Genomic DNA, 144,179 nt, shown 5'->3' with positions numbered 1-144,179 from the left:
GAAATTAGATACCATTTTCTTAGGGATCATATTTCTAAGGGTGATATTGATCTTATATTTGTGACTACTGAAAAGCAATTAGCTGACATCTTCACAAAACCACTCCAAGAGGAGAGATTCTGTCTACTCAGAAGAGAAATTGGAATGATCACAGAGCAGAATGTCATGCAGTGAAGTAGCAGCAGCAGAGCCTGCTCCAATCTAAATAAGAGCCGCCTCTATAGAAAACAAGAGCCGGATCATCTCATTCGAGAGCCGCCTCTCCAACCTGCATCCAAGAAAATCACAAATCCTAACTCTCGGTATCTCTAGAGCCGGATCACCAAATTTCATGAGCCGGCTCCCCAAAACCTGCATCCAAGTCCTAACTCTCGGGATCTCTCAAAACTCATCAAGAGCCGGCTCCAAAAATCAAGAGCCGGCTCCAAAAAGCTCTTGAGCCGGCTCCAATCAAATGTCTCTCTTTTTATTACCTCGGGCAGTAGTCATTTTGAAACAATCCACCATTCCAGATAGCGTAAACCGTGAGAGCTTCTTCACCATGAGAATTGGTGCTTCCACTTATAAGGTTTCACAATGATTCCATCCATCATGTAAATGTCTAGTGGCCTTTATTCTGCATCTTGATTTATTCTCCTCTCACTATTGTGCGAAAATTTCTTCATCTCAGGTAAAAGATTCAACCTTAATCTTTTTTTCTTTCTTCATTATTTCGTCAATCATATATATGTATTGAACCATGCTTTGATATAATACTCCATGAATTGCTTTAAAATCATCTTAAATTGAATTTTGTTGCATGAATTCCTTTCATTTTTGAACAAAATTTTGGTTTAATCTCCTTTACATTACATGTTCAAACCCTAGAAATGTCATATTTTGATCCAAAATTTTGGTCTTGCTTCATGAATCTAAGCATTTTCTTGTGGATTATGTTGAATTTCCCTCTTGGGTTTACATTTCCATAATATTTTACCAATTCCACATGAATTGTCATAATTGATTCAACATTTCTCAAGACTTAATTTTCTATCAAACCCTAGAAAATTAATACTTTCAGCAAATTTTTTTTTGGGGGTTGCTTTGTGAATTCATTTCTTTTTAATTTTATTCCATTAAAATTCCATTTTAAGTCTACATTTCAAAATTCATTTTTCAAAATCCAACGACAATCGCATTGTTGCTCACAATTTTATTTGGGTTTTCAAACATAGTTTATTTTATTGTTTTGTTCTCCAAATTGTCTAGATATGAAAATTTTTTGTTCAAAGTCTTTTGAAAATGCCTCCATATCTTTCAACATTAATATAAGTTTAGTTTTTAAATTGTGACTTGTTTAGGTCCCTACTGAGTTTCCATGGTATCATCCTCCCATAGAAGGAATCCTTCTCGTGGCAAAACTAGGATCACTCAATCTTATGACTCTATCCCAAATGAACAAACTCCTCCTCCAAGTCCAATTCAAATTTCTGCCACAAAGTTATAAAGAACTCCTACTCACAAGAGGCTATATGAGAAAGAATTTCTTCATAGGAAAGTGGCCAAAGGAAAGGTTTTGTCACACACAATTTGTGATGACCTCAACCTCAACACCTACAAACTCTTTAATGCTATTGGCCTTGGGTCATTTGTTGGGATGAAAAACAAGTATTATCTAAGACTTGTTCAGTTATTCTATACCCACCTTGAGAAAATGCCTGGTGTAGAGAAGTTACAATGCTATGTGGCTGGAGTGGAATTTAATCTTGATGTTAGAAGCATTTCCAAAATCTTTCATTTTATGGATGATGGTATTCAATTCTACTCTCCTCAAAAATGGTTTACTGGGAAAGATTTTGACAAACTAGCAGCCATTCGCCAAATGAGCTATGATTCCCGCACCACCAATATCAAAGAAGTCAAATCCAAACAATTGACTATGGAAGCTCGCTTGATCCACAAAATTATTGCATAGTCCATTCTTCCTAAAACCGGCAGTCGCTCAAAAGTCTCTCGCATGGAAATCTTTCTGATTTGGTGTGTCTTAAATGGAAAAGATTTTGACTTGGCCTACATTATCTTTCATCACATGTTGGCATGCAAGAAAAAGAAAAAGACTCCACTCCACTATGCCATGGTTCTCACTCACATTTTCATGGCTAACAAAATTCCACTTGACAAAAGTGAATCAGCCAAACTAGGCCCAAGAGATATCCTTGATGCTTTTAATCTAGACACAATGGGGCTAAAAAGGGATCCCGATGGTATGTGGTTTTATCCTAGGCAGAGAAGATTCGAAGAGGCTAGAGCTCGTGGAGAAGAGATTGAGGATGTTGATGATGGGGATGAGGAAGAACATGAAAGCAATGACAGTGTTGAAGATGAGGATGTTCCAGTTGCACATCGCTCAAATCATGATCTTTTATTGGAACTTCTAAATGTTTCTCGTCAAAATCAAGCCACTCTTCAAGAACAACAAACCACTCTTGAACACCAACAACAACAACTTGACGAAGTGCTTATGATTGTCACTCATATCAGTGAAGACTTTGAAGCCTTTCGAAAAGGCCTTGAACCCCCTCCTTCTTCTACTTAGAACAATATCACCTCGTCTAAAAACTCTTTTTGTGCACTCACTTGTTTTATCTGCTTTGAAGAAGCCTCTTTTAGCTATGTTTTTACTTATGTCGTTTTTCTTTTGAAGTCTTTATCACGATCTATGCTTTTGTCTAACATCTGCTAGTTATGTTCATATTTTCCTTATCTACTGTTTTGACTTCTGTCATCTATAAAATGACATATTTCCTATTTTATTGCCCTTTAAATTCTCATTCTCTAATAGTTCATGAATTGGCATGTATTTTCTCTTTCATAGAAGTAGACTTTTTGAGATGACAAAGGGGGAGAAAGATGTGTTATTATGCTATGTGTCTACTCTATGTGTCTACTCTACTTTTTATATATATCTTGATTGATGCATATTGATAGGGGGAGACTTATAAAAATATCTGTAAAAAGTTAAATGAAATCAAGCATGATATGATACTTTAGATATGCTTATTGATAGGGGGAGCTCTCTTTCAAATACAACTCTACTTTGTCAATAAACACATCAATGTTTTGTCATCATCAAAAAGGGGGAGATTGTTGGCCTAAGGATTTTTATCTAAAGGTCAAGCTTATTTTTGATGATTACAAACCATTAATGATGTTTATGTACTAATATTTTCATTGAGTTATATATAGTTCATATCTTATATGATGAGCTAGATGAGCCATTTCAAGCATTCAAGTACTCAAGCTATGGACTCAATGAAGCCTCAAAGATTGCAGAAAGACTCAAACTTCAAAGATCAATCAAACAATTTCAAGGAAGAAAGCAAGTCTTTATCAAGCTCAAAAGATCATGGTCAAGGAATGGAGAAAAGGGTAGATAGGATGGTGAAAGCTTTACATTTAAATGTTAAAGCATATTTGAATATCTTCTGAAGTTCAAGTTTTTAGGTTCATGCATACTTACTCTAAAATCAGTTAAAAAAAAAAAAAAAAAGGCCTAAAATCTTTCCATGAACTTTATTTATGCAAGCTCTCATAATAGGAAGTGCACAGAACAAGATGTGTTTTATTCTTAGTCTTACACAAGGATTGGAGCCGCCTCCCAAATGTAGGAGCCTGCTCTTTGCACTCCAGTAGCCAAATTGTGTGTCGTAGAATGCATTTTGTGAATTGGAGCCGCCTCCCAGTTATTGGAGCCGCCTCCTATTTATTGGAGCTTCCTCCAATTTTTTGAAGAGTCAGCTCTTCTAAGTTATTTGAATCTACAACGGCACTTTTCTGCATTTAAGTCTTCCAACTACTTCTAACAGACATATTAAGTTACGGTTGTCTATATAAGGAAGGCTCATTTACTGAAGTAGACACACCACTGAATAATACATTCAAGAGAGCATTCAAGAGCATTCAATAAGCCATTAAATTCTTCTCTGAGCTTTCACTTTCAACCATTACTACATTATCTCATCCTAAAACTTGAGCTTCATTAATATTCTGATATTCTCTAGTTGTGAGCTTACACTTGTATATCTATTGAGAGAGATTCTTGTATTTCATTTACAAACTTTGCTACAATCTTGTAAGGGTTGGTGTGACCCAAAAGAAGCCTAGGAGAAGGGTGTTCTCCTAGCAAGGAAAAGAAGCAAGGTCTTGCTTCAAATTTGAAGGTTTGCTCTCCACCATTAAGGAGAAGCTCTAGTGAATTTGGGAAGTCTCAAGGGGAATCTTGAGCCGAGGAGTAGGAGTTTCCGAACCTCGCTAAATCACCGAGTTCATTGTTTGCATTTTTCTATCTCTATCTCTTTTATACTTATGCTATATATTGCTTAAATTTTTCAATTAATCATTGCATAATAGTTGTTGTAAAACAAATTTCATAAATTGCGAAAATTGGCCATTGACTCTATTCACCCCCCCTCTAGAGTCAATTAGTGGTTAACAGTATACATATAAATACAAATAAGCATCATTATTAGTATTTTATAGTTGCCACCGAAAGGGGTATTATAGTTATACATTGTATTTATATTCTAAGTTATATGTACATGTTGTTAACTCAAAACATTATTATTGAGAACATTTTATCTTATTATGTTTCTTTATTACATCTTTTAATTCGTATGCTACATCTGTTTTGATTCTCAATAGGACTAACTTCTCATAATGGAATGAGTAAGTTAAGCATTATAGTTATGCGAATAATTATTCCCCATAGTGATAGTGCTAAGGAATATTTTACTATAAGAATGTTTTCGTATTGTAGATAAATATCTAAAATAAAAATTATTGATTGATATCACTACTATGCATTTTTGTTGGTACTCATACCATGTGTGATTATATTTTTGAAATGACTAATGTTGCTACAAATTTGAGAACCTTATGGATGATTGTAGATGAGAATTTTCTTATTCAATTTATTCTCAATTTTTTGTCTACTCAGTATGGGTCATTTCGAATTAACGCTATATTAAGACAAGTGAAAAGTGAATTAATTAACCATTATGTTAATTTAGGAGTAGACAAGACTTAAGCAGTAAGGTAATCATTATGTTCATCTAATGACTTAAGAAGCTAGAAATAAATTTGAAAATAAGCCTGAAAAGGCATTAAGTGAGCAACACTCAAAATTAAAAGACTTGGGTAAATCTACTAAAAGAAAGGAATGTAATAATATAAAAGTACTATTTATGTATTGAATACTTTTAGAAAGATTACATGAAACATAAATGATGATTCGAAAAAGAATAGTAAGTCTTTGGCTTTTGTATATTTCGAATTACTTATTAAAATTATTTCTAATACATGATAGGTTGATTTAAGTATTAATGTTTATATTTCTAATAGATGCAAGGATTTCTTATGGCCTAAACCATAAATTCAAATGAGAATTTCTTATTTATGAGAATTGAAAAAAAAAAAAAATTTGTTGAAACCATAGTGACATTATGTTTAGTGTTAGACAATTGATTTTATTTAAATTATTTAAAACTTTTTATGTTTATTCAATTTCTCACAATTTGATTTTATTTCAAAACTTTATGTTAATGATTTTTCCTTTACGTTTGATAATGATGTTTATTCAAGAAATTCTAATTTGTGAGTTATAATAATATTGTTGATGATTTTTGTAAATTCAAACTTAATAGTTTATTTATTAAAACCCTTTTGACCTTGCATCATAATGTTAGAATTAAGTATAACTCAGTTAATAAAAAATTCATTTAACTTGTGGCATAAAAGATTGGATAATATTCAGTGAAAGGTTATGAAAATTAGTAAAAGATGTGATTATTCTGTATCTAAACTTTACTGATTTTGGTGTGTGTGTAGATTGTATTAAGGGTAAACAAACCAAACACACAAAGAAATGAGCCACAAGAAGTACATAACTTCTTGAAATTATTCATACAGACATTTGTAGACCTTTTGATGTTTCATCTTTTGGTGGAGAAAAGTATTTTATCGCCTTTATAGTTGATTTTTTCACGTTATCGAAATATCTATTTGTTGCATGAAAAATCTCAAGCAGTGGGTACTCTTGAAGTATACATAAATGAGGTTAAAAAACAACTAGATAGAAAAGTGAAAATGATAAGGTCATATAAATGTGGTGAATATTATGGCAAGTATGATGAAACGGGTTAATACTCTAACCGTTTGCTAAACTCCTTGAAATGTATAGCATTTACGCTCAATACACTATGTCAAATATGCCATAGTAGAAGCGTGTTGCTGAAAGGCGTAATCGTACTCTTATTTAGAAGTATGTTAAGTAATTTCCTATTACCCATAATCAAAAGGATGTTTTATTGTCCTAAACATGTTGGAAACGGGGGCATTAAAAACATAAATTTTGGATGAGATTTGGAATAAATTCCGCTAATAATTTTTTGCGAATCTCTAGACAAACATGTTTATCTTCGCAAAGAGATGAACGTGGTATATTTACTTTCTCAAATCCATTTTCGGGTGAATGAGAAATTAGCTCCAAAGTGTGGTGTTTTGATAAGCCTAAATGAGTATGCAAAATGTGGGAAATGTTTGTCCCACATGAAAAAAAATATTGAAACCAATTGAAATTTAAATAAGCCAAGACAATGACATAAATGTGATGTGTAAGTCATTGTGTGCCTTAAAAAAATTAATGATATACTAATTAATATATTTGATATGAAAGATTTAATATCTGATAACATAGTATATTCTTAATAGAGTGAGATTGAGATAATACTAGTTATGATAACAAAAGCCTAGCTAACTTTTGTAGATGTAAATCTCAAATATAAATACTAGTCAAAGTATATCATTGGTTAAGATTGCAAGACATCTTAATAACTGTGTTTAATTGCACATTTTCAATCCAGGATCGGATCACTGAAAAACAATAAATTGGGATACACCCTAAATCTAATATTGCATAGATCGAGGTATCTAACTAAATTGGAGGTGTAACAGTGATGCAATCTGGATTTGGTATTCAAAGACTTCAAATCCAAGAGTGGATATGTCTTTTATATTAAAGGTGTAGTTATATGTTCTTAATATAACTCAAAGTTAGAAACTTTGAATAAATCAAATAGGAAAATCAATAGACTTCACCTAGAGGACATTTCAAAATAAGTCTACACCTGTGCCACTAAAGAAAATGATATTGCTAACAATAAGCAATTTTAGTGCACAAAGTACACAATTGCTCTCACCTGGAGAAATCTCTGCAGAGTGTAATATTTCTAAACACAACCTTATGGCCACATATAAAATTGAGGGTTGTATTAGAGAGCAATTGTACAGATCATCGAGGGGAATGGGGTTTAAAGCCGAAAACTAACGAGTCATCTTAATGGAAACCAACCTAGTTGACTGAAGATCAGGTTCAAAGGGGCAACAGAAATTCTGAGTGACTCACCAGAAGCACTGGGAAGATATAAATCTTCTGCCTATTTCTATGATGAGATAGTGCTAGCTACAGCGAGGATTAGGATAAGCTACGTTTTTAATGACCCTTATACCTTAAAAATTTAAGTGGGGTATGGTAGGATACTCTTAATAAGAAATCACCTATATGAGTGTGAAGTGGAGCTGCTTCTACAAGAATTATAAAGGCTAAGTTTTTTGGAGCACTCATTGAATACCAGGAGTTGTTCAGGACCAAAATGAACACAACAATGAGAACCAACTTTGTGAGGAAAGGTATTGTGTGTTGGTTATTGTCTTGGTTTACACAAACGGCTGAACAGTTTAAGACATCGTGTTCACTAGTTAGCCAGAAAATCCGATAGCAATATACTAGGGAAGGTTCAAAGCCAAAAGCTACCTATCCTGATGCAGTAATTTTTTGACTATACTCTCTCTAGTGTCTGCATAATCATCTTTTGCATTTTACGCAAATTTCCATTCATGTGGGGGATTGTTGGAAACGGGGGCATTAAAAATATAAATTTTGGATGAGATTTGGAATAAATTCCGCTATTAATTTTTTGCGGATCTCTAGACAAACGTGTTTCTCTCTGTAAGGAAATGAACGTGATATATTTAATTTCTCAAATCCGTTTCCGGGTGAATGAGAAATTAGCTCCAAAGTGTGGTGTTTTGATAAGCCTAAATGGGTATGCAAAATATGGGAAGTGTTTATCCCACATGGAAATTTTTTTGAAACTAATTGAAATTTAAATAAGCGAAATTTGGGCTTGGGCTTGGGCTTAATTGTAAAGTCCAATTATTTTTTTTACTAAATGAAATCTTGGTTTAATTTTGGACTGGGTTTATTTAAATGGGTGGTTGGTTTTTGAAAGTTAGTTAGTTTTTTTTTTTTTTTTTTTTTATTTATTTTTTTTTTTCCCAAAGGGTTGCATCTATTTCTAAAGGGTTGCATCTGTTTTTCAAAGAGTTGCATCTGTTTCTAAAGGGTTGCAACTCAAAACCAACAGATATAACTATTCATGTGAACCATTGCAACCTATTGAAGTGGATGTGTTTATTGGTGAACAGACACCATGTGAACCATTGCAACCAATTGGAGTGGATGTGTCTAGTGTGAAAAGACACATATATATATATGGTTGTGTCAATGATGAAGAGACACACCCATCCGAAAAGGCACCTTGTGTAATACCCCTAATTTCAAAAGGATAATCCTGGTATTTAATTAATTGACAGTGAACCATCTGGGAACCATGGCAGTGAAGTAGCAGAGGAGTAAATAGAGTCGGAATCGGAAAAGACGAGGCAGAGAGGGAGAGAGCCGGCTCTCCCTTGGAGAGAGTCGGCTCCCTTTGATTGGGAGGCAGCTCCCAAGGTGTAGGAGCCGGCTCCAAGGCCAATGGAGCCGGCTCCAAACTTGTTGGAGCAGGCTCCTTGCTCCAAATTTTTATTTTTTCGTTTTTCTGTGAGATGTTGCATACAGTGGATGGTTCTGTGATTTCAGATGCATTTATGACTGTATGGGGGATATTTATATGAGGCATATGGTTGTATTAAGGCTCCAGAAGTAATGCTCATTAACTAATTATTTAGATTAGCTTGGACAGTAGAGGACTTAAACAAATAAGTACACTATTTTAGAGTTGAAAGAATTACACTGTTTAATTCTCTGTGTTAGCAATTTTCCTGTGACGGATATGATAATTGAAACATGTTTCACCATATACCATGATCATGTATCTGAATTATACATGTGTAGGATGTGTTAATGTTGAATGATATTAAGTTTTAAACTTAACATTAACTGGATTTTGTGAAACAATCTAAACTAAGCATATCTATATACATACTGTAATTCTATTTTGATGCCTGCACTATTACTGTTAGTATCAACTATTGGAGGTATGGACTTCGTTGATGTTTACTCTAAATGTCTGTAATATCAACTGCGGAGTGTTGAATGATATTTTGAATTAATCTTGTCACTATATCAGATCTTGTGGAACAACCTAAACTGAGCATGTTTACGTATATAGTTTAACTATGTTTATTGATGCTTACCTGATGACTATTAGTATCAGTGACGGATGTATGGATTTAGTTGATATTTACCTTAAGTGTCTGTGTTATCAACTGCTGGATAGTTAGATAGTGTACACCGGTATGGGACGGTGGTATACTAGGGACGGTTTGGTTTCAAAATACCTAAACTTACCTACTCGGGATTAAGAATTGGATTAACTAAAAGTTAAGTCCTATTGATTGTAGTGTCATGGCAACGACTAGTTGAGCGGCACTTCTAGGATACATGATGGATTTTAAATATATTATTATGGTACCTCGATGTGAGCTTGAATATCAGGATCGACGGTTAGGGAGTGTATATGCATTGGGATGCATAGCTGGATATGATGGTTGGAGGTGTATCCTGTTTAGGCTTAGGTACACATGCCCACTTCGTGTGCATTTTAGCATGTTACCTCTATTCAGGTTGAGACCGGCCTGTAGTCCAGTGAGAGTCCTTTAGTGTGACTATATATATATTTACGGATTATTAGCTATTGTTGAATTGTTTAGGATGTACATGCGTATCGGGCCTCTGTTTGGATTGTAGTAGTATAGAACTTGCGTATGGGCCTGACTCATTTCTATTTTTAGGTACACGATAGTTCCAGACTTAGACGTATTCGTGCTGAGCAGAGGTTTCTACTCACTCTACCGACGACGTAGGACTTCTCTCCATAGCTTATATCAGGATGTTCTTTCAGTTGTTTTATTTCAGTTTGCATTTTTATTAAGGGTTCACTAGAGATGGATTCCCGAGTTATTTAATCTATTGGAGGTTTTGGATTATTGGGATTTAAGTATTTATCTTTAAAGGATTTTATTTTAGTTTCTTTCAGCTTTTAATATTTATTCTTATTTCATTTTGTCATCTGTGTTCATTTTTAAAATATTAATTGTTTGATATTCCCTCGGGTTTGGGCTTGGGCTTGATCAACCCGTGTCTCGGATCCGAAGAGTATTACACCTTGTTGCCTATAAATACCCTCCTTTAGATCATTTGCAAATAATTCATTTTCATTTTCTTCTATCTCCCTCTCTAAACTTGAACCCAACCCAAGTGGGATCAAACCAAAGGTTAAGTGTTCCGAACCACTTAGACCCTAATCCAATTTCATCGAGCCATATTAAGATTGGTCCTAACCATTTGGCTTGGATTGCACCTAATTCAACATTTATATAGTATAGATGAATTTTTGAGTCAGAGAGAGTATTACACGGAGAAGGTTTGCCGTATCCACGAGTTTATAGTGCTGCTACTGGTGAATGTAGACCGTTGTATCATGGGATATAAACGCCACTAAGTCCGTTAGCACCATAGCGGGGCGAATCTATCTTAAGGACATAATATCCAATACTAGCCTTGGTCCAGGTTCTTTATTTCTTATTATTATTTTATTGCTTTATTTTGCATATTTAATTAATGATTTCTTAGCATATTGTTAATTATCTCATAATATATTAGTATAAGATTTGTTATATTTTAAATGTTACATGAAGCATATATTTACTAACAAAACATAGTACGAGAATTGTTGAAACTGGAAATGTCAGATTCATTGAGAATGTTGAAATCAGTGGAAGTGATAAAAATAATAATGTGATCATTCAAGAAATTAGGGTACAAATTTCTTTACCCATAACTTCTGAGGAATTAATTATTTCTTCAGTTGTTGAATCGTATAACAATGAAGAATAATTGAATAATCAACAATTCCATGATGAGATTGTCACCAATGAATAAATTGTATAAGAACCACAAAGAATAATATTAAGACGATCTCAAAAAGGAGATTTGCTATTCAGGATGACTATGTGGTAAATCTGCAAGAATCTAATTTTGATATTGAGATATATAAAGATCTGGTTGCATATTCACAAGCCATTGACAGTAATGATTTTACTAAATGGATTAGTGCCACGAATGAAGAGATTATAAAGAAACATTCTCTACAGTATTCAAAAAGGATTATCTTAAAAATATCATGGCATTAGTAGCTTATTATGATTTAGAGTTACATCAAATGGATGTAAATTCAACTTTTATGAATGGGAGTTTAGAAGAGGAAGTCCGTATGGAACAACCTGTAGGCTTCATATTAAAAGGTAAAGAATCTATGATCTATAAACTTAAGATATCAACATATGGACTTAAATAAACTTCTTGACAATGGTATATTAAGTTCAATGATACCATTATTTCTTTTATTTTTAAGGAAAACACTTGTTGATCAATGTATATACTAGAAGGTTAGTGGGAGTAAGTTTATATTTCTGATTCTATATATTGATAATATTTTGTTTGCTAATAGTGATCTTAGTTTATTATATGAAACTAAAAGTTATCTCTAAGAATTTTGAAATGAAATATATGGATGAGATATCTTACGTGATAGGAATAAAATTATTCCATGATAGATCGTGTGGATTTTTAGGATTGTCTCAGAAAGCATATATTGAAAGAGTTCTAGAAAGATTTAGTATGGAACATTATTCAACCGGTATTGTTCCATACATAAAAGGAGATAAATTTAGCCTAGTGCAATCCTAATGAATAAGTTAGTTAGAAGGTAAAGAAATGAAAAATATTCCTTAAGCATATATTGTGGAGTTTGATGTATATACAAGTTGGTAAGGGATAAAAGATTATATGCTCACACTTAGGAAGACATTTTTATGAATATGTGGATAATTATTAATTCACAATTAGTTATTTGTTCCTTTTGGCTAGAGAAACAATATTATAAAAAAGTGTAAAGTAATTTATTATTACTTTGTCTATTATGAATTTTTAATTTGTAGCATGCTTTGAGCCTACAATTTATGATTGCATAATTTATTTAAGGACTTGGAGTTATGGGTACCATTTTCAGATTGCTGAAAATTTATGCTGCAATTGTTGATCTTCTTGTATGAAAAATAAGAGGTATTTTAAAGTTGAAATACTTTATCATTAAAGAAGATATTTAAAAACAACGAGTATCTATTTAACATATAAGCACGCAACTTATGATTGCAATCCATTAACGAATGGACTACCACTAAGATATTTATGGAATATATTGGAAGAATAGGTTTTGAATATAGTCAATGATAATTATTATTTTTAATTGATTGATTTTCAATGCTTATATATATTTGATATTTTGATCTCGTTAAATGTGTTTATGATATTTCCTGTTAATTTATTTTGAATGAATGATAACAGGAATAGTCTTGGAAAAGACATTATTGTTAGACTATTATCGATATTTCTCATTTATAGACTATGTTAAATAAGTTACTAGTGTTGTTGTACATGAAAGGGACTATGTCATTTAATGATATATAACCGCCATGACTTGCATTGGTAATTTATTTACCATGGTATTTATGATGACCAACTTAATGAGTCAATCTGTTTTATAGTGCACATTAATAACTATTTTACTAAACTACTACAGAAGTTATCATATGAGCCAAGTAGGAGACTGTAAGATACTTTCTTATATTTGTGGCCCACATGATTTGGACACGTGATTTACTTCTATTATTTGGTGGTTAAATAAAATAGATATCAGATTAATATTATATTATTTGGTCAACTTATAAATTATCTTTTTGGTAATTAATTATTGGAGAAGTGTTTTCTTATTTATTCGTTATTTTGATGGAAAATAGAATTAAAGTTACTAAAAGGAAAACTGGTCCTCTCATTACTTTTATAAAAGTGCATATTCCTATCAGTAATGTACGCTAATGAAAATGACTGATGGGAAACAATGTCAAATTTCAGGTTGGGGATGGTTTACAGTTCAAGATGTTGACAGATCCTTGGTTTCAAGATCAGTCCTTAATTCAGCTGTTTGGAGTAAATATATTCAGAGGTTTTGATAAATAGGTTAGTTTGTCTGTGTTAATTCATCAAGGGAATTGGAACTTACCTGCAATTTTTTCTAATAACATGAAGAATGCTGTTCAACAGACTGGTATTCATCCAGGAAGCGACCAAATTCAGTGGAAACATGGGAACTTCTCACTAAAGGCAGCTTGGAAGATATGTCGAGCTACTGGGAATAGGTGTAAATGGATTAGATTTTGTTGGAAAAAATGTAGACCGCGGATTAGTATTTGTGTTGTCATTATTCTTCAGAACAAAAATCTATCTTTTGTGAATTTATAGAAAAGAGGCTGCAAGTTACTTCAATCTGTCACAATTGTTTTGCTGGGGATGATTCCAATGAGCTTTTATTTTGTCATTGTGATTTTGCTTCAGAGATTTGGTGAGGGATTTTTGATATGTTACACATTCAAGATCAAAGGTTTACAAGTCTGAATCACATTGTTGACTGGTTTTTGCAGAATACCGTGTCCAAGTCTTTTAAATCCAAGATCTTAAATGGTATTTTTCCAGTTACCATTTGGAAGATATGGTCCAATAGGAATACTATGCTACATACAGGAATATAGAAACAGAGCTCTCATGTGGTGCAGGCTATTATTTAGGATGTAATCACATTTCTAAATATTAGTTTAGCTGATCTTTTGATTGTTTTTGACTTATAATGTTTTTTTATTTTGAGATAGGTTGTTTGCTGGAATTGGAATGTCAATTCCTTTTTCAGAGTTAGGAGTTCAGTCTCCTATTGTAATTATATTCTTTTGAATATTTATAAAACAAAAAAATACCCCATTCAGGAAAAAAAGAAAACAATACGTATAATGTTTGTGTGTGCAAAAGGCCAAGAGAGAGAAATCAGTTTTCATCATTTGCCTATTGTTCAGAGTTGCGGCTTAGTTCATTGTTAAAGGATCTCGACATTGGACTTGATCTCAACAAGGTTTGCTATCATGGACCGAGGTATTTATATCTAACTATATTTATTTATGCATTATAAACTATGTGAAAAAAATAAAGTTTTAAGATCTTGTGATTAATGGTTTGCACGAATAATTGCAGCTTACACTCTTTCCTCTCTTTGGGATCGAACATCAATTGCAATGATTTGATAGATGGCTCATTGGGATAGATGTAGATGAACAATACCCCCTTAGAAACGTATAGGAAGTTTTCTCCTCATACGGCTCAAGAAAAAATGATTCGAAGTGATTTCGATGTATCGAATTATAATATAGAATTCTAATGACAAATGGATCCATAAAATCATCAAATCAATTAGGCTATGATTTAAGCCTTTTTTTTTCTTCTTCTCTTCCTTATTGAAAAAGAAAAAAATCGTTTGTACTCATAACTCAAGTTGAATAACTCCCCAATAGCTCAAAGAAAAATCTTTAGGCATTTATTTCATTTATTGAGTGGTCTCTAACCCCCTTTTTTGTTTGTCTCATTTAAATACAATTTAAATTCTTCATTCTGATCCAGTTATTGAGACAACTCAAACGGTGTTTCCGTGTTCTGGGGATCCTTTATCTTTGTTTTGAATTATTAGGTTTAGACATTACTTCGGCGATCCTTAATCCTTTCAAAATGGCAGCAGCATACCCTTTTTGTGATTTCTTTATATCAAAGAATCATATGAACGGTGGATTCCCGAGCGATTCCTTGGATCGAAAGAGTTTTATCAATTCCAACAATTTTTCCTTTTTGGGCGGAAACTTGCTGGAATTGGATTCTTTCGATTTCGATTTCTATATCGAAGATATACTTACGAAGTTGTTCAAAGTTATTGATTAGCATTACCCCTAGATCCCTGCCCCCAAGAAATGAATCAATACTTTCTGCTCAAGCTCCACCGTGTACTATTTACATTACAACCCAACAAAAAGGAGGGGTTCTAGTGGAACAGAACAAACAATGTCGAGCCAAGAGCACCTTAATTCGTTCCTATATAAAATGATAGATGTAAGAATCCACAACGGAAGTCGCACGTTGCTTTCTATCACATTGTTTCAAACGAAGTTTTACCATAACATTCCTTTAAGTTGGAACCTGTATGGAAATGATTCAATATTCAATTATGGAATCATGAATAGTCGTTGGTTCAGTCGGTCCATATTAATCTAGATTTTTCTCTTCTACATAGATGCATAGATATTTTTTTGAAGGAATCTCAACAAAAATGCAACTTAACTCCATATTTTATTGTATGAATACAACATTTTTTTATAAAAAAAAAAACATAAATAAGACGAAAAAAGAAGTTTTTTTAATTTGCATCTTCAAGTGACTGAACATGATAGATTTATCAATCTTACGCTTTTTCAAGTACCAAAGATTCAACTCCTCCGGAATCATTAAAAATGGTTTTAAAATAGTTATAATTGAAAAAGTTTCCCACTTTGACACATTATTTGAATCCAATTTTACAGTAAGGACTGCATTTGCTCACCACAAGATAGAAAAATTTCTATTTCATTTCGAATTGAATCATCAATGATTTCAAGCGCGGATAGATAGATTAAACAAAAAATTCAATTTCTTTTTTTTGAGATGGATAAAAAAGACTTATGTAAGGGAAGATTTAAGTCCTTATTCTTCATCTGAGTGATAAAATCAGAATCGAACGAATAAGGGGTTTCATATCTATCAAATAGACTGAACAATTGTCACTAATTTTTTTCATAAAAACTAAAAGGCCGTTGTCACTGAAATAGAACGATAACAATACATATAAGCTGAACATTTCCTCATTTTATATGCATTTTTATATTTTGTTTGACTTGAAGTGTAGTAGTAGTAATCTTTCTGTAATCTTGGCATAAAATAAAGTGAATAAAATGGCTGAATCGGCCCGGTTTACATTTATTCATTATCTATTTACAATTATTAATTATAGCAAAAAAAGAAATACCTAAAAACTGGGTTCAAAGAAAATCCCCCAAACGCCTCACCTGGATCCGGTGTCATGCCAAAGAAAATCCCCCAAACGCCTCACCTGGATCCGGTGTCATGCCAAACGCCCCGCCTAGGCATCCGGGTAGGCATGGTGGCCAGACCCGGATGCGACCCGGATGCGTCCAGGTGTGTCATCCGAGTAGGCGGGATGGCCTGGCCTACCACGCCAAGCACCCCGCCTGGAGGTTTCTGAGTGTGCCATCCGGGTAGGCGAAGACGAGTTTGAGTTGAGTGTTAGTCTCACCTAACAACTTAAATTTTTTTGGTCGGATCGTGAAACACCCGCCTGTTATAACTAATTACAAGAATTATTTGTACAACATATGGCCAAGGCATTAATTTTCTGAATTTTCAAATTAAACTTTTAATACTACCTAGAATTTTCCTTTAAACATATCATATTTTGCTATAATAAACATTACTTAATTTATTTGAGTTGATTTTATTATTATTATTATTTATTTATTTATTTATTTGCAATAATTTATTTGAGTTCTGTAGTGTGACTGTTTTATTTAGGTGGAGCCCACCGACTAGAATATTAGAATCCAAACCGTCTAACGCGCGAATCCCATCACCAACTGCCCTAACAAATCCTTCTCATCTGCATCTGCATCTGCTACTTCCTTCTTAAACCCCAAGTCACACCATCACAAAAGGCAGAAAAAAACCCTAATTTTATTCACCTTCTTCTCCAATATTCCATCCATTCACCAAAACTCTAAAAACACTGAAATCCTTTAATTCTTTGTTAACTAATAAGCTTCCCTCTTTCTTCAAAACAAGATTCATTGATCCAAAACCCTAACTCGGACAAATGTCCTTGAAACACAACCGGGTCGTCCAGTCATCGAGTGCCGGAGAAATGGGGCAGCTCAACCAGGTCCAGCCCATCCAGTCTCCGGTAACTCTTGGGGAAAAGAAACGCGCCACTGCTGCTCAAATTGACGCTGTAAAGCCGGTCAAGAACTCTGAGGTGTCGGTCACATTGCTGGAAGAGCCTTACCGGAGTATTCTGACATTGGGATCACCTGTTTGTGAGAAGAAAATTGATGGGTCTGAGGACAAAATTGACGACCGATTTGGGAGGTTTCTTGGAGCTTGTTTTCATTGCAAGAAGAAACTGGCTTTGGACAAGGATGTGTTCATGTATGGGTATGTAATTCTTGTTTCACAGTTCTTTTTTTCCTCTTTCCCATTATATACTTTGTTTGGTTGATTAGAAAACTCTCTGTAATAAACATTGAATCTTAATTTTTATTTTCTTTTCCTCTAGAATTACAGATGTGACTTCTTAATACCATTTCCCGGATCTTTGATATATATACACAGCACACTCCCTGCTTTTGTGTGGTGTCTGAACTCTCTTCTGTCTGCATTTTGTGACCCTCCGAATTTAATTGACATTTATTCTTTACATTTTCATGACCACTTAGTTCAATTCATAATTGATCATAATTTTTTGTACCCTGAATAAAATAATTTGGTATGTAAGAATTTAGATAATGTACATTGTAACAGAGAGAAGACACTTAAGACGAGCTATATCTTGTCGATTCGCTGAAGCATAGTTGAAGAATTACATTGTATCAACTATTTTACTTCAATAACAGTTATTTTTCCTTGTTTCTGATTCATTATTTTTCTCTTCTGTGATCGTCTTAACAAAAATGAAAGGTATTTGCATGATTTCATGCCCATCATACACCACCACTCTGAGTCTATTTATGTCATCAATTCTTCTTCAATTTCACAATGCTTACAACAATGGTTTTTGCTGTCTCTGTTATACATTTTCTATTCATTTGCTTGAGAGGAATAATCAGTGTTTGCTTGTTTTCCATTTTTTTCCTCTCTCTTTTCTGAAAGGAAGAAAACAAGTCAATTATTGTTGGATTTCTGTGCAAGCTCAGTAGATGACAAATTTTTTTTTCTTTTTTTTTCTTTTACAAGTTAATTGATAAAGGGACATTCTATATACATCTTGGAAAGTGGATTTATAAGTTGCTATTTTTTATTTCTTATTTGGGGCTTGTTTTGGGCTTCGAATACCAATGTTAGTGCAAATTGGACATTACTGACAACACATAAACTTGATGCAGTTACCTACGAGCATTTTGCACCATTGAATGCCGAGACAAACAGATTGCAGTTGATGAGAAAGATAATAAGCCGTCTCCAGTATCAACAGCAGCAGCAACTAGATTGACAGAAGCAACAACAAAGCGAGGGTTTGGATCTCAAGTCAACCGACAGGCAGTAGCCAGGTTTTAGTAGTATTGGATCAAGCATTCATAGTTCATAGCTAGGTTGACCAACCAGAGGTGCACATCTGTATGGTTTTTACAACCAGCATGCGATTTGGAATACGAAAGCTTACTACCATTAGTTTACCATAGCTAACATGTCAACAATTAATTCTTCTACAGCTTCTCTTGTTTTTAGTAAACAATCACTGATCCAGGTACTTCTAGATAATATGCATTGCTCAATTCATTATTTCCTCTATTGTTTTTACAGTGCAACGATCTTTTACCAAAATTGTGAGAAACCTTCAAAGGTTGTATCTGTGTCTTTGTGATGAAATTTTGAATATATATCAAGGAAAACATATGAACCAGCTTTGATTTTCTTAAATGTGTCTGTGCTATTTTGAGTGGTCTTCTGTTATCAACTGATGAATATCAATTGTGCCTGTTAATTTTGGCGCAGTGCAGTTTTCCTAGCATCGTGTTTCTTATGTAACTTTTCTAGTCTTCTATGGACATTTTAGGGAGTAGATTTGGCTAATAACTGATCAGTAATGGAGGAGTTCTGGTAAATTTTATGGCAATTGATTGGTATTTTGATGCACAATTGTACAAGTTGATCAAATTACATAAGATTATAATTTTAATTTTAAACAGGATACCCCATAATGTTTAATTACATAATTAGTTATATGTCTACCAGGTGGTTCTACTTCTTTCTATGTGCTTTCATGTAATAATGTGTTGTCTTTAGATATTGTATAATGTGCAGTGTTAAAAATTATTGTTTTATCTTCTAACCGTTTCATCAAAGTGTGCTAAACCTAGATTTATGCCATATGGTTCACCACTTCACACCATTCGAAATTAAAATTTTACAGCAAAAGGCACCCCAAACTTTATGTTTATTCGTTTTAATTAAACTAAAAGATTAACCTAATTCTGTTTAGAGTTTTATTTTCTTCTGTTTAGAGACACGTTTTAAATGTAAGATCTCCCTACTCTGGAAGATATTTATCTAGACCATGGAAAATTCATGGTAAGCAAGGTGGAATATGTGGCTGTTAATCGCAGCTGGTCAATCAGAGTAGGGTGTGAAACAGAGAAGCAAGGGAAAGATATACTGCTAATAGTAAAAAATGTTACATGTAAATGAAGGCCCTACATGAAACAGTTAAAAGTTTGATGGTTCAAAATCAATAAATTTCATCGGTTCTATTTCTCCAATATCCAGCTGTCAACTGTATCAATTTTATCCTCGACTATATTTCCTTTTAAGACAACAGACAAAGAGTCAATCTACCTCAATTTAATAATGAAATTACCTATTGCAGTGAACAGCACCAATATTGATTGCAATGTCAATGTTGTTTTCCATTAGGTTACTTAGAAGATTGCTGTCCAGCTTCAAAGATGGATGTTATGTTAGCCGAAACTACCATACTGTGGGAGCCTACGCTTGAGGCCAAAGCTCTTACTGCTCAGGAAACTCACACTGAATGCCTGAAATCAGTTTGGAATAAAGTGAGGGGACCCAAAGAAGATGAACTGGGATTAGTTAGCCTATGAGAGAGGAAGTGAACTCTCTTTACATTAGTCATGTACAGAATATCCCTTGTAAATAAAGGTCCCAAAGTTAACAATTCTTCATGCTTAATCTCAAGACTGATTCCTCGTGTGCTAGGAGTCTTTAGGATCAAAGGTGTTCATGAATTTGACAGTTTTAAGGCCATTTTAACATTGATGTTTGCAATTGAACCATTGATGTTCTGGACTTCAGCTTAGCCATTTCCCCTGTTTCTGCACAATTAATCAGACAGTACAAGTTCACGGCACTTAGAGCAAGTCTTGTACAGTCTATGATTTTGTAAAGAAAAGCTTACTACCCTTAGATTTCCATAGATAACATGTCAACAATTAAGTCTTGTGCAGTTTCTCTTGTTTTTAGTAAACAGACACTGATCTGGGTACTTCTAGATAATACTTCTTACTCAATTCGGTATTTTCTCTATTGTTTAACTGTGCAACCATCTTTTACCGAAACTGTGGCCAGCTTCAAGGGTTGTTTATGTCTTTCTGATGAAACTGAGAATATATATCAAGGAGAACATGTGAAACAGCCTTGACTTTCTTATATGTATTCATGCTCTTCCGTTATCAACTGTTGAATTCAAAACATTATCTTGCTTATGCAAGTGTTCTGTTCTTCTAATAGCTGATCAGTAATTGATAAAAATTTGTGGCAATTGATTGGTGTTTTGATGTACATGTTGATCAGATTACATAAAATCATGATTTTTGTTTTAAACAATATGCCCCGAAGTGTTTAATTACATAATTGGTATTGTGTTTCCATATTGAAAAGGGAGCGGTGTAACAAACTCTAATTTTATCTTCCAACCTTTTTCATGAAAGTATGTTAAACCTGGATTGTTACCATGTAGTTCGCATCATTCAAAACTAAAAAGTTAAATAGAAAGAAATCATAGCTTGTATGTTTGGTCGATCTAATTCAACTAAAATATTAATTTCATTATGTGTTCAAATGTAAATGTCCCCACTCTGGAACTCTGGAAGCAATTTATGTAGAGCATGACAAACTCACAGTGGAAAAGGTGGTGGTCAAGACTGCATCAATTTGCAGGATCTGCAATGACAACTCGACATTCCTTTTTCCTTCTATGTCATGCCTTTTTCTTCTTTTTGGATGCCTTCTCTATCTATTTATCTACATTGGCATGGGATCAACATTAATTTTATTTATTAAAATATTCATAACAAGGGCAAAAAAAAAAAAAAAAATTGAATTCAAATTGCCCTCAAGGCTTAAGTTAGGCAGTGAACTAATCATCAAAAGTAGGGAGCCAAATATTTATAGCTTAAATTTAGTGTGTGTGTGTGTGTGTGTATTTGTGTATTTATATATGTTAAAGATCATATGATTCCTGCTTTTATTATTGTTTTACTGCAAATAACAAAGTAGAAACAGACATCTCTTCAAAAGAAAAAGAAGTATCTAAATTATGAGTTCCCCATATACCAGCAAAATCTGTTCTCTGTGTTTGTGCTTTTTAGTTTGTTGTCTACCTCACAATGAAAATAAAAGAAAACAAAGTAAGATGATCATGAAAACAACTTCTTTTCAGTAAAAACCATAAGCAATTGATAGCAAAACAGATTGCAGATGCCTACTTATACACTTGAACTCCCATCTTCTTTACAGCACTATGGTATCAAGTGGAGTAACTATCACATGATCACTTCTTTTGAAAGGTGAAATATTCAGACCTTCCTGGAATATCTGACAACTACTGGAAATCCTCTATTGCTTGTCAAAATACAATTGCTCTACACGAAGGCAACGAAGGGTCATTATTCCCGGTGGTTTCTCATTTTTTAGATTTTCTTTTCTACTTCTTGTTCTTAGGATAAAAATGTTCTCTGCTCTGATTCGCTGAGGACAATTGATAAATTCGTGTCAGCCTCTCATTTGCACCCCCATTCGATTCAAATTGTAGGAAACTGTTCAGGTGATAGTTTTCTTTCTTCTCCTCTCACTTTTTTATCACCCTAACATGTTATTCTGTGTATAGGATTCAATTTCTGTTGAAATGAAACAAATTCATAGATTTGAACTGGAAAACTGATTTTGAAATGGCAATGCTTCTTTGATTATGTGTGTGCATTTAGGGAAGCATCAGGGTTGAAGGTTCTAAATGCCTCCTTCATGGTCCCTCTGTCCGGATTAGGTAATAAATGGTTCTAAAACCACAACTCTCTAGTAGTATGGGTGATCTCTAGGAAGTTCTCGTGTTGCATCCCTTTTTGTCCCTTTTTTTTTTTATTAATCTTTTTATTTACTGGAAAAATAAATAAGTGGTTCATTTATTTATTGAGTCCAGTATCATAGGTTAGTCAACTCCAACAATTTTGTTGTCTCTTCTGCTCATATTTCTGTGGTCCTTATGGGACAAAAGATGATTAAAGGTAAGTTATAAAGCAAAAGAAAAATGTGACATAACATTTCTACAAACGAGGAGTTTCTAAATTTTGGCTTCCCTCCCAATGTGCCTCTGTAAAACTGTCCTTTGCTTTTGTAGTTAGTTGGTCACCACACAGAATAAAGGTAAAGCAAACAATAGTTGATGGGGGATGATCAAAATATACTACCATCTTTTTCAGTAAAATCATTAGCAACAATACACAGAGAGAGTGAGAGAAGAAGCTTACAAATTTTCAATTATGTTTCTTTCTATCAACCCTAGTAATAAGTACACATCAGTTCTTTACTTCTGTCTACACTAAAAACAAAAAGGCAACACCCCAGATGATTATTTTGACCATTTCTCATCTTCTTGAAGTCATTGAAAAATTGCTTGCCCAAAACAAATAAAGAATCTTTGAATAAAACAATCCCTAATTACCCACTTCACAGTGTTGATTGGTTGAGTTCATCCTGCAAAACTGAAACAGATGGCTCATTATTATGATGTTAAGATGAATTTATTCTAGGTACAGAACTGAGTAGTATAATTAACTGAAAAATATAGTACCTGATCATTACGCAGGACAGCAAATGCTTGTATAGGAATTTGAGGTGACGCGATTACGTGGGAGTTTGTTAGTCAGGTAATTAGATTATTCTCCGAATTGGCAAGTTACTTGTATGCTAAAAAAATGGTTGTGAAATTCAGCAAATTCGGGCATGTGAAGTTGGGTTAGCCAGCAATATCACGAATATCTACATCTGTTCATGGAAAGTAAGAGGGACAGAATTAGGAATAAAGAACCGAAATCCATAGGCAAGACGGGAGAAAAGAAAAAGAGGACCAACCTTTTTCGGTTTGTGGGCAACGGAAGGTCTCCATCACCCTTCAAGGACGAATTTCTTCAAAGCAATTCTCACCTGCAAGAGGGGACCAAGAAGCATTAGATTGGTGATAGGTAAGATCTACTCGAGAAAAAGGAAAAGAATATGCAATTTAAGCATCATTTTCAGACACTATGCCAAGTACATATTCTGTTTTAGAGACAGCCACATTCTGAATAAGAAAAAGAGAATGAATCAACTCCTTGGGAGACACTATAGGTATCTTCTGGTCCTAAATCTATGATTGCAGAATTCACATTGTTGAGCTTGAGAACTACTCGAGCAAGATGCATATTTAGAAAGACAAAATTTTCAACCACGCAACTATGAGAAAATCACAAGTGATTGCAACATTCAGCTACATAATTTAGGAGAAACAGTTTTTAATCTAAGCAACCGCGTATAACTGTGCATTCCTTCAAGTACACAAATAAAATTAACACTCAGGAAGTGTAAACAAAACAAGTTGCAACAAGAAAATGTAAACTTGTTAATGAGTAGTATGCTGCAACCGCAGAGAGAGAGAGAGAGAGAGAGAGAGCATACTCAAATATAACTCAACAATTCGCTCCATCTTTTAAAAAAAGCAGAGTTCAGTATATCCATGTGAATAAGGAAACAGCTCCTCCGCCGCAATCCTGGAACTAGAACAACTCATGCTTCTTCTCAAGCGGCCTTGGACTAACTCAACCTCAGCCCAAAATATGCTAGAAACTGGTCTATGATCGGAGAACCTAGATTCCCCTCGGACATAAGATAATTGATGCAGGCCTCCTCCATACCACAAAATCCGGTCACACCTTCACACATGAAAATTAGCTAGATCAATGCCTTGAATTCTGAGAAGTTATAAATGGCTCCAACCCTAAATAATTAAAGGAAACATGTATATAGCTTGATTTTTTAATTTAAATGTTTTGAACTTTTTCATTTGAGTTCTGTCACAAATTTCCTCCTACCTAATGTAGGAAAAATATTCTTACCATGCAGGTGTTCGCCTTTTCCCCTTTGAGTGTATATCATCTCCTGTATATCTGTCTGAATTATGTGAATACTTGTATGTTGGTGGGAAGTATATTCTCCCTTCACTCCATCCCTCAAAAACACGACCCCTGCTTTTTTCTATCCGCAGCTGCCAAAAAAACCAGTGATGATTCAATTGAATGCTATAGATAGCTAACCATTTTGACACCCAAAAAAATACTCGTAATAATATATGTATGTATATGTATCATACCTGGTCATTCTCCAACAACGCCCTCCAGTTTTGCATCTCAACAAGCGCCTTAGCAGACCGGTAAGAGAGGGCAATCCGATAATTCAGATCACCAAGCCAAATAATTCGACTAGAACAAATTGAAACGTAAAAGATTTTAGCAATAAAACATAGTTGGAGAATGGTAGTGCTGAAAGGCAGTGGTGTGCACTTGAACTAATGTTACTTCTAAAATTCTCAAAGGTACCTTAGGAGTTAGAAAATATAGATTTATTTAACATGTAATAAAATGGTTTAATTTCTTTTTGGTAGGCAACATAAATTAATCAATAATTAACGAGAAAGGGTCATACTCGTGTTCAAGGATTGTTTGTGGGGACTTCTCATTAGCGGTGCCATTTATCCGTGGAAACCTTGTCTTTTTAAGGATTTCCATGACATCACAGTTTCTTCGTAGTTCATCGCCCTCCTTCTGTCCCGAAGTCAAATGACTGCAGACAAAGCAAAAGCTTGTCTGATGCAATAACATGCTTACTGCAATGGATCCCTGTGAAACAAGCATAACATAGCATTACTTCTTTTGATTAACACATCATCTCCAACTTAAATATACAAAAAATAATTAAGATTCCCAAGATTCATTCAAAAGGATACCTTATTTCCAAGGTAACCCATCAATCCTCTGCCAACACAAGATACTTTCATGTTCCGAATATGTTCCCTCAAATCACTCCTAGTCCATATTGTGAGAAAAATGCCAACCATTTGTTTGCTTGCAACCAAGCTGTACCGTGAATGTCCTCGCATTCTGCATCCATCATCCATAGGCGCATATCCACCATTCCACATTGGTGAGAATGACGAGGTGCTAGGTGAATCAACAGGCGCGTAATCTTCATCAGATGAACCCCATCTCGAATAGTCACTTGGTCTGTGACCTCCTGAATAGTCACTAGGTCTGTAAACACCTGAATAGTCACTTGGTCTATGACTTCCTGAATAGTCACTTGGTCTATGAGCCCCTGAATAGTCACTTGGTCTGTGGCCCCCTGAATAGTCACTTGGCCTCTCACCCCCAGAATAATCACTGGGCCTGTGACTCCAGGAAGAGTCACTTGGCCGGTGACCCCATCTGTAACTGTGGTCAAAGTCACTTTGCCTATGACCAAAGAATACTCGGTCACAAACACTGAATCGCCTATCAAGGCGAGGCTGGTGGATTGATGGCCGGGGTGTCTGGAATGATCGGCGATGAAAGAAGGATGACGCCTTCTGCCTGGTTGATCCATCAAAATCTGCATCTACTTCCACCATAGGATCAGGGATGGGAGAAGGTGTATAGAACCCACCACCTCCACTTGTTCCAGGAAGATTGTTTAGTGATTTCCGAATTAGACCTAGCCATTTCTGGGCAGGGCCATTATCTTCAGCACCCAGAACATTGCCAGCATTCAGAGGAACTATTTCTTGAAATCTGAAAGAGTAAAATTTCACACACGCTTCTATTAGTTTCGAGTAAGCCCCAGAGTTTAGCAAGTGAAAGCAATGAGAATCAAATATAGCAATTCATACCCAAGAACATAAATGTCTGCAGGAGGTGAGGAATGTAGCAAATCATCCAGATTTAAGTTGCTTGGAGGGGATTTTCCGCCCACATTCCATGTAGCAACAAAAATACTGCTCCAAATGTAGTTAAAAACAATTAACACAGATGCACAACTAAAACAATAGTAAGATACACAACATATAACACGCAGAATATTTGTAGATAAGACCAACCTATGATTCTGCACATGTATCACTTGAGGGTGATCAAGATCAACTCTTCCTCTCCGGACACGATCCGTACTCTTGCTTATTTTTTCTGTGCAGCCAAGTGAAATAAAAAGATCAGGAACAATAAATCAATGAGTTGAAAAATTCAATAATAATAATAAAAAAAAACATTTGGATGGATTAGTGAGATGATTCTAAACCTGTTCTGCTTTTCTTAATTGTACATGGCTCTCTCTCTGAGAAGCTATTCCTCCATTCCACATCAGCACCTGAAAGAGAAAATCAGATGTTTATGCATGATGCATCAATTTCACATCTTAAAACAGGAAATAGAAACATAAAAAACTAAGAAATTCAGCGAATTTAAAGAAGAAACAAGTTGGGATAACAACAACTATATTACAAATTTATTCTAGAAAGAATAAATAAAGGACTTATTCCAAATATATGAAAATTGTTACCCCCTATTTTCAACAATTTTATCACAACCAAACTGAGGGTAAAGGAATCATATAGGCAAAAACATTAAAAAACTGAAGAAATCTAAATTGATTAAAGGAAACAAACACAAGAAGCAAAGAATCATGAGCTGAATTTCAGAGATCAGAAAGGTGAAGAAAACCCAAGAAGAAACAAATATACCGACCTCCATGAACAACTTCATCTGCCTGGAACTCTTCATTTTTGCCCTTGATGTTGAACCACTTCCTAATCACTGCTTTTGACCATGAGAGCTACAACAAAGAAAAAGAAAGCAAATAGTGAGCAAACCAGTAAACATGCAGTGAAAAAAAAAAAAAACATTTATCAACAAAAATTAATCATTATTTTCAGGAAACCGAGGGATAAGAGAACAAAAAACCTTGCTTTTCTTGGAATTCCCATCTCTCATTGTTTCACCACTTCTTCATACAAGCTCTCCTATTTTCTTCCACAATTTATGGGTTTTCCTCAGAATCAGCAAAAATATCAGAAATTCAAGGAAATGAACAAAATTTCCCAATTTCTGACTTCCGGAAACCTCATTTCTCAGCAAATTTTGCAGACCTTCATATGTTGTGAATGGCTCAGCACAAAGCAAAACGGACAAAACTACACATAAAAACTTCTTCACTTTCCTCTATATGCAAGAAATCTTCAATTTCTTAGACTCTAGTTACTGGGTATCACACTCAAAACAATTTCTAGTATTAAATGTGTCACTAATGTATATAAATAAGAAGAAGAGCATAGACCCAAAACCCAGTAAGATTAGAAACACAACGGGCCGAGGGAGAGACAACACTTTAAATATGGGAAGTGAGAGACTAGATTCTGAAGCTCAAGACCAAGACAATGCGGCAAACTTAAAAGAGAAAGTGTAGGGAGAGAGAGAGAGAGAGAGAGAGAGGAGAGAGAGGGACTTTCTCTTTCTTGAAACCAGCACAAGAGTTGTAAAGAGAGACATTCAACAGAAATAAATAGTCTCGGCTAAAAATTGAATTTGAACAGAATAAAGTGGTTTGGCGTGGTGTGGTGTGGTGTGGTGCATTGCAGGAGATCTCATTCTCTCTCTCGCGCATCCAAAACCAAAGGGCAAGGCCCAACATGAACGGGCATGTCGTTTTCATCTAAATTACAACATAAAACGACATGGATAAGCTGAAGAAAAACCTGCCCATGGGTCAGCAAAGTTCATCTAATAACACCCTTTATCTGCAAATTTCTTGCCATTTGGTCTTCCATCAAAGTTAAAGCAGATAAAAGAAGGAAAAAGAAGATAAAGGGAATGTGTATAGTAGTAAGTAGTAGTACTATATCTTATTTGTTTTATTTGTTGTTCTCTCTCTTTCTTTCTTTCTTTCTTTCTTTCCTCTCTTGTTTTTTATTTTTTATTTTTCTTGGGGAGTGTTCTGGTCTGTGAGGAATGTTTGCAGAAGGAATTGTCAATTACAGTATATGCGTCAAGAAAGGCATGCTTCCCCTACATGGGCTTTTTGGGTTTTTTTAATATTGTTGGGATTTCTACAGTTTTAAGGGGCTAAACATTTTTCCTTATATGTGTATATTCATATCGTTCTATCCCCAATATATCTAAACATTATGAACGTACTTGTATATCACTATATCTATTATCTATCAATGTATATATCTATTTGCAAGGAATGCCAAGAATGTTGTTCCGCAAATTTGAGCCTCTTTGACTCAATGTCTAATACGGCCACGATCAATTGCATGTGTATGGTACGATAAGTATATTGTAAGAGCAGAAGATGCATGCTCGATAATTAAATTATTTGTAAACAATGCTAGTTGTCTTAATTTAGTGTATACTTTTGAGAATTTGTTTATTTACAACGCTAAAGCTACCATATGCGGGGAAGAATCACGATCCTCTTCAGTGTATTGCACATTGTTGTAGGTGTGTTCAATACAAATTCTTCTCCGAATATGGTAGCTTTAGCATTCAGATGCTTGAGGAAGATGTAACTATGCATTGATAGAAAAGATATCATATGCATGAAGTATGAACTGCTTCCTCATTAGGTTTGTGCTCAATTGTTAGGGTAGGGGTCCTGTTTGGTGGCACAAAGGTCCTCTAACCCTAGCATTCCGAGCCCCGCCACCCGCGCACGCTCCTCAGATACACGAATCTATCCGACCACCGGCGGCTCCCTAGTTAAAGACCTCATTTTGAGGGGAAAAAAGCTCTTAGTATAAGCTTTTTTTGGCTTGCAATTTAATGTTTGACCAGTCAATACACATAAAACATGTAGGAGGCTGTTTATTATATTGGGTTCAAATTTTGATACTCATGATTAAAATTGGACCTTGGCAATTGATTAGCAGAGGATTAGTATATAGTTTTGAGAGTTGATTTAATTAAGCCGACGGCGGATGTCCCAAGTATTGGTCCCGCGGTGGGCATACATGAAATGGAATTCTTATCAAACTTCACATACCCACCACTAACCCAAGTGTAGCTTCCACTACCATATGAACCTGTTTGGGTCCCAAAATTGTGATCATTCAAGTCTTGTATAAAATCATTTTGGCTGCCCTCTTTGTCAAGCATTTAATATTTTCTTCCTAGAGTATTAATTTCATGGTGGGTACTTTAGCTGTCAAAATTCATGGCCCAATTGTTGAATAAAATGGTACATACGAGTATAGTTTTATTTCATTCCTTAGCTGAATGGTAGAATTTTCTATAACTAGGCCTTAATTATATCTATCTTGAAGAATTCAACTTTAGGTGGGCAACAATGATGCCCATACCTAAGTGAAATTACATTTGCATAGTTCTATGGGATTCGTACATGTTTGTGCTAAAAATAAAAAAATAAAAAATGGTATTACCATCTAAGAAGAAGGATTTTAATATATGAAATTTTACATCTGCATGTGTAGAGGTAGTTTTTTAATTTGAATCGTAACCTCCAGGTCACAATCATAGTTCATCGTATTGATCGATACACGATGTATCAGTCGATACCGACCACTTTTCAAGTCCAATATGCGATCCGTATTAACAAATTTATATTAATTTTGTCTGAATCGGTTACAACGCGACCGTAATCAATACTGCCAACCACAGTCACAACAGAGCAACATTATTGTTTCGCCAACGTCCACCTCCATTTTTTCAAAACGAAGATCGGGATGTTGGGCATCTTGTAATCAGCGACAAGCGGTTGAGGTCAACTGGTCAGGACTATTAGACTGCTTTCAAATAATGATTGTTGGATGAATTAAAGCAATACCACACATTGACTATTAATCTATATACATGTCATTTTATGTTATTTTGTATAAAGTAACTATCTCATACTTAATTTATTCATCTTTTCTAGAACAATTGAAAAAAATTCACCATTTTTTATGATTTAAATTAAAATTACTTCAGCTCAAAAAAAAATAAAAAACTCAAAAGTATAAACTCACTTTACATTAGAGCTATTACTTACATGCTTCACACTAATTCATTTTTTTTTTTTTAAATGAGTGGACTTCCATTTTGTTCAAATCAAGGTTGTCAATAGGCATAAAATCAAATACATTAAAGTGGTACATGATTAAGTGCTTTCCCTTTTTGTAGAAATTCAAATACAATAAGCTCTTGTTTTTGTTTTTGGTACATCTAATATGTGTGTCTTGGGAATCAACTGAGGCAATAAGTAGAAAAAAAGTAAATATTAAATAATGCAAAGAAATTTGTAAAGTGATGAGTTGTATCAAAAACTAAAGTGCCAAGGGCCACCTATATAGGGCAAATGGATATCTAAAGGGCCTAAAGAAATGGCCCTACACTAGGAATTTTTTCTTTTCCTCTTTCCCTCCACTTTGACAACCCTGATAGTTGATGAAACATTTTTCATGAAAATGGTATATAAGGGAAATCAATCTTCTTTGATTCAATGAGATCATGATGAAAAGGTGGTGTTTGGGCTCATTTTCTACATCCTCATTGTAAGGAGGAAAAGGAATGAAATTTGGTTTGGAATGTTTTTTCTTTATTAATAATGTTGCTTGGATGTATCTACATAAATCTTATTTAAAATTGCACAAAACAAAATAATGAAGTCATCAACAATAAAAGTGCATATCTAATAGGATAACAATAGCAACACAACATGTAAACAATACTAGTATATAAAAGTCATTTTTGTTGTATATGTGAGTATGAAATTCGTGTTTGAATTTTTTAAATGAATTTTATATTTTTAGAGGATTTAAATTCCTGTAAAGATAAAGCAAGTATACGAGTGTGTTTTTAATGAATGATTCTCCGAATTTAATTCGGTGGTAATCTTAACACTAAATTGATTAATTATTATAACATTTCAGTGTAATTAAGTAAAAAATTAACCAGCCTTATTGTTTGATGAATATGACAAAATTTGTATAAAGTAATTAGTTATTTTTGTTCAAAAACAAAAATGAAGAGTTGCATTGGAACAACTAACAAACAATGGACCCCTATTGTTTGAAAGACTATGACAAACATCCAATTTTTCACCCTTTTCTTGATAAACCATTATATATATCTTGAAATGGTATGTATCCTCAGAGGACAAAATGTTAATGGATTCAACAAAAACATAATGACTTTATGATTCTCAATATCGTTGACAAAGAAAAGATTATTTAGTTCAAACCACTTGTATATATTACATCACACTGGTATAGCATCTCAATTTTTTTTTTTTTTTTTTTTTTCATGGCAAGAGTGTTATATGACTGCAATTTTCACTCTTGTTTATATGATTTTATTATTTATTTTGTCATTTGTTGTAAACTTGTATCCTTATATTGTATGAGCTCTCCTCTCCTTCTGGAGAGATCGGGTGCTCTAAAAAATAAAAATAAATAAATAAAAATACCTCCATCTAATAATACTTTTCAAAATAAGCCAAAAGAACTTTTCAAATCAATTACACAATTACTAAAGTTAGGTGCATATTTACATGAAGAAAAAAAAAAAAAAAAAAAAAAAAAAAAAAAAACCCGAAATATAGGTGCATATATTCAATAATGTATTTACACAACTAAGGATGTGGGTGGCTGTATCTCCATTTATGGTACTATTATATTGATTGATGTACCACTTCATTATGAATAATCATCCCATGGAAGTGGAAACAACCTTCCTACTCTTCTGGGTTGGGTAGCCTTTATAGCAATGACCTATTTTTTTGCTGAACTTTCAACTCAATGTCCAGGATTTAACTCCAGTTGTGTCATGCCTAAAATTAAACAAATATTAAAAAAATGTGGTAATTCAACATCATTTTTGGTTGAATTTTAAAAAAATTAATTGAGAAAGACTAATTGTAATAAAAATTAAAGAGGAGCAGAACATTAAATTAGATTATTAAAAATGACTTTATGAAGTTAAATATAATAAGTGAAATGACATGTAATAGAAAAGAAAGAGATTTCATGACCCATTCAAATAAAATTTAGACAATAATCGTGATGATGACCATGGCATTAGTTATACACTTTACAATTTAAACTTAATTATTGAATTTACTAATGAATGTTTAAAAGTAGAAGTGATTTTAAACCATTTTGAAATGGACATCAAATTTGAATCTCATCATTTATACTTTGGCTTAAGAAAAAAAAAATTTAATTATGAGTATATGAAAAAAGAAGGTGAATTCTCCTCTTTAATTACCTATAACCAATCATTGTTTAATCAAGCAGATGATTGAGAATCTGTTATTAGATATATAAAGTATGTATGAATTAGCATATCTCCTAAATGAGGTAGTCAAAAAAAGAGAGCACATAAAAAGCATAAGCATTCTAAGAAGATTTAGTTCACTTTTTTTATTTATTTCCCAAATTACCCTCGTTGCTGAATCTAAGGCAGAAATCAAAGTAAAAATTAGGAGGGAGGCAGTCAAAGGGTGGCAAACAAAGCATCTATGTGTGATTTTCCTTGAGATTCCTTTTATCTGCTTTTTCTTTTCTTGCTTTATGGCCCCATTGTAGAGTAGTATTGTTCCATTTCTTTATATATATATATATATATACATATGTTTCAATGGTTCTTAATTCATCCATTTCTAGGGCTTTGTTTTGGTCTTTAGATTTTCAAAATGAACAAAAGGCTTTCCTCATCACATGTCACTTTCCCTGTTATCTGTCACATTGAATGAGTGTCTACATTTACTGGTGCAGTATACCGCATGACATGCAGCTTGATGTGGACACCTCTTCTAGCTCGCCCCATCTTTGTATTTTCTTTACCAAAATATATATATATATATATATATATATATATATCATTCGCAGTATTGGTCACAATTACAGTATCTGTTAATAAATTCAGACAAATTTAGTTTAAATTGATTGAAACAAATCACGTATCGTACTTAAAAAAAAATAATAATAATAAATAAAAACATTACGGATCCAAACATTGATGTACACTGTATAAAATATATATAATTGTCTATCTTGTGTGCACCCTACCCTCTCCATGATTGGGCTCTCTTAACTGTGGGTGAGCTCATCCTGAGAGTACCTTAAAGGTTGGACATAATTCAAATTTTGGGAGTAGTTATTTTGTACAAATAATTTCAAAAGTAGGAGTTGTATGGAATCTGCTTCTCTCAGCACTTTCGACTAACAAGGACCGCACAGGGTCATGACATTCAAGTACATGAAACTCTTCTCAAAGACTAAAATGAAATAAAAATGATTTATGGCCATAATTGACTAAAATTAGGTTGCAACCAACCACGTCGAGTCGAGCTGAATTTTATACCACACCTAAGTTCATTCCAACTATAAGTGTCGGTAATGTAGTCTGAAATAATTCTCACAGTTGCAATATCCTTCAAGCTCAAAAAAAACATGAGAAGCAAAAAGGGTACTATTGGGATGTGACAGAAGTTATGAAGTCGTTCACAAAAAAATAAGGATGAACTTTGAATCGACAAAATTGTAGAACACTACATGTACTTTATAAATAAAAAATCTAACAGCATAAAACAAGGACGAATTCAGAAATTGTCAATGGGAAGTTAGTATTGAACATAAATTTAATAACACAATTTCATAAGTAAAATTTTTTTTTGAATGGGTTAAAAGGGGGACTAATACTACTATTAAAATTTTTTTAAAAAAAAAATTGGGCTGAACATACTATACTAAAATATTTTTTTTTTTTTTTTTGGGGCTCAAGCCCACCCAAGCCCCCCTCTGTGTCCGCTATTGGCATAAAATACAAAAGCACTCAAAATCAATATTTCTCCAAAAATTCTATAAAAATAAGAATATCCACAACCCTATTCTCTGAATGCTCTCTCCATTTTTTGAAAATGGAGATTCACATTAACAACTGTGATAGCGTGGCTCTCCACTTTATTTGGTTAGTCATGTCTTCTATTATGCAACTTACTCTTTCCTCATCCATTTTATTATTTTTTAATTAAATTATGCAAAGAAATATGTATAATTGATTTCTTTTTTCTAATTGGTACTCAAACGCCCCTTCCAAAGAATTGTTTACACCTAACAAGAATCTATCTTGAAAACTAATGTTTTATAAGGCATTAGGCCAGGTCCAAGTCTTATCCAACTCGGCCAACCCTAAATAGAGTCAAGGGCCCACCAACATGGTCCTTAATCCCCCCCCCCCCTCCCCCACACACACACACACACACACACACACACAAAAAAGAGCTCCAAATGTTATAGCGTAATGAATGTTTTAAGGTAAAAAAACCTAGGCTGCATTTAGTAAAGAAAAACGTTTCTTGTTTTCTGTTGTCAACCTCTAAAAAGGCAAAACGAAAACAAAAATCACGTTCAATAAAATGTTTTTGTTTTTCTATAACAGAAAACGTTTTCAATTTTTGTGAAGAAAAGAGAAAATATCAAAATGATATTTCTTATATTTTCGACACTGTAGCGCAAAAATGTTTTCACTAATATTACTGCACAGGCGCTATTCATTTCAAATAAAATTCATGTTATTTGTGTTATATACTACTAAGCTGAATATTAAATGTTAATAAAAATATATATTTTTAATATTGAATAAATTAAATATTGTATATTATTTTTTATTTGATAAAAATATATTTTAATATCTAATATATTAAATAATAATGCAAATTATTTTTTGTGACAAAATAATTTTTTATATAGAATATAATGTTATTAAATTATTAAGCAGTAAATATTTTATATTATTATATATCATATCTATATTATATTATATGTAAATATTAAATTATAATTAATTTACAATATTATAACTCAATATATATTTTATTACATATAATATATATTATTTAATATTTTTTATTCATAATAAATTATCATATGCTAAATATATTATATATCACATAATAAATGTATACATCATGCATATATATGTATTTATATACATAATTGGTGGGAATGTTTTTGTCTTGATATATCTAATTTTGTACTTATTATGTATTGGATATTTTTAAGACTTATAATTTTAAATTAGATTTTCTAGATTTATGTCTTTTTGATATTAATGGAAGCAAGTGTAGTGCCTGAGTGGTTGGATTGCTCACTGTATCCGAGAGTTCGTATTCAAGTCATCTATCCTCCCTCTCACCCTCCCCTCTAATCACTAACTCCTAAAATTCTTGCCATGAAAAAAATAAAAAAATAAAAAAAAAATTAAAGAATATTATGTATATTTTGTAACAAATATGTTGTATTACTAAACACAATTATTATTTTATGTTTTCAAATTTGTGACAACAAGTGTTAATAAATATTACTTCTATTTTCTATTTTCACTTAAGAAAGCAAAATCATGTTTCTACTTTCTTAAGACTGTAAAAACAGAAAACGAAAACGTTACTAAACGCACCCCTAATTATTTAAAACTATTAAATACCAAAAAAGAAAATAATTCGAATCCGTTTAGACTTGTAACGGAAATCTCAAAATATTCAAAATGAGAAACCGTTATTTTCCAAATTCTAAATGATTGAATTTGGCCAAAAGACGCCTTTTTGCAACAATGAATATATTGATTTTTACAAAATAGGCCGTTTCTGATCAGACTGGGGCCTTTTCAGGTCAAAACGAACTCATTGAAATTATTTTAAAAAAACTATGTTAACGTGTCTGTTTGACCTTCTGATAATCCAAACAGACTGAAAATTTATCTGCAATCTATTATACATCATGATGTCTATGATATCTTGTTTCCAAAAGGATAATTTGTGGATAATTATTATTTTTTAATTTGTTAAGTTAATCAAATTTTAGCTTGTAAACCTTGTGGAGGTGCAGTTGAGTTGGGTATAATAGATTCAGTGAGATATCCGAGGATACTAGTCCCCCTCTCCTCGAGTGGAAATGACCTGTCACGGAATAAATGATAAATAAGAAAACGAAAGAAAATTTGGATATATCAAATTTAGACATGAATGTGATGGAATGAGTGTAGGTTTACATCACACAATAAAAGCCACTCACCATCCATTTCTGCTTATTGACCTTTGTGGTGTAGGAGCAGCATCCCTCTCTCACTGTCTTCCGAGCATTTATCACCTTCAAAGTTGCTTACATGCCTGTCAATTCATGACGTTGCTGCCTCATTCAACCATCTTGTCTGCATCCAATAAATTATTAAATGGTTCGGAATTAATAGTCCGAGCCAATCCCATAAAATTAAGTTTGTTTTTTTATAATTGATCAAAACTATGTACTACAGTCCCGAATCATATAAAAAAAATTTCTAAAATAATATTTGACAATTCACATCATTAACACGTGTTAGTAACAAGAACCGTTGAATAGGTACGCTTAGTGACATATTCGTGGACATTAATTGTCATCTTATCCCATGTACTGTGCTTGTAAATCAAATTTCAAGATTGTTATGGCAACCAAATTAATCTCCAAGCTCTTTATTGTTGATTGTTATTGAAGGTTAATAGTCCCCTTATAAAGGACCTCATGTATATGTTATCATTGATCACCTTTTGAAATTAATAACATATGTTAGTGTTTGCTCCAAAGATTTATTGTGTGAGTGTGTGTAATTAAACATTATCTTGGCGTCTGCACGCAGAGCAAAGACCCTTTTAGTTTCACTGCAATTTCATTTTGCTCAGTAGCAGCACGCTTGTCTCCAAATTAATGTTATGAGTCTCATCACTACATGTAATATTGTAATCTTTCAACGCTCTACTTAACAATATATGTAGATTAAAAAATGCCCTTTGTATAATGATGTCTCCTACTCTATATAAAAGGAGATTTAAAAAAAAAAAAAAACAAAACAAAAAACAATACAAAAAAAAAAAAAAAAAAAAAAAAAACCTCCAAAAATACAAGAATAATGCTACAATAGTTAATCGAGTTTTTGTGCGATTCCAATAAAACGTGTCGAGTAAGAAATCCGGACAACATTAGAGAGAGGACCACTCCCACATGAAAACAAAGAGGGGAAAAAAATTACTTAGAGCCATCAATGAAATGCTCCAAATACAGAGCGGCAAATGCTTGGAGGCCATTGAATCAGTGTAGGATCATTAAATGGGAATGTCTTTATGTTACACCACTAAATTGTGTGTGCTGATCAGCTGATGCACATGAGACCAACTCTGTTTTCAAGTTCACCCTTCGCAAATTGTGGTTTTTCACTTGGGCTTGTGTACTAATAACTGTAGGTCGGCCCATTGCATTATAGCCCTGTCAGGCCCCACTGGGCTAACCTCTGGATCCCCTCGTGTTCATGGGCAGTCGTGAACTTGGTTTTCCAAGGGAAATTACAATTTATTATTATTATTATTTCCCATAGCAAATTAGGAGAGGAGAATTCGGGAGCCTGTGCGTTCTACCAACTAGGTCACTTGATAGTGTGCCATATGATGACATATTAATCATGTGTGATGGATTATGCATAAATAAATATATTTTTTAAACAGCAGCATAAATAAATACGGAGTAAATTAATACTCCGTACTTACTAAATTGGCAAATTAGTGGTTTGGGAAACTTAAAATTGGTGATAGTGTGAAAGGCAGGACTTGAACTTCTACTTAGAATACGAACCTTGGTGTGTCATAGGCATAGTTAACAACATAGTAGTGAAATGAAGTGGTGTTGTTTCAAAATTTTGATGCTACTTGTATTGTGTCATAGGCATAGTTAACAACATAGTAGTGAAATGAAGTAGTGTTTTTTCAAAATTTTGACGTTACTTGTATTGTTTTTGGAAGTGTTGTGACATAAAGGTTCATAAAACAGCATAAATTGATCCTTAAAACTAGTAGGATATTCATAAAAACTATTTTAAAGGTCATTAATTAGCCCATGAGTTTGACACTATAAAATAAATTACTTGACGCAGAAAAAATGACTCCGAGTTTCAAGAAAAGAACGATTTATAAGAGTAAATCATTCACATTCTTGCATAAATGGTAGGGATAGAGAGATTTAAGTGCAACCAGGTACCTCAAAACATAAGCAGAATTTGAATATATATATATATAGTCTCGATCAAATGCAAATAGGTCAGCACCTGTTTCAGCAAGAACCTGAACACTTCTTCTGTGAAAATCTTTTAAAGTTTCCGATGTGAATTCTATATTATATATAATTTTTTAACAGAAAGATCTTCTAAGCAAAATAGTTGTGTGCGCTCTTACAACTCTATAGCGCTCCAAAGAGTGTCATTTAGGTCGGCGCCATGGTGCTCGAGTTCCGCGGTGGCGCTGCCTTGCATGACAGCATAGCCACCGCACTGGCGGAGGAAATCAGATAAAAGTAGTGTTGATGGTTCAACACTACTATAAAGCCCCATGTCCGAGTAGTTTTCAGGTGATGATCAAGCTCGTGGTGGTTTTTGACATTTCTGGTTGCTTATAGTATAGGAGTATGGCTTTTGGTTTTCCGTCAAGCAAGAGGCAGATTAAGTGCACAATTAAGCAAATCTGGTGATGTCTGAAAGTTTTGGAGGGTTTATGTCTTTTGGCGTGCTAGTGTTTTTTGGTTTATCTTGGTTTCTTATTCTTGTTCATGTAAATGTCGTATGACGATTTTTTTTGCCAGTTCAAAAAAAATAAAAAGGGAAAATTACATATAAATAGAGTCAAAGTTCCATATTTACTTAGAGGCTGAGTCAAAGTTTCATATTTTTTTAAAATGGATTGCTGAGGTGGCACATAGTTTTTTACTGTTTAGAAATTGTGGTGCCTAAAATACCCTTCCGCCAAGGTACTACTTTTTCTTCGAAGGTACTACTTTTTTGAACTGAAGGTACTACTTTTTGGTGTACAGGTACCATGTTTTTTAAACACTCGCGAAGGTACTACTTTTTCTTTGAAGGTACTACTTTTTTGAACTGAAGGTACTACTTTTTTGAACGGAAGGTACTACTTTTTTGTTAGGGAAGGGCATTTTAGGCACCACAATTTTCTAAACAGTAAAAAACCATGTGCCACCTCAGCAATCCATTTTAGAGAAATATGAAACTTTGATTCAGTCTCTAAGTAAATATGAAACTTTAACTCCATTTATATGTAATTTTCCCAAATAAAAAAGTCTTTTAAACTAAAGGTGTATAAGCTGTCTTAACAAATAAAAATAGTCACAGTTATAATCGCATCAAAATGGAAAAATCTAAAGTACCCGAAGCCCGACACAGTCGGCTGTGTCGGCATTAAATTGATGGGACACTACTACAATTTGGGTGTTCAGATACCGACAACTACTAACAAATATTGAGTAAGACATGCAATTAAGTTGAAATTCTTTAGGCCACCATGATTCCAACTTTAGAAACTCATTTGAAATTAGTATCTTTTCATTTCACATAGTTTAAGTGATATGATAAGATAAGATGAGACTGATTGGAGCCAAAAAAGAATTTTTGCAAAAAAGGAATTTTTGTGATGGACATGATAAAACATTTTTATGAGTATTATTGTAGTATTGAAAGTCTTTCAAAGTCGGTTGACTGTTTAAATTTCGATAAGGATAAGCCGGTGTGTGAATGCATTCCACCCACTGCATTTATTATTTTTTAATTATAAACTGTAAGTAGTATATAAAAATAAGAAATGTTCATTTACTTTTACCGGCTTTATGATCAGTGGTATTCCTTTTATCTTTCAAAGTGAATGGTGAGGGTTTGAATCCCAATGTATATATTATTTTTTAATTATAAATTGTACGTAATATATGAAAATAAGAAATGTTCATTTACTTTCATCGGCCTTATGATCAGTGGTATTTTCTCCATCTTTTAAAGTGGATGGTGAGGGTTTGAGTTCCAATACATATATTATTTTTTAATTATAAATTGCACGTAGTGTATGAAAATAAGAAATGTTCATTTATTTTCACCGACCTTATGACCAGTGGTATTTCCTTTACCTTTTAAAGTGAATGGTGAGAGTTTGAGTCTTCAAATGAGTAAAGTGGGTGAATAAGTGATGTATGTGTGAATTTGTTGCCAATAATATATATATATATATATATATATATATATGTGTGTGTGTGTGTGTGCGCGCGCGCGCGCACACACTTCCACATGCAAAGTTAAATAGAAGCAAGTTGGCTTCATTATCTTCTTAGGGCTGGGGTTGGCCCTAATTCGGTGGATTCTCTTGTTTCCCTTATGGGGCATCTCAAAATAAGTTTAATATTTTTCATATTTAGTTTTCTCAATATAAAATTTAATATACTATATTTTATACTATTTTGGTTTCAAATTAGATGTTCAGTTTGAGAATCGTGACTTACACCCCAAACATGATGTCTTTTTTTTGAGATAAATGAAGTAATATTTTTAATTTATCCTTTTTGTATTAAGTTTATAAAAAAAAAAAAAATTAAATATAAAATAAACTCATCATATATAGAGAGAGATTTGATAAAACATCACATCACTTGGACCGACATTTTAAAACGATAGGATACATTTCATTCAAGTACATGGGGATGCTAAAGATTTCTAAACAATTTGAATACATTAAAATCTGAAAGACTGATAAGACAATCCACATATCACCACTTCGGTCATTACCTCAGTTGATTTAACCCTCCTCTCTTGGGAGAGAGGAGAGTCGTTCAAGTTCTATAGTAATCAGTTTAACTAATCGAACAATCAAACATTTAATTGAAATGGACCGTTACTACATTTCTTGTTCGGAATGGCCCAAGAATATTACCCGTTGCAATCTTATGAGTTGCTTGAGTCCAGTTATAACTTCAGGCCCAATTCTTTGATTCAGTCCAACTATACTTACTAGGCTCCATATCTTCTGCATACTGCAAACCGAACACGGATCATTAATACTTAAGCCCACATAAGCATAATCCCCTAGAAACTAGTTGTTACTAGTGGGGAGACTACATCCGATTCGGATGAAAAATTGAATGAGTATATACGGGTCCGATATTAGCTCCACTCATGGTTTGCAATTACAATATCGGTTGCGATCGCAATATAACAAATTCAGAAGAATATTGATATAAACCGACCGGTTCATAGAGGTGTGCAACCAAGGACAGAGGGAGTTAAGGCCCAAGAGGGGCACGTGCCCCCACCCCCGCCCTCGCTTGAATTTTCTCTCCCTCTTATTTTTTAATTCTTTTATTAAAATTCCCCCCCCCCCCCCCCCTCCCCCGTGAAAAGGATTATGAACCGTGCATCGGACGATATAACGAACAATGGCCCTACTTAATAACTTAAGTTTTTCGATCGAATTGCGAAGTACTCATCGGTCATATTAGCCCACTACCTTTCTTACAAAGTGCCCAAGATCCGAATCTTCTGCTATGCGCTAGTAATTTGTGGTGCAGGGTGGATGGTTGAGATTAATCTAAAAGTGCGTGTCTGGTGCACTTAGCACTGTCTGTTCCTACACAAACACCACTTCCTTCATCATCTGTGTCAAAGCACTACAAATATGGAATCAAAATTTAACCCAACATTAATTGAATTTTTCTTCCTAAAAATATGGAATCAAGTTTAACTTTTAACCTGAAGTTCAAGAAAGTCTTAAAAAAAAGAAGTGGTAGTGGAAACATTGGTCCATTTATCTCTTGCGTGATGGGTTGTGTTTGATTTAACAGATATGATTCATATTTCGGTTTGGATTCATCGTAAAAAAAAAAAAAAAATTGCGTAGATCTAACTCTTTTGAAATACCCTAACGTGTGAATGGTAGTCAATGTTGGCATGTTTCTATGAATTGAGCTTATATAACAACATATAGATTCAGATTTGCACATGGGAATGGAAATGAAGACCCATGAACCTTTTTTTTAGCACTACAGATGTTTGGACTAAGAGGTTCTTTTAATTTCACCTGGTTGCACAAAGCCCAGAAAAAATAATTGCAAGTGTATCAACTTTTGAGAAATGAATCGAACGTGGGGTCCACAGCTAGACCCCAGTCCACAATAAATACAAAAACACCATTTGGATTCAACTCATCTCTCGCATTAGGGCCCATTGCATCTCCATAGCTTTTTTTTAGATTTTGTATATATGCAAGTTGAAGTGGTCACAGTGATTGGTAGGTTGATGATGGTTGGGCTTTTCAACTGTGATTAAATGGGACTGGGAGGGAGTAGATATCTTTTCACACCCAATAATTGTAGAGAGAGAAAGTGATAGAGAGAGAAGGGGACTTCACATCATGTGTCGGTGAAGTCCAGCTAGAGTTCATCCAAAGCATTGTACTTCTGGTGGTGAGTAACATCCACTATTGCTTCGAAAATGATTCAGAATCACAATACAGTACAATTCTTTACCGTATATTCAAGTTTAAAGTCTTCAACAAAGTTGTTTCACTTCGATTATACAGTTATTTTCAACGTGTATCGTTCTCACATTTTGAATAATTGTGTTCATTTTGGATAATCGTGTTCTTAATCTCACTTTCAGTCTAACAGATATGTGTCATTCTATTATTACAGTGAAAAAAAATAAAGAAAAATGATATTCAAATAGCTTAATTATTTCATTTTGAAAAGTATACCTAACAAATGGGTATGAATATTATTTTTCAAATAAGAAAGTTTGGAATAAGCTATTGATAAAATATGCTAAAAAGTTCCATTGGTAACTTTTTTTTAAAGATATTATTATATAGTTCCGGATTATTGGTTAGGGTCAGTCGCAAGTAAATATATCTGTATTATTAAAAAAAAAAAAAAAAAAAATCTTGTATGTTGGCCAGATTGATCGTGACCAATGATTTCAAGATCATATAATAATTTCTCTCTACTTTAAAGAAAAGAAAAAGGTGAAATGATGCTAAAAAGGCCAAAATCTTAAAAAAGCATAATCTTTGTGACCTTATTAAGGAAGTTATTATTGGGGTCGCAAAGTGTCATGTGGTCTATTATTGCAAAATGAAGAAGAGTGAAGAGAAGGACAATGATATTGTCATTTTTGGTACCAACTCTATAACTTTTGTGCTATGTATCTCCGTGTCCCAACCACTCGAAGGCTCTGCAACCATATATTGGGAAACTTCACATATGGTTTGCTTTGGGAGTGGAAAGCACACTTAATGGGTCCTGCTTGAACAAAATGTATTGTAAAATATAAAAAAATAATAATAATTAATATCACCACAGCCTCTTCCTTAAGAGAAGTATCCATTCTTCTTAACTTATCGTAAAAAGTGATTTTAAATCTCTACAAGGACAAATCGTATTTTTTGATAGAGAAAAATAATAATAATAAAATATGAATGTTGCTTATAAAGGATGGCTAAAATATTGATTCTTTTAGGATTTATTTGGTTGATGAATTCAGTGAGAAAGGGAAAAAGTGAAAATTAAAAAGGACACAAAGCTTAAAAATTACTTTATTCATATTTTTATTTTCTTTTTCTGTATTCTTATTTTTCATTTTGTGTTACAACTAATAAAGAAGAAAATGGTTTCCTTTGTATCGTCTTCATATTATAGAGGGAAGGACTGAATGGTCTCTAAAATGTCTTCTTCTCTCTCTCTCTCTCTCTCTCTCTCTCTCGTAGACATTTGACAAGAACACATGTCACACCTCCCAAATAACTAAAGATAAAATGAGAGAGGTTATCTAAAATCTTAGGCAAAGACTTGGTGAAGTTGAAAGGCAAAAAAAGAAATAAATTGGAAGCAAATATATGTATGCTTGCGTAGAAATAAAGGTATGCCTTAAAAAAAAAGGTTAATTGGAAAAGACATTCATACTAGTAGATATAAACAATTGAGGTCAAGATTTAGTGGATTAATTTAACTACCATTTGCAATTTGGTACATTTCTGAACAGAACCACAAAGTTTTTATGGACCATTTATTTATTTACCCAATAGGTGTATGATGTAGAGTTTTCATCACTTAATCACCCATGTGTTTGGTGGGCCCTACATCATTTAGTCCAAATTTCAGGACATCATCCTCCATGTGCATATCATAAATTTAATGGTACTGATGGTGTGACCACTCATAATATTATGCATGAGGTCTAACATAGATAACCACAGCCCTTCTATATATAGGATTGAAAAAAAAAAAAAAAAAACCACAGTTTTATCTTTCCAAAATCAGGTTAAAAAATAATATAAAAAAATAAATCTTTCCAAAATCTTGATCGTTAAGATTGCCTCAATCATCTTTTATCACATAAACATCATCATAGCCAAATTGAAAGTAATCTAACAACAATAGTGTCGGTTGGTGTTTTGCAACACTAATTATGCTACTTTCTTGAGTCACTTTCTTTTAACCCTAATCTATAATGCCAAAGCTATCATGTTTAGCTTTTTTTTTGAAATCATACTCCAATTAGTAACATTTGAAATATATGTTTAAATAAAGTACTTAATAACTACATTGAAGTTCAATTATTTTGTTTTTCTATGCTTTCAACCATAGCCCAACCATATTTTTATTGTCTTTAACTTAAAAAAAAAAAACATATTTTTATTGTCATATGTTTTGATGAACTTGGATAACTATTGTTTTTATGAGAAAATTAGTTTGGTCTGAATTATATTAAATTTCATTAAAGAAAGTCAAATTTACCTACAATGTGTGAAGAAAAGTAAAAGAAAAAGGTAATGGTAGTAGACACTAGACTCTCATCTGAGCCACGAATTTCTTTGTGGTGTCACGAAACACAAGAGGGGCGGTGCCACCGGCCAGACAGGGCACGGCCCACCTTTAAAAGGGTACCATTATAGCCCAAAATCTATATCATTTTTAAGGCTTCATTTGAACCGAAATGTTGAGTTGTAACCATGCGGGATGGCTACGATGACTTACACGTGTGACACGATATAATTTATTTATATATTGTTTAACTTTATCACAACAAATTAAATAAATGCAGTGCAAGCACCAACCATATATATTAATGCTGAATCAAAACGTTTGAAGTGTAATGCATTGTGAGTGCTAATGATTATATCTGGTTATTGACAAAATATGTAATCTATAGTTGGGCAAGAAGTCAATTCTCAACAACTTGCTTTAAGAGCATTGTTGTTTTCATACTATATATATTTTGTCTTAGTCATGACTAAATCAATTTGTTGTTTCAAATGTAGTAAGGTAGCAGAAAATTTTCTATGACCGCTATTAGGATGAAAACTGAAAGGTCCAACATCAACGTAACATTTCTCTAGAAGTCATAATATTCGTTTCGACTCAATTCATTTTAATTTTATTAAGATTATAGACCACATGGTCTGAGTAGGCTTTGCCTAACCTAAAGAAATCATGGTTAATATGGACTTTTTCTCGGATTTGAAGGTGAAAGACTAGTGTTCATCATTCTTTTTTATGTATAGAAAAATAATTTAAATTTAAGACATCTTCCCTCATTATGTAGAAATTTCAGTGAACTACAGAGGTAAAAAAATCTATTTTATAATTCAAACTACCCAATATTTCTAAGAACAGATTACTCTACAATTTAGAGAGAGAAATGGGATGACTCAATAATGGGTGGGGCCTGTGAAAAAAAAATAATAATAATAATAAAAAATAATGGGTGGGGCCCTTTCTATCTCCATCCATGTAACATTTTTCTTCTCGGCCAAAATTATTTAGCCCACCTCTCATCTCTGTTTAAATTCTCTCACCTTGTTATGCTCATCCCACCTTAGTCAATTACTTTAAAAATATATATATATAAATAAATAAATAAAAATTCTATTACCAATATAAGATAATCAAAAAATTCAATTATTGCATTTGATAAAAAATTTGATCTAACTTATTAAGTAATTTTTGTAACATGAACGAAACGGGATGGGATGACCATCTCCCATCCCATTTCACACAAATTCTATGGCAGGGGTTAACATGGATGTGAATTGGAACGTATTATTTTGTTATTCTTGTTGGATGATCAATATTGAAATGAATATAACCTAATCACATCACTAACTAGCAAGCCTTAAATGATAAAGGGATGGAAATACTACATTGTATCTACACAAAGTCTTTGACATTATTGGGGCACGATTTTGAGAAACATTAAACTAGTATGATGCTCATAATTTGTACTTGGAATCATTGACATGCAAAATGAATCAAGCCTGATATATAAAAGAACAAGTGCATCATTTTAAGATACTAACCTATCTATGATGTGTCACCAAGCACAAGGTTATTGGGAAAATAAAATAAAATAATTTTTAGATTTTCCTGATTGGGTAATACTGCACTAACCAATCAACTATTGAAGCCTAAGAAAAAGCATTTTTAAGATCTTAAGCAAGGGTAAGTTAGTCATTTAGCATCTACATTTTTTGAAAAAAATGTATCCGTTTTCATAGCACGCATTAAATAAATCGTAATTACAGTTTAGGAGTAAATTACATAGTAAATTGCATTAATCTTCGTTTAATTTTGTACACCTTCTCTATATACATTATGTGTGTGTATTATATACATTGTAGAATCTGAAATTTTCTAAAAATATTAGTAGATAAAATCCGGAGTTCTCTTCTTTTTCGCCCACTCTGTGTCCTTTTACAGTTTGTCACTCTGACACGGTAACAGAATAAAATGCAGAGAGCTCGCTAGAGAGAGAGAGAGAGAGAGAGAGAGGTAGAAAATGTGAGTCTGAGTTAGAGAGAGAAAATGGGTGAAAAGGAACGGTGATGTAGCTGAAAGTTTTGCTATCACAACTGCTGATCAGAGACCATTTCAGATTTCGTTCTTTTGGTACGTTATTGGTCGTAATAGTTCATGAAGAACCATTTTTTCCGGTTTTTTTAGAGACCCATTTTCGTAAGATTCATGCTTTTGTATTCCTTTGTTTGATAGGCTTGTTTGATTTGTGTATTTGGTTTACTGTCTCAGTGAATTTTGATTTATTTGGCCTTTTATTTTCTAATGGCCCCTTCTCGTTACAGCATTTGATAATTTGTATTCATCTTTGATATGGGTCTTGTTGATCAGGTAGTTTCGATGCTGTACTTTCTTTTGGGTTCTGGGAGATCAAGGTATGCATGCCAAGTATTTGTGTAACGGTTACTAGCTTTTACCAGATGTTGTTCTTTGTAAATTGATAACACCCACAAAAATTTGACATTTCCTCATCAGGTTGCTGATTTTTTTTTTTTCGGTAATTATCATGTTGCTGATTTTTGTGATTTTAAGATCTGATTTACATTTTCTTTCCCTTTTTGTTTTTTGGATCAGTTTTTCTGTGATTTGGGACTTTGAAGGCCATTGAAGTAAGGAGTTGGATTTGCAGCAATTATTTTACTTTGGATTCAATTGAGCTGGTAGCGTAAACATCATATTTTGATTTTTCTTAGTCTCCTGATCATAGTTCCAGAAGCTGATATTAACTGTGATATGTCTAACTTTTGCTTACTTTGGTGTTCTCTTGATGATCTTGGGGGATAGGTGCAAGGAGTGAAGATAAAGAGCTGGAAAAGCCCTTATAATTTTGTTGGGTGGTGGAAAATATTGAATTTTGATACTGGCCTGGATCCATTACCTGGGTTTTGCTTACTGGCATAAGGACCCGTCTTTTGCAAGGTCAAAAGCAGTTGCGTTTTTGTTCTTCGCCGGAGTCATGGCAACATTGTTACATTCAGACTCCAGGCGCATGTATTCTTGGTGGTGGGACAGCCACATTAGCCCGAAGAATTCAAAATGGCTTCAAGAAAATCTTACAGGTATTGTTTTTTTCCCTTAGAATTTGTTTATTATATTGTTTTAGGAATTATTAGTTTTTTTTTTTTTTTTTTTTTTTTTTTTTTTTTTTTTTTTTTTCTCAGATATATTTATGAATTTTTTTTCCTTATTTTTCCTGTTCTTTTTCTTTTTTCGCATACTAGTTAAAGATCAAAAGAAATATGAAATTAAGGTAGTTGAAATCATAAAATGAAATTTATTTTAATAAAATCATCAACAATACATAATAATACAGTTGTTATAATTATCCCACGTTCATGTCTTCATTAACTTAAAATCTGATGTTCCTTTTCATTTCAAAAGTTACATCTCATTTTGCAACTTAGCTCAGTGGATGATAGGGGAAACAACTTTTCTACATGTGGAGGTGAGACTGCATGCATCCGACTCTCCAAGACTTGTAGTTGCGGGAGTCTCTTGCACTAGGCTTGCCTCAGTGGATGGAAGGGTTGATTAACTTTTCCAAATTGGAATCTAGAATTCATAAAATACAATGCCCAATCTAAGTTGAGGAAGAGAGAGAGGCCATAGCGACACTAAACGTTAAATAGGGATACCTCCAACCCCAAAAATGACCTGTGTTACCCGACAACTCCCATAGATGTTCATCTTGACATATAGAGGTTGAGATTTCAGCCACCTGAATTTTTTCACCTCGACCTTGCGAGGCTGAATAAAGCTAAAACCTGAGTGTTTGGGGGGATAAACTTGATAAATGAATTGCTATTACCAGCTGAAGAGAATCTGAAGTTGGCGGATATATGCTATGCAGTTTGGCTTTATACATTTATAGAAATGAACTCCGATTTTGGTGTAAGAACAGTTTCCTGCTTCTTGTACCCTTGAAGCCCTGCAGTTCAAAGCATTGGATTTATAATTATTTAAAAAACCAACCTCATGTCTGATCTTAAAAATTATTTCTGCATGACAATTCTTGTTTTCAAAGTGCACGAGTCGCAAACCACAATCCGCATACTTTATGCTTACTGGTTGCTTGTGTAATCGAAGATGTACCAAATAAGGATAATGACATAAATAAAAAGAAAATTTTAAATAACAAGACAATAAAAAAAATAAGTGTGTTTAAAATAACAATATTTCAAAAAGTCTCTTTGGTCATTTATCCTTTCATCTACTTTTTGTTGGAATTATGTAGGAAAACATGTCATGACAACATGGCTTATTTATTTTTTAAAAAGTGCTAAATAGAATTTTAGTATTAAAGATATGTGATCTTAGCCAGAATAACGAGAGTGAGCTGGCTAAAGATGTTGAGAGCTTGACTCAGTTGAACAATGCCTTAAATGCCCATTACTTGGGGTAAACTAAATGGATTCTTTCTACCGCTAAACTTTATCAAGGGCCATATCTCCACAAGGACACAGGACATCACACATTTTCCAAATCTGGCCCGTTCTTCTTTTTATCTTCCTTTTAATTTTGCATCAAAATGTCATGGAATCTCCTAATCTCTCAGGTGTCCATGATGTTTGTAATGATTCTTTAACTTAGAGGTAATACACACCTAATGGAGATGATTCCAACATAGGGACAGAAATGCGGCGGCCCCAATGCCAAACCCATCCCATCCCACTTCGAGGTCATGATAGGTTAGGTCGTCCCCATATGCACAATTTTAATAAAGCAAGAATTTCAATTTTAAACAAATTCATAATATTTCTTTAAAATATATATAAGAATAAATTAATTTTTACCAATTATATGCATAAATTTCTTAACTTTGTAATTGGAAACATAAAAATAAGAAAATCTAAAACTAGAATAATTTTGATTATATATATATTTCTAGCTGATCAGGACAGGTTTCGACTGTCTTCCCAAAATTTGTCCTAACAAGGTGGGGCGCAGACCCAAATGGCCAACGAGGTTGGTAAATTTGTCATCCTTGCAGATCGCCTATTGGGATTGCAACGAGGCAGGTTCAGGATCGGGCAACCCTATCCAAAACCTGACCAACCCTTTGATGAAACTACTTTTCAAATCCACTTCATGGTGTCCCACTTTGGGGTTGGGCTGTGTTGTCCCACTATGCACAAGGCCGCCCCTACTCCTATTAGCACACACCTATACGGTTATACCCATCCTAGTAGGGGTTTTCTGGGCTCAAAGCCGCGTACTAGTGGGACGGGAAAAGTGCAATCCCTACTCTAGCATATCTCCTCAAGCTATAATGTGTTCTTCATTTGGTCCAACTACACATCGGTTTACATCACCTACACATGATTACTTGAGTTTGTTATTAGGAAAACTTTGTTAAACAAGCTGTATTAGAATTAGAAGTCTTTAAATTGCTGCATTGTAAGTGAGAGGGGAAAAAACCATTTGTTGCATCAACTGTCCTTGACTCCTTGACTGTTTTGCTATTTTCCTTTCATACTGTTTCCCATTAGTACAGTATGAGTATAATTCCTTGGCCTTCTTAATGTTGTTACTTTATCGAATCTCTAAAGGTCTTATGCTAGCAGTAATGCTTCTGTTCATTTGTCCTGAAGTCCTGATCATATAGGAACTAGATCGCCTTTGTGCACGATAGGAGAGGCAGATCTGATCACACTGTTAGACTGATTATTGGGGAAGTGGTGGATATGAGGGGACCGAGGGTTCTTAAACTTTCTGAAATTTTGAATGCTTAAATGACTGAGTTGTATCTATGTGAAGTCGCCAGTTGGTTTGATTGGTGAGGTATGGAGATGTTAATTTGGAAAGTCCAGTTGCCTATCTGCTGGGGAAGCTTCTGCTTTTTGCTTCAGGCCTTCTTTCCTTGTGTTTGTAAAACTTGGTTAAATGGGTTACTTGAGGAGAGGTCTGTGGTGGTTTCTTACTTGAGGAGAGGTCTGTGGTGGTTTCTTGTTGTTTGTTAGTTTTGGGGGCTGGACTGGGGTCCTTGTTGGTTAGTATTTCTGTATAGGCACTCTATGTGTGTGTGCTGGTGGTTTTTGCTTTTCTTGATTGCTGGCTTTTGGAAATGTGACTGATTTAGTAATATGTAATCTGAGGGAGTTTCCTCTCTTGTTTTGGTTTAGTTTTGTTAATAAAAGCTACACTTTGGGGAAAAAAATAAAGGGCAGATCTGTGAACATTTGCTCCAGCTGTGTTTAGTTTTAATACGCACTAGCAATGGTGAACTGTTCGTGTAGAAAAATTTGAGAATTAATTATTTCAATGAGTTCCCCACTCGACCCGCCAATCTCCTTTCACTGTTCTGATATTAATAAATTTTATAAAAGTTCTGTTTGAATGTGTTTTTGAGCCACAGTATTGACTGATCCTATTTGTATTATTTGTTTGAACAGATATGGATGCCAAAGTGAAAGCAATGATCAAGCTTATTGAAGAAGATGCAGATTCCTTTGCAAGAAGGGCAGAAATGTACTATAAGAAACGTCCCGAGCTCATGAAACTGGTGGAGGAGTTCTACCGAGCTTATCGAGCATTAGCTGAAAGGTATGATCACGCTACAGGGGAGCTCCGCCAGGCCCATCGAACCATGGCAGAAGCATTTCCCAACCAAGTACCTTTTGAACTATCTGAAGATTCGCCTTCAGGATCTTCAATACACGAGGCAGAGCCGCACACACCTGAAATGCCACATCCAGTTCGTGCATTGCTCAACCTGGATGACTTGCATAAGGATGCATTGGGGCTTTCTGCATCCAACTTAAATTCTTCCCAAAGAAGTCTACCTTATTCAGAAGAATCCGACTCTGGAATTAGCAAAAAGGGTTTGAAACAGCTAAACGAGTTGTTTGGGGCCAAAGAACTAGGGCCACAGAATCCAAACTTTTGTGAAGGAGAGACGAGAAAAGGCCTGAGCCATGAAACGGAAGAGAAAGAACAAAGGCTGATAGATGAAGTCTCCCAGTTATCTAATGAGAATCAAAACCTCAAGAGCAAGGTCTTCTCTGAGACTGAGCGTGCAGGTAAAGCTGAAAGTGAAATTGAAAACTTAAAGAAAGCCCTTTCTGGAATACAAGCTGAAAAGGAAGCTGTGCTGCTTCAGCACCAGCAGAATTTGGAGAAGTTATCTGATCTAAAGGAAGAACTCAACCGTGCACAGAGAGATTCTAGGGGGCTCAATGAACAAGCAAGGAAAGCTGAAACTGAAGTTCAAACATTGAAGGAGATGCTTGTTAAATTGGAGGCTGAAAGAGATGCTGGTTTTCTTCAACACAAGGAATATCTGGAAACGATATCTAGTCTGGAATCCATGATTTCTCAAGCCCAAGAGGATGCAAAAGGCCTAAATGAGCGAGCTATAAAAGCAGAAATTGAAGGTCAATATCTAAATAAAGAACTTTGTAGACTACAAACTGAAAAGGAAGCTGGTCTTCTTCAGTACAGACAGTGTCTGGAGAAGATATCTGTTCTCGAGAACAAACTTTCACTTGCCATGGAGACAACCCAAATGCTTAATGAGAGAGCTGAAAGAGCTGAAACTGAAGCTAAGAAACTGGAAAAAGCTCTTGCTGAACTAACCAAAGAGAAAGAAGCTGCAGCTCTCCAATATGAACGTTGCTTGGAAAAAATATCTAAGCTGGAGAGTGAAATCTCCTCTGCCCAAGAGGACGTGAAACGCCTTAACGGTGAGATGCTGATTGGGGCTGCAAAACTACAGAGTGCGGAAGAAAAGCATGTTCTGTTGGAGACATCAAATCGATCTCTGCGGCTAGAGGCGGATAATCTGGCAAAGAAGATTGCAATGAAAGATCAAACACTTTTGGAAAAGCATGAGGAATTGGAGAAACTTCAGATTCGTGTACAAGATGAGCACTTGTGTTTTGTCCAAGTTGAAGCCACTCTCCAAACTTTAATGAATTTGCATGTTCAATCTCAAGAGGAGCAGAGAGCTCTGGCACTGGAGCTTAAAAATGGTCTTCAAATGTTGAAGGACTTGGAGATATGCAAACATGGTTTGGAGGAAGAAATCCGGAGGGTCAAGGATGAAAATCAGAGCTTGAATGGACTGAATTCATCTTCCGCCAGTTCAATGAAGAATCTGCAAACTGAGATCGTTAGCTTGAGGGACATGAAGGAGAGACTTGAAGAGGAGGTTGCATTACAAATGGGACAAAGTAATACCCTCCAACAAGAAGTCTTCCATCTGAAACAGGAAATTGAGGTCTTGAACAAGAGACATCAAGCTTTAATGGAGCAACTGGAGTCTGTAGGTTTGAACCCAGAATGCATTGGGTCATCGGTAACAGACTTGCAAAATGAGAATTTGAAACTGAGGCAGATATGTGAGCAAGATAGAGATGAGAAAGAAGCTCTTTTCAAGAAGTTGACAGACATGGAGAAACTTGTGGAGAAGAATGCCGCTCTGGGGAGCTCCCTGTTGGAAGTGAATGGTAAGTTAGAAGCGTCACGAGAAAAGGTTGAGACATTGCAAGAATCTTGCCAGTTCCTCCACGGAGAAAAATCTGCTCTTGTTGCTGAGAAAGCTGTGCTTCTGTCCCAGTTACAAAGCATCACTCAGAATCTGCAGAAGCTCTTGGAGAAAAACACAATCTTGGAGAATTCCCTCTCAGGTGCAAATGTTGAACTCGAAGGTTTGAGGGAAAAATCGAAGAACTTAGAAGAACTCTGTCAGTTGCTTGATAATGAGAAATCTAATCTTCATGCTGAAAGAGGCACCTTGGTTGTTCTGTTGGAAAATGTTGAACAGAGACTAGAAAAGGTGGAAAGAAGATTTACAGAATTAGAAGTAAAATATTTAGGCTTGGAGAAGGAGAAAGAAGCCACATTCTCTCAAGTAGAGGAACTAAAGGTTTCTCTAGGTGCGGAGAAACAAGAGCGGGAAAGTTTTACGGTGCTGAGTGAGGCCCGATTGTCTCGACTGGAAGAAAATGTCCATCTTCTGCAAGAAGAAAGTAGGTGGAGGAAGAAAGAATTTGAAGAAGAATTAGATAAAACAGTGAATTCTCAGTTTGAAATCTTCATCTTGAAAAAATTTATACAAGATATGGAAGAAAAGAATGACAATCTACTGTTAGAGTGTCAGAAACATGTTGAGGCATCCAAATTGACGGAGAAACTGATTTCTGAGTTGGAGAATGAAAATCTTGAGCAGCAGTTGGAAGCAGAACTCTTATTGGATGAAATTGAAAAGCTGAGGATGGGGATATATCAAGTGTTCAGAGCTCTTGAGATTGGTGGAGATAATGGGTGTAAAGATAAGATTGAAAATGAACGAATATTTTTGTATCATATTTTAGGGAATATTGAGGATATGAAATGTTCTCTTTCAGAATATGAGGATGATATGCAACGGTTGTGGGTTGAGAACTCAGTTCTGGTGACTCTTCTTGAGCAGATGAGATTAGAGTGCTTGGAAATTGAGGCAGACAAGAAAATCCTCGATCAGGAGTTTAAAATCAGGACTGAGCAGCTTGTGGTGGTTCAAAATGAGAAGTACGGACTTCTAGAGATAAACAGGCAGTTGGGATCAGAGGTGAGAGAGGGGGACCAACAGGTGAATATACTTAAGGCAGAAATGGAGAGTCTGCGTGTGAAGCAGGAAAATTTGCATGGGGCTTATCTGGAACTACAGCAGAAATATTCTAAGGAGCTTGAAGAAAAAAACTCTTTGTCAAAAAAGATCTCAGACCTGAAGCACGAGAAGTGCATGGATGAAGAGGAAAATGATCTTATTCTTGTGGAAATGTTAGCTCTTGGTAACCTTTCTGTGATTTTCAACAGCTTTGGGACTGAGAAAGCTATGGAACTAAACGTGCTTATTGAAGATCTGCACAATCTTAATCGGGTTAGCAGTGAATTTGAAAAAGAAGTTGGCAACTTGAGAATGAAGCTGGAAATGAAAGAAACAGAAAATTTACTTCTGAAAGATTCAGTTGAGAAGTTGAATAAGGAGCTTCATGGGGTGAGAGATATTAATGATCAATTAATGGAAGAACAATCAAGTGGCAAGGATCTCCTGAGGCAGAAGGAATCAGCACTTTTAGAAGCAGAGCAGAAGCTTAAAACTACAGAGGAGTTGCAGTCAGAAATGTGCAGAAATGTTGAGGGACTGAAGAGAGAGAGTGAAGAATCAAAACATATGAGAGGAACTCTAGAAATGCACATTCTCGAACTAGTTGAAGATAATACAATTCAAAATGAGGAAATTGAATGCCTACGTGAAGTGAATGGAAATATGGAGTCTGAAGTGCATATATTGCTGAAAGAAATTGAAGAACACAGAATCAGAGAAGAGAATTTGAATTCAGAGCTGCAAGAGAGATGCAATGAGTTTGAACTCTGGGAAGCTGAGGCTGCAACATTCTGTTTTGATCTTCAGATCTCCGCAGTCCGTGAAGTTCTGTTTAAAAATAAGGTTCATGAGCTTACTGGAGTGTGTCAGAGTCTTGAAGAAGAAAGTGCTTCAAAAACTGTGGAGATTGAGCATATGAAAGAAAGAGTTAGCTTCATGGAGAGTGAAATTGGAGGACTGAAGGCCCAGTTATTTGCATATGCTCCTCTTATAGTTTCTCTTAGAGATGACATAACATCTTTTGAGCAAAACACTCTGTCTCGGGTGAATCTTATTGCAGCTGGCAATCAAGAAACGGAGGTAATGGCTTTTTTTTTTTTCCCCTTAAAACATGATTAATTATTTTCACCATTGAAATATTCAAAATCTAAACTCTAGAGTTGGCTGAGTAGTCTCTTCATAGCCTGAAGAGACTACTTGATCTTGGTACTAAATATATCTTACTTTAGGAACTTGATTTTGGTACTACTTAAAAACCAAATTGCTTTAGAAGGCATTCAGAATCTGAGTGAAGGGAGATGCTCTGTTTTGGTTTTGGTAGCATTATGAATGTGCCTTTAAGTTTATACAATTTCTAGTAGTTATTTGGTAATATTATGAATGATCCTATATGTTAATATCATTTTTATTATGGAGTAGTTAATTATTTTAAAATTGCTAAGAGAATTTCTTTTAGAGGTTAAATGCTCTCGTTTCAATTTCATGTTATCATTTTGGTGTATCATGCTACAGAAAATTGAAACCAAGTCACTGCATTTCCACTTGGTTTTGAGTTCATCGTTTTAAATCCTATACCTGTGCTAGTTGGATATATTACATGTTTTTTTTTTTTTTTTGGTTAAAAGGGTAAGCTGGATATTTTACATGTTGCTGAAAGTCTTTCAATGATAATCCATTTATTCCATGCATGTGTTTCCAGGTTGCGGATTTGGCAGGTCATCTCCATGGAAAGAGCTGTCAAGCGAAAATCGAAGATCAAAACTCTGTCATCCCAAATGGAATTTCAGATTTGCAGGAGTTACAGACTAGGATTAAAGCAGTTGAAAAGGTGGTGGCACAAGAAATGGAAATGCTTGCGCGACAGAAAAGCTTGAACTGCAACATTAAACTAGAAACTGCAATGAAAGAGATCGAAGAGTTGAAAGCTAAATGCAGCTTGGATCAAGAAATAGACAGCCAAAAGAAAGAGAGGGAACTTGGGGACAAGCTCACTGAAAATCTAAAGTTGCAGAAATCAACACCCAAAATTTCTGAAGTGAAGAAGGGTATTCTGATGAAAGATATTCCACTTGATCATGTTTCGGAAGGTTCACTACATAGAATAATCAGGACAGGAAATGGTGGGCCAGATGATCAGATGCTCGAGTTATGGGAAACTGCTGAGGACTGCTGCCTTGATCACACAGTCAGTGCGTCACAAAAGCAGGCATGTCAACCTACAGAGGGTGATAATGTGTACCATCAGTTTGAAGATGTGGAGCAGAAGACTGAGGATCCCTCTTCAGAGTTACAAGTGGAGAAGGAGTTGGGTATTGACAATGACAGGTTACAGGTACCCATGAGTGTTCCTGAGCTAAATCTAAATCAAGAAGGGAACAAGAGAAAGATCTTGGAGAGACTTGCTTCCGATGCTCAGAAATTGACGAGTCTTCTGACAACAGCACAAGATTTGAGAAGGAAACTTGATACAAACAAGAAGAGCAAAAAGGCCAAGGATCTTGATCTCAAAACAGTGAAGGAACAGTTGCAAGAAGTTGAGGGTTCTGCTTTGCAGCTGGTGAATATGAATTGTCAGTGGACGAAAAATATTGAAGATAGTTCCTCATGTTCAGACGTGAACGCCTCAGCAGAGTCAGAGGAGGCTGGGAGTACCCCGAGAAAGAGAGTTTCAGAACAAGCACGGAAAGGGTCTGAAAAGATTGGACGGTTGCAGTTGGAACTTCAGAAAATCCAGTATGTTCTGTTGAAACTGGAGGATGAAAAGAAGAGCAAAGGGAGATACAGATTTTCCAGGAGTAGAACAACCGTCATCTTGAGAGACTTTATTCACAGTGGCAGGAGAAATAGTGGAAGGCAGAAGAAGAATCGTCTTTGTGGGTGTTTCAGAGCTTCAACTAATGGAGACGGCGGTAATTACTTGTAATGCTGTTATATTCATTAGCTAGGAGTTATGGTTCCTTGAAATGTTCCTTGTATTGTGCTGAAAGGATCAATTTCTTGGATTAGTTAGAAGAAACTGATCATCTTTAGTTTAGAGGAACTGTATGAATTATATCTGATCTAATTTAAATAAGCTGCTCGCATGATCACGAGCTTATTTATCACTTGTGCACTACATCAATATTATTAGAAAAACTTGATGCTGCATAGACTTCTTGTTTGTGTCCAACCTCTCTATGATCACATACTGCAGTGTTTGCTCAATTTTTCAGTAGCTAGACTTAAGGTCCTGTGTTTGACATGAGATCGGTTTCTCAATGCTTAGAAAGAGAGTAAAAATTCGAACTCAATCTGAACCACATGAGGAGCTTTCAGTGTACCGGAATGGAATGCAAAATGTCCATCACATGAGATTATTTTATATTCTGGGAGACCTTTATTACCCCCAGAGAGATGTTTTTGATATGCCCTGGTTGTTGAACTAACAGGTTGATGTATATTTCTTGCATTGGCAAATCATTTTTATATTTGTGTTTGCATAGAATATATGTAAGCCACCGAATCTCATCTATATCTTCATATTTCTCCTATGAAAAACAACTTAAAAAGTGCCATACAAGTTGAACAGTTGTCTTCAAAAAATTTCCAACTCATAAGACTCCACTATATATATTTATTTTTATTTTATTTTTTATCAGTACTCATGCGTCGCCAACTCGAACCCCAAGGTTGCTTTAGCTAGTATGGATTTTTAGTAGCTAGCTAAGGAAATGGTTTAACTCCCCAGATGATCAATCAACCCTTTAATGGATCATTTTAACGCCAGCTTCCATACAGAGAATTGCCAAGTTCTTCATTTCTTTGAAGGTTTCTTTTCTCTTTACATTCGTTTTTCTTTCATGACAAACAAACACGACATGGTAAAGTTGGAATGTCTGGGGACTTTGTCACGGGTCTAACAGCAGCCGTACGGATCTGTAGGTATGCATAAAGTTTCACGAATCTGACTTAACACCTGTTTTTTGGTTCTACTTTTAAGTTTTGAAAAACGCGTCTGGATTCGTGACGCAGCCAATTTATTTTTTAGTAGTAACACACTTAAATTCATTTTTTACACAATTGTTCTAAATTAAAAATAAATTTAAGTGTATTAAAGTCTCTTTTCAAGGTCATATTTACAATGCACTTAAACTGAGTTATAGTATCATTACATGGAACAAATGTGTTGAAAGCGTTAAAAACAAAGGTTACAGCTACAACTGGCTACTAAAGCATGGGACAGGACCATTCTTCTATCAATTATTTGATCATTTCAGTTTCCATTACCAATAAACTGATGGTACATTTTTGTATTAAATTATTATTATTATTTTATCTAAACAGATTGAAAGGAATCACATTTTCCAAAAATTTTGAACTTCAAAGAATTTTGAAACCTTTGAAACAATTATCATATACTAGAAATGAGCACCTCACAACATCACATAAATTACCAGGAGAGCATGTACACGTGCAATACAAATTGGTAGTCAATCTTTCTTTAGAAATTGAGAGAAAAGAAATCCAAAAAAAAAAAAATTTATTTTTTCCAAATTTTTTTAATGATACTTATTCCAGTCCTTTCCCCAATTATATCAAGAGTAAAAAAGTTAACTAATCATGGATAATGATGATCAACCACTGGCGGCGGCGGTGGTGGTGGCGGCGGCGGAGGTGGAGGAGGCGGCGGTGGTGATGGATAATGATGATAAACCACTGGCGGTGGCGGTGGTGATGGATAATGATGATAAACCACTGGCGGTGGCGGTGGTGGCGGAGGCGGCGGTGGTGGTGGTGGCGGCGGAGGCGGAGGTGTACTCATTGGTGGTACTGAACAACCAAAGGCACCACAATTCACCGGATGTGAATAAAAGGCCGCGCATTCACCCTCTGACCTCTGCAACGGCCTATCTGGTATACAGTTCAGCCGATCATCTTTCGCCGGCAACTTGAGACACGTTGTGGGTTCACTGCAGATGTAATTATACGAGTACGTGAAGTTCTCCAACTTCGGCAACGAGCATATACTCGCCGGAATCAGGCCGGAAAGTTTGTTATGCGCCACATTCAACTGCTCCAATCTCTTCATTCCCCCCATGGACTCCGGCAACGTCCCGACAAGCCCGTTAAAGCTCACGTCAAACACCGTCACCTCCTTCAACAACCCTATCTCCGGCGGCAAACACCCCGACAACCCGGTACCCATTAGAATGATCTCATTCAGTGTTCCCGCCATTTTACCTATACTCGCGGGTAAGCAACCGCCAAGGTCGTTGTTAGCCAATACCACAACAGAAACAGGGGAGTTCCCGAAATTCTCCGGCAACGACGACCGGAACTTGTTGCTGTTGATGAACAAGGCGTCGAGTTTCATGTCGAAAAGGGCCGAAGGGACATCGCCTTTGAATTCATTGAATCGGATGTCGAGATATTTCAGCGAAGGTAGACAGAGAACAACGTAAGGGAAGGGACCGGAGAAGAGGTTGTTGCTAATATCGAGCTCATAAAGAAGGTGAAGCTTGGCAAAGCTTTCCGGTACCTTACCGAAAAACCGGTTGGAGTTTATGTGGAAGAGAGCAAGGTCAGTGAGGAGGCCGAGCTCTTCCGGCAAGAATCCGGTGATGCCAGCATGGTTTAGGTCGATTCCGGCGACCGTAGTGACATGAGGGTCATCCGGGGCTGGTGCACAAAACACACCCTTGTAGTTGCACACATCTGATCCACACCAGGTTGAAACAAAGTTGTTGGGGTCTGATGTGATCACATGTTTCCATGCTTGAAGAGCTATGTATGCATTTAAGAGTCTAGGGTTTGGGAGTGGTGGAAGAGTAGTGTCTAAGGTTTGGTGAGAAGGTTTGGAGAAGAAGAGGATGAGAGAGTAGAAGCCACAGAGGGCAAGATTGAGACATGGGTTGGTTTTCATTTTGATGTTTTAGGCCATTGATGGTGAGCTTCATGTGATGTCCTCTCTTTGTTGTTGTTGTTTAAGGAAAAGATGGTTTGATATTTAAATGGGTGGTTCTCAACTCTTGAAGAAGTTGCATAGTGACACTTAATTGATTTCTAACATAATATATAATTGGGATAAAGGTAAATATTTGTATTAATAGACTCGCTCCAAACCTAGCTCCTTCGGTTGCACTATATAATATGATGCATCACAAGATCAAGAGACAATATCCGATTCAAAATATTCTACGCTCAACTAATTTAGAAAAACACTAGTATCTTAAATGTGCACATAGAACTTATTTGCACAAATTTAATATTTTAAGTATATTTTTCGCACAAAAATTGTGATGCGTAGTATAAATATATTATAAAAATATTTTTTATAATTCACCCTAATAATAATTCATTAGTGTAATACTAACTTAAAATATGGGGTGAAAGTTCATTAATTTCATTAGGTGTACCATAACTACTTTCTTTAAATTATTATTCATGTCACTGCACTGACATGGCATGACATGGCAGACTAAAATTAAATGACCGAAATTCGCTTCTAAATTCTCACCAAATACACGGTTTTTAGGTTTAAGTCTTTAGCTTGTTTTATTAATTCAAAGGGGGTAATTGATTAACAAAGACTTTCTAGTAACCTATGACCATGAATTTGTAAACTGAAATTGTGAAAATTTTATATGTAGGATTTTTTGTATTTAAATTCTGATAATTGAACAGTAAATTTAGGACACATATATACATATACATATACATATATATATATATATATGCATGTATGTATAGTGCTTTTATATAATAATGGTCATAAACATGTACCATAGGACGTAGGAGACTTTCTTATTAATTATACACATTTCAATCAACTCTTTAGGCCCCAACAACTAATGGATTATTAATGTAATGTTTGGTTGGAAATTTGGGATAAGTAATACCACGTCAATAAGCTATATATATAAATGTATATCAAATTATTAATGGAATCTTGCATACATTGACAAAGTAAATGATTGTGAAAGCTCTTAACAATTGTATATTTTTTTCAACTAATTTGGATATTTTGTATTAATGTTTATCTTACGTTCCACGTCAAGCTCACATTAGGATTAGATGCCCTTTTCTCGCCTTAAAAACAAAAAAACAAAAAAAACAAAAGAACCAGATTTAAAGAGCCATCAGTACTCAGTACTGTTTGAATCGACCTTATAAGTCAATTTATCAATTTATGCACAACTATGTCGACAAACAAAAAACAAAGTAATGAACGAGTCCCCATTGCTCAATTTAAAATGTGTTACTATTTTCTTGGAGCCCCATCTACTGTGTTTATCAATTAATTATTTGGTTTGGATCTCATGGTGAAAGTGCAACTTGACTAATTATGATAAATTACAAAAATAACTTATATTTAACAATATGGTTGAAAATTAAATTTTTTAAAAATTCAGACCATAATTTGAAAGTGTATAATCGCTTTTTAAATACAGTTAAAATCTCTTATAATCATACCAACTTTATGTATAAAATTTCATTTAGTTTAGACTCGGTCATAACTATAATATATTTACATGATACGCTATTAGGGGGCATGAATAATAATAAGTATTATATGTCGTGGGCATGAATTAAAATCTTTTGGCTTAAATTATACGGAGTATTCATATATTCAGGATACATACTTGATTATTAAATCTAAATTTGTGTATACCTTGGTTTATAAAACACTAACAAGGCCTAAGTCTATGGTCCTGCAGCGTAGCAGTTGAATTTGTGAGCTGGAAAGCCTGGTTTACCATGGTCCCACTCAAGCAAGCTTTTTTCTGAAACTCTCTTCTCATAGGATTAATTTGGATTGCTTGTGATGTGAAAATGTGGTTATTTTAAGCAAACTTGCATGTGAAAAAGTGAGAGCTTGTAAAAGTCAAACGACACAGAGATTTGGTTGGTAAAGTGAAAAATAAAAAATAAAAAAACAACAAAAATAGAAAAAGAAAAAACAAAAATTAAAAAAACAAAATATTTCTTAACAAGTCAAGAAATTTTGAATTAAAGCCCCAGGGAAACTAATTATACAGGTACTACAAAGCATAAGAATTATCTCATGGTGATACAGAGTGAAATTAAACCATATGAAGTGGACTGATATTTGTATAAATATGCATGGAATATAATTGAAAATAAATAAAAACAAAAAATTAATGTTATTGATCCCATTCATACTAATAAATGCAATGATATGATTTTGATAGAATATTGTGTGGCTATCTCACATGTAATAGTTTTCATCATAAGTTTTTCAGCAGGTAAACCGTCAGTTCTCGAATGTACGAATTACGAAAGTCAACAACCAAACTCATAGGACCAAATCATAAAGAAAAAGACAATGTGAACGTGTGCTCCTCAGCAGTAGTGTTGTACTAAGTCTTTGGAGCTACAGTTGGAGAGACTTAATTAATTTTAAGCACACACAGAGCTAAAAGAAAAGGTAAATTATATTGTTACGAGAAACCCAACGTTCTTAATAATTAATTATAAATACGAATATAAAAGTAAATATGACATACATATAAAGAATATAAAGATTTATTTGATTCGATAGAACCTACATCTATTATAAATATCTCACAAAAAAGAAGATGTGAGTTTTGAATTAAAAATTAACAAAAAAAGTCTGAGCATGTTGTAGAGACCCTAAAGACGTTCAACATGAATTGTACTAAGCCAGTTAATACACCTCTAGCAATGTCTGAACCTAAATTAATCCTAACTCGGACCCTCGATTCAAAATTTTTACCTAGTTTAATAAACTCTAAAATTTTGAACTTTGCCGCCATTTATCATCTCCAGTTTGAAATTTTAATTTTTCAAATCCGGATATTACAAGTTTCAATTTTCAAACCTTAACTCTCGTTCTAATTCTCTTTTATGCGATTTTGAGTATCTCTCAATGTTCTACCCTAAACTCTAAATGTCCTTAAATATCAGGGTACAAGAGAATACTAAACAGGACCCTCAATCCAAAAATAAAAATAAATAAATAATCTGATCAAAACTCAATCATTTGGTCAAAGCAAATAGCAACGTAACCCATAACCAAATTTAAGCCACAACATCACATATATGAGTTGTAAATACTTTACAAAAATTCGGCTAAAATAGGTTGAAACTTTAAATTTATTAGTCGGAAAAAAAAAAAATGTTGAAATCAATATTAAATGAATGGTCTATTTTCTTTGTTTTTAGCATGTCAATGCATGATGTTGTTCACAATTAGTTGACCTGTTATGTCTATACAGTGGTTGAAAAAAAAAAAAAAACAGAGAGAGTATGCTAGTTAAGAAACAATTTCGTCTCCAAAACGCCACTGTTTTAGTTGTTTAATTAATTTATAAAGTAAGGTATCACTAGAGATTTGTTGCCTGTATTTTTGAGTTGGTTAATATATTAGTATCCAATTATAGGGCCTTGGTGTATTTACAAGGCCTTGGTTGCAAGACCTTGTAAATGGGCAATAGGTAACAGGCTGGTCCATACAGTTCAGTCAGTCAACTATTGGTCTTATGAGCTTTCTATTTTGGGCTTGGGCTTATCCCCTGGAGTCCACTTCTTTAGGCCCCTTTTCCAACATTGAATTTGAATTTATCAAACTTTTTGTGAACATTGAGATTTTGTTCTGCACAGTTAGATGGTTCTAGAATCATCCTAAGAAGTGTGAAATTTCACTTACAAATTATTTTCTATTAAACAAAAAATGGCATTTTATTTGGAATGAGCTTATTCTAGAAATCCAGGAACTCGAACATAAACACTCGCTTTAGGAGTTGGATTTTTAACGCTTTTGATATAATGTCATTTTTGTTATTTTATTTTTTATAAAAAAAAGCCAAACATGTTTATGGAATTTTGTTAAAGGGGCACACATTAAATGGACTAATTTAGACTACTGATATAAGGATTGAATTCGGTAGATGGAATCGTGGTTCACAATTGCGTTATTGGTCACGGTATCGCTCGCGTAATAATAGATTCAGACGAATATTTGTGTAAATCGGCTAGCGATTTGAAAGGAGTATTGCATTACTTTCAAGCAAATTAATAGCAGATCTGTTGTGATTAGAAATTACATGGAAGTTTCTAGCTTTTGGAGTGTTATTTGTTAAATAGTTTAATGTGCTTAATGCAGGTGTACATAGGAGAGACAATTAAGTAGTGATTGCCCGGTTAGGACAAGTTAGCTCTATAACAAATGAATCGTTTTTGGTGTTAGTATAACTTTTTTGCAATGGCCATCCCCATTCAAAATTTCGAATGTGATCAAGGATGAGGATGATGATTTTGTGCAAATTACGCAGTTTGAATTAGAAGCAACCTAAATTCACTGACATCTGTGTGGATTTTGTGATTCTCAGCTAATTAATATTCTTGGGATAAATTATTTTTCTTAGGTGTTAATTACTGAAACATCAAGGTAAATTGCACTAACTTTCTCCAGGTTTTTCATAGTTTCATGGACCTCCCCACTTGTTTGAAACACTGACCCTGTTGAATATGCAATTTTACTACTTTGAAATTTCAAAATTTTGACGTCAGCAAAAAATCATTATTAACCAGTGTTTATTGCTAATGACTTAAAGGAAGGATTAACCTGTTACATTATAATCACATAAACTATCGCCTATTCTGTCAATGCTAATTCCCCATATGGTATGATAATAATGATGAGGATATATGGTGTAGGTTAGAAGTATATATATCTAGAGAGAAATATGTATTGTATTGATATGAGATTACGTAAAGATTTTATACGTAGGAGAAGGTTTAGGGGTAGGTGAGTGATGAACAAGTAAACTATAGATAGTAATATAGCAAGTGTATTCACATATGGTAATTTGTAATATGCAAGAAACATAGGTAGTAGTTAAAGAGGTAAATTTGTAATCTAACAGCCCCCTCAAACTCAAGGTGAGTATGAATCCAACTTGAGATTGAAGGCACAATCATGAAAGCAACCTGACGAAAATTTGGTGGAGATAGATTTTCACCCATGATGCAAATGGAGACACGATTAACAGCTGACGTGGCATTACTGTTGTCACCGCTGCTAACTGTGTCTCATACGGTAGCTGGCATGGTTGGTGACGTGGCACTACTGCTGGCACCGTTACTGACTGTGTTTAACATGGCATCTGTCGTGGCAGGTGATGCACTACTATTGGCACCGCTGTTAACTATGTCTGAGGATGAAGCACTGACGAGGCGGAATTATGGCGTTGTTACCGTGAAACAGCGATGATGTGTCTTGAAGGTTGATTAGGCGGCCAAATAAGGCTTTTGCTAATTACAAACTTAAGATTGAAGGTTGGGATGCGGAAAACATAAATTTGAAGGTTGATCGTCGTCGAGGATGGGGCCCATGGTGCCATCCCTGATGGTGACTACGATAAACTGGTAGATTATTTACTAGAGATTCAAAGGTTCTGATACTATGATAGAAGTATATATAGAGAGTGAAATATAATGGTTCCTATCCTGGCCCATTATCTTTATGGGTCTGTTGTACTGTTCATATTTATTTATAAAATTGAAATTCACTTTTCAAAAAAAAAAAAGAAGTAGGAAACTAGGTGGTAGGTATAGGGGTAAATTTGTAATCTAACATATGGTATTACACTTTTACTTACACTTGGCAATTATGATGCATGTATTCCCTGGAAAGTTGTGTGGTATTATTTCCAAGTCTTCAAGTCTGGTATAGAGTACCAAAATGAAAAAAAAAGTTTTGTGGTATTATTCATTGGTCCTAAATGATTATAATCCTTATGGATTTTTATCATTTTGTAATTTCTTCTCCTCCTTTATTAAATCTCAAATTTGGTCTTTGTTTTATTTTCTTGGTTCAAAATACTCGCAATTGTGCCAAAGCATTACACTGAATTGGCTATTTAATCAAATTATGTTTTATGTAATTTAGATTGCAGAGAGGAGTTTATTCAGGTTCTCTCTCATGTTCTATTTTTATTTTTTCTACTGTCTCAATTTTTTATGTATGCCCGTCTGTAAATTTAATTTGCCAGTATCATTCTTTCTTCTTCTTCTTCTTCTTCTTCTTCTTCTTTTTCGGTAACTGTGCTGATGCATTTCATCGAACTCAAACAAGCACTTGCTGATGCTGTGACAACAATCGCTTGAAAGCCCGACTGGGAAAAGGTATACGGCTCTTTAATTTATAAAACATTTCATGTTCTAACTCTTCTGTAAAAAATTCATTGATTGCACCTGCAGGGTTATTTTAGGAAAGGTTGCATGTTAGAGGCCATGGAAGAATATGATGATGTAAGAATAGAAGTTCTTTCATTTCGGTTAACTAAGGTCTGGACAAGAACCAATTTTCTGGTGCTGATGTTTACTATAAAATTAAGAGGCTTTCACAGTTCGCAAGAGATAAAAAGCATGCTCAAGAAGTGGAAAACATGAGGTCCAGCTTCTTTTTTATTTTATTTTATTTTATTTTTTTGACGTGGGAACCCTCGCCGCGACCTCCCTTCGGGCTGAAGTTACAAGGGAAACCCCTGACTGCCAACCCTGGCCCTATAGTAAAAGCAGCAGATAAGTCAGGAAAATAATAAAGATGGACGAGTTCGAAAACCTTGAGGAACACAAGCCGAGACCTTACCAACTCTACCAAACCCCTGGAGACCATGAGGTCCAATGTTGATATGACACAACGCTTGAATATATTGAAATCTGATTTCGTGAGTGTAATTTATCATGGGTAAAGAGTAATGATTTCTTTACGTATGCTTTTACCGGTTAAGTCATATATCTTATTACATACATTTGCTCTGAGTGTAGTGTTTTAAAGGTCCATTTGTTTAGGTAAAAGTTACAGGGAGGTCAAGGGTTCAAGAGGTATGTGTGTGTGAATACCAATTAAGAAAAAAAAAAAAAAAATTAAATTTTTTAGAGGTTTGGTTATGTTGGCTTTTGCTGTAATACCACTTTGTTGGAAATAGTGGCCTAAATACACACAACACTCAACAAAGAAGAAAAATCTAAATTATTTTCTAAAAAACAATTTGAGAATTTTAAGCCCGAAGAGTGATGACAATGAATTAGGCAGGGGACCCTCTGGTGTGTTGTTGTTGAAAATTTAAGCTTTTTCGGCGATTCTTGCTTCTCCGGCTTAAGAATTGTACAATCCTCCATCCTTATCTTTTTCATTCAATTTGGTAAAAAATATATATCAGATCAATTCTTAAATTAATTTAAGAAAATTAAATATAAAACAAAACAAAACAATAACACATTGGAATTGGGTTTTTCATGACCAGGTTCTGTCACACAGATCAAACCCAATCGCAACTTTGATTTCCAAAATAAAAACCAAATCACACAGATCAAACCTAATCGCAAATGTCATACCCACAAACCCAATTGTTCACAGCCACCATTCATTTTGCCAGAATTGGGTTTTTCATGACCAGGTTCATGAATTGGGTTTCGTGATGATGTACAAGGAACAGAGTTTTTCAAAGAAAATCTCCATGTAACCACGGTGCTTGATACAAGAACAAAAGAATCAGAAGAGGCTATCTTCTTTCTTGATGGTCCTTCCTTATCGGTAAGCCAGGAAGCACCACCGGCTCTTGGTTGCTTCAAAATATAATATCAAGTATTATATATATATATATATATATATATATATATATATATATCTTTTACCTTAATTAAATATGAAATTATATGTGGATAAGGGTATTATGAAAATTTTAGTAAAAAATGTAAATAATGTCATCAATTTTCGTTGTTGACTGTCGTTACTTCTAAGAGAAGGAAGGTCCGTGTAAAATATTTTCAAAAGTAGGAGAGGTTCGTGTAATTTTCAAAACAGTAAGAGTGATTCCTGTAATTAAGGCAAATCATAAAAAAGGTCTATATAAATTATCCTATAGCATATTTGTTGAGAGCATTACAAGCAGAGTGTTGAGTGAAAACTAGGGCTAGTAGGGTTGGTGTTGGTGTTGGTGTTGGTGTTGGTGTTGCAGGGGTTTTTGCATTTAATTGGGACTCGTAAAGGAGGGTTTGATGAATGGGTTCGGTGAGGGTGGAGTCCATGGGACCATGACTATTATATGTCAGGGAGGGTTTGACGAATGGGTTTGGTGAGGGTGGAGGCCGTGGCTATTATATATCTATGTGCGAGTCTCTGTGTGTTTGGGGACCACATGGCTATTGTATGTCTCCATGGGAGCCTGTGTATGTTTGGTGACGAACCAACGTTCACAGGGGTTTTGTTTGTGACTTATCTGCAAGGTTGGATTTGATTTAGTGTGGATTAATACGGATTAGTGTTAGGGAAGGGGTGGTGTTTGGTTACTTATGACTCGGTGCCTCACTAAAATATTATTATTTTTAATAATTCATTATTTTACTATTTGCTTGCTAAAAATAGATATAGAGAATTTGATATGAAGAGGATTCATCTGACACAAGTTTATTTAATTTTTTAATAATTGAAATTAGAAGGCCATTTTGGTAAGTACAATCATTTTCTTTTCATCTATTCAAACTAACAAAATAATATTTTCCCATAACTTCCTTAAAAAAAAAAAAAAAAAAATTCATCCTTACCTAATGAAAATTGAAAAAGTAATTTTTCTTTCATTTATATTCACTTTCACTTTCCTTCATTAAATTCTATCGAACTAAACAGACCCTACATGTCTTTCATCACTCAGCTCACTTGTGGATGTTGTCTTTATTGCCTTAACCTTTTTTAAGGTTTTGTAATTCTATGAATTTTGAGATCCAAATAAGAGGAATGATTTCCTTAAGTTTATATCCTCACGTGTTGTTTTATAAATTTGGTTACAGAAAAAATGTTTGCTCTGTGTACTGTTTAACGTTTTGATAGCTCAGCCCACTTGTTGATGCTTATTGTTTGTATTTATTGTCTTTCTATTTTTAAAGGGTTTCATATTTCTATGAGCACTGTGATGCAGGCAAGAGTTTGTGTATGACAGTTGCAGCTATATATATATATATATATATATATTTTCCACTCCCCCACCTCACTCTAAAGAAATTATATGCACTTAAAAGTAATCGAACCTTAGCCCTGATGGTTCGCGAGGCACCAGCGTTAAGAGTTGCAGCTATATTTCCATGAACCTTATAGTGCCATCAGTAGGTGGAATCTTTTTAGAATTCCCAATGAAGAAGATAAAGTTAGTCTCTCTTTTTGCAGTCTGAAAAGAATGGAGCTAAAAAGTGTTGGAAAGAAATTCTCTCTCGCTGGTGAAACAATGGAGACAGCTGTAAAGTCATGGCATAAAGCTTCTAAAGTGGATGTTAGAGTTTTTTTCCTTCTGGATTAAGATAAGGACAGAGACTGATTATAAATATTCTCCGATTGTTAGTATCAAGAAGGTATTATATTATACCTTCTGACTTTACTGGTTTTATATAATATTATTATGCTCATTCATTTTTTTTAGTTGGTATTTACACGTATTTGTTTCTTTCAAACTTAAACTCCTAATTTTTTTTTAAAAAATAAAAAACTAATATTGCTAGGTCAGATTTATACTCATTGATTCAGATAAGTTTGTTTCTCTTGTTTAGATGGTTTTCTAAATATTTCTTTCTTGTCTAGCATACATAATTTCTTTGGTCAGTTAACCTCGGATTCCATGATATCATAATCTGTTGCTGGCATTTTTTTCCGATCATGCCAGGCATTTTCATCACCTCACATGCACAAGCATCGTTATTTTCTTCCGAGGGAATATGCCGAGGAATCTTCCTCCAGAGCAGCTTGCGTAGTGGCACCCAAAAGTATGATCTCTTCGAATACAATTTATTTTTGACCAGGTTTGCAATATGCGAGAAGGGCACTAAATAATTGCAAGAGTATACTTCACAAGCCCTGTGAATTAAAATTGCAATTGGTAGGCCAACTTTTGTACTTGGAAATGAGATGGTACCTGAAGGTGCAGCCTAAGAGCCTATCTATTCAACTTAAGGTGAAGAGCAATGTTATTTAGACCATTTTCTCTAGTCGAGAATTCTAATTAAAGGGTTTTTGTCCATTTGATGTAATACAAATGGGCTTTACCAATCGACTTAAAAAGCTTTTTCAGGTGAAATTATGACTGATCAAATTAATATGACTGGTTTCAATCTCACAAATCAACGTAAGTTGTATTTTTCTAAGATGATATACTGGTTGACGAACTTAATATGGCAAGTTTCAATCATTGGGGGAAACTATACTTGCCCCAATGATTAGAATGTTAGTATGGTGTTAGTGTTAAAGTTCAATATTAATGGATAATTGTTTACTTAATAGATTGTTCAGCATGCACTAATTTTCATTCTTTTGTCCAAGAAGTTACAGAAAACAATTGTATTCTAATTTATTGGAATTTGAACTTTGGAATCAATATTATTGACAGGTGATTTAGAACTTGTTTATGCAGTTTTCATTTTTTTTTGTTTTTATCCCTAGTTTCCATTTTAAAATTTCTAAAAATGAGAAATATGATTTTTCAATTATAATTGCTTGCAAGTCATTCATTAAAAAGGCACTTGAATTGTTGTAAACTCAAAATTTCTTCTCCCAATTTCAACTTTGGAATCAATTAAACAAATGCATTCTTATTTATCACAAGACAGTGTGGAAATCTTTTGTACACACTTTTTATTTGAAAATAAAGAAAGCAAAAGGTGGCATTTTCTTTGGAATGAGCTATATTCTACAAATCTTCTTTTGAAACAAACTCTGATAAAATGTTATTTTTATATCCAGACCAAGGCATAGTGTTGCACGAGGATGCACTGTTTTACACTAGCAATACAAGGCATAGAATCCTCTGGAGCACAATTCTAATAAGGGTTGTTAAGGGTGAATTTGAAAATGGAATTTAAAATCTACAAAGTCCTAATTTTTTCTAGATTAATAATTAATATATAAATAAATATATATTTTTCTTTATTTTCTGTGATAATTTTATATTTTAACACATTTTTGTTATGATGATTGTTAAATATTTAACCACACTAAATTCTTTTTACAAAATTTATTAAAATTTAAATTATTTTTTAATACATATACATATATATATATATATATATGGACACCTACTTTAATGCTTTGGGAAAAAAGAATTGATTAGTGAAACGGATTTACTCCTCAGTCCTCCCGGACCCCATGACATAAAATCACTAGACACGAGGGGATCGGGATTCTAAAGATAGAAGGGCTGATTTGAAAAATAAATAATATTGGGGGTGTTTTAAGATTAGTCCGATAATTCAAGACAAATACTCGGATTCGGGCCTAGGGCAAGAAAAACCACTCCTCAACCCGCAGTTCTCACTCCAGAACCAGGACCCCAAACCTACACTCAGGAACCCTAATCTAACAAAACGCATAAACCTAAAGGATCATCGTATGTTTTGAATGAAAATGGCGGAATCAGCAGCTTCGTTGAAGGATCAGGGAAATGAATTCTTCAAATCTGGAAACTATCTCAAAGCTGCTTCTCTCTACACTCAGGCCCTCAAGAAGGATCCTTGTAACCCTCTTCTTTACAGGTATATACATATTTATGTTCGTGTATGTCATAAGGTATGTTTCAAGTCCTAATTGAAAAAAGGTTGGATTTACCTTAATTTTTGGAAGTTGTCTTTCCCCTTTGTTTGTCTGCAAGAAAGTGTAAGCTAGTAATTTTGAATCTTTGAAGAACATTTGATTTAAATATGTTGTAGGAAAAGGGAAAATGATACAAGAAAGAATTGAAACAATCCAAATAGTATCTCGTAAGAAGTTTTCAGAAGGAAGTGAATTGAAAGGAGTATGGCATAATTGGCATCTTACTTTCAAGCAAATTAATGGATCTATTGTGTATAGAAATTACATGGAAGTTCCTAGCTTTTGGATTTTAATTTATCAAACGATTTAATGTGCTTAATGCAAATGTACATAGGCATAGACAAGAAAGTGGTTGCTTACACATTTAAACACATACATAACACCGGTTAGTACTAGTTAGCTATTTAACCAATGAACTTCTATCGGGTAGTTTACTCTTAAATATTTACTCTTTTACTTGTACACTTGACAATTGTTACGCATGTATTGCCTGCAAAGTTGTGTGGATTACCTATTGGCTCCTAACAACTCCCAGCTTTTTGGAATTTTTTTCTTTTTGCAATTTCTTCTCCACCTTTATTAAATATTAATCTCGGTTTTTATCTCCTTTTCTTGAGTCAGAATACTTGCAAATTGTGCTAGATTAATTGTGACAAAGGGCATGGTATGCATAACCATCACTGAAACAACTTGTGTTGATTGAAATTGGCTATTTAATCAATTATGTTTTATGTAATTTAGATTGCGGAGATGTGTTCAGGTTCTCTGTCATGCTCTATTTTTATCTATATATATCTTTTTGGTGTCTTGATATGTTATGTATATCTGTTTGTGCATTTAATTTGACTCTATCATTCATCTATTTGTTATCTGCCAGTAACCGTGCTGCTGCATTTCTACATCTAGTTGAACTCAACAAAGCACTTGCTGATGCTGAGACAACAATCACTTTAAAGCCATTCTGGGAAAAGGTATATGGCTCCTTTAATTTATAAAACATTTCATGTTCCGTGACTCTTTTGTAAAAGATGCCATTGATTGCACCTGCAGGGTTATTTTAGGAAAGGTTGCATATTGGAGGCCATGGAACAATATGATGATGTAAGAATAGAAGTTCTTTCATTTTGTTTAAATGCCTTTTGGACAAGAACATGTTTTCTGGTGCTGATATTTACTATAACATGATGAAGGCCCTAGCTGCCTTTGAAAGAGCTTTGCAGCACAACCCACAAATTTCAGAGGTACCAGAAAAAATTAAGAGGCTTTCACAGTTGGCAAGAGATAAAAAGCGAGCTCAAGAAGTGGAGAACATGAGGTCCAATGTTGATATGACAAAACACTTGGATATATTGAAATCTGAACTTGTGAGTGGAATTTGTCATGGGTAAAGAGTAATGATTTCTTTACATATGCTTTTATAAATTCTGTCATTTTTGGGTTGTTAAATACATTTGCTAGAGTGTGGTGCTTATATATTTCAGCGCTCATCTCGCTTATGGATGTTTACTTTTATTTGTCTTTTCCTTTTTTGTTTTGTAGGGTTATGTAATTCTATGATTTTTTTAATGCAAATAAGAGTAATGATTTCCTTATGTTTATATCCTTACTTGTTGTTTTATATATTTGATTACACAAAACATTTGCTCTGTGTGCTCTGTTTGAATTTCTGATTGCTCAGCTCACATGTAGATGCTTATCGTTTATTTTTATTTTCTTTCTATATCTAAAGGGTCTCGTAATTCTGAGCATTGTGGTGTAGGTAAGAGATTGCATATAACATTTGCAGCTATATTTCCCTGAACCTTATAGTGCCATTTGTAGGTGGAATCGTTCTTAGAATTCCCAATCAGGAAGATTAAGTTAGTCTCTTTTTTGCAGTCTGAAAACTATGGAGCTGAAGAGTGTTGGAAAATTTTTTTCTCTTTCCTTGTTGAAACAATGGAGGCAGCTGTAAAGTCATGGCATGAAACTTCTAAAGTGAATGCTAGAGTTTATTTTCTTCTTGATAAGAAAAGGACAGACACTGATAAATATGCCCCAGTTACTAAAATCGACAAGGTATTAAACCTTCTGACTTTACTGGTTTCAACTCCAACTATTATTCTCATTGACTTCTGACTTTACCATCAATATTCTCCAATTGTTAATATCAAGAAGGTGTTAAACCTTCTAACTTTACTGGTTTCATCTCATATTATTATGCTCATTGATTTATATAAGTTTGTTTCTCTTGTTTACATGGTTTTGTAAATGTTCCTTTCTTGTCTAGCATACATAATTTCTTTGGTCAGTCAACCTCAGATTCCATGATATCATTATCTGTTGCTGACATTTTTTTTCGATCATGCCAGGCATTTTCATCACCTCACATGCACAAGGATCATTATTTTCTTCTGAGGGAATATGCTGAGGAATCTTCCTCCAGAGCAGCTTGCGTAGTGGCACCCAAAAGTATGATCTCTTACCCGCAGGTATGAATAATGTCTTTACATTATTCTTGACAAGTCGTATTAAGATTGACAATTTGAAATATATAAAAAAATAAATAAAAGGAAAAAGAAAAAAAGAAGAAGTAATAAGTACACTTGTGAGAAGCAAGCTGTGGCACCATTTAAGGACAAGGGCAGATCTTGTGAGATGATATTCAGTGGGAATTTTTATGGTGTATGATTCTGCAGATTTGGAATGGTGAAGGATCGCGAAAGTGGCATGGACAAAATGATGGATTCTTTGTTCAATTTGAATCTCCTCCCCTGCGAAAACTATGGTTTTTTCCGAGTTCCACTTATAAGGGTCAGATGTTGTGCAGGTCAATCTCTCTCATACACGCGCGCACATAAATTTATCCAAATTATGCCATTAGAAATGATCTCGATTCTAGCATTATAGACTTTTATTATTAATTAGTGCAAAATATGGAAACAAATTAAATTAAATGCGGGACATGCACACACACACACACACACACACACACATATATATATATCATAATCCAAATTAGATTGATAACTTCTGTACTGTCTAATTAATCACTTGATTTGATCAATGACATTTTGAAGAATTCTAATAGTTTCTAAAAATTCTAATTCCTGCAATTGACTGTGTAAGCTATTCTGAAATATGTTAGTATTATCTAGCCCTGGTCAATTCTGGTAGTTTATTGTTGGAATTTTTTTTCTTAATTTTCTTTTTCGCTCCAATTTAACCTAATTAAGGCTGGCCTTTTATGCAAACACTAGTGATCTAAGCGGTCTGAAAGATACAGTGGTTATGATCATCACTGCTAGATTACTCAAATTATATTATCATAAACCCCATTGAACATAGAGCCTGAATGTCCATATTTCATATTTTTCAGGGATCCAGTGGTTTTGGACATTACTGACTATGAACTGTTCCCTCGTCTGTTGAAGCAAACGTACTCCCGTCAGTAGTGGTTTCTTTGTCTTGGTTGGAAACTTGGAATCCATCAAAGATCAACGGCTGCAAGCAGAAAAAATAAATGGCCTATACTTTTGAAATATAGGTTTGCAATATGCGAGAAGGGCACTAAATAATTGCAAGAATGTACTTCACTAGCCCTGTGAATTAAAATTGCAATTGGTAGGCCAACTTTTGTGCTTCGAAATGAGATGGTACCTGAAGGTGCAGCCTAAGAGCCTATCTATTGAAGTTAAGGTGAAGAGCAATGCTATTTAGACCGATCGAGAAGTCTAAATGAAGGGGTTTTTATACATTTGATGTAGTACAAATGGATTTGTAAAAAACATTTTCAGGTGAAATTATGGTTGACGAAATTAATATGGTTAGTTTCAATCATATTCAAATGGGTTTGAGGAATTGACTTAAGTTGTATTTTTCTAAGATGAAATTATGGGTGACAAAGTTAATATGGCTAGTTTCAATCATTGGGGCAAACTATACTTGCAGAGATTTCCCCAGAGGTAAATTAGAATGTTAGTATGGTGTTAGACTTAAAGTTCAATATTAATGGATAATTGATGAAATTGGAAGAGCTGTTCCTAAAGGAACCCACAAATTCCTAATTCTAATTAGAGGATCTTTTTTAATTGATTCTTTTATCATTGTGATATTTTACATCGTTGAAAGGACCCATTTGAGAACAATTGGACGATGACAAAATTATCAAAGGTTGGCATTCTTTAATTCTATTCTACGTAATGGATTGTTCAGCATGCGCTAATTTTCATTTTTGTCCAAGAAATTACATAAAACAAATGTGTTCTTATTTATTGGAATTTGAACTCTGGAATCAATATTATGGACATGTGATTTAGAACTTGTTTATGCAGTTTTCATTCTTTATTGTTTTTATCTTAGTTTCCATTTTAAAATTTCTAAAAATGAGAAATATGATTTTTCAATTAAAATTGCTTGCAAGTCATTCATTAAAAATGCACTTGAATGAATTGTTGTAAACTCAAAATTTCTTCTCCCAATTTGAACTTCGGAATCAATTAAACAAATGCATTCTTATTTATCACAAGACACCGTGGAAATTTTTTTTACACATTTTATTTGAAAATAAAGAAAGCAAAAAGTGGCATTTTCTTTGGAATGAGCTATATTCTACAAATGTTCTTTTGAAACAACCTTTGATAAAATGTTTTTAACCAAAAAAAAAACCTTTGATAAAATGTTATTTTTATATCTAGACCAAGGCATGGTGTTGCACGAGCATGCCCTGTGTTACACTAGCAATACAAGGCATAGAATCCTCTGGAGCACAATTCTATTAAGGGTTGTTAAGGGTGAATTTGACAAGGGAGTTTAAAATCTACCGTCTTAATTTTTTTTTGATTAATAATTAATATATAAATAAATTTTGTTTTCTTTATTTTTTGTGATAATTTTATATTTTAACAGAGTTTTGTTATGATGATTGCTAAATATTTAACCATACTAAATTCTTTTTACAAAATTTATCTTAAATTTATTAAAATTTAAATTATTTTTTAAATATATATATATATATATATATATCTTCGAGAGAAGAGCTGATTTGAAAAATAAATAATATTCGGGGTGTTTTAAGATTATTCCAATAATTCAAGACAAATACTCGGATTCGGGCCTAGGGCAAGAAAAACCACTCCTCAACCCGCCATTCTCACTCCAGAACCAAGACCCCAAACCTACTCTCAGAAACCCTAATCTAACAAAACCCATAAACCTAAAGGAACATCGTAGAGTTTGAATGAAAATGGCGGAATCAGAAGTTTCGTTGAAAGATCAGGGAAATGAATTCTTCAAATCTGGAAACTATCTCAAAGCTGCTGCTCTCTACACTCAGGCCATCAAGAAGGATCCCTCTAACCCTACTCTTTACAGGTATATACATATTTATGCGTGTGTATGCATGTTTATATATATATATATATATATATATATATATATATATACAGTCAGGTCATACGGTATGTTTCAGGTCCTAATTGAAAAAAGGTTGGATTTACCTTAATTTTTGGAAGTTGTCTTTCCCCTTTGTTTGTCTGCAAGAAAGTGTAAACTGGTAATTTTGAAGCTTTGAAGAACATTTGATTTAAATATGTTGTAGGAAAAGAGAGAATGATACAAGAAAGAATTGAAACAATCCAAATAGTATCTCCTAAGAAGTTTTTGGAAAAAAGTGAATTAAAAGGAGTATGGCATAATTGGCATCTTACTTTCAAGCAAATTAATTGGTAATGTTGATGGTGGATCTATTGTGTTTAGAAATTTAGTGGAAGTTCCTAGCTTTTGGATTTTAATTTATCTAACAATTTAATGTGCTTAATGCAAATGTACATAGGCATAGACAAGAAAGTGGTTGCTTACACATTTAAACACATGCATAACGCTGGTTAGTGCTAGTTAGCTATTTAACCAATGAACTCCTATCGGGTAGTTTGGTGTTCGTATCACTGTTTTGCAATGGCCATGCCCATTCGAATATGATCGAGGCAAGGATGAAGATGAAGATGAGGATGACTATATATATATATGTTGCAATTTATGAAGCTTGAATTAGATACAACCAGGAATTTTTTTTTTCCCTGAACAAAACTCTGTGTTGGTGAAAGTAAACAGGTATGTTGAATTTGTGATTCTCCCACTGATAATTTTTGGGATAGTTTATTTTTCTTAGGAGTGTTAAGTACTAAATCATCATCACACCCGTATTACCAAGGTAAATTACATTGACTTTTCCAAGGTTTGTTATAGTTACATGGACATCCCCACTTGTTTTAAACACTGGCCTCCTTTAAATTAGAAATTTTACTATTTTGTCCATTAAATCTAGATTTGTATTTTAATTCAATAAAACAATTTTAGAATGGCAAATTTGGTATTTTGAAATTTCAAATTGTTGACATTAGCAAAAATCATAATTGACCACTGTTTACCGTTAATGACTTAATGGAGGAGTGAATCTGTTGCTTTATTATCAACCAAACTATTACCTCTCCCATCAATGCTAATTCACCATATGGTATGATAATAATGATGAGGATGTATGGTGTTACTCTTAAATGTTTACTCTTTTACTTGTACACTTGACAATTGTTACGCATGTATTGCCTGCAAAGTTGTGTGGATTACCTATTGGCTCCTAACAACTTCAACTTTTTGGAATTTTTTTCTTTTTGCAATTTCTTCTCCACCTTTATTAAATATTAATCTTGGTTTTTATTTCCTTTTCTTGAGTCAGAATACTTGCAAATTGTGCTAGATTAATTGTGAAAAAGGGCATGCTATGCATACCATCACTGAAACACCATGTATTGATTGAAATTTTCTATTTAATCAATTATGTTTTATGTAATTTAGATTGCAGAGATGTGTTCAGATTCTCTCTCATGTTCTATTTTTATCTATATATATCTTTTTGGTGTCTTGATATGTTATGTATACCTGTTTGTGCATTTAATTTGACTCTATCATTCTTCTATTTGTTATCTGCCAGTAACCGTGCTGCTGCATTTCTGCATCTAGTTAAACTCAACAAAGCACTTGCTGATGCTGAGACAACGATCACTTTAAAGCCCGACTGGGAAAAGGTATATGGCTCCTTTAATTTATAAAATGTTTCATGTTCCGTGACTCTTTTGTAAAAGATGCCATTGATTGCACCTGCAGGGTTATTTTAGGAAAGGTTGCGTATTGGAGGCCATGGAACAATATGATGATGTAAGAATAGAAGTTCTTTCATTTTGTTTAACTGCCTTTTGGACAAGAACACGTTTTCTGGCGCTGATATTTACTATAACATGATGTAGGCCCTAGCTGCCTTTGAAAGAGCTTTGCAGCACAACCCACAAAGTTCAGAGGTATCAAAAAAAATTAAGAGGCTTTCACAGTTGGCAAGAGATAAAAAGCGAGCTCAAGAAGTGGAAAACATGAGGTCCAATGTTGATATGACAAAACACTTGGATATTTTGATATCTGAACTTGTGAGTGTAATTTGTCATGGGTAAAGAGTAATGATTTCTTACTTATCAAAAAAAAAAAAAAAGAGTAATGATTTCTTTACATATGCTTTTATAAGTTCTGTCATATTCAGGTTATTAGATACATTTGCCAGAGTGTAGTGCTTATATATTTCAGCGCTCATCTCGCTTATGGATGTTTACTTTTATTTGTCTTTTACTTTTTCGCTTTTTTGGGTTATGTAATTCTATGAATTTTTTGATGCAAATAAGTGTAATGATTTCCTTATGTTTATATCCTTACTTGTCGTTTTATATATTTGATTACACAACATTTGCTCTGTGTGTTCTGGTTAAATTTCTGATTGCTCTGCTCACATGTGGATGCTTATCGTTTATTTTTATCTAAAGGGTCTCGTAATTCTATGAGCATTGTGGTGTAGGTAAGAGACTGCGTATAACATTTGCAACTATATTTCCCTGAACCTTACAGTGCCATTTGTAGGTGGAATCTTTCTTAGAATTCCCAATGAGGAAGATTAAGTTAGTCTCTTTTTTGCAGTCTGAAAACTATGGAGCTGAAGAGTGTTGGAAAGAAATTTTCTCTTTCCTTGTTGAAACAATGGAGGCAGCTGTAAAGTCATGGCATGAAACTTCTAAAGTGGATGCTAGAGTTTATTTTCTTCTTGATAAGGAAAGGACAGAAACTGATAAATATGCCCCAGTTGTTAATATCGATAAGGTATTAAACCTTATGACTTTACTGGTTTCATCTCCAACTATTATGCTCATTGACTTTCTAAAGTTATCTCTCTTGTCCATATGGTTTTCTATTTTTGGTTTTTTCTTGTTCGACATACGTGTGTTTTTTTTTGGTCAATCAACCTCAGATTCCATGACATCATAGTCTTTTGCTGACATTTATTTCCTTGCTCATGCCAGGCATTTGAATCACCCCACACACACAGCAATTGTGTTTCATTTCTGAGGCAATATGTAGAGGATTCTTTCTCCGGGGCAGCTTGCTTAGTGGCACCCAAAAGTATTATATCTTACCCACAGGTATGTGTAATGCCTTAACATTATTCTTGACAAGATGGGCAGTCATATTAAGATTGACAAGTTGCCATAAAAAAGTAAAGAAAGAAAAATAATAGATTTAAGTTATAAGTACACTTGTGAGAAGGAAGCTGTGGCACCTTTAAGGATGAGGGAAGATCTCGTGAGATGATTTTCATTGCAAATTTAATGGTGTCTGATCCTGCAGGTCTGGAAAGGTCAAGGATCACGAAAATGGAAGCATGGACAAAATGATGGATTCTTTGTTCAATTTGAATCTCCTTCCCTGCGAAAACTATGGTTTATTCCGAGTTCCACTGAAAAGGGTCAGACGTTGTGCAGGTCTCTCTCTCTTTCTAAAATACACGCACACTTTTATCAAAATCATGCCATTAGAAATTATCTCGATTCTAGCATTATATAAATTTAATATAAGTGCAAAAGATGAAAATTTATTTTAACTGCACATGCATATGTCATAATCCAAATTAGATTGATGCCATGTGTACTTTAACAAATCACTTCTTTTCATCAATGACATTTTGAAGAGTTTCTAATAGCTGTCCAAAAATCTAAATACTGCAAGTGACTGTGTAAGATATTCTGGAATATGTTATTATCTGGTCTTAGTGAATTGTGTTAATTAATTATTGGGATGTTGTATTCTTTCCAAGTTTTTCTTCCCTCCAATTTAACTGAATTATAGCTGGCATTTTAATCTCACGTTATGCAAACATTAGCGATATTAAATTCATACAGTGCTTACGGAATGTTACTGCTAGATTACTTAATTTATATCATAAACTCCAGTCAAACACACTGAGCCTGAATGTCCATATTTCATATTTTTCAGGGATCCAGTTGTTTTGGACATTACCGCCCATGAATTGCTCCCACGTCTACTCAAGTAAACATAGCCTCATTCCCAGTGATTTCTTTGTCTTGGTTGGAATACATCAAATATCAATGGCTGCAAGTTAAAATAGGAGGCCTGTACTTTTGAAAGAACAGAGTGTGCATCTGCCCAATGTAGTGTTGAAGAGCGGGTGTGCAATATTGTGATAAAGGCGTGCTAAACAATTGCAAGAAAATACTTAGGAGTCCATGCATGTACTCGTCCTTGAAGTTGATGCAAAGATTCTGTCAAGTTCATTCGTTCGTTCTTTCTTCAATTTTTTTTTTTTCCTCCTCCCGTTTGTGTGATTGCATTAGCGTTTTCAGCTATGTAACTGTAATCAAGTATACATGCTATGGTCTTCATGAATTTTGTGGAGGTGCCTTGATCTGGGATGTGAAGTTCATGTCTTGGGGTCTCCTGGACAAAATGAGCAGCTCAAATCACTACTATGCTGTTCTTGGGAAGGTGCATAACAGAGAAGTTTGTTCTTTTGTGCTTGGAAGTGGATTTATGCTAATGATATTACTCTCACCTTGTGCTTATTCACCATTTTTTCTGTTACGTTGCACTTTGTTTCGTCTTTCCTAGCATAGGTTGTTGGAACAAATAATATTTTAGCTTTCCAATTAGGGAAAAAATTTCAATTACATGCCAAGGTAAAAAAATCAGTTAGTTGATATTTGTTGCAACCTTCAAGTCATGCCTTTACACTCTTAAGACCATGTTTCTCCACTCAATGGTGATTTCCAGTTGAGCACTGCTGCTCCATTATCGTGTTGGAGTTCAAGCAGAACTTTAGCAGCATACCCTTTTGATAAAACATCAGGAAGTGTTGCTTGGTACTTTCCTTTGGAATTCCTTGCATTTGTTGCTTTTAGGCTTTGCCTTCCAAAAAGATATTACTGTCTTATTTTTCGATATAGTAATTTTGCACAACCAAGTGAAGCTCCATAAACCTTGTAACAAGAAACTAAATCAAGGAATATATATAGGGAGAATTGCCGCTAAAAAAATAAAATTCTTCCCCGTCCTATCCTCAGTCTAATGGTTGAGATGACATGTACAGAACTCTAGACATCAATCTAGAAATTAATGGATGATTTTGGGGATGGACAGATACCAAACTGATGAATCATATCTTAAAGGATGCTAACGTTCCTGGGTTTAAAATTTCACATTCACTAAATGTCTATAAACAACTTGTGATGCTTACAGTTCCTCAGAACACATCAAAGCTTCAGCGGCCAAGTATTTGAAAACATCAAACACAAAAAGAAAACTACAACCTGGGAGCTCAAATACAATTCTCCCTTGAAATGACATTGGAATGACGAACAAAGAAATTGTCAGAGATATTTGACAGACAGCTTCTACTTCGAAACAGTTCACGGCCATTAATCATACCCCATTCGAAGCTCTTATCAGTTGTCTAGCCACTGAAATTATTTCTACTTTGTGCCACACACAATCACAATGATGGGGAGTTATGAACTTTTAGTACCTACTCCCATAAGCCTGCACTCACAAAAGGAAATGGTATAATGGAATCAGATGCTGAGAAAACATAGCTACTACAAGCCAATGTTGTTATTGCTCACTCAAACTGGTGTTTTGTATTCAATCATTGCGAATTTTTGGTTAATTCGACTCACATCAAATCCGACTAGAGATCTGCAGTAGTTGCTATTGGTGAGCACTGTACTGGTTGATCCGCACTCACTGTCTTTAAGAGAAACTGAAGACCGGTCAAGCTTGATTGACCATGGATACTGGTAATTCTGAGCAGTGGAACCAACGTGTGAAGATGATCGCTGCATCCTCACAGCACGTGGAACGTTCCTTCCTTCTATGGATGGTCTCCGCCTGCTTGGTTGCCTTTCAAATGAATCTGGCCGCTGCTTTGGTGCACTATGTGATCGCAACTTTGCCTTTGATGACTCTGTATTAGCCATGTAATTTGGATAGAATGGGTAATCATTGTACAAGGACTCAGAGTACTCTGCTCTGGGGAAAGCGAAAGGAACTCTGGATGGATCGGGTTTGGACACTGCAGAGTGGTATTGGGGGCTGCTCTGTGCTGTGCCGAATGAATACTCCTCAAAATGCCCACTAGAAGCTCTTGGGCTCATCTCGGTCAGTGCTGATGGAGCTGGTGAGATCTGCTGATGGTCTTGCTTCGTGAATTCGCGATAATGGGTGGAAAATCTATGCTCTGCTCGTTCTTCTTGGGGGTTGTTTGAATCGCTATTCCTGCTCTTTGTGCTTCCTTTCGATTCACCTAGATCCATCTCCACAATCTTGATGTTCTCCTCCATGCCTCTATCCATCTCCTACATCAACATTGACCAGATTGCAGACCATTGTTCAAGCGCATTTCATATCAGGTAAATAAGTTCTCTACCACTTTTCTCATATTTTACAAAGGCCCATAGAGTATATATACAGATTTACATCTGCTTATATCAAAGAGCATAATTCATTTTCCCATTAAAAAGTTTAAGGTGATTCTACATAGCACTCTTTTTTTTTTCTTTTTTCTTTTTTCATACAAAAGCTTTTGGGATATTTAATAATTATTCAACTTTGTTTTAATTGAACAGAAATTTCCAAGCATGACAATAAATGATTGTTTATTATTTATTTTGAGATGATGGGTAATTTGGCAGTCATCTTTTATTTATGTCACTAGGCTGCAGAAAATTCAAGTTTGATGCCTAAGAAGACTTTATAGATTGGAAATATGGAAGAAAAAAAATTGGAACTTACATAATCTGTTTGCCTGAATCTATTGTCTAGTGCGATCTTTCTCTGATTGAATTGCCTCTGATTATTGGGGTTTGTCTCGTCAACCATCTTGATTCTCTGAGCCCGAGCTCTAGCCTGAACCGTCACCAATGCCTGCATGCACCGGAGTGTTGTAGTGGCCTGTTTTCTCACCAGGTGACCTCTTACCAATGCCTGCAATTTCACAAGCCCTCTCAATGCACACAGTGCTTTTCTTGCCTGTAAACAACCACCACCAATTAGTCCACTTACAGATCTTCACAAAAAATTCATCTCGAGTCTTTAGTTCGATTTTTTCTTTTAATATATTGAAATTTTCAGGAAGTTTATATTTGATTCATGGTATGTATATACAGCATACCAAATATGACCGAAAGACGGACTGAATCTTAATGGCAGCCGCCTCTTCAATTGCACTAGTTCTCCCATTGTGGACGGCAGTCAGCCGGATCACGGCTGCAGCCGCTTGTGCTGCTGCCACAGCTGCATCAGCAGCTGCTGCGGTGGCTGCAGCCACCGCCATTGCGTGTTTCTTATGCTCATTCTCTGGTTCCAACACTGCCGGTGGTGCGGTGGCAATGATGTCTGCAGAGCTCGGGTCCTTCTGAACAGTGGCCGTGGCGGATGATCTCCGGAAACTCCATCTCCTTTTCTCTTTGGGTGTCGTCGGTGGGATCGATATCGGAGTTGTTGGGTTCTCAGTACTTATTGTTGTGGTTGTGGATTGATTGCTTGTCTTCTTATCTTTTTCTTTTCCTTTGTCTGTCTTTCCTGTCAAGAAGTTCTTGATCCACTTGCTTGTCTTCCCCATCTCTTTCACTACCTTCTAAACTACCATTGTATCAAACAAATGATAAGAGCAAGAGAGAAAGCAACAAATGATGTGTTAGATCGATCTCTCTCTATCTGTTTGATCAATGATCAGTAACCATCTAACACTACGTTGGTCTATATTATAGAACAAAACTTAGTACCTCATCTTGTGACAGAGTGATCTTTAATTTCTTACTGTTTTATTGTGTACTATGACATTTTGCTGATGTTTTTTTGGCAAAAAGCCTGCAAGTGAAGAAATAAAGAAGCAGAGTGGAAGCTCCCCAACTAAGCCACTTGCCACCGTCCTAGAAGATTAATGCTATTGATTCGATTCCTTACCCTTTGGTACACAACTTCTTTTATGTTGCCCGTTCTGCCCTCTGAATACTATCATTATGTTCTAATGAACCAGGGTGTTTTGGTAATTTTGTGATTGGATGAGAGGAGATCAGAAACCATGTGAAATTGAGTCAGGTAACATGAAGGACTCGTGTAAATTACTCATGTCAGGGTGGGGGGAGTTGTCCCACTTGTATGGGGGAGGGGTCTCTCTTTGGGTCATAAGGTTTACTAAATTACTACCTGCCAATCAATATGGGGTTGGGTCCCAAAAACTAGGGTTTAAGTCATGGAGAAATTATTTGTGTGTGTGTGTGTGTGTTTTTTTTTAAGAAGGTAAAACAATTTACTTACACATACTTTTTTTTACGGAGGTTCGAACACATGATCTCTCTTCGGGAGGTAAAGGCCTACCGCACTGAATCACTAACCATTTGATAAATTATTTGTCATCCCTTTGGAAAGTAAAAGTGTGGTACAGATGAACCTTTGATAAATTATTTGTTATTCTTTCGAAAAATAAGAGTGTGATTACCATTAGACTACTTATTCTTTAATATATTATTTGTTTTATCCTCGAATAAACAGTCAACAATGTGATATTTTTGTCCAATTATATAAAATTATTTAGATTAAGTATAAACTAAGGAAGAGAATTGCTAACATAAAAATTTATTGACAATTTATATAATGACATTATCAAATACCAAAACAGATATATATCATGCTTGCCTAAGATGACAATTAATCTCTCAGGCAGGCAGGGAACCATGTAGGGTGCACGTGTCCTCAACCCTCCATCTGTAGGACTTTGTGGTCTCTACTGTGATACTTTTAAGTCAAGGACTCTTTCTTGATCCCAAGGAAAATCACCTCCACGCTACAAATTTGGATCATCTCCAATACACTTTTTAGATCCTTTTCTTCTGCCATTAAATTGATAATGGAATATTATGTCTTTCATACTGGGACTCATCTTTATCATACTTCTTTCTCTTTCAAGAAAATTAGATCATTAAAATAGAGTTTAGAACTTAACTCCATTTTTTTTCTATTTTACTTCTAGTGTTTGTTTGAATTTGTGATTAATGAAAGTTAGAAGGCGGTCAGATGATACTTCATCAAATATATATATATATAAATACATACATACATATTGACGAATAATGATTCTTGGACCGAAGTGTTCAACAAAGCATCCCACATATGCATTGCATTGCGGTAAGTTAAAGAATACTTTCGTCCAAATAACACGAATCTTTTTTGACTCCTATAATTGAGTTTGAAACAATGGTATAAAGTTGTTGCATAATTGAAATAATAATGTTACATGTTGATGTTTTGCAAGTGTTCGCATAAATGCATGGAGGAAGATTGGGGTGTGGATACCAAGACTCTGTACCAAGCCAACTAATGATCCCAGTCTCTCATTTTCTAATATTTATATGTTTTGCATAAGATCTGATCTGAGTAGAGTGAGGTCCACAAGCTTTTATACCAACGTGGAGGAGGCAGACAGTGGCTTGTGATGAAGAGAAAATGAGAGCGGTTGGTAGAAAGAAAGACAGGTTAGTTATTGTCAACTTTGTTTCATCCCATTATTCCACTAATGCCATTGCTGCCACCACCACCACCTCTATATATATGCAGTGGTTTTTATTTTCACTGCATTGTTTTACAAATCATTTTAATTTTTAAAGACTGTAAACCTTCTGCTTTTTATTTCCCCTTTCCTAATAATAATAAAAGTTGTAGACAAAATGTTTCCTGCCTTTTAAATGATTAAAACAAGATTATTTGCGATTCCAAAAACTAGATCTTTTACAATCCGTACCACATTAGATGGATCTCAATTCACACACATGTATGAATTGGCATCCGTTTGATGCGGCACATGTGTGAACTAGTCCGTCCAATGCGATACAACATCCAGATGTAATGATTTTTTCAATTTGTTTGTTTTAAATTTCAGATAGAAACATCCACTATACAGATGTTGGATTATCAAATATATATTATAGACTATTTTTTTTAATGAAATAAAAGGAGGTAAACTACTCCATTATCTTGAATGGGTGGTTGTTGATGCATGAAGAGTGGCTTAATGGGACTTGATCCCATCCTGACCACCAGGGCTGAACTGAATGATTGTTTTCTTAATTGTTAGTATTACAAAAATGGTGCAAAGTATGAAGAGATTAATTAGCTGGCGGTCACATGGTTTGTAATTTGTATGCTTCCTCTTTGACCTAGTGCTTCGTTTGTGGAAACACCCAACACCAATGGTTTGTCCCTTATTAACCATGTGCTGCTCTCTCTCTCTCTCACACACACACACACTAACACTCACACACACACTTGTTTGGAGTTGATGGTGCATTATAGTTCATAAAAGTATTGGGTTACCTATCTGTTTCTCTTACATTCATATTTGATTGTAATTGATGCTCCATAATTGTTCATAAAAGAATTGGCTCAACTACTTATTTAAATAAATTAGAAGGATATTGTTAAATCCCATGTTCATGTTGATGTTCACTAGAAATAGATTGCTATGTTTGTTACCATGGAATTGGTTTTTCGTTAAATTACATGGACTATGTTTTTTTTCAATTCTAATTTCAACATACTGATTTTATACCATTGAATATAAAAAAAAAAATAATAAAACAATAAAAAAAAAATGAGATATTCTTAATAAAAAAATTATGTCATTTCTTTTTTATTCGGTTAAATGGAAGAAAATATAATAAACTGACTTACTACATTCGTTAGGAGGGAAAAGAATAATAAAAATTAAATTATTTTTATTACCATATCCATCTTTATCTACAATTTATAAAAGATGGTATTGTAATCTAAAACTTTTATATTAAGAATGTTCTTCCATTGTCTAGCTTGAACACAAATCACACAATAATAAAATAGATAAAAACTATATCCCAATGACAAGAGTTTGAGTAAAAAACCAACAGATTGGGTTTTGATCCCAAAATCTACAAAGTGGGGCCAAGAGATCTTTCTGTTTTCTGGCCCACTTGAATGTATAGATCATGTGGGTACCAGTCCACATCCCCCTTAGAGACATTCTGCAATTAGTATCATTAGGGTACAGATAAGATAATGAATGAAATGTACTAACTATAATGTTTAATCATAATGTTTGCTTAAGTGCTAATCAGTTGGATATAAAAAATTGTATCTCCATGTGGATTATATTAATTGCATGGTTGGAGATGAATCTTTTCCATCTTTTTGTTTGTATATGTATCTTTCGATGCACATGCATTGTTCTTTTTTGTTGATTAAAATAGTGTCTTTCTTGGCTGTTTTCTCATGTGCAGAGAGTGCAGCGACATAGGATCATTATATGTACCTTACTACCACTATTGGAAAATAATAACTAAAGATGAAATAAAGTAGACAACATTTACATGCATGATAGATGATTTCACATGGTGTGACAGTAGTTTAGAAGATTAAATTTACAAATGTGTAAACGTTAATGCTTTAAAATCTGCTTGATTTGTTACTAGAAAAATAATTTTAAAAGAACTCTAAAAATTGTTTTTTTATGTTTGTAGAGAGTTAAAAAAGTTGGATCTCTGAAAGGAATAGCTAATGTGAAGAGGCTTTACTTCACAAATTGAAGGTTATGAATTCAAGTCCTCTTAGAACCATATAAAGTATGTGAGATGAGGGACTACATATTTGCTGGTAGTTATAGAGTGCTTTAAGATGCACAATATTATCGATGAAATTCGAGTTTTCCTTGGAGTCATCCCCAAAAAAGTGCTTGCGCAATGCAAAACTGCTATTGTAGAGTGTTTTAAGAGGGCCGTCACTATCGTGGTGGACGGATTTTACAAATCCGGAAACTAAATTTATCCACTTAGGACTATTTTGGATTGGTTTGAAAGCCACACAAAATCAATTCAGATGTAAATGATTGAGCCAAGTGGTCCTGTGAAATGGGCCCAAAGCCTTTCACTATCATTCATGATTCTACCAAATGAATTATCCATCACAATCAAACTTGTTAGATTACAGGCTTCACAGCATTCTGTCTCCATCCAAACCATATTAATTCTTGGCCTCCATGGCTGAGAATCCTAGTCACAGTGTTCGTAAGTCATCTTCAAGCTAGGGCATGGATCATCGTGTGTGCCAAATTGGTCCAAAATCCGTACATTTAGTCATGTGTCGGTTCACCGACACTTCGTATTGATGTTACAGTACATTTTAGTGTTATTTGTTCTTCTATTTTGACATTTGATTGCTGTTATTGTAACTACTACTACTAAGTAAATCACCTCTCACCAAAGTCACATATTGTGCCAACCTTTGTATATATATACACTTGGGTTGGACCTTACCCTTTCTTTTTTCTGTAAGTTATATTAATCTCGAGTGGGCTTAGGCCCAAATCTTTCTAATTATGCGAGCAATATTACGAGTCCATTTTTTCTTCTAGGCCCAATCCATAAACTATTTTTTTTTTTTTTGGGGCAAGAAACTCCTACAATGTTTACCGAATTCTCTACCTTTCACTTCTAAAAAGGAGAGGAAATACCATTGAGCCGCTTTAGAGTTGTGCAATGACTTTTTTATAAGGCTTCTGTCAAAATTTTACGAAAGATTGTACTGTAATTTAAAATTATGAATGATAGAGAGGAAGGAAGAGGAACGAGGTGGTTATAAATATATATATATATGTATTAAATTACAATATTACCCTTCATGAATATTAGATAAACTTAATATTTGTAATCTCTGCCGTCCCTTCTCTTCTAAAAACTTCCCTCCTCTTCCATCTATTCAATAGTCAGTGGGGGCAAAAAAAAAAAAATTATAGTATTATATAAACTATTTTTATGTTTTTTTTAATTATGTGCCTATAAAATTTTAATGTTGCCCCTCCCGATATAAGAAGGCCTATTGCCCCCTCCCACATAAATTTCAAAATCCGTTCCTACATCTACCAACCAAAGAGAGGAAGGATATTATCTGTTCTTTAGGAATGTCTCATTATCTTATTCAATCATTTTCTCGCCTTTTTATCCGATTTTCTTCCATCTTATTGAGCAAGTTGGTCATTTTGGACTTCAATGACAAGTTTTGTTTTGATCGACCACCAGCCCAACCCAAAGGTAAGCTTGAGCAGTCCAGAACTAGTTGAGGCTGGGCTTGGGCTCACATGTCCTTAGCATGCAGCTTTTATTTATGACCTACATATAGGGGGACGAGACGAGGAGAATAAAGAAACCCTAGGGGGACTAGTGGGGTCCCTTAAAAAAAAAAAAAAAAAAAGACATTTGGCAGAGAGATAAGGAATCAGTCAATTTCAATCAATCCATTTATTTTCAACACCACATCCAAAGCCCATTCACTGGCCTCTTATAAGTCACGCCTTTAATGCTGCTTCTCAATTGTCACATTTAATTTCAAACCACTCGCCACCAAAATAAAATTTCATTGATTATCAAAATCTGGATACAGAATATACCAAATCTTTTCTTTTCTATTCTTTCCTATGATATTGGATCAATTACATTCGTCAATCGTCGTACAAAGACCTATTAATAGAGCGGATTCTGATCCGAATTCGATCCGATTAGTCAGATATAAATTGAACAAAAAATTCAATAACTCAGTTATGATCTGAATCCGATAATTCGTTAGCTTAACAAATCGGATATGGATTATACTAATCCGATCCAATAAAAATCCGATCCGATCCGATTAAAATTATATATATAAATATATATAATTATTTATCAATAATTTTACACATATATATATCAATACTCTTATTAAAATTGTATTAAAGATAACCTAAAAATCTAAAATAATAATAATGTTATATTAAAATATTGTGGTATTCTCATCCACACGTTAATAAATCTCTTAATACACATACTAATAAAATCATACTCTTTATAATTATATGTTAGTAAATATTAATTTAATCCGATTTCGAATCCGATCTGATCTGAATCCGAGCTAAATAGGATATGGATTGGAACATTCAGTTCGAAAACTCGTTAGTGATCCGAATTCGATAATCCGTTTACTTAACAAATAGGATATGAATTTGATCGATCCGATTCGAATTAGATTCATTGACAGATCTAATTATATACTGTAGTAAAATTTCATTTGTGCATTAATAATTGGATAAAATAGTAAAATTTTGTTTAGGGTTTATATATTGAATTTCTTACTCGGCAACGGAAACCAATGAGTCCCTAATGAAAACCTAATTGAAAAGTAAAACTTAGGGGCTAAAAGTATAGGGAGTGTTGAGTGGAAAGCTAAGCTGTCAATGTCTATACTATAACATCCTCTTAACTTAAACACGTGAACCCACTCAACTCAACTTTCAACTTCCCCCCAATGTACTGCGCCTCTCCATCGGCGGCGTACATCTATCTATAAATCTATATTTATAATATATATACATATATGTACAAGCTACACTCTACTCTACACGCATCTAGCCTATACTTCCAGTTCTCTCAATACTAGAGTGACGGATCCTCTTAATTTTTTATAAATAAATAAATAAATATTAGACAAGATTCAATATATTACATTAGTTATGAAATAAATTTTTTTATTTTGTCCATTAAAAAATTTAAATTCTCACCGTCTATTTTATAAATAAAGAAAATATCATTAAGGTAAATAATTCATATATATTTATTATACTATAATGTAGTGTGTTACATTAACAATATATTAAGATAAATAATCTCATAAAAAGGAAGGAATCGAACAAATTTGCATTAATTATTTAGAAAAATTATTCTTGTTGAAATTACGAGATTATTCTTAATTTTTAAGAAAATTAAACATGGAAAACATTTACATTAATTAGTTTATTAAAAATAAACCCATAAAATGCATATATTAAAAAGTTGTGTATTTATCATTTCGTTAAATATATCACTCCATAATAAGGGGAAAAAAAATAGAGATGATTATTTTGTTACAATTACATCCCTGTTATATTTCTTTGAAGTTCGTGTGTGAATTATTGCTAGATTTTTCCTCTCAATGCTCATCTTTTCTCCGGTCTCCATTTTCGTTTCGACTTTTTTCTAATTCTGGTCTTACTAGTCCGGTCCATAAGAGAGGCTGGTGCTTTACCACTTTTTCTTTTTTAAACATTTTTTGTTTTGTTTTCTTTTTTTTTTCTTTCCACATTTACACTTCAATTAATAATTATCAATTAATGGTAGGTGGTGAATGTGACTCATCTTAATTCTTGTCACCTGTAAGGTAAAAAAATTGTACAGTTATTGTCCCTAATACTTGGAAATTGAAGCTATGCTAAAAGTCTCTAAGTTTGTACTTGTCTATTTATATCCTGAAAGTGAGAGATGCTGCATTGTTAAGCCATGCCATGTCTATATCCATTCCTTTGGAGGTTATATATGTAATATGTGTGGTCTTATGAGCCATAGGTTCAAATACTCTTGATAAACTTGTGCTATCATATCATAAACATCATTTTCCATTGGATAAATTAGTAACTCTCACCTTTAATTAGCAAATTGCATGGTTTTTTTCATGTGAAATCACCATTTATGGAGTTGCGTGATGCAACTAGAAGATATAAATTTGTTCAAAATGAACGGATTTTTTTATAATCCACAAAATAGAATGTAATGAATCTACAAAATAAGTGATATATTCAGATAAATCTGTTATTGTATTGATAATTAATTAAGTAAAAGTTAATTCTACATTTTGCAATATACGTATTTATAATAATAATAATAATAAAATTAACATTAGAAGGAAACCAAAAAAAAAAAAAAAAAAATCTAATAGCAAAAGGAAAATAACACTAAAAATAAGCTTAAAATTAAAATTTAGAATAAAAAACTTAATAAATAAAAAATACTAAATCTAAAATTTGAGAGCAATCAAACTTAGTTAAGGCCTCGAACAAAAATTCAAAAATAATCAAAAAGTCTCCTAACAAATAAGAAAATCATATTTCGGAACACTAAACTAATGTTTTCAGCCAAAAACTAACATGAACCATAAGCTAAAGATAGTGGGTGTTTCTCAATGTATCGTTTTTACCCAAAAAACACTCTTCATTTGTTGAAAACAGACTTGTTGGTCCGACTAAATTTCTGTCCTGCATCATTACAGACCCGAAGTAAAACAATAGTACATGTTTCGTTCAGTTTGGAATGAATATCGCAACGTTTTTATAAAGTACATTTCGAACTTGACGGAACAGGATGTACTGTTGACGGGAGAAGATTTTCTTACACTCTTTGCCCCCTAACATCTTGTGTTAGTATATTATAACATAGGTATTTTGCCTAACTACTTGTAATTATATACATATGTGAGAGATAAAAATTACCCCCACCCAAGGGGGCACAAGTTATTATAACTAAAATAAATGTTGTGAATTTTCATCTCCTTGGTTTTTTGTTTTTTTTTCCTAACCTCTCCTCTCCTCTGGGTTCATCCATCCAATTTATTAGTTTATCAAATTATTCACGGTGTATACTTTAATTTTTGTGTTACTCTTTTTATGAATGTCTTGGTTTCTGCATTTCAAGCTGTCAAATTCAATGACTTGATAAGGAGTCTGGATTTCAATTTCAAGACTCTGCTTTCTGAAGGGTCACTCTCCTATTTGGGTCATGATGTGCTTCAATGGACTAGCATTGATTGATAAACAACTGGTTCAGATTCCAGATCTATGGTGGATACGATCCTTTTAAATGTAACACTAACTATAGCTATCACGACGCAAGTATCATCAGATGGGACAAATGATAGCAACAAATTTTGATTTTTTTACAAATGATTAATTGTAAGTCTCTTATTGGTTAAGCCTAGATCAAATCAGAATTCAATCTGTTTACAAACTAAAATCCATGGATCAATCTAGAAGCATAAGAAATTTGTGTTTTACGAGGGTTCGTAACATTCGTAAAAGTGCGCACTCATGCGAACCCTCGCATATACGAGTTTAGTAATAAATATATAGTTAACACACTTGATTATTGGAAAACACACCCCATAATAGATTTTGAATGTAAAACTAATAGTGATTTGATTTTAAAAGAAAATGAAAATTTTTATTTAAAAATAACTTATTCAAGGTATCTTTGAAGTAATTATAGCTGTCTATTATAGTACAACACATGAACAAAATACTCGACAATAAGAACCTAAAAATAAAACAGAATGCATTCTTTCTACCGAGACCAATGGTTGAATCTAAACTTTGGAGTCAGTTATATAATTTTACACTAACACAACTGTACATGTTCAATAAAATGATTGAGATGTAAATACTTGGAACATTTGACTTTCTGATAATAAAAAAAAAAAAAAAGTTATATTTATTTTTGGTTTAAACACTCTCATAATGTTAATTGAGCGATTTTGTTGACCAAATTTTGGTGGTGGTGGTAATCAAAGATTCCAATGAGAATATATGAGACTTGAAGAGTATTTTGATTTCACCATCTTGAAACAGTAGGACACCCTGTCCGCCACACATGAGTTTGTCCAAACATTAAATTTTGGCGAGGCAAATTCAGTGGTTGATATGAGCCTCCAGGAGCTTGGAAGTTGGTGGGGCGTTTTCATCTCCATTAAGTCGTACACCTTGCCTCCTAGCGATACTTGTGTCCAATCTCATCGTGCATCTTCACTGACATTTGTTTTCCCCATTTCTTAAACACCACCACCCCCACTGCCAATGGCATACTGGCCCACCTTCCCATGAACTATTACATTGGTTGTGAGAGGAGGGTTTTAGGGTGTGATGCTTGCATTGTGGTGTGATGTACTTGCTCCAACGCATCATACATATTCTAATATTTACATGTGTGAACACTCACGCAGAAAGGGCATCTATAGAGTTAGGATCATCTGTACCTGTTGTAACGTATCTGACGGATCCTAACACTTACACGCATAAACACTCAAAGATTTATATATTACTACGTTTGTAAGTTGAAATTCATTCGATACATCGAGGATTCCAATTCGTTCTTGTGACTTTATTCAGGGTTAATTCCATTTACCTCTCTTAAAATTCGTCAATATTTTATTTAGATCTCCTTCTTGTTTCATAATCCTACTTATCTCTGTTGAGGTTTTGGTTTATGTAACACATTCCTCCATGTCTGAGCATTTTGCCTCCAAATGTCTGCAAACATTTCATGGGCAAAACTAGGGGTGACCAACAGGCCTGTGACCTAGCGGTATAAGACTTCTACTTCCCAAAAGGAGGTCAGGGATTCGAATCTCAGTGAAGGCAGTGTGTGTAAGTCCCAACTAGGAAAAAAAAACTAAGGGTGCACAAAAATCCGATCAAACTGAAAATTCAAACCAAACCAAACCAAACCGGACAGTTTGGTTTGGTTTACTAATGGTTTGGTTTGGTCACGGTTCTATATTTATGAAATCGTAAAGATACGGTTTGGTCACGACTTGAAATCCTTTAGGACCAAACTAGAAGTTGTATATGATATATATAATATAATATAATCCTACAATTCAAATTATTTAGAAGTTCGTAGCAACTATCAATCATATGGTTCACTCTTAATTTTTTTTAGGTCTTATCAATTTATTAGATGATTTTTTATTTTTTATTTTTTTATAGTGGCTAAATTTTGAATTGTGGCTTATTGTTTGTTGTTGAATTAATAATTATAAATGTATTAGGTTATTCGTAATTCTGAATTTGTTTACTTCAGTTACAAAAGTGTTATGAATTAAAAGTTCTGAATATATTTATAGTTCTGAATGTGTTGGTAACTTGGTTCATAGCTATGCATGTAGGTTTTGAAATATTAATACGTCTGTAACAACGAAAGAAAGAAAAACGTGGAACCGAACCAAACTGATTTTTCACGATTTGGTTTGGTTTGGTTCATTTGGTCAAATGGTTCGGTTCGGTTCAGTTCCAAATTTTATGAATCTGTTAGAATTGGTTTGGTTTTAAAAAACTTTTAAATTGGTCCAAATCGAACCATGTACACCCCTTAGATAAAACGAAGGTAAGTAAAATTATGAAATATAGAGAAAATTTATGTGAAATATTAACAAAATTTAAGGGATGCAAATGAAATTTATCCTTTATTTATGGCTTATTTTGTCACAGTAAGAGTACTCGTCTCATTCAGTCATTCAATCAATGAATAGGGATGGCAATGGGGCGGGTGGGGCGAGGATCTCATTTCCCATCCCTATCCCCGGTCAAATTTTTTACCCCCATCCCCGCCCCCATACCCGTTTAAATTTCAACTCCCTCCCCCGTCCCCGCCCCGCCTCGCCACATTAGCTCCCGTCCCCACCCCACCCTGCCCCGCATAACTTTTTTAAAATTCCAATTCACCATCAACAAAATTAACACAACTATTTTCAATTTAATAAAACTTCAGCAGAATTATAACAATTTAAAACATATCATTTCAACCCGATCAAACTTATAGGAAAACTACATATAACATTTTTTGGAATAGTCTGGAAATTTTTAACATGATCAATCAAAACGAATAACATTCTTCCAACGACGACTATGCTGCGAGGAAATAGATCTAGGGTTTCAGAAGTGAATATATTATATATATAGTTATGTAATTTAGTAATATTTTGTAACATGTAAGAACAGTTTTGTAAAAATACAAAATAAATGGGGCGAGGAGGGGCGGGGTTACCCTCCCCCAGCCCCGCCCTATCCCCCGCCGGGGTTTCAAATACAATCCCCATTCCCTTTCCATTTACATAAATGAATTCCCAAATTCGTCATAACAGGGACGGGGTGGGACGAGGACTCGCCGAGTATAGAGATTTTGCCACCCCTATCAATGAAATTGATCACGGTAAATGACAAACTCACGTTACCATAATAGTGTAAAACATATCTAAAAGAATTTTAAAATTCAGTAATAAATTTAAAATTTTAGTCATTTCACACAATTACAATAACCTGAGTTATCATCCATGATAATGGAATTTACTAATTAGAGTGGTTCCTTTGAAGAGAAAGGATTTTGATCCAATTTTAATAGGGTAGGGTTGAAAGATATGGAGTGGGTCACCTCATGGTCCAATAGGAAGTAATGTTTATGGTAAGGGTTTAGGGGCATAGGGTATCAAAAGCTACGCGTAGTATCCAAATTTAATGATGAAAATGATACGTTTCAGTCTTATATCCACCCATCCAGCCTCCACTTTAATCTTTTCTTTATCGCTTTCTCAGCCCTTGTCTCTCTTCATATTTACTAAATGCTAAACCCTATTCACACCATATTTAGGGGACCTAATTTTCTACTAGTCATTGCTTCTAATCATGAACCCTATCATGTTTGGTGACTGAGAAAGGATAAAAAGAGAATCACTTTCCCCTCTCTCTCTCATACACACCAATCATATGTAGTGCTCTTAAACCATCTACGTCTCAAGTTGCATGTTTTTGTATGTTGATTAGAGATTTGTCCTAATTGATAGTCTAATAAAAAGGTTGTTTGGTTAAAAAATTAATGGAGAAGCAATTAACATTGTCTTCCTATGACCCCACCTCTTTTCGCACTTCTGCCACACTACCACAATGCTTCTATTGCTTGCTTGCTTCTTTCTTTTTTTTTTCCTTTTTAAAAAATAAAAAACTATTGTTTGTTATTTTAAATTGTAATTTACAAAAACTTAAAATTATTTGCATCTAAAGACTAATTAAACATAGTCGGAGGCACAAAGTGATGTTTTACAAATTATGTACCTGTATGTATAAAAAATTTCAAACAAGGGTATTTTAGAAAGAAAAATAAATTTCAAAGGGACTCAAAATGATATTTTACAAACTATATATATATATATATATATATATATAATTTAATGGGTCAGCCCAACGGGCTCCGTCCATGGTTATAGTACATGTATCCGACACTATAGTCTTTTCTTTTCTAGATGAGTAAATTGTGGTAATAAGCTATTAGCATAGTGAAAAGACCTATCTTTTACGAAAGAAAATGCCAAATATATATATATATTTATTTATTTATTTCGGTGTTTTACAAAAGTTTAGGTCAAGTCTATTAAGTAGTGAGTAAAAAATAACGTACCAAAAATGAATAAATAAGTTTTTTTTAAAAAAATTTAAATTTATTTTTCTTCCTAAATATTTACAACAATTAAACACTAAAAAATAAAAAATAAGTAAAAAATTTAAAATACTTTATATCCAAACAAACAAATGAAGCCTAAAGGTAACATAATTACATAAATTTTACGAAATACTTTGTGAAAAAAAAAAAAAAAAAAATGAAGTGAATTAAGGGTGGTAGGGATCATTGTTCACACTTCTAAATTAACAACTTACTAGGAGGTAAACATGGACCATGGAGTACTGACTTTAATAACTTGGACTTTCCATAGAATTACATGATCATAAGCTATATATATATATATATATATATATTCTGTGGGGCTCATATATTAATGCCTGGGAATTAACCAAGGTGGGTGTCGGTATATGGATAGCCAAAGTACAAACATTCTTTCAGTAGTAATTCAAAGTTTCAAAAACCGTCCACCATATAGCTACAAAGATATAGCCCCACTTATTTGACCAACCAGGACGCTTTTGTACACATGAAAGTAAATAAATAATAGAGCTGACATATGATAAATGTAAAATGCTTGTGTGACATGCCATGGGCAGTATGGGAATTAACACTGAATCACATTCATGAAGAAGGAACAGAACAGTTAAGAGGATTAAATAGAAAAGCAAAAGCTGACTCTGTTTTTTTGTGGAGAGCTTTTGTTTTGGAGCTTTTGGAGTGATTCAGAAGAAGCAAAAGAGGGAGATGATGACGTGGGCAGGCACGCCTCTTCTGGCTTTGTTTTGTTCATTCATCAGAAATAAATAATGTAATTAATAAACATGTTATTTATTATATGTACAGACGTATAGATATAGATAAATAAAACAAATTAAGAGTCTCTGCCAAAGGAGGAGGAGGAAGAAGGCTAAGATAAGGAGTGTCGCCAAAAAAAGTCAGGAGCTTCACTATATTTGTCGGGCTCAGATGTTGCCAATGCCTGTCACTGAGTCTGACTCACTGGGGTGTACGTGTTTTACATCTTCATGTCCGTAGGCCAACAGTGCATCTGTGGCACTCTAATATGGGCCCACCTGTACCGAACTGGCTAACACGACGATATATATATATATATATTTTATTATACACACAGAGGCATTTGGTTTAGTTTTGTGATTATGAGAAAATAATTAAAATATGGTCTGTGTTTTGGTAACTGGTTTTTATATCATCTGCTGTTTTTTATTTTTTATTTTTATTTTTTTTATTTTTTTTTTGAAATTGTTCATGAGTAACAAATCAAGGGTGAAGTGCAAAATATCCCCTTCTAAAATATATTTATAATGCATATCACATTTTTAACGCGTAAAAAACACACTTAAAGTTTTAATTTGGTGCAAATAAGTTCATCTGACAAATTTAAACTCAAAGTTGACTAAATTATAATTTTGTAAAATGATCAAAAATGACACTATTGGAGGACGGTCCTAACATGCAAAAAAATACCCCTAAAGTTTCAATTTAGTGTAAATACGTTCCTCTGACAAATTTAAACCATAAGTTGACTAAATTACCTTTATTGAACCATTTTATAAAATATATAAAAATAAATGAATTTGTAAAATGATTGAAAATGACATTATTGGAGGACGCATACAATGGATAATTAAAGATAAAAATAGAAAATAAAAATAAAAATAAAAGTAAAGATAAAAATAAAAAATAAAAATAAAGTGCAAACTAAAAAAAATAAATCTACTTCAAACTCCAAAAATCAATGTACACTGATATTGGGATTTAGTAGAAAACAGTAAATTGAAATTTTAAAAAATTCAAATCCTTATTTTAAAAATTCTCAAAGTTTCAAAAAAAAAAAAAAAAAAGTTTAGAGATATATATAAAGAAAAAAGTTATATATATATAAGGTAATGTGCACATAACCAGGCACGGACCTGGTCGAGGACCAGTGCCCCCACTGAAATTTTTTATTTATTTACATTATTACCTATACTCTTTGTTAAAATTTTAAAAATGACCCCTCTCAATTTGTAAAAGTCCCCCCCTCCCAATTTATAAAAATACCACACCTCACATCTTGACCCCACTGATTTTTTTGATACAAAAAATAATTATCTCTTTTTCACTCTCTACCGCCCTCCACATTCACGATTCTTTCTTACACACTTTGATATTTTCACTTAATTTTTAAAAATACCTACTATATATATTCTTGCGTTTTAGTTTAAGATAAAAAAGAAAGTAAAGTAAATTAACTTTTTTTATTTCTGCACATCCCACATCCATGGTAATTTAGAAATCACAGACACGGTAAAAAATTGTCTTTAATTTTTTTTTTTTTTTTTTTCAATAGCGCCCCCTCAAAAAAATTTCTAGGTCTGTCACTACACATAATACCCATGTACTATGAGATTAGTAGCATATATACCTCATTGAATATTTTTGAAAGAGAAAAAAGCCAAAATGAGTATTACAATACTAATTTATGTCAAATTCTGATTTAGTGGTATTTCTGTACAATATGAAAAGATTAAGGATATTTTTTGTACACTTTTTTAAATATGAAATAAAAATAGTACGCGGAATATATTTTAAGGTATTTTTTGCACTTGTCCCAACAAATCAACCAAACAAACCCTATATGAAACGGTGATAAAAAATTATATCTTCCGTTTGATACAAGTAATAAAAAATTGAATTGAATAAAGAGAGAGAGAGATGAATGAGAAATCACTATAGACATCATGCTATTTCCCTCTATTATTGTTTGTTTTGATGGAAAAAATGAACAATGTCACATTTTATTTTGTTTGATTAGAAGGAAAAGAATGAGAGTTTTTATAATTTTGTAAATAATTGAATGCTAAAAATAATATTTTATAATTACGAATTGATTTTTCTACCTTTTCCTTCTCTTGCCTAATTTTTGGTGCATAAAAAAAAGTTGGTTAAAGAATGTATCCTTAAGAGGAGGTAGTTAGAGGGGAAGGAGAAACTGAGAGAGGGAAGAGGGTAGAGGAGGGAAGAGTAAGTTATTTTTCGGTAAAAGGGGAAGGGTAAGAAAAGTGAGTAGAAAGAAGGTATCATATTTACGGATTTACCAAAAATCTTATGAGGTCCGGTGTCCCTTCTCGTTTTTCTCTTTATTGTTTCAGTTGTTTTAAAAAATATATAATAATTAAACCAAACGACCCATTTTCAATAAAAAACAATATATATATATATATATATATATATATATATTTTTGATCATATTTGTCTTATCAAGAAAATTTTGTTACCCTTTACAATCTCATATAAACATTCTATCATTCACGTGCCATAACACTTTTTAAGTTCCAAATTAATTCACCCGACCACAAAAAAGTTTCAAGTACAATTCCATGATATAAACTTCACACTTGATTGTTGAATGATATTTGGTTTTATTTGACCAACTAAAGTTCAAAATCTACTTGTCCAAGTCTGGATTAGCCTTAATTTGAGTGTAACAAACAAATTTTAGGCTTGATATAAGAAGTGCCATCACTCTTTTTTTAATTTTGAATCAAAGAGAAAATATAAGATTTCTACTTAATACCTATATATATATATATATATATATATATATAGTGTATTTATAGTATATAGTCCGGTAACCTATTGAGTAGGACAAAGGTGTAGGTCTTTATATTCTTATCATGGGACCATGAGGGGATACTTTTCCGTACAAGAATCATGAAGGTTGCTTAGCTTGTTTGAATGTGTATGCGAGAGCTAGGTTTATAGTCTGTAGGTCGAATAAGTAGCTTGTTTCTATGCGTCTCATGTGCAAGATATGTGTTACTCCTGTCATTTAACTATGCACAATTCGTACTAACCTATGTGATTCTATTTTCCAATTTATTTTTTAAGAAAATGACCATATTATTATTATTATTAACTTAATTGATATTTTCATCATGAATTGATAAAAGTTTAACATTTACAGTTGTAAACGACTAAAAATAAAAGAAGTACAATAAGGGATAGAAAACTCATTGTTACTTTCTAAATTTCTGATTTCAAATCCATAGATTTCGTTAGAAGGAGAGTGAGTCATGACTTTAGTTAGAACTTCAAAATGAGATAGAGATGATGGTTATGGCGATTGGAGGCCAAATATGTACTAGAAGTCTTATCAATCAAGGTATTATTAGAATTTTGATAAAATTTTAAGTCAATAATAAATATATATTAAAAAAAGTTTATTGGGGCGGTTGTCTCTACTGAGCCTTCTTGAATCCATACTTACTTGATGATAAGGTAAAATACAAGAACAATGTATTTGCAAATTTTGATTTATTTTACTTAAATCGATGAAGAAAATGAAAAGGGAAGGAAAGGAGAAATTAATTGATAAAACAACAGCCCACCATAGCTCATTTTTTTCATTCAAAGGCTTTCTGGTTAGGGTTAAATCAACAATCGAACCAAAACCATTCTTGTTTAAAAAACAGTAAGAATTGTGCTAAAGTCTGTAGCATTAAAGCATTAGTTACTTCCACTCTTTGATATATGGAACTAAAATTAGTAATTTTAATTTCATGAGAAAATAAGCAATTCCACGCAGTTGACCCAGTGATTGAGACAAAACAAGACCAAATCCGTAGGGCTGAACATTGACATTAAATGTGGAGGTTATGACTCCCAATCATTGATCTTCACCACTCATTCATGGATTACCTCCTCCCCAGGTTCCTCCATGGCCTTTCACATGGCCTATACCTTAAATTTTCCAGATGGATACAGTTCACTACTTGTGGGTCGGGTTTCTGTAGGGTCCAATTGCCAGCTTGATTTATTCTCCCCAGTTATTAACTAGGCTCCACCTTCCTTGTTTTTTTTTCTTTTTTCTTCCCCCATTTGTGCGTTTTTTTCTTTTTCTTTTTAATTCAAAAATCTAGAGATAATGACTATAAACTAGTCATTTTTTCCCCTTATATAAATCTTTTTGTTACTAATAATAGGAATTCAGCTCATAATTTCACATATTTCTTTCAATATTTAGGCAACACATTCTTAAGAGTCTGTTTGACAATCATTTTTGTTTCTTGTTTATGTTTTTTTCCCAAAAATGATGTCTATTTTTGGAAAACATGTTTAGCAATGTAAAATTTGTTGCAAGATTTTTGAAAATGGTCAATTAATTGTTAAAAGACACTAGTGGTATCTTTTCTTTTTTTTTTTTCTTTTTTTTTTGACAAGAAATTTATACGCTCGTTTGTCTCTAAAGCCATATGAGCAGACTTAAGCAGTGTTCGAAAAATCATGTTTTTTAATTGACTTAACTGTCTAAGTAAATAAAACTAGAACAAAATCCTTCAAAATTATGAACAATGGTATAATCTTCGGTCTTTAAACAGATGAGAGAAAATAAAAAATAGACGGAGAGGCTTAAACAAGCTTGAGATTTCTTTGATTCTCGCGTATCTAATATTTTAGTTTTTCTATGTACGTGAATGGCATATGTTGGGATTCAGAATCACCTTCACCAATTGAATGGGACCCTGGGTTCCTCTCGTTGAAAGTACTTTGATCCATATGTTGAAGGCTTGAAGTCTAAACAGTGTTATTTTAACAACACATTTTTTGTGATACTTTTACAGGTCAACTGCATAAAACACCTCTTTAGTTTGTTTACGATAATCTTTTCATGTATAGAAAACACAGAAAATTTTAATTTGGTATAAATAAATCCTTGACACATTTGAGTTATAATTTGACTAAATTGCATTTATATACACATTTTACATATTATTTAAAAATGTATCATTTCATAAAATGATGAAATGATTATTTAGTACATAAGGGGTGTGATATGCATTATAAGTATATTATAGGAGTGTTTTTTGCACTCTGTAAACTTTGTTTTGAATCTTAGATTTAATTAAGCATATAGTTTTATTGTAATTTGAATAGTATGATAACGGAAGGTGATTAAACACTCGTTTGTTTTTTTTCTCAATAAAAATTAAATACCCATTTGTTGCTTTGTCAAAATGATATATGTATGTGTGTGTCTGTGTGAAAATTTATTACAAATTCTAAAGTTAAAAAAATTAAATGTATATTGTTTATATATAATGTATAAGTTTCTTTAATTAAATTTTTTTAGTTATATATTTAATAAAAACTGATAACTATATTAAAATTTAATTAGGAATAATTTTTTTCTTTTTTATAATTATAAAAGGAATTGAAATTTGCATTCCATATGATATATTGTATATTAATCTGACAATTGTGACAAATTTTTTATTTTTCTAAGAGAGATAATACATTGTTAGTAGAAATATATAGAGATAATTTTTTTCTTTCGAAAAGGTGAGAGAAAATTGTTAAAAATGGGTTAAATATAGTTAATTTGCACATAACGCCCCTATACTATGAGAATATTAGCGCACACGCCCCCTTGGGCATTTTCGGAAGAGTAAAATGGTAAAACGAATATTACAGTATTGTTTTATGTCAAATTTCTAATTGAGTGGTGTTTTCATACAATTTTAAAAGTATAGGAGTGTTTTTAGCACATTTTTTCAAATATCAATAAAAAAATATACACTGGGAATGTTTTTTGCACTTGACCCTACTTTTATATTTAAGTGTCTTATTGATACAAATACCAAAGAGAGTTTTAGGTATAAATTAACTTGTTAGTAATCCACTTCAGATATGACCCAGCGGTTTACTCGCTGGACTTTGGAGTTTAGCAAGCCAAAAGTTTAGAGTTCGAGTCCCACTGGGTATTCTTTGTGGCTAGTCTCCGCTACCCTGCAACTTACCCCGCCTGGGTGGGGAGACATCTTTCCGGATCCTCGGAGATTAGTCGAGTTGTTGAGGGGTCCTAAGAGTTCGTGCCATCCCGAACACCCCAAGTTAATAAAAAAAAAGAAAAAGAAAAAGAAAAACACTTGTTAGTAAATGATGATTTACATTTCCATTGCAATTCTTTCACAATATATTACTTAATTGGGTTTGTCCACTAAGTTTTCAGTGTCTTAGTCCACATCTGCACGGTAATTAACAAAATAATAATACTAACAAATAAAATAAAAGAAATTTTTAGGCAAAAAAAAAAAAAAAAAAAATCTTGAAGTTTCACCATGTGAACACAATACCTCTTATGGTATAAAAGTGAGTAAGTCAGTCCCTTTAGTTTCAAAAGTGAGCTACTTTTCCCCTTGCATTTCACCTTCGGTCACTTTTTATTCATTTTGTGATGCACATTATTGATATTTTTTTTATTAATTCTGAAAGTACCCTCTAATATGATTGTTATACCCCATCTCCATATAAAAAGATTTTTGCATTCCTTTGTTCGAATCAAACACATTTTTTGCTCTATCCTTTCCATTTGCATCTACTCTCTATGCTCTTTCTCCAAGTTCAGTTCATTTAAACATTATATATATATGTGTGTGTGTGTGTGTTTTTGGACCATATATATTTTCATGTGCATTTCTTTTACTTCTATCTCTTCTAGCTACTAGAAGATTTTTGGGAACTAAACTATATCAAATGATCTGTAATGTAATATAATGTAAATGATGATATAATAAAACCATAAAAAGTATGTAGTCAAAGGTTGTCACTGGTGGAATATGTATGACCAAGGCGATCCAACCTGAAGTTGGCACCGGATAGACATGGACCAAAGTAGCATGTGATACAAGTATTACTTTATCACTAATAACAACAACAATAACAATAATAATAAAAATAAAACATTTTAAAATTTAAATGCATTGGTGTCACACGCAGGAATTATTACTCTAGCTATCTATAATTGCTTAAATTTTAATAACTTTTATTTTATTATTAAACATATCCAAATAACATGATTGATAATCACAACACAAGCATACATTCATACCAACTCACAAGCAAAACTTTACTAATTATATATTAATTAACTTAGCAAAACTAATTAAACACTTGCAGACATATGTATATATGGTTACACTCAAAAGCATACATCCAGTACCCATTGATACACACTTGTGCAAGTACTACACCAGGCAAACCTTCACACACACACACGCATGCACTTACACCTCCTGAACTCTTTTTTTTTTTTTTTTTTTTCATTTGCATGTGATCTCTATTCCAGACAGTTTTGAATTGAGCAGGTAATTCATTCGATCAGAGTTCACATAATTCAGGTATAGACCGATATAAAGAGTTACAACACTTAAGTCAATTTATGATCATGTAATATCTCAAGTGTGAAATAAGAAATTTTACATTATATTTATAGTTTGCAGTTGCGGTATCGATTACGATAACAATCACGGTATAATGAATTCGGATAAATATTAGTATAAATCTATTGAACCGAACCGACCAATTCATGAAGGTATTTAACGATATCGATCCCTTAAAAAAAAAAATTATGAATCGAAATATGTAACCATGATTATATTATCCGCTGTTCTTACTAATTCGATCCTTCACAATTGAAAGGTGAAATAAATTGTCCATTAACACTATTTATAAAGTTACTGCACCAATATTTCAGTTATTTGGTGGCCTTTCTCAATCCAAATTTGTGGGACCAGGCAGGACTTTTATTACCACATCCTCCTTGTCCATTAATGAAAAGGAAAGCTTCGTTCGCTACATGCAGAATAATGTGAATTATTATTCTATCTTTATCCAGAAATGGAGGAGGGGTCATTCATTGAACATATGAAATTGAAATTGTAAGTCCTTCTCAACGACACATTTGTAAACTATCCTCAAAATACAACTAAATAATTATACAGTACAGTACTTGCATTAAACAAATGAGTAAGTAAAAATAAAAATAAAAAATTCTATGAGCAATATATACATACGGATGACCGTGAATATAAAAATTCAATATTGAATGTCTTTTCATTTTAATCATGTAACTAATTAAACCAAAATTAACCATCACCAACCTTTATACTTTGTTTCACGGGGGTGAGGAAGACTCGTTCGGTTAAAACTATTTTCGTAGAATAGATTTGGAGCCCTTCGTTTATCTTCTAAACGTATAAGTTACAACAACGAGGAGGAACATTATTTCTCTTTCTTTTTATTTATTTCCACTAATTTGTTTATTTTTTTTCCTTTCCACTCTCCAGGGTTTGTGTTGGAAATCTTATCTATAAGTTGACTCAACGATTATGACCGATTTATTGGGTCTTCAATATAGGCTAATTTTTAGGGATTTTATTTTTATTCTGATTTGATTTGATTTTATTTTATTCTCTTTATTTTGATTTGATTTTATTCTCTTTTCCATATTTGTAATTTTTCGCTTGTATATAATGATAGTCAGGCTCTCAAATTGAGTACGCCAATTTTACTAAGTTACTTTTTGATATCAGAGCCTCAAACTTACGCCTCCCCCATCTCTCTATCTTTCACCGCCTCTTTTAATATCTCTCTCTATCTCGTTACAGCCCCTTCCCTATTTTTTTTTTTTCACAAACCTTCTCTCTTTTTCAGGTCACTGTTGCGACAGTCCTAGGGGAAGTCAATCTCCTCAAGGTTCAATCCTTGTAGGGGTATTCCCTTAGTCTTTTTTATGCACTAAGGGTCAGAACACGTGTTTGTAATTTTTTGGGACTGCCGGGATATTCGGTAGCATTTTCGGATTAGACCGCCATGTTTCCGGCTTCTTGGTTTGATCAAAATCAGGTTTATTCCTCCTTTATTTGAAATTATTGGTAATCTGTTGAATTGATCTATTTAATATTATGGTTGAATCAAGTAATAATAAAGAAACTCTCTTTTCGGCGCAACACATACCGGCTCAACGAGTTACTAGTGTGCTATTGAATGGCCGTAATTTTGCATCCTGGGCTCCTTCCCTCCGCCTCTATGTTGGTGGAAAAGGCAAATCAGGGTAGATTTTGGGTACTGAAAATAGGCCAGATATTAAAGATCCTAAATATGCTCAGTGGGATATGGACAATTGCACCATTTTAGGATGGATGTTTAATTCTATGGAAGAATGCATTTATAATATATTCATGTTTTATGATTCTGTTAATGACTTGTGGACTGCTTTGAATCAAATGTATGCTCATTCTAGGAATGATGCTTGTATTTTTGAATTATATCAAGATATTGCTAACGCCTCGCAGGAAGGCCTGAATTTGTCTGTAACTGATTATTTTGGGTATTTGAGATCTCGTTGGGAGGAACTAGCTCAATATGAGCCTCTCAGTGAATTTTCTTCTGAGGCAGCCTCTCTTCTTGTCAAACGTCTTGATCGTCAGCATACCTATCAGTTTTTGATGGGATTACGCCCAGAATTTGAACCACTAAAGTCTCAGATCTTGAATGCATCACCAATGCCATCCCTGTTGGAAGCCTTTGCTACTGTTGATGATGAAGCACACAGGCACCGTTTAATTCAGCCCTCAATTGTTCCTATACCAGTGTCTGAGCCTGCTGGGGATAGTATGGCTTTTGCAGCCAACTTTGGATCACGAGCTTCTGGAGGTCAGATTATTTGTCACCATTGTGGAGGGGTTGGACATATTAAGGCTCGTTGCTTCAAACTTCATCCTGAACTGAAGTAAAAAATTTCTAGGAACCGTTTATCTGGAACTGGTTCTTCTCGTACTGCGGCTGTTGCAGAAACTCCTGTTACTACTGGTGGATCTACTGTATTTCCTGGATTGAGCCAGCTTCAGTCTCAGATTGGGCATATCCAAGACCAGCTTGGCTCCCTTGCTTCTAGAGTTAGTGCTCCTTCAACTGCTCCCACTGCAATTATTGCTACAGGTACTCCTAGTGCATTTCATGTTAAGGCCAAACAGCCCACTTGGGTTCTGGATTCTGGGGCCAATGATCACATGACTGGTGAGTTATCAGTTTTTTCTTCTAATGTCATACCTGTTACCCAATCTGTGTATCTTGCGGATGGCTCTACATCTTACATTCACAGTAAGGGTGATGTTTGTCTGTCTCCTGATATTACTCTTTCATCTGTCCTTCATGTACTTAAATTTGCCTTTAACCATTTATCTGTTAGCCGGCTTGCAAAAAACCTCCAATGTGCAGTTATATTCTTACCAGATCACTGTTTGTTGCAGGACCTTTGTTCGAAGAGGATTTTTGGCAGGGGTTATGAGCGTGATGGGTTTTACTACTTTAGGGAACCACCAGGAACGAGTCTTCAAGCTTCTGTCCTACCTACTTCTAGTGTTTATGATGTTTCTTTTCGCACTCTTAGTCTGTGGCATGCACGTTTGGGGCATGTAAACTTTCAATATCTATGTCTATTGTTTCCTTCGTTAAATAAAGTATGTAAGGACCATAAGTTTCAATGTGAAGTTTGTGAGTTTTCTAAACATACTAGAACTAGCTATATTTCTCATATGAGTCGTGCTCCTAGTATGTTTGATCTTATTCATTCTGATGTCTGGGGCCCTTCCCCAGTTACTGCTTTTTCTGGACATCGATATTATGTGATATTTATTGATGATTATTCTCGTTGTACTTGGGTTTATTTATTGAAAAAGAAATCTGATGTGTTTATTTTATTTACTCAGTTTCTTCAAATGATCAAAACCCAGTATAACACTGTTGTCCGTAATATTCGTTCTGATAATGGACGAGAATATGTTTCGAATGAGTTCCGGTCTGAACTTAATAAAAAGGGGATTTTACATCAACTCACTTACCCCTATACTCCTGAGCAAAATGGCGTGGCTGAACGTAAAAACCGTCATCTTATGTCTGTGGTCCGATGTCTTCTGAGTGGTATGCATGTGCCTAAATTCTATTGGCACATGGATGTTCTTACAGCTGCTTTTCTGATTAATCGTACTCCCAGTCCAGTTTTGGGTGGTAAGGCACCACTTCAGATTCTCCAGCCTGATTATACATTGTTTCACCTTCTGCCTCGTGTTTTTGGCTGTACTTGTTTTGTTCATAACCGTAGTCCTTCTCATCATAAACTTGATGATAAATCTATTAGATGTATTTTCTTGGGGTATTCTGCTATGTCAAAGGGCTATCGTTGTTATGATCCTGTGACCAAACATATGTATCATTCTCTTGATATGACATTTCATGAAACTGTTCCTTTTTATAGTACTAATTCTGTGGTACAGGATTCTCTCTCTTGTGATCTGGAGAAGGAGATTTCTCCTATTGCCCGTCCTGTTCCTCTCTTTGAAAATCACACTGTCCTAGAATCTCCTTCTCCATCCATGCAGGGTTCCCCTCCACCTTTGCAGGTCTACTCTCGTCGCCATCGCACTCAACCTCCCCTGCCAGAATCATCTTCAGAACCAGGTCCAGGTAACCCTCCTTCTCCTATTGCTCCTACAATTCCTGAGCGTACCTCCCGTTATCCTACCCGTGATCGTCATCCTCCTAATTGGTATGGTTTTTCTAGTAGCACTAACCACCCTATTTCCCAGTATGTCTCCTATGATGGTCTTTCAAATGCATATAAATCCTTCCTGGGCAAGATTGGGACAGTTTCTATTCCTCGATCTGTGTCAGAAGCCCTCCAGGATCCCAATTGGGCGTCTGCCATGACAACAGAAATGGATGCTTTACACCATAATAATACATGGGAACTTGTTGCTTTACCTTCTGGGGAGAAAACGGTTAGCTGCAAGTGGGTCTTTAATGTGAAGTACTTAGCCAATGGTTCTATTAATCGGTATAAGGCTCGGTTGGTGGCAAAAGGCTTTACTCAGATTCCGGGCAAAGACTTTAGTGCTACCTTTGCTCCTGTGGCTAAGTTGATGTCTGTGCGATTGCTTGTCTCCTTGTCTGCTGCCCATTCTTGGCCTCTGCATCACTTAGATGTCAAGAATGCATTTCTTAATGGAGACTTACTTGAGACTATATATATGGATCCACCACCTGGATTTTGGGCTGAGGGGGAGTATGCTGGGAAAGTCTGTAGGCTACGGAAGTCTCTTTATGGTCTGAAGCAATCTCCTAGAGCTTGGTTTAGTCGTTTCAGCAATGTTGTTTTATCCATGGGCTTTGTGCGCTGCCACTCAGACCATACTTGTTTTATTCGACGTCGCTCTGATGGTTATTGTATTATGTTATTGGTATATGTGGATGATATCATAATCACAGGTGATAATGCTTCAGGGATTGCTCAAGCGAAACTTCATCTTCAAAAGTCCTTTGATGTGAAGGACTTAGGTCCTCTTCGATATTTTCTTGGAATTGAGGTTGCTAGATCCCGTCGTGAAATTTCTTTATCTCAAAGAAAATATGTTTTGAATCTTCTTCAAGATACTGGCATGCTTGGGTGTCGACCCGCTTCCACTCCTATGAACCCCAATCTTTAACTCTCTGTTGAGTCAGGGGAACTACTTCCAGATCCATCCGTGTATCAACGTTTAGTAGGTCGTCTTATCTACTTGACTAACACAAAGCCCGATTTGACATTTGCTATCAGTGTGATTAGTCAATTCATGCATGCCCCTCGCTCAGCTCATATGGATGCAGTCTACCATATTTTGAGGTATCTTAAGTCGTGCCCTAGTCTTGGTCTGTTCTATGCCTCAGGAAATCAGTTTGGACTCTCATGCTTTACTGATGCAGACTATGCTGGATGTAAGACAGATAGACGTTCTACCTCTGGCTTCTGTACTTTCTATAGTAATCATCTCATATCATGGAAGAGTAAGAAGCAGGCTGTTGTTTCTAGATCCTCTGCTGAAGCTGAATACCGAACTATGGCTCAAGGTACTTGTGACCTCCTTTGGCTTCAATCAATTTTGGGAGAGTTGGGTCTTGTACAGAAAGTTTCTTCAAGGCTGTTTTGTGACAATAAATCAGCCATTATGCTTGCTTCTGATTTTGTTTTACATGAAAGGTCGAAACATATTGAGGTAGACATTCACTTTATTCGAGAGAAGGTTCGATCGGGTATCATTAATTCTATTTTTATTCCTTCTTCAGAATAGACTGCAGATGTGTTCACAAAGTCTGTTGGGCCTTCTCCTCTCCAGTCTTCCATCGTCAAGCTGGGCTTAGTCAACATATTTGCTCCAGCTTGAGGGGGAGTGTTGGAAATCTTATCTATAAGTTGACTCAACGATTATGGCAGATTTATTGGGTCTTCAATATAGGCTAATTTTTAGGGATTTTATTTTTATTCTGATTTGATTTGATTTGATTTTATTCTCTTTATTTTGATTTGATTTTATTCTCTTTTCTATATTTGTAATTTTCCGCTTGTATATAATGATAGTCAGACTCTCAAATTGAGTACGCCAATTTTACTAAGTTACTTTTGTTTGTTTTGAAATAAGATGTTTTTTCTCATTAGGAGCGGCCAAAAAATTGTTAGAACTGACGATGTGATTAAATGATTTGTTTCCGATTTTAAAAATTAAAAATGAATGGAGGTATTAGTAATAATTTATATTAGCACTTGTTTAATTTTGATAGGAAGAAAATATAAATAATTAAATTAATAAGGATGGTGTTGACGTTGTGGAGCTTAAATTTTAGCATGTAAAGTTGTAGATCAAAGCACATTGAAGTAGTATCCATGACTATATAAAACTCCGGTCAAATGTTGGTGTGCACGAATGTAATAGAATGCAAGTGGGAATATAATGAAAATGAGAATGAATAAATTGAGTAAATTGTAAATATAAAATATGTAGGAATAGAATGATAATAACCATTATAGTATTTGGTTGGACCAATTTAAAATTTAGAATATAATAAATTTCAAATTGAGTTATCCAAAATATCTCTCTTAGTAACAAATAAATTAGATTAACAAAATAATATTCTTTTATAATTTTTTAAAAATAAATGGTGGTGGAGGAGGAATGTGGTAATGTTGGAAGACAGCAGTGATGGAAGGCGGTGGCGATGCTGATGGCGGTGGTAGTGGTGGACGGTTGCGGCAGTGGTGGAAGGCGGAGGCAGTGGTGGTGGTGGAAGGTAGCAGAAGACGATGACGGTGGTAGCGAAAGGTGGTGGCGGTAGTGGAGGAAGGCGGTGGTTGCGAAAGGTGGTGGTGGAGGAAGGCGGTGGGCGTGGTGGTGGTGGAAAGTGGAGAAAGGTTGTCGCAGTAGCGATGGTGGCAGGGATAGTAGTGGAAGGTGGTGGCTACGATGAAAAGCTGTAGCAGTGGCGGTAGTGAAAGGCATTGGCGGTGGCGGGCAGTCAGGGGCGAAGCCAATTAAGTCCTAAGGGGGCACATATTACCTGGTCCCGTCTAATAGAATATATATAGTTAATTTTTTTAGTATATATGAAAAATTATATATCGTGCCCCCCCCCCCCCCTAAATTTTAATTTCTAAAATTATCTTAACTTTTTCTTTCTTTTGTTCTTTAAATTACTTAAATTTCTTTTAAAAAAAAGTCAAATTTCCCTTTTTGAATCATACTCTAATTTTTTTCCTGTCAAATATATCTAAATTTTCTTTCTTTTTTTTTTTTTTTTCTTAAAATTTTTCTTTTAGCGTGTTATATATCAATGTTAATTGAATTTTTTTTTTTTTTTTTTTTTTTTTTTTTTTTTTTTTTTTTTTAACTGTGCCCCCTTTGAATTAAAATCCTAGCTCTGCCCCTGTGGGCGGTGGTGATGGTAGTGGTGGAAAGCGGTGGTAGAAGACGAATGTGGTTGTGGTGGGAGGTGGTGGTGATTTTTGGACTTGGAACATGAAGGTTTTTCGGGAAGTTAATTTTCTTAAAAAGAAATTACTTAGGAATGAAATGGTTATTCCATATATTTGGTTTTGGAATAGATTTTTCTGCCACTTTAAATAGTTAGAATGGATATTCCATTCCATTTCTAAACAACAAACACAACACTATTTCATAAATTGAGGACTTGTTTTCAAATGGTTCTAGACTTTTGAAGCAAGTTGGTTTTTTTATCGCGTTGAATTTTATATCAACCCTAAGGGTGTGAGAGATATGAAGACAAGATGGTGATTATTTGCGAGTTATGTTATAGTATGGTAGATTGATTGCGAGAAAGAAATAATACATCGTATAGAGTCCGTGAAATAATTTTGTTGAATTACGTAAATCTTTATATATTTGCGTGATTGTTTTTCTTTTTGATTGTCAAGCCTTATTTTAACAAATGGGCCATGGCATAATAAAAATGTTACTCTGTGTGTCATTATTCGAGTTTTCTTCCCATAATTTGCTAAATGAAATAAAATAAAAAATTTGAACAGGTGAATTAATCATTTATTGAAAACAATTTGGTACTCATTCATTCAAACCATTCTTTTTAACTACAAAAATGTGAGAAACAAAAGGTCCAAAAGAAAAGAAAAGAAAAAGTACACGCGCGTAACTCCCCAACCTGTAGTCGAACGGTCCACATCCGGGTCACACCCACGTCAAATTGAGACGTACACTAACCTCAATAAGCGGACCAAGTCGTACTCTAATATTCGAAAGTGCCTAACACGCCCCTTTTAGCGCGTGTGATTTCAATTTCTTTAATTCCATATCCTAATCGTACGTGCGGGGAGACAAGCGTACTGATGAACCTCCCTAGTCGTATCACAATAATTTTCTCTCTTTTCAGTTTTCCCTCTCATCGTCTACCATTACAAGTGTGTGTATATATATCTATCTATAAATATATATATATATATAAGCATTTACATATAGTAACACACACATCTCTCTCACACATAAAACCAAACTCCAAATCTTCTCTTTTGTTGCGCAAACCTGTATTTCCAGGTCAGTTCGTTCACTAGATGGACCCGGTTCAACCCGCGTTTTTCCTGCCGCCGGAGACCCCAAGAGAGCCGATGGAGTTTCTTTCTCGCTCTTGGAGTGTCTCTGCTCTCGAAGTCTCCAAAGCTCTGGCTCCGCATCAGGTGCTAGCGAAGACCTTGAGTGGAGGAGTTAACGGTGCTGGTTGTGGTGGTGGTCCGACTATACCGGAGGATTTGGCCGGAGAGTTGGAGGAGGCGGCGACCGTCTCCGGCAACCCTTTCTCGTTTGCTTCTTCCGAGACTTCGCAGCTTGTCATGGAACGTATAATGTCGCAGTCTGTAAGTATATATCTGAGCATATGCCGACAAATTACACAATTCTTTCTCTGTCTCTTTAGAATAGTTCATCTATTTTGGCATTTGGCTTTAATTTTGGGTATTTCATGCTATTTTTGCTTCTGGGTTCTTTGAATTATATCATTTTCTTTGATGGGTCTCAATCTGTGTGGAAATTTTATTTTAGAAAACCAGAACTATCACTCTTCTTGTATCCCTAATCTGTTTTTTTAATTTGTTTTAGTTTTCTGGTGAGTTGTTTTTTGTGTTTTAGATTCACTGGAAAACTATGTGTTTCTTGAAATTACCAAAGCGATTTGAAACATCTATGCAGTACAGGTAGCTTTATATTTTCTTGGGAAGCACAAGTAGCATTAAAATACAGAAACAGGGCACTCTTGCTCTGGGTTTATGTTATGTATGCTTGGTTTCCAATTTTGTTTTTAATTTTTTATTTTGGTCTCATTTTCCAAGGATTGCTACTATTATGATTAGAAAAACATCCTTATTAACAATAAACGCTGTTTTCACTTTCTTCAAAGCTAGTGAGTTCGTTTTCTTCGAAGTGACCCGCAAAGCTATCAATTATAACACTTGCTTTTACAGAGAAATTTATGATAGAAATGATTTCAATTTTTCCTATACAGCAGGAGGTATCACCACGTACTTCTGGAAGACTCTCTCACAGCAGTGGCCCATTGAACGGTGGCCAGAGTTGTGGCTCTCTCACTGACAGCCCCCCTGTCTCTCCGTCCGAAATCGATGATGCCAAGGTCTTCCTCTATTTTCATATGCATATAAACACACACACACACATATATAACATTAACGCTGTCCACCGGCGTAATTGCCGGAGTCTGACACTGCCCACCACTTGGGGATGAATTTGGGTATTGCTTGTTTAAATTTCTCGTTTGTTTACAAAGCACAAAGAAGCTGAGACATACAGAGGACAGCAGTATATCAGCTTTCTCTGTAACCAACAACGCCTTTAATCACACTTAAGAATCCTTACAGATGCTTCTGTCTTATATACAGAAGTTTCTACTATCACATATTCACATGTATAGTAATTATGTTGTTTAATATGAAATTCTATTCCACTGCTGATTATTTTTACTACTTTCATAATTTTGTCCCATCTGGAAGAATCATTATTCTGGAAGCAGTGTCTCAGTAGATAAAACCTTGGGACCACACCATGATTATTAGGTGTTTTGGGTGGTAAATACAACTTCTGTATGGATATATTAGTGTATGTAAGCATGTGTCTGTGATTAAATAAACATAAGTTTTTCTTGAATGGATTTAAAATGGTGGATTCTTTAGTCGATGAGGAAATAATGGCTTGTACCTTCCATTGTATTGTTCATGTCGACCCATGAGTGACTAGCAATTTATCACACCTTGAGACTGGTCCAATTCTCTTAACTAGTAGTGGCGTTTAATTGTGTGCACATTTATGAAACATGGTCCCTTCCACCATGAGGTGGGTGGGTGGGTGCATTCTTATCAAACACGCATTCGTATCAAACACTATTGTTAGAAAGAAATTGTGTGCTTTCTCATTAAATTACACTATTGATGTCAAATTGGTGCATACCTACACCCCTGTATGGTGAATTTGGAGACTAACACTGGTTTGCGTTTGTAGTTTTGTCGATTGAACAACCAATTGAATGCCCAGTACAGAAGTGGACCCACCGGTGGTGGAGGGAAGACAGTTGGGAGGTGGTTGAAGGATAGGAAAGAGAAGAAGAAAGAGGAGACGAGAGCTCAAAATGCGCAACTCCATGCTGCTGTTTCAGTTGCCGGGGTTGCTGCTGCTGTGGCTGCCATTGCTGCTGCTACTGCTGCCTCCTCTGGGTCAGGGAAGGACGAGCAGATGGCTAAAACTGATATGGCCGTTGCTTCGGCTGCTACGTTGGTCGCGGCTCAGTGTGTGGAAGCTGCCGAGGCCATGGGGGCCGAGCGTGATCACCTTGCTTCTGTAGTTAGTTCTGCAGTTAATGTACGTTCAGCTGGGGATATCATGACATTGACAGCCGCAGCTGCGACAGGTATACCAATTAGTGCAAATGTAGCTCACAAATTGATTCTCTTTAAATTGTTTGTTGGCATTTCTTAAATTGCTATTTTTATTTTATTAATGGGGGCTTATTTTCGTATCTAATTTTAAAGGCATTTATGAAAATAGTTTAATAAGATTGAAAACTTCACCAATGTTTTGATTCATATGTTTTGTATTGTTGTTTATGTTAATTGACAACCGTATCTGTTATTCGTTGAACGTATCTTTAATGAAATGGTTTGGTGGGTTGGTTTGGTTGTAGCACTGCGTGGGGCGGCAACATTGAAGGCAAGAGCATTAAAAGAGGTATGGAATATAGCAGCAGTGATTCCAGTGGACAAGGGAATGAATGCTGGTGGTGGGAGCAATGGAAGTTCAAATGGGAGTTACAGTGGTGAGCTTGTTCCGGAAGAGAATTTCCTAGGCATATGCAGCCGAGAACTTCTTGCCCGAGGTTGTGAGCTCCTTAAGCGGACTCGCAAAGGTATGCACTTAATTTTTAGCCCATTTCAGAGTATCTGAGCACAGCGATTGCTTGAATAAATTATTTACATATTACTGGTTTGATTAAATGCCAGTTTGGTTTATGCAGGAGATCTTCATTGGAAAATAGTTTCTGTTTATATCAACAGGTTGGGCCAGGTGTGTTTCTTTTGTTAAACCCAGCTATTACATGATACCTTCTGTTGCTCTGGTTTCCCCAAGAAAAAGAATAACTCATCTAAGTTTAATAAATTCTAGTAGGCTAATTTCAGCAGATTATGTTGTTTGATCCTGACAATGAATTACTACCATCCGTAACTTCAAATTTTCTTCTCTGCTTGGTACTTTTTTTTTTTCTTTTTCAAAGCTGTTACAAATGGAAATGAAATTCAAAACTCAATTTTGAAATACATTTTTGGTTTCAATACATGGGATTTTTGTGTCTCGGTCAAAATTTTAAAGGTAATGTGAGGATGTGACGTGGTTAAAGATACGCAGAAAGTTGCAATTATGCATGACAGAACAAAATGAAAAGATGAATGAACATTATCAAATCAACTTTGTATCTTCCATTGCAGTGGTTAATTTCTAAAACTTGATTTTGTATTGCAGGTGACGTTGAAGATGAAGAGCAGGCATGTTGCTGGGACCATCACAAAAAAGAAAAAGAGTAAGTCTATTACTTTTGTCTTTCTGTCATAATGTGAAACGGAAATGGAGGTGGGTCTTGTTCTGTATAGGGATTAGCGAAAGGAATGTGCCACTAAAGTGAAAAGGATCGAAAGATGCCATCTTTAATTTCTCTCTTTTGATTTTACAGATATTGTGTTGGAGGTGTTGAAAGATATGCCGGCTTGGCCTGGCCGTCACTTGCTTGAAGGTGGTGAGAACAGGCGATACTTCGGATTGAAGACTGTACTGCGTGGTATTGTCGAATTTGAGTGCCGGAATCAGAGAGAATATGATGTATGGACTCAAGGTGTCTCAAGACTAATCTCCATTGTTGCCGAAAGGAACAATAATAGACACAGAATTTGAAGTTTCAGTAGAAATGGGGTAGTAGAATTGGCAAATGGTGAAGACTTGAAATAGAAATCTATGGCCCTTTTGAGGCTTTGGGACTAACCATATGTTTTGAAAATTAGGTGGGATTGCTTTTGTTTTTGTTTTTGTTTTTGTTTTTTTTTTGTCCCCTTTTTTTGGGTGCTTGTATTGTAAAAAGAGAATTTGAAGTATAAGATAAGTTATCCAAATGGTGGATCTCTTTCCTTTAGGAGCCTGTGTTTTGTGCCCTTTTGGACTTTTATTTTTGTTTTTGGACTTAAAATTTTGTTTTTGAACTGTTAAAGTGATATGAACAAAAGCAAGGAAACCATGTGATGTAGTCTTTGATCATGTATTGTTGTGGAAAGAAAAGCACCATCTTGGACTGAGGCAGTCAAAAAGAGAAGAAAAGAATCTCATTTTGAGAAAAAGAATAATAGAAGACAAAAACATGCTCTTTATTCTGTTGAACTTTGTTGATTCATGTGGACTTACCTTTATTGTCATTGGAGCTTAGTTTTTTTTTTGTCACTGGAGCTTAGATTTTTATTTGTCTTGATCTGTAACTTTTAGCTTTTTATAATAGTTTTGTTTGGATTTAGTGAATCAAGAGTTTGCAAAATACTTTAATTGTTTGTAATAAAGTATCATTAGAGTCCATTTAGGCAGAGGAAAATATAATATAAAATAAAAAGCATTAAAGAAAACTATATACTGTTCCAAAACCCGGGCAGAGTCACAGATTTGGTTGGGTTTGTTGATTGCCGGAACTGTACATTGGTTCCCTTTTTCATACTTCTCAATTCTCATTCTAAGTTTGTTATGACTTTTATATTAAATCTTTAGTTTAATATTATCTTGTGAGAAACAAAAATGATTTATTTAAAGTTCGCTGTCAGAAAATATAATATATATTTTTCTTTTCTAATTCCAAAAACAGCCTTAGTATATGAAACGATATTTTAATATATATATATATTTTTGAGATTTACTTCATTTTCCTTTGCTTTTGATTTCTCTCAAATCAAGATTGATCTAACTGATTTATTAGACCCTTTAATTTACATCTTCACATTACTTTCTTAAAAATAAATTAAAATAAAATATATATTAACAACAATCTTTAATTTAAGTTTCCACTTACCAATTACAATTTACAACTAATTTCCAAATGTAACAAAATTAATTTTAATTTCAATTTATTTGACTAAATTTAAAATTTTAATTTTGAAAATATAATCCTCAATTTAAATTTAATTTTTCATTTTAATTACATTAGCTCAATCTTTATGAATTGCAAAATCTTTTTTAAACACATGCTTTATAGAGGGATGCTGATTTTTGTAGCTTGTTTCTTTTTCACATGACTTCCTCATCTATTTATACACCTCTTATATACTCTCTATAATTTTTCAGATAAATATCTACAATTTTACAAAAATTTATACTTTTAAAATATTCTAAAGTATCTATACTTTAGAGATATCTAGGAACTCTCCAATATTCTAGAATCTTCCAAACTCCCCTTACCTCCTCAATCTCTACACAAATGGGAAATACTCTAAAACTCCACTATTCTCATGCCATACACACTCTACATGGATAGGGTGGGAGCCAAAAGCCAAATTAGTAATATTAAATTTAATTTTAAAATAAAATAAAATAATTAGAACAAAATTTCTATATGACAGCCAATAAAAAGGGTTAACCATTTTTTTTTATTTTTTTTAGCACAACTCACACATCCAAACGCGGGCTTGAACACCTTACCTCATCTTTGAGGATGAAGAAGTTATACCATTGGATTATATGCCTTTTAGCGTATAATATATATACACACATCAATAGATTAATAATATGTTTAAGCAAAAGATTACAATAATTTTATTAGATTTGAATTTTAAAAGGAAGACTAAAAAGGTTCATTAGACTTTGAAGGGCTACAAGTAATTTCTTTGCAAATTATCTTTAATAACTATAAATAGGTAACCACTAATAGGAAAAAGGTTTATAACTTGATAACACATGGAATGACTCGAGAATATGATTTCTCCTAAGCATGGCCATATCATTAAACTAATTTATTAGTTAGTTGCATAGAAGCCAATAAAGACAATTGGAAGTCCTAAAAACCTACTACTTCCCAAAAATAGGAAAAACTGTCCCAACCTCAATGAGAACAAATGAACACCGGCCTCCGGCGGCGGGGCAGTGATGGTAGGAGCTCGGCCTGCCACATCAACGCCCAGGTTCGACTCCTCCCAAGCCTTCCTTGTCCTCCGACTCACCTGGTGTTATATTTGGGGCGAGGTTCTTACACCTCCAGGTTTGTAGCTTAAGGTGGGCCCGAAGGGGCCCTGCCTAGGTGAGTTCCTGGTGTCAACTAAAAATAAATAAATAAATAAATTTAAAAAAAAAAAAAATGAAATGAACACCGGGAGGGAAATGAACGAAAGGGACCCAAGGTAGCTATATATGCAGAGTGCTAGGCATAGGCAAACAACCACATAATGTTTGTTGGAAATTTCCCGCCATCCAAACATGCATTACAAAGAGGGTGATAATTGTAAGTGGTCTAATTATTCAAACTTGATTTTACCAACATGAAACAAGGCCTCAATCCCCTTATACCATCGTCATTAAGACATAGGATTAATACGGTTTGGGATTGCATTAGGACTCCACAAACAGATTAAACAATATGTGCAAGGAGTTGAGACTTGTTGACTTTTAGTTACTCGTGGTGTATTACAAACACTGCACCCGTATCCATTGCTTGTAGCAGCATCACACGTTTAGTCGGTTTTAGGAAGAACAAAACCTGGGCCTCCTTGCGGCTGTGGGGCTCATATATATGATCCAATGGCTGAGCTTGCACGATCACAATTGTTCTTAGCATCAGTTCTAATGAATATACCAATGTTTTGTCAAAAGTTACACCAACATTCTTATTTAAACATAATGCAGATGATCTGGAATTCAATCACGATGCTTAGACCTAGAATCGAGCATCAAATTTTCAGGTTTACCACTGATAAACAAAGACTATGCAGTTGCTGTGTGTAATTGAATATCAAACAAGCCTAACCAAATGTGGAATCAATCTGTATTTTTCAATAAAACTTGGAAAAACATTAGTTTAAATGTGAACTAATATAATGTGACGAGCCTAGATTAGTTGATTCGTAACATGGGTCCATGGAACACAAATGTGGGTAAGCCAAATTATTCCTATTTCAAACAGTAAGTCGGTTTTCTTAAGGATCAGGCGACTGAAGGAGAATAATAATGACCTCTCAATTAGTATCTCAATGCCTTGATGACAAGGACTTTCAGTCTTGAAAATGGGAGCTTGATAAGGAGTAAGAAAATGAAGTGCAGATTGAGAAATTTAACACTCTCATGAAGAAAAACATTTCATTAATGTTGGAAGCAAGATACATAAGTTAAAGATAACAAACTAGAAAACTAACAAGCTAAGCAACTAAATTACAACTAGCTAAGATTACCGAACTAAAGCTAAAGAGCCAAAGATAGACATGAAAGATAAAGTTCAGAGTCTAAAAACTATAAGCTAAGATAAATTAAGGAAGATAGATAACAAAATGCATGTTAGATCGTGGTGATGGACCCTTCCTTGTGAGACTTGAGTGAGTATTTATAGAGGCTTCAATCTGGTGTTGTCCCTTTTAATAAGTTTTTCTAGAAATTAATTAGCTACGGGCTGAAAATGACTTATACTAACCATCTTGTTGAGTTGGTCATGTTAACTTGCCCACTTCTCCATGGACAGATAAAAATATATATATTTGGCATGGTTTTTTTGGCCAAGGGATACATCTTCTTTCATACTTGATGATTTTTTCTTGCAGTCTATTCTCAGCTATCTTCAATTACCATGCCTGACTCTGACTTGGGTTTTGGCTATGGAATCTTCTGATAACTGACAATTATGACCTTCTTCATTAGAGATATGTGAGAACCTTCCATTTGTAGCTCCAAATTCCTGGATATGGTCAAGTTGTCTTTTCCATTTCAAACTTTCCTTAAGTTTTCAGACCTGACCTATTGGGTTCTTGAGACATTAGGATTCACGGCTGGTCTTCATTTGACTTATATCAAATATGCTTTAAATACCTATAACCTAAGAAGATATTGAATCCATCCTGGCCTGAGCTTGTCTAAAAATTAGGCCCACTCTCAGTTACCATCGTCAACATGTTATTCTTGACCATGGGTTGGTCGAAGGACTTTTAGGTCATGATTCATATTGACCGAGACTCATTTGACATTGATTGAGAGACTTCTGACCACTGATCGAGAGACTCTTAGGTCATCTAATTGAGACTTCTGACCATTGATCGAGAGACTCTTAAGTCGTGATGGTCGAGAGACTCTATTAGGCTATAGTGACTGAGACTCTAATCAAGACTTTTAGGTTATAGTGACTAGGAAACTTAGGCCATGGTGACCGAGACTCCTGATCATAGCTGAATAGTTTTCTCAGGTCATAATACCTTAGGTCATGATGGTCAAGAAACTTTCTTTGGTTATAGTTGTTGGGAAATGTGCAATTTTTAAAAACTTTTTGAGGGATGTTCATATATAGATCTTGATTCATCACATAGAAATAAGTTTTATGCAAAAATAAAATATGATGTATCATTCAATTAATAGATTGAATACTTACATTAAAGGTTTGAGAAAACCTTTAAATCTTTCCTCTAAAGTGAATGCTCTCACTTATTGTAGATTCCCTAGCAAGATACATTCTCCTTGATCTCCATCTTCTTGGTAATGGTTTTGCCTTTAGGAATCACCCATAAGCTGTAATACCCCCAATATTTAAAAGGATATAGTTGGAATTTAAATTCAATTTTCTTTGAATTATGTGCTTATTTGCTTAATTGGTTAAATGTGTATTTATTTAAATTTATTATTTATTGTAATTGTTTGTTTATTTTAAATTAATTATTTAATTATTTATTTAAATTTATTATCTGATTAATTGGTGATTGAATTGACGTGTTTTATTTGATAGCTTATATGATTTATTTGTATTTTTACATATGTGCTTAGGTGGACTATGTTGTTTAGTCTTCTGTTTATAAATTGTATATGTCATAAATAGTTTAGGGTTTCATATTATTCACATGGGTAATCGACTTATAATGAGTTGGGAATTAGAATTAAGTTTTAGTAAATGCCTATATATATTGAATGGTATACGTCGGCTAAGGTTGAAAAATAAACCCTATTCATGTAAGGGTTCATAAGAGGAAAAACAGAGGGGTTCTTGAGAGGAAAAAACAGAGAGAAACTGAGAGAACCAATTAGGAGTTCAGTCGTGGACTGAAGGACGTACCAAGGAGGAAGGAAGGGATGGTTTGTGGGATTGAAACCGAGCAGTAGGAGGTTTGCCGGTAGGAGGCAGTTGTCGGAGAATTGAGAGATGACGTTGAAAGGTTTCAAACCGAAACCTAAAGGCAAGTTTCATTCTATCTCCTTCCTGTAAACTTGTGTTCTATGCATTCTTTATAGTCTCCAGGGATTAATTCAACTTTTAAAACTGATAGTTGGATTGCATGCTATTTTTAAAATTGATCCCGATTCCATGTCAATTTTAAATTACAACAGTTTTATGTAAATTGTGTAATCTTGAATTGTGATACATAATTAGATGTTTTAAATTAAAATTTATGATGCATACTGTGTAGTATACATGTTGGGAATGTGTTGGGATCTAGTTTGGACACTTGGGAACCCTAGCAATGGAAGATAGAGGGTCTGGAACACGCCGGAGAAGGAAAAAAATGGAGGCTGGGAGAGTGGAGACTGCTCCACCCTTCAATGAAGGCAGCTCCAAGAGGAGTGGAGCCGGCTCTACTTAAATTGGAGCCCCCTCAACCTAAAATTGGAGCCTCCTCTACCTTTTATAAATACCTAGTAAGTGGTTTTGGTGGTTTTTCAGACTGCAGGGGCTAAAATGCAATACTGAAATTTAAGTGGGGCTTTTTAAAATAATATATATAACATATTTAAAGACTCAGGAATATTGGTTTATGGTCTGGAAAGGGGTATCAGGATTATTAAAGAAAACTATGCCTGCTACTAAGTAAGGAGAAAGACTTAGTTTCTAGTTTGTTGAGCAAACTAAATGGACTGGTATGAGAGTTATGTTTTAGATTTTATATAAATGATATTTATATAATTTAATGAAGGTCATGAATGTTGGTTTATACTGTGTTAATGGACTCCATGAAATTTAACAATAATTTACATGTTGTCACGAAATATGAAAGTTTGATTATTAGTAGTTGTTCTAACAAATTAAACGAACTAGTATTGAAATACTATTGGGACTTCATATAATGTACCCTGTCTAGACTTCTGAGTGCCATTATACCAGGTGTAGGAATTATGATTGAGGATTAAATGGACATCATGAGATTAAATATTAATTTACATGCCGTCAAGGATTGAGGAGGATTTAAATGCTAGTCTTCGTTTTAGCAACGTAAATGAACTAGTATGGAAGTATTGGTTGGGAATTCTAGTATATTGTGCAGTTTATATTTCTGATAATCATTATAACATGTTATGGATGTTAATTGCAGAACTGTATTAAATTTCTGTTCTGTCAATTATATGAAAATGGATGGTGTAAATTGTTTATTATTATTTTAACAATTTAAACGGAGGATCTATGATTCATGATAGGATCTTAATACTATCTGATTTCTATTATGCTAGTTTTTGAATATACTTGATCGATATTCATTTGAGTGTGCATCATTTGTGGATCATATGCATTATATGCACCGGTATAGGACGGTGGCATATCAGAAATGGATTAGATCAAAAAGCTAAGTCCTACATCTTCATACATACGGAATGGATTAACTAAAATTGTTAAATCCTACATGGATGCATGTCCTATCAACTAAAATAATTGAACGACATAACGGATATTTATTCTATCTTTCTACATTAGGAAGGAATTTATATATATACTTATGGTACCGTGATACGAGCTTGAGTCTCCTGATCACGGTTAGGGTGCGTATATCGCAAAGGTTGAGTAGCTAGATATAACTGATGTTTCCTGGTAGGTCTAGGTACTTGGCCGCTGGAAAGCGTGTTTTATATGTCACTTTCTACCCAGGTTGAACTATGTTATAGGCTAGTGAGCATCCTATAGTGTGTGTGTATATATATATGGACTATTTTAGATATTGTTGAGCTATCTAGGATGTATCTGCGTATCGGGTTTATGTACGAATTGTAGTAGGATGGAATCTGCATGTGGGCCTGACCCACTTTTATTTTTCAGGTGTTCGTCAGTACCAGGCTTAGGGCTTGATCGTGTGGATGCAGATAAAGACACTCACTCTTCCGCTTACATAGGATTTCCTTTCTTATTTTAGTTTTGGATTTTGGTTTTGTATTTATTGTTCATTTGGAGTTATTAGGGGTCCACTAGATGGATTCCCGAATTGTATGGATTTGAATGATTTAAATGATATTAATTTCTTATTTAAAGTTTGAGGATTTTTATTTTAGATTTCGTTCAGCGCATAATTATTTTTATTCTTAATTCAGTTTTTATTCCTGCTTGATTACATATTGATTGTCTGATATCTCTCGGATCTGTGCTCGGACTTAATCACCCGTGACTCTAGAATCGAGGGGTATCACAGTTGGTATCAGAGCACTCCAAGTTCTAGTGTCCTTAGGAGTGTCTTTCGTTATATGACTTTCGCGTTGCGTCTCTTAAAAACTTAGAGCCATTTTAGGATTCATTGTACTCTTTTACGGTTCGTTAGGAGGAGCAGCTGTGTCAATTATATTTCATAATTATGGGATGGTTGACACTAGGAGGAGGATGGGGTCCAAGGCGACAGCAATTCAGACCCAAATGAGTAAAGGAGTTCGTTATCAAGTTCTTTGTCAGAAGCAAAACTTGGGATCGAAGGTTTAGTTCCGGTTGGCGTTACTTTTAAAAATATAAGTCAAAGAAGGATTTAGGAGTGTGTTTTAGGTCAACACGATTTAAGTTGTGCTCATAAAAGAGACAACCGATGTGATACCCCTCGATTCTAGAGCCACCAGTGATCAAGTCCGAGCATTGATCCGAGGGATACCAAAAAATCAATATGTAAACAAGCAGGAATAAAAACTGAATTAAGAATAAAATAATAATGCGCTGAAAGAAATCTAAAATAAAAATCCTCAAACTTTAAATAATAAATTAATATTATTTAAATCCTTCAAATTCGTACAACTCGGGAACCATCCAATGGACCCCTAATAATTCCAAATGAGCAATAAATATAAATACCAAATCCAAAACTAAAATAATAAAGGAAATCCTATGTAGTCGGAAAAGTGTGTGTTTGTATCTGCATCAACACGATCAGCTCTAAGCCTGGTACTGACGAACACCTGAAAAATAAAAGTGGGTCAGGCCCACATGCAAGTTTCAACTTACTACAATCCATACATAAACTCGGTACGCAGATACATCCTAGATAGCTCGGCAATAACTAAAATAGTCCATATAGATATAGATATACACTATAAGACGCTCACTAGTCTATAGTGTAGTTCAGCTTGAATAGAAGGTAACATGTAACTCACACATTACGGTGTGCATGTGCCCTAGACCTACCAAGGAACATCAGCTATATTTAGCTACTCATCCTTTGCGATATACACACCCTAACCATGATCCTGAGACTCAAGTTCATATCACGGTACCATAAGTGTGTATACATATATATATATATATATATATATATATATATATATATATATATATATATATATATTCCATCTAAAACCAATGTTGTGCCGGTCAACTGTTCGTCGCCAAGACACGTCATATAATTAGGATTTAAATGTTTTAATTAAATCCCTATCCTTCTTAGTGCAGAATATAAAAACAACCATCCGTTATGTCGTTCAACTGTTTTAGTTGACAAAACATGCATCCATGTAGGATTTAACTGTTTTAGTTAATCAATTCCGTATGTATGAAGAGGTAGGACTTAGCTTTTTGATCTAATCTATCTCTGATATGCCACTGTCCCATACCGGTGCATATAATGCATATGATCCATAAATGATTGTAATACCCCTAATTTTAAAAGGATAGTCCTGGTATTTATTTAATTGTTTAATTACTTTTTTTTTTTAATTTAATTGATTATTTGTTTGTTTGTGTGTTTGAATTAATTATGAGTTTAATTGCATTTTTAATTTATTTAATTGATTATTTGTTTGTTTGTGTGCTTGAATTAATTGTGAGTTTATTTTATTGGATTTTAATTATTTAATGGACTAAATTGTAATTGTGAATTTTGACTTAATTGTTTTTTTTTTCATTTGGTGAACTGTTGAATTGATTAATTGCCTTTCTTTAATTAAATTGAATGTCATGTGTGTAAATATGTTAGAAGACTTCGGTTAGGGTTTTGGTTAAGCCGACCTCTAATTTCTGTCTAATATTAGGACTAAAATTAGGGTAACCTAATAGGCCATCTTTATCTTATATTAGAATTAGGGTTAGTGTTTGCTTAAACCTATAAATATATGTAATAAAGGGGCTTAGGGTTTTAGAATAAAGGAATTCACGACTGTAGAGGCAGAGAATGAACAGAGGAGGATTACAGTAGGTTTTTGCCAGAGACTTTAGGGAAAACGACGGTCTGAGACCTAAAGGCAAGTTCTAGCCTCACCTCTTTCCCTTTTACTCGTGTTCTTTGCATGTCTAATGCAACTCCAGGAATATATGAGAATTAAAAGTAAACTGGATTACATGTCTCTGTTATTTTCAACTAAAGTGTAGCCATGAGTTATACTGTTTGTTTTATGATCTTTCGTGTTTAACTCATAAACTAATTCACGTAACTGGAGGTATAATGCATGTGAATTGATATATAAAGAGTTAAATGAGTTTGTAACACATTGGAACGTATTAATATTAATCTGGTTGGCATGCTTAGGTTCGTCTGTAACTATGTATACCTGTATGTTCGTATTTGCTTGTTTTACTTCTTTCTAAAAATTTTTTGTTCTAATTAGAGTGGATTTAAGATTAATGGTTTTAAAATATCTGGGGCATTGGAAACTTAAATTTAATCAGTAGAAACCATTAAAGTGGAGGATTGTTAACACTGGATGTCACCGGAGAAGACGCAGTTGAAGGAAACTAGCAGATATGAGGGGATGAGGAAGGAGGCGGCTCTATGAAAACATGGAGCCGGCTCCATCTTGTTTGAAGGCGGCTCCAAATTAGTTGGAGCCGGCTCTTTCAAGGTTTTTCAGTTTTTCTTGGTTTCCTTCGAGTTCTGGGCTACTGTGGTTGGATTTTTAAAGTTCCAGGTTAATAAATGAGTTGTTCTAGGGGAGTACAGTGATGTATAAACCCTTATTAAAGCTTCAGAAGGTATAGTAATACATAATATACCATAGGAATCAAACATAGAAAATAATAGGAGACTCTGCAGAAAGTTGTCAGTTTGGCTTGGATGCAAATGACTCAAGTTGCCTAATTGTAAATTGGTAATTAACTTAGGAAATTGATGGTTTAAATCATGTCGCAGTGTTATAAAATTAAGCATGCCAATTGTAATAATTTGCTGTTATGCTTAATGGGAACTTGGTTATTAACTATACAATTATACAGTATTGTATCTTATCAATTTGCCGGATATTATGGAACAGTTTTAAGTGAGCATGTTAATTCTGATATTTTTAATTTTATGCTCATAGTGGATTACAGGATGGATTATACCTATTCTCTGTGTTTTAAACTTATTAGAGAATCATGTATTGGTAGAACAGAACAAGCATGTTATACACATATTCTGGTTATACATGTGATGGAATCTTATTATTTTTGCTATGGATTAGTTGGTATTTACATATATATTTGTATTATCAACTACTGGATGGATGGATGGATGGTATGCACTGGTATGGGACGGTGGCATACTAGAGACGGATTGGTTTCAGAATACTACATCCTACCTATACGGAATAAGGGAATGGATTCCAAAATAAATCCTACTTATACTTAAGTCAAAGAAGCTGCACAAGCTGAATGACTAACTGGATTGTTTGTTAACCATGTTAAGTCAAAGAAGCTGCACAAGCTGAATGACTTACTGGATTTCTTATGAATGGATATGATAGGACTTTAAATATATTTTTATGGTACCGCGATATGAACTTGAGTCTTAGAGTCGACGGTTAGGGAGCGTATATGCAGTAGGATGCGTAGCTGGCTATGCTGGTTAAGGTATACCCTGTTAGGTCTAGGTACTCATGCCCACCTTTGGGTGCGTTTTCGCATATTGCCTTCTATTCAGGTTGAAACCCTCTTCATAATCCAGTGAGAGTCCTGTAGTGTGGTTATATTTATGTATGGACTATTAGCTATTGTTGAGTTGGTTAGAATGTATATGCGTATCGAGTCTCTACTTGGATTGTAGTAGGTTAGAACTTGTTCGTGGGCCTGACCCACTTCTATTTTTTTCAGGTACTCGTCAGTTCCAGACTAGACTTGATCGAGCTGAGCAGAGACTACTACTCACTCTTCCGATGACGTAGGACTTTTCTCCATGGTTTACTCTGGATGTTCTTTGAGTAGTTTTATTTCAGTTTGGATTTTTATTAGGGGTCCACTAGAGATGGATTCTCGAGTTGTTTAAACTACTGAAGGTTTTGAATTACTGGATTTAAGTATTCTTTTTTTTTTTTTAAGGGATTTTATTTTAGTTTCTTCTAACTGTTATTTATTTATTTCTTATTTCATTTTGTATTCTGTGTTCGTTTTAAAATATTAATTGTTTGATATTCCCTCGGGTTTGGTCATGGGCCTGATCAACCCGTGTCTCGGATCCGAGAGGTATCATAATGATGCACACTCAAATGAACATCAAGTAAATCCAGAAATCAGCATAATAGGAATCAAATATTAATAAGATCCTATCATGCATCCAGTATATGATTAAAATCATAAAAACTCCTTTTAAACTGTTAGAGTACTGATTAACAATTTAAATTATCCATATCGATCCAATTAACAAAACAGAAATTAAAACAGTTCATCAATTAACATCTGATGAGCGCTGAAAAATGTGTATTTAAACCCCTTAAGCTTAGGCATTCTAGCACTTTTCTCTATCTTACTTTACTGTTTTAGATTGATTTCGTATTATTTTCATTTTCAGGCACTTATCCTGAAAATAAGCTAACTCAGCCAAATAAGAGCTTAATTGAAGCAATTCTAGGATTAAACAAAGAAAAGAGCAAAGTGGAGAAAGAAGAAAACAAATGAAGCCAAAGGTGGGAAGCAGCAAAGTTCGATCGATCCAAGCTCAAGGTTCGATCGATCGAACAATGATCGATCTCAGTACTTCAAGATAGATCCAAGCCTTGGCCTAAAAGCATAAAGTCCAAAAGTTCGATTGATCCAACACCACCCTTCGATCGATCGAACACTTTTGTCCTTATTCAAATGATTGATCCTATCCACAGCTGTACCACCCACTAACCACTTTTATCCTTTTCCCATAAATATCTCTCCAAAATATCTCGGATTTGTCTTTTCCCAAAAAGCTCAACCAGTTGGATCGATCCAAGTCTAAGGTTCGATCGATCGAACTTCCTCTAGTGCAAAATAAAATTCCAGCTTGTGCAATCTGTCCTCTATCCAATCATTAGGGAATATTGTGTGCACGACCCCAGCTCATTTTGTGTGCCACTTGACCTACCTATAAAAGGAATATAATACACTTTTTGAGCATATAAACTATTCTAGGGTTTAATCTCTTGGAGAGGAAGTTGAGAGGAGGAGGAAGCTAGAGACACCATTGGAGACTCTTCATTAACCAATGAGCAAGCCTCTTCCATGGAGTTAGCCCTTGAGGGTTGGAGCAACATCACCATGAGTGGCTAGACATCTTCTTGGGGCTAGAGTTAGCCCCAAGCATGCTTTCTATATCTTAATCTTGTGTATTATTGAGGGATTAGTGTTGTAATTGATGTTTTGACACTTTGATATATATAGATCTTATTTCTTCAATGATTTATGTGGTTTAATGCTTCCAATTGATCATTTCATTCTATCCATATGTCTATATATGCTAGAATAGATGTTCATGTGCTTGTCTCTAGATTTTATGTTATTGATGCATGTCTATGTGTATTGATGCTATAGATTTGGAGATTGTCAAAATATAGTGCTTAAAGGAATGCTCTTATGATTCTCTTGATGGTTCATACTTATTCCTTGATAGATTGTGCCTCTCTCTTAGTTTATTTTCATGCTAGTAGTGTAGATGTAGTGTAGTTGCAGTGTAGTGTTAAATGGGAGGACAATCCATGCTTGTTGTTTGATGATCCAAGCTTATGAATTCAAGTAGTATATGTCTCTAACCTTGTGTTGTATTTGGATTGTGAGCTTAATAAAAGGATTAATGACTTGTTTTGATTTATTGTGCCTTTCACATGTTGTTTAGACAATATATGCTTCATTGCTTAGATATATTGTGCCTTTCACATGATATTTAGACAATACATGCTTAACTAGTCATCCTTGCTTGTTGAATCAACCAAACACACACACACACCAATATTACAACACACCATTTGCCCTCGTTAATCACTTGTCAATGATATAGAAATGCATTGCTTGATGGTGATCTCTAAACCCTAAAATTTTCTCTCTCTTACTTACTCTTAATTGCATTATTTTGTTATCACTTAGTTTAATTTAATTTCTCTCTAATCAACCAACCAACCAATTGTTTGATCACTCGATCTACTAGCCCTAATAACAATTCCACGACCTTGTTCGATCCTCATAATCCCTTAGGATGATCCCTACTCGCCCTAGCTATATTTATAGTGAAAGGTAGTAGTGGCTTCTATAAATGTAAAACTCTTGGCCCCGCCTTAAAATTCACACTCTCAAGCTTATGGTAGGACGACGGACCAACACACGAAGTTTTTGGCGCCGTTGCCGGGGATTGATTGATTAGATTAGGCAACGTCGGATTTGTGGAATTGATTTGGATTAGTACTCTTTTGATCATGTCTTTACTTTACTTCTATTTTTCATTTTAGTTACTTATTGTGTTGTTCTTATTTGACAAGGTGCATTGTTGGAGAGGAAGCAAGCAAAGGAGCATTAAAGCTAAGCAAGCAAGGAAAAAAGCTAAAAATTCTAAAAATTTGCTAAGCTAAGCTATAAATTTGGAGTTGAAGTGCTAAAGGACCTTTGTGAGACTTTCTTTACTCAATCCCTTAGTTAAATCGTCGGCCCGCGTGGAGGCTTATTTTTAATTGTCTTGCATCATTGTTGTTAAAGCATGGGAGTATGAATTAAGTATTTGTGGAAGAAGTCTAATTGCATTGTTGTGAAGGCATAGTGTTTGTCACTCTTTGTGTTTCTTTGTGTTTTGCATTGTGCATGCATGGACGTCGTTCATTGAGACCAACTCTTGTCCCTCTTGATTTGCATCTTGAATCTATCGTTAGAAATCCTAGGGGAAGAGGAAGTTCAAATAGAGCCAATCTATCAATGGATGACCATAATGACAATCATGTTGAGGACCTTGGTCACATAGACCAACAAGGTATCCTTCATCCCAATGTACACAATGAGAACATACAAGTACCATTAGGCATGCCTAGGCCATTCATTCACCAACCTCCACAACAACAAGGCCAAGTTCCATATGGAATGCCAAGGCCAATGTATGCTCCACAACCTCCCATCAACAATCAAGGAATTCAAAACCAAGGTGTTCATGTTGCACCTCAAGTAACTAATCCACCTCTTGCTTTAAGAGACCATTATGTGCCTAATGAGTATAATGCACCTACATGCATCCAATTGCCTCCATTTAGAGCACATCATTATGAAATTAAGCCACAAACCATTCAAATGCTCCCTAACTATCATGGACTTCCAAGTGAAGAACCTTATAAGCATTTGGATGAGTTTCTTGAAGTATGTTCCACCGTAAAATATACGGACATGCCGGAAGAGGTTTTAAGACTCAAACTTTTTCCATTCACCTTAAAAGACAAGACAAAGTATTTAACAATCTTAGGCCTTTTTCAATCACTTCTTGGGCAGAAATGCAACAAGAGTTCTTGAAGAAGTATTATCCGATTTCTAAGACCAATGCCATGAGAACCTTAATTCGAGAATTTTCACATGGGGATGGAGAAACGTTTCATGAGGCATGGGAACGCTTCAATGAATTGCTTAGGAAGTGTCCACATCATGATATGCCCAAATGGCAATTAGTTCAATACTTCTTTGAGAGCTTATCGAACAACTATAAGGGTATGGTTGATGCTTCCATGGGTGGCTCAAACATTGATAGGCATGAGGATGACGTGTGGGGTCTCTATGAGAGCATGAGTGAAAATTCTTTGCATAGAACACTATCATCCAAGAATGGTAGAAATTCACAAGGTAGGAAGAGTGTTGGCTTACATCAAGTCTACCATTCAAATGAAATAGCCGCCGAAATGAAGTCTTTATCTCAAAGGTTTGATCAATTTTTTATTAACCAAAACTCGGCGAACCAAATATCTTCCTTCCCTAACCATTCTCATTGTGCATCAAATGAAACATGTATGACTTGTTCTAGTGTTCTTCATTCTACTTCTCATTGTCCTCACGGACAAGTGCAAAATGAACCTAATGAAGAAGTCAATGCAGTTTTTGTGAACCAAGGGAACAATCCTTATGGGACTCACTATAATCCAAGTTGGAGGAATCATCCGAATTTCCCTTGGAAAAACCAAGGAGAGGGCTCAAACCCTTCCCAAGGCAGTTTTCAAGGGAAGTATATTCCACCTCCACTTCAAAACCAAGGATCCCAAGGTTATAGACCTTATCAATCACAAGGGAATCAATTTGCTAATTCTCATTTTCCCAACCAATCTTATTCCCAAGGTAATACTAGAAGTCCCGCCTTTGAAGAGAAAGGTTTGAATGCTTTGGGCACTTTAGAGGTTAACACTCAATTGTTTCATTCTCACTCTCAATCTATTGTGAAGCTAGAAACCCAAGTAGGACAAATAACAAGCACTCTCAATGCAAGAGAGAAGGGAACGATGCTTATTAATGCCCCACCTAAGCAACAATGTGTTGTGGAAACTCATTCTTCATCGGAAGGCCACACCATTGAACATGTTAATGCGGTGACTACCTTGCGGAGTGGTAGGATTGTGGACAATCAAGTTAGAATGTCCAATGAAGAGAGTGAACCGGTGCAACCTCAAGTTGTCACCCGTCCCGTTTCACATCTCATTCCTCCTTCATTGTATATACATGATCTTGTGAATGAGAAAGTTTTGAAAAATGATGTTGAAAAATGATTTGGAACAAAATGATTTGAAAACTTCTTATGTTGAAGAGAGTTCAAAAGAAAATGTTGAGAAAATGTTTGAACTAAAAGTTCCATTTCCGGATGCCTTAAAAGAATCCATTTTAAAAGACAAGCAAAAGGCAAAAACCAATGAAATTATGGAAATGTTTAGGCAAATGAAAGTTAATCTTTCACTATTGGATGCAATCAAGCAAATTCCGGCTTATGCCAAATTCTTGAAAGACTTGTGCACCCAAAAGCGGAAGAACAAGAGCCAAGCACTAAGAAAAGTGGTTTTGACCGAGCAAGTAAGCTCAATTTTGCAACATCACACTCTTCTAAAGTTTAAGGACCCCGGTTCACCCACTACATCATGCATTATTGGTGATCATATCATTAATCGGGCGCTTATTGACTTAGGAGCAAGTGTTAACCTTCTTCCATACTCGGTTTATGTTAAATTGGGCCTAGGAGAATTGAAACCGACGTCGGTAGTTTTGCAACTTGCCAACTGATCCATCAAGAAGCCTAGGGGTATAATTGAGGATGTTTTGATAAAGACTGATAAATTCTTCTTCCTCGTTGATTTCGTTGTTATAGACACGGAACCGATTCCCAATCCTAAGAGCCAAATTCCCGTTATCCTTAGCCGTTCTTTCTTGGCAACCGTTAATGCCAACATCAATTGTAGGACGGGGATAATGAAGATCTCATTTGGCCACATGAAGGTGAAGTTGAATATCTTTAATCTCACACCCAATTCATTTGACAAATATGAAGGAGAAGTTAATGTTGTAGATAAATGTCATGATCTTCAATGTCAAGGAAATGAGCTTTTGTGTAAAACCAAAACTTCCAAAGGATCATCTTCAACCTTGCATTCTCAAAATCTTGTTTCAAATTCTTGCTTTGAAAGGGCATGGAAGCCCAAAGATTGTGATTGTATAGACAAGGGACCAAGGGTTTCTTTTGAGCTTAATCCAACAAGTTCTTTAAATAACCATTTATTGGGTGGAGTTCAAAGCATTTATCACCCAAACAAGGAGGGGATGCATTATAAGATTTTTGATTCGGGCTAAAAGAGCCTAATATCTTGCTAGAGACATTAAAGACTAGCAAAGACATTTCGTAAGGTGTTAAAACCCTATTCCTCACCCATTTCTATCTTTCATTTCATTTTTTGTAAAATCTAGATACTTGTTTTTGGTTCATATACATTTCAAGGAACTTTGGTGAGGATTGTATAAGCTTTCATGTCATTAATGAGCATTCTGCATAGTTCGATCGATCTCAAACTTGAGTTCGATCAATCGAACTCCATTTTGCATCTAATACTTAGAAAATTTTTTAACCTATAGAAACCTGCATCCAAATCACCTCTCTATCCCATCATTCGAACTAACTCTTAGATCGATCAAGAGAGTTTCAATCGATTCAACTTCCAAGTTTGATCGATCCCATGATTCAACACTTAGAAAAATTTTGAGCCTGCATCAACCTGCATATTTCAGCTCTCTATCTGATCGATCGAAACATTCCTAGATCGATCTGAAAGTTCTTCGATCGATCCAACTTCCAAGTTCGATTGATCTCATGTTCCAACACTTAGCCAATTTTCTGAGCCAAAAACTTGCAAATTTTTGCTCTCTGTCTGATCGATTGAACTCTTGTTTCGATCGATCTCAGTCTTCATTTCATTATTATGACTTTGTTTTGACTTTTCAAATTTTCAAAAATCAAAAAATATTTTCACTTTTATTTTCATTTTCATTTTATTTTTATTTTTCAAATAGTTTTCAAAAATTCAAAAATATTCTATTTTAATTAATTTTTAATTATTAGTGTTTATTCAATTTAATTTATTTAAAAAAAAAAAACCCAAAAATATTTTATTTTATTTTACCTTATTTTCCATTTTTAATTTTAATTTTGTAATTTTCAAAAAATTTCAAAAATCCAACGATACTTTGAAAAGAGTTCATCAAAGTTCGATCGATCACAGTTGAGTTCGATCGACCGAACTCTGTCGGGAATGTTTTAAAAATAGAATCGAGGGTTCTCAAGATCGATCTCACCCTCTCTGCAAACCCTTGTTTCCCTCTCTGTGCCGCCGTGCACCCATCATCTTCCCCTTCTCCGGCAAGTCCTCCGATGTCATCAAGCTTCCCGAATCACTCTCTCTCATATCTGTTTCATCTCTCCCTCTTCATCTCCACTCTTCTCTTCGGTTGAGGTAAGAACCGAGATCTACTTTGAAATTTGACTTGATTTAATGCATACATGTTCTATATATTTGATTTAGGATGCTTAGATGATCGAATCCACCATTTTTGAAGCTTCGAAGTACTGTATTTCCATATATATACATGTGTGTTGCTTCGTGTATATATTTTGCATATTTTCGGATTTTGATCTTATATTGGGAGTTTGGGCCTCGTTTAGTGATGGAGATTTGTTGAGTTTCCAAAGTCACAAACTGTGACTTTTGAGTTTTCAATGTCGCACAGTTCGATCGATTGAACTTGTACCTCCGATCGATCTTGGGAGATAGATCGAACTCATGTCTTCGATCGATCAAAGTTGTGAGATCGATCTCACTTATTTTCGATCGATCCAACTTTTGTGATCGATCTCACTTCTTTTTATGATCGATCGAACTTCACAGATCTCATACACACACTTCATTCATCATATCTTATGTTCATGCTTTCATATCTATGCCCAATGCCTGTGATATTCCACATTAGATGCATTTCATACTTACATTGTTTAGCATGTTTCATATTCCACCCCTTATATAGATTTGTGTCATATTTGTTTTGTCTAGTTTACTTAACATACATGTTCCTATATTATGCTTAAAATTTCTTATTCTGGCACTAACTCCCATTGCAAGTTTTTCTTTTTCTTTTTGCAGGCCATGGTTAAGAGGAAGACCGTTGCCAACAGGCAACACGGGCCCACCCGATATTTTAGGCCACAGACAGAGGAGCCAGCAGAGCCCTCATATGCACAGCGGGAGCCAGCACAGGCTACCCCACCTCAGTCACTATCTCATGAGGCTGAGGATGACCACATACCATCCACTTCTGCGGCTCATCCTGCATTCACTCCATCACCATCTCCACCGCATCATGGAGCTGAGCATTCACATATACTCGCTCAGCCAGCTCATTTGGAGCATAATAGGCCCACGCCTCGATATGTGCATATGACGCTCTACCATGAGTCAGAGTTCGACACGGCCTTCTTCTCTAGATTGGTGCTAACCCGATCCGCCTACCATGATATCATTCAGAGGGGCCTGGCCGCTATTCTTGCCCTCGTCATAGAGCTGGTCTACGACCATCCTCGCGTACCACAGCCGAGATGGTCACTTCTGGCGATGGCCATCTAATCACCATCACAGTGGACTCTTTAGCCCGCTCTTGCCGCTGTCCACACAGATGTCCTCCAGAGCTTCAGGACACATATCCGAGGCTATTCAGGCCTTCTTATGCCGACATGGCAGTTTTTCTCACAGGTCACCATGCCAGTAGCGAGACCTTCGCCACCCGGACATTCCTTCCCGACGACCTATGGTTTACTGATTCCGTTCTCTATCGGAACATATACATGGCCGGGCACAAGATCCAGAGGAGGGGCGATTATCTGACAGCCCTCTACTCCTTTTACACCGAGCACTAGGTGTCCATTCCCGCGCTCATCTGGAGCGTGATAAGGAAGCTGTATGAAGAGTACATCAGCAAGGAGCCACCCAGACAGGCTAAGTCTCTTTCTTTCAGCCACCTCATCACCCAGATTCTCATAGACCAGCGCTACCTCATCCATCCTCGGGGGCACCCCGAGAGAGGTTCCTGTCACTTCCTTAGGAAGGACTGGAACAAAAGCTACCGCTCCATTATTACCAGGCTGTAGGACCACGCGGTAGTGGCTGCAGCAGAGTTAGAGCTAGAGGAGGCATAGGCACAGGCGCTGGCACCAGCAGAGGCAGCAGTAGCACATCCCGCAGCGGACGACGCACCAGTCGATCCAGCTGCCGAGCATTTAGACATAGACTTAGAGTGCCCTGTAGACGACGCAAAGTAGGACTCTCCAGCTAGGTCTCATATTCATGAGCAGGAGCAGACTCAGGAGCTTTCTTCTGATTTATCTATGACTGAGGCTCCAGATATGACCCCCGGCTTTGGAGTACGTCTGCAGACGCTTGAGGATGCTGTTGTTGCCATCCGAGCTGACCTCACAGCCCACAGAGTTGATTTTGCTGCCTTCCGCACGGACGTCGCGACCATGTTCAGAGATCTATCCAGAGACATCCACGGAGCCAGACCTGCCCGTCATACCTCATCCTCCTGAGCTCCCAGTCCTTTCTATCTTATGATCCCTATCTCCTTTTGATACTTTACTTTTATCACTGTACATTATTATTTTTACAGCCGGTCTGTCGGCTTTGATATTTTTATTGTACCTGCATTTTATCTATTTTATATATATGTTTTTGTTATGGATGTCATATATTATATTCTCATATCTGTATGTTTGACTTCATCAGGTGCATCACAGTGACTTCAGTAAGAGAGTGCTATCCAATTTTCAGGACCACCCTTATACCTCTATCATTTCTTTATCTGTTTATCCCATTTACACTTGCATGTCCACTGTGCACTGATTATCCCATTTTGTTATCTGATGAGTTTATCCAAGTGCCAATTTTCAGGACCACAGTTCATCCCAAGTTTGGGGGGGCCATGCCAGCCACTTCGGATACTTCAGTCCCGATCATTCTTACTTAGTTGCACTGATATACTCTTTCCTTTGTTCTCTTTGCACATTGAGGACATTGTGCCATTTAAGTTTGGGGGGAATGGTGCGTTACAGTGTTAGTTTTAAATTCAAAATTTTGAGCATGACTTGTGTATTTGAGGGATATTTCCATGATTGGTCCATATCTAGCTATGATTTTGATCTTTTGAGGACTATATTGTTTAAAATTTAAAAATTGCTTGACTTGAGAGTCCAATACTCCTTGTATGCCTTGTGGATGCCATTTAGGAGTAAATTTTTCGAAAGATTGATATCTTGCTTGCATTTGTGGTCCACATCATCTTGGTTTTGTGATTGTTTTGAGATTCATTCTAGGATTTTACACTAGCATCGGCGCATCCTAGCATTCATTTGTGGGGTACGTGCTTTGTTGATTATTGAATAGGTTATATCCCAATTGGGTTAGTAGTGCATTAAAAGCTTTCATTCTTGATAAAGGTGGATAATAACCCCTTTTCACTAAGTAGCCGGGATTCTAGCCTTATCAAACACTGAATTTCTCGCACCGAAAGATGGAGGGCCCAAACTCTAGGTTAATAATTCAATAAAAAAAAAAGAAAAAAAAGAAAAGAAAAAAGAAAGTTGTAAAAACAATAAAAAGTGAAGGCTTTTCCCAAAAGGTGAGAAGTGGGAAATGATTGATGGTTGTTGTTTTGATTTGTAGCTTAGTTAATTTGAGCTTGTAAGTCCGTAGGGTATTTGAATGCCTAATGCCCTAAAGCCGTCTGGTTTAGGAGTCATTGACCTAACGCTCGACCTCATTAATCGTTAGAAAGCTTAATAGATCAACACATTGCACCATACTTCCATCTTTGATCCTAAAAAAAAAAAAAAAAAAAAAAAATCGAGTGAAAAGAATAAGCGCACTTAGAACTATGAAGCTTTAATAAAGGGTCCACTTTTTGTCTTGATGATCGATACTAGATTTGTGTGCTAGTTTGAGGGTAAGGATGTGATTAATTCTTTAGTTGGCGAAGATAGCAACACATTTGATGCCTGTCCACTCAAAAGGATTCTAGAGTTGTTTTAATTTGCATGATCATTTTCTTGATGTGTGAAGGACCATATTAGTTTACTTGATGTTGAGATTTTGGGAGATTGCTTAGAAATATTTGAAAAATTGCATATTTGAGGTAGTTTTCTCCCAATGCTTGTTTGCAATATTGGTACCTCTTTTGAAAGAATGAGCTTAATGTTTGTGGGTACCATTTCTGGAAACCCTCACGAGATTTCACTCATCTACTAGGGGTAACCTAGGGATTTAAAAGGCTTGTTGTATATGCTAAGTGCAATCGTGTTCCCTACGAAAGTGGCGTTATCCATTTATTATTTTCTAGTTCATAGTTGTATAGTTGTTCATTTCATTCATTTACTTTCTAGTTCATTGCTAGGGACTAGCAATATTTAAGTTTGGGGGTGTGATGAGCGCTTAAAAGTGCATATTTAAACCACTTAAGCTTAGGCATTCTAGCACCTTTATCTATCTTACCTTACTGTTTTAGATTGATTTCGTATTATTTTCATTTTCAGGCACTTATCCCGAAAATAAGCTAACTCAGCCAAATAAGAGCTTAATTGAAGCAATTTTGGGATTAAACAAAGAAAGGAGCAAAGTGGAGAAAGAAGAAAGCAAATGAAGCCAAAGGTGGGAAGCAGCAAAGTTCGATCGATCTAAGCTCAAGGTTCGATCGATCGAACAATGATCGATCTCAGCACTTCAAGATAGATCCAAGCCTTGGCCCAAAAGCATAAAGTTCAAAAGTTCGATCGATCCAACACCACCCTTCGATTGATCGAACACTTTTGTCCTTATTCAAATGATTGATCCTACCCACAGCTATACCACCCACTAACCACTTTTGTCCTTTTCCCATAAATATCTCTCCAAAATATCTCAGATTTGTCTTTTCCCAAAAAGCTCAACCAGTTGGATCGATCCAAGTCTAAGGTTCGATCGATCGAACATCCTCCAGTGCGAAAAAGTTAAAATTCTAGTTTGTGCAATCTGTCCTCTATCCAATCATTAGGGAATATTGTGTGCACGACCCCAGCGCATTTTGTGTACCACTTGACCTACCTATAAAAGGAATGTAATGCACTTTTTGAGCATATAGACTATTCTAGGGTTTAATCTTTTGGAGAGGAAGTTGAGAGGAGGAGGAAGCTAGAGACACCATTGGAGACTCTTCATCAACCAATGAGCAAGCCTCTTCCATGGAGTTAGCCCTTGAGGGTTAGAGCAACATCACCATGAGTGGCTAGACATCCTCTTGGGGCTAGAGTTAGCCCCAAACATGCTTTCTATATCTTAATCTTATGTATTATTGAGGGATTAGTGTTGTAATTGATGTTTTGACACTTTGATATATATATAGATCTTGTTTATTCAATGATTTATGTGGTTTAATGCTTCCAATTGATCATTTCATTCTATTTATATGTCTATGTATGCTAGAATAGATGTTCATGTGTTTGTCTCTAGATTTTATGTTATTGATGCATGTCTATGTGTATTGAAGCTATAGATTTGGAGATTGTCAAAACATAGTGCTTAAATGAATGCTCTTGTGATTCTCTTGATGGTTCGTACTTATTCTTTGATGGATTGTGCCTCTCCCCTAGTTTATTTTCATGCTAGTAGTGTAGATGTAGTGTAGTTGTAGTGTAGTGTTAAGTAGGAGGACAATTCATGCTTATTGTTTGATGATCTAAGCTTTTGAATGCAAGTAGTATATGTCTCTAACCTTGTGTTGTATTTGGATTATGAGCTTAATGAAAGGATTAATGACTTGTTTTAATCTATTGTGCCTTTCACATGTTGTTTAGACAATATATGCTTCATTGCTTAGATATATTGTGCCTTTTACATGATGTTTAGACAATACATGCTTAACTAGTCATCCTTACTTATTGAATTAACCAAACACACACACACCAATATTGCAACACATTATTTGCCCTCGTTAATCACTTGTCAATGATATAGAAATGCATTACTTGGTGGTGATCTCTAATCCCCAAGATCTCTCTCTCTCTTACTCATTCTTAATTGCATTATTTTATTATCACTTAGTTTAATTTAGTTGCTCTCTAATCAACCAACCAACCAATTGTTTGATCACTCGACCTACTAGCCCTAATAACAATTCCACGACCTTGTTCGATCCTCACAATCCCTTGGGACGATCCCTACTCGCCCTAGCTATATTTATAGTGAAAAGGTAGTAGTGGCTTTTATAAATATAAAACTCTTGGCCCTCGCCTTAAAATTCACACTCTCAAGCTTATGGTAGGACGACGGACCAACACACCAACATCCATAGCATGGTATAATGATTATTAAAACTATAAACTACACATTATACTAGAATTCCCAACCAATGCTTCCATACTAGTTCATTTACATTGCTAAAACGAAGACTAGCATTTAAATCCTTCTCAATCCTTGACGGCATGCAAATTAATATTTAAATCTCATGATGTCTATTTAATCCTCAATCATAATTCCGACACCTAGTATAATGGCACTCAGAAGTCTAGACGGAGTACATTATATGAAGTCCCAAAAGTATTTTAATACTAGTTCGTTTAATTTGCTAGAACAACCACTAGTAATCAAACTTCCATATTTAGTGACAACATG

The 144,179-nt window shown here is 34.6% G+C and overlaps 8 protein-coding genes and 1 non-coding gene across 13 annotated transcripts; 5 read left to right on the top strand and 4 right to left on the bottom strand.

Annotated features, from left to right (window-relative positions):
• Positions 1-16,944: 16,944 nt before the first annotated feature.
• Positions 16,945-19,028, top strand: LOC132273474 (FCS-Like Zinc finger 5-like). The gene is made up of 2 exons (XM_059774432.1): positions 16,945-17,509; positions 18,457-19,028. Exons 1-2 carry the CDS (start codon positions 17,172-17,174, stop codon positions 18,626-18,628), a joined length of 510 nt encoding a protein of 169 aa, XP_059630415.1. The 5' UTR covers positions 16,945-17,171; the 3' UTR covers positions 18,629-19,028.
• A 3,717-nt stretch (positions 19,029-22,745) lies between these two features.
• LOC132275107 (type IV inositol polyphosphate 5-phosphatase 7-like) lies at positions 22,746-27,917 on the bottom strand. Its single transcript, XM_059776503.1, has 13 exons — positions 27,328-27,917; positions 27,112-27,199; positions 26,666-26,734; positions 26,469-26,553; positions 26,262-26,366; positions 25,344-26,163; positions 25,043-25,236; positions 24,711-24,819; positions 24,457-24,605; positions 24,020-24,273; positions 23,438-23,509; positions 23,157-23,350; positions 22,746-23,067 (listed from the first exon to the last, which is right to left on the bottom strand). Exons 1-10 carry the CDS (start codon positions 27,355-27,357, stop codon positions 24,051-24,053), a joined length of 1,872 nt encoding a protein of 623 aa, XP_059632486.1. The 5' UTR covers positions 27,358-27,917; the 3' UTR covers positions 22,746-23,067; positions 23,157-23,350; positions 23,438-23,509; positions 24,020-24,050.
• An 18,996-nt stretch (positions 27,918-46,913) lies between these two features.
• Positions 46,914-57,746, top strand: LOC132275105 (protein NETWORKED 1B-like). Of its 3 annotated transcripts, none has more exons than XM_059776502.1 (6): positions 46,914-47,147; positions 47,385-47,428; positions 47,628-47,662; positions 47,838-48,112; positions 51,446-55,722; positions 56,342-57,746. In XM_059776502.1, exons 4-6 carry the CDS (start codon positions 48,010-48,012, stop codon positions 57,563-57,565), a joined length of 5,604 nt encoding a protein of 1,867 aa, XP_059632485.1. In that variant the 5' UTR covers positions 46,914-47,147; positions 47,385-47,428; positions 47,628-47,662; positions 47,838-48,009; the 3' UTR covers positions 57,566-57,746. The 3 variants fall into 3 exon arrangements, with proteins under 3 accessions (XP_059632485.1, XP_059632483.1, XP_059632484.1); XM_059776500.1 differs by having other exon boundaries at positions 47,628-47,713; XM_059776501.1 differs by lacking the exon at positions 46,914-47,147 and adding an exon at positions 47,189-47,213 and having other exon boundaries at positions 47,628-47,713.
• A 1,302-nt stretch (positions 57,747-59,048) lies between these two features.
• LOC132275104 (leucine-rich repeat extensin-like protein 6) lies at positions 59,049-60,665 on the bottom strand. Its single transcript, XM_059776499.1, has one exon. It carries the CDS (start codon positions 60,542-60,544, stop codon positions 59,240-59,242), a length of 1,305 nt encoding a protein of 434 aa, XP_059632482.1. The 5' UTR covers positions 60,545-60,665; the 3' UTR covers positions 59,049-59,239.
• An 11,194-nt stretch (positions 60,666-71,859) lies between these two features.
• Positions 71,860-76,060, top strand: LOC132275103 (U-box domain-containing protein 70-like). Its single transcript, XM_059776498.1, has 8 exons — positions 71,860-72,183; positions 73,119-73,212; positions 73,292-73,342; positions 73,432-73,605; positions 74,120-74,299; positions 74,593-74,712; positions 74,920-75,050; positions 75,600-76,060. The coding sequence occupies exons 1-8, from the start codon at positions 72,050-72,052 to the stop codon at positions 75,673-75,675; spliced, it is 960 nt and encodes a 319-aa protein (XP_059632481.1). The 5' UTR covers positions 71,860-72,049; the 3' UTR covers positions 75,676-76,060.
• Positions 76,061-77,308: 1,248 nt separating this feature from the next.
• On the top strand, positions 77,309-82,159 carry LOC132275102 (uncharacterized). Its single transcript, XM_059776497.1, has 8 exons — positions 77,309-77,593; positions 79,209-79,302; positions 79,382-79,432; positions 79,522-79,695; positions 80,234-80,413; positions 80,614-80,733; positions 80,939-81,072; positions 81,584-82,159. The coding sequence occupies exons 1-8, from the start codon at positions 77,460-77,462 to the stop codon at positions 81,639-81,641; spliced, it is 945 nt and encodes a 314-aa protein (XP_059632480.1). The 5' UTR covers positions 77,309-77,459; the 3' UTR covers positions 81,642-82,159.
• A 608-nt stretch (positions 82,160-82,767) lies between these two features.
• Positions 82,768-85,668, bottom strand: LOC132275101 (protein IQ-DOMAIN 19). 2 transcript variants are annotated; one of them, XM_059776496.1, is made up of 4 exons: positions 84,774-85,668; positions 84,395-84,631; positions 83,281-83,958; positions 82,768-83,143 (listed from the first exon to the last, which is right to left on the bottom strand). In XM_059776496.1, exons 1-4 carry the CDS (start codon positions 85,221-85,223, stop codon positions 83,123-83,125), a joined length of 1,386 nt encoding a protein of 461 aa, XP_059632479.1. In that variant the 5' UTR covers positions 85,224-85,668; the 3' UTR covers positions 82,768-83,122. The 2 variants fall into 2 exon arrangements, with proteins under 2 accessions (XP_059632479.1, XP_059632478.1); XM_059776495.1 differs by having other exon boundaries at positions 82,768-83,958.
• Positions 85,669-115,300: 29,632 nt separating this feature from the next.
• Positions 115,301-119,541, top strand: LOC132275099 (VAN3-binding protein-like). Of its 2 annotated transcripts, none has more exons than XM_059776494.1 (7): positions 115,301-115,717; positions 116,365-116,487; positions 117,369-117,774; positions 118,048-118,269; positions 118,378-118,427; positions 118,881-118,938; positions 119,089-119,541. In XM_059776494.1, exons 1-7 carry the CDS (start codon positions 115,418-115,420, stop codon positions 119,304-119,306), a joined length of 1,377 nt encoding a protein of 458 aa, XP_059632477.1. In that variant the 5' UTR covers positions 115,301-115,417; the 3' UTR covers positions 119,307-119,541. The 2 variants fall into 2 exon arrangements, with proteins under 2 accessions (XP_059632477.1, XP_059632476.1); XM_059776493.1 differs by having other exon boundaries at positions 115,303-115,717; positions 116,362-116,487.
• A 14,975-nt stretch (positions 119,542-134,516) lies between these two features.
• LOC132275759 (small nucleolar RNA R71) lies at positions 134,517-134,623 on the bottom strand. The gene has a single exon (XR_009470730.1). It is a non-coding gene; the product is annotated as a small nucleolar RNA R71 (small nucleolar RNA).
• Between the last annotated feature and the right edge of the window lie 9,556 nt (positions 134,624-144,179).

Source organism: Cornus florida, unplaced genomic scaffold (genome assembly GCF_030987335.1).
Source record: "Cornus florida cultivar Cherokee Brave unplaced genomic scaffold, ASM3098733v1 CherokeeBrave_3.0.0_Hap2_Chr09, whole genome shotgun sequence".
Classification (NCBI taxonomy): domain Eukaryota; kingdom Viridiplantae; phylum Streptophyta; class Magnoliopsida; order Cornales; family Cornaceae; genus Cornus; species Cornus florida.
This window is presented reverse-complemented; position numbering and strand designations above follow the sequence as displayed.

Bases quoted from the DNA above. Each gene is read 5' to 3' on its own strand.
- LOC132275102 (XM_059776497.1), top strand. From the start codon at position 77,460: ATGAAAATGGCGGAATCAGAAGTTTCGTTGAAAGATCAGGGAAATGAA. The intron at 79,696-80,233 runs GTGAGTGTAATT...TCTTTTTTGCAG, and splicing joins ATATTTTGATATCTGAACTT to TCTGAAAACTATGGAGCTGA. The intron at 80,734-80,938 runs GTATGTGTAATG...CTGATCCTGCAG, and splicing joins GTATTATATCTTACCCACAG to GTCTGGAAAGGTCAAGGATC.
- LOC132275099 (XM_059776493.1), top strand. From the start codon at position 115,418: ATGGACCCGGTTCAACCCGCGTTTTTCCTGCCGCCGGAGACCCCAAGA. The intron at 115,718-116,361 runs GTAAGTATATAT...TTTCCTATACAG, and splicing joins AACGTATAATGTCGCAGTCT to CAGGAGGTATCACCACGTAC. The intron at 118,270-118,377 runs GTATGCACTTAA...TGGTTTATGCAG, and splicing joins CCTTAAGCGGACTCGCAAAG to GAGATCTTCATTGGAAAATA.
- LOC132275104 (XM_059776499.1), bottom strand. From the start codon at position 60,544: ATGAAAACCAACCCATGTCTCAATCTTGCCCTCTGTGGCTTCTACTCT.
- LOC132273474 (XM_059774432.1), top strand. From the start codon at position 17,172: ATGTCCTTGAAACACAACCGGGTCGTCCAGTCATCGAGTGCCGGAGAA. The intron at 17,510-18,456 runs GTATGTAATTCT...AACTTGATGCAG, and splicing joins AAGGATGTGTTCATGTATGG to TTACCTACGAGCATTTTGCA.
- LOC132275107 (XM_059776503.1), bottom strand. From the start codon at position 27,357: ATGAGAGATGGGAATTCCAAGAAAAGCAAG. The intron at 26,164-26,261 runs GTATGAATTGCT...TTACTCTTTCAG, and splicing joins GCAGACATTTATGTTCTTGG to ATTTCAAGAAATAGTTCCTC. The intron at 24,820-25,042 runs GTATGACCCTTT...AATTTGTTCTAG, and splicing joins CAAACAATCCTTGAACACGA to TCGAATTATTTGGCTTGGTG.
- LOC132275103 (XM_059776498.1), top strand. From the start codon at position 72,050: ATGAAAATGGCGGAATCAGCAGCTTCGTTGAAGGATCAGGGAAATGAA. The intron at 73,606-74,119 runs GTGAGTGGAATT...TCTTTTTTGCAG, and splicing joins ATATATTGAAATCTGAACTT to TCTGAAAACTATGGAGCTGA. The intron at 74,300-74,592 runs GTATTAAACCTT...CGATCATGCCAG, and splicing joins CAGTTACTAAAATCGACAAG to GCATTTTCATCACCTCACAT.
- LOC132275105 (XM_059776502.1), top strand. From the start codon at position 48,010: ATGGCAACATTGTTACATTCAGACTCCAGGCGCATGTATTCTTGGTGG. The intron at 48,113-51,445 runs GTATTGTTTTTT...TTGTTTGAACAG, and splicing joins GCTTCAAGAAAATCTTACAG to ATATGGATGCCAAAGTGAAA. The intron at 55,723-56,341 runs GTAATGGCTTTT...ATGTGTTTCCAG, and splicing joins CTGGCAATCAAGAAACGGAG to GTTGCGGATTTGGCAGGTCA.
- LOC132275101 (XM_059776495.1), bottom strand. From the start codon at position 85,223: ATGGGGAAGACAAGCAAGTGGATCAAGAACTTCTTGACAGGAAAGACA. The intron at 84,632-84,773 runs GTATGCTGTATA...GGTTGTTTACAG, and splicing joins CCGTCTTTCGGTCATATTTG to GCAAGAAAAGCACTGTGTGC. The intron at 83,959-84,394 runs GTAAGTTCCAAT...ATGTTGATGTAG, and splicing joins GATTCAGGCAAACAGATTAT to GAGATGGATAGAGGCATGGA.